Here is a 121,309-nt window from a genome sequence, read left to right as displayed (position 1 = left end):
GGGTATACAGATGTGTCATGGTCTGGCACGCGTTGTGCAGCATCTGGCACACATTGTACAGCATCTGCAACGCTATTACAGACAGGGTGATCAGCCCTCTTCTGCAAATATTATGGTAAGACATCCCTCTGTCTTTACGCTGACATGAGTTTACCGCTGCGCCTGACTGGTAATACTCACGGATCAAATGATGCCAAGGAAAGACAGGACACAAAACAGTGAAAGGTTTCCTTCCAGGCCATGGTGCTGTCAAACTGGGCAGGGTCCCCTCATACTGGGACACCTCTGGCTTTTACCCTACCTGTTAGGCAGCTCTCTGCAAGCACAGCTCTGGGAACGCCACCTTTAAGTGCTCCTAGTCACAAGGCCAACCATTACGGAGACAAAAGCCTGCAGAATCAGCCCACTCAGAGCACTTTGATTGAGTTATAAATGACCAGTGATCTTCAAAACCGCTCATTTGCCTTGTCACACATTGCTTAAAATTCAGAGGGCTTTGTCCACAGCCTGAAGAGGGGGACTATTTAACATGGGGGGTCTGGCGTTATTAGTGGGAGGAAAAAAACACAGCCTCTGCCTCCTTCGGCGAATCCAGCTGATGTAAATGTCAGTCCCTTCGTGAGCTAAAACGCAAGTCCCAATTAAAACACAACTGATATTGGAGGATACATAAATTACCGCTCAGAAATCGCTTACATAAATTGTGGTTTAGATTTTACCACACGTATTAGCCTGCAAGCGGGGTCCATCGATCCGGTAGAGCTCACATAAAAGTGAAGTGGAGTTCCATGCAGGACGACAAGCTCACCGCATTTGCCCACGTTTCCACCATTTCCTATTAGGGCCACTCCTCAGGAAGCTCTTCTTTGAAGCCACCTGGAAGCCAGGCTGGGCCCCGTGAAGTGCTTTGGTCAGTGCAGGACGAAGCAGTCTGACAGCGCTGACAACTTCCCAGCCAGACACCGGCACAGGACAAAAGGCAACGCTAATCCCACAGCCCTTACTCCATGCTTACTACAGCCCTACTCATTGCATACAAAGTACTTCGGTAGGTGCACGTGGAGAGGAGCAAGGTCAGCAAAAAGCCTTCATTCCTTAAACTTCCTTCCCTGTGTAATTCCTGGATGAAAGCTCTTGCTGCAGTGGAGTTACCTGCTGCTTACCTCCGCCCACGGCTGCGGCGATGCTTGCAGCTCACAGCCCAGCTGTTCCCGCACCACAACCGAATATGTTTTCCAGGAAAAAAGGCTCCTGGTAGCTGACTCCCATCCTTCCCGTGCTGTAGGGACAGCTGTTAGACAGCATGCTTCACTCTGACAGTTTGGGGAGGGTGTATTAGATGCCTACTCTAGTTATTATTATTTATCCAGCGTGCATCTGTTTTTTTTTTTTTATATACAGTTCACATACTGATAAGCTTGCAACAGTTATTTTTATATCGCATTCTTCAAAGGAACTTTCCCAGGCTCCCACTCCTGTTTGCACGCTACTCAATGGGGCTGCATTCTCTGGGTTGCCCCCTTCTACTTTAAATAAAATTTGTCTGATGCTTTGGATCTATCACCATCGATAACCGATACCTCTTCGAATAAAGCCTAACGCACACATAAACTTCTTTCAGCCTAATAGCTCAAACCATAAAGCAATTTTCACAACTGTTAGAGCACAAACAACATTAGACAGGAGAGTATGACGTGGAAAAAAAAATCAGCATTTCTAGCCCTGCCAAAATTCCCATTCCAGGGAAAGCGTAAAGTCTTGCTCACTTACGAGCACAAAATAACTCATGCTGTTGTGTCAATAGGATTATATTTACTCAAAAGCAATATTCTGGGCCAAAAAAAGAAAAATAGACCTACTTTGAGTAAAGAGAGGACTGCAAATAGAAAAAAAATTTAGAAAAATACCTTTTCCTCTAGGGGAAAAGACTTGCTAATGAGTTTTCAGGTCACCTAGAGCCATGTGTAACAAAAGAAAGACAATTATTTTATCCTGCCCACATCTTCTTGTCCCAACCAAATCAAGATGTGAGGCTGAAGACACTGCTGCCACCTGCTATAAGCAGGGCAGACTTTTTAAGCTGTTTCAACCTCCACGGTAAGCTGCTCCCTCCAAATTTCTTCCAGCTCAGCTACCTCCTCCTCCATCCCCACCAGATTTCGTAGAGGAACCCAGAGGTGCCCAGCGGTTCTGCAGCAGTCCAAAACTGGACAACCACCCAACACCCCCACATGATCCACCTGCACCAGATGTGTTGGGTTTGGCTATGCCAGGGCTTTTTAGTAATTACAGCTGTGCTGTAACACGAGGTAACACTGCAAGATGTCCCTGAGGGCCTGGGCACCACGGCTTGCTGGAAACACGCATGTCCATCCTCATTTGGTTGAATTTGCTTGAAGAGTGGCCACGGAGAGATCCCTGCTCACCACCACCCTTCCTGCAAGTTTTCTCTTCAGCCCTAACTGCTAAGTCAAACTAAAGCATGAATCAGAGATGTTAGCTGCAGTAGTAATGTGTATTAAAATCACTGTAGATGTATTTTAACATCCTATGGACGCTGCAACGAAGTTTGGATCAGTGGTGGCTTAAGTCCATCGAGGTCAGCACTGCTGTGGCTTTGCCCTCCACACACCTGCACCAGCACCTTGCCCACGTGGCCAGGCAACAAGACGGTTCTGGGAAGCAATCCAGTGAAAAACATCTTGATTCTCTGTCTGCAGAAATTAATCAAGAGCACTAGGACCAGTAGGTGATCGCCGAGGAGAAAATGGGGCGTGCTGCTCAAAGGAAGGTTGGTTGGGCTGTGGCAGCGCCTGGATCCTAAAAAGCGTCCTGAAAACTCTGCTCCTTCCACCACCTCTGGGACTAGGGTGGAAACCCCTGCAGTAACTGCAGCTGAATTTGACAGGGGCAATAACTCAGAGCCTATACACGTTTTTTTTCCAGCCTGCTCCTGAGACTTTGTTTTGCTTCTGAACATCCTCTGTAGATTCCTCACCTAACAGCTCTTTCAAGACAACCAAACTGAACAAGTAATTAAAATCAAGTTGACTTCTCCTTCTAGGTATCTCAGAGTGCATCAGCAAGGTAGAAATGGTCTGTTCTGTATATTTTTTTGGCAGTGCTGAATACATTACCTGAGATGAGTAGTACAGCCTTCTGCTTTATCTAGCTGTCATAAGAGGAAGTATTAACAACCCGCTGCACTACATGATCAATCTTATAGAAATTAGTAACTTAAAATTTTTTTTGCTTGCAAAGCAGTAAAGACTTTCAACAAACTACAACTCCAAGGTGTGTTTTTGCAGCCTGCCGTGGAGGAGCACTCATGTTTTGTATGGGAGAGCACAACTAGAGAGCCCTAGCAGGTGAGCCCTGCAATTCAGAATGGTGAGAAGCAGCAAGCCCAGAAATGCAAATCCCAAAACCTGTGGAGAGCAGAAGGGGAAACCATTACAGATAAATCAAATTTATGTTTTGGTTTTCGACAGCTACGGCTTAAAAAGTGCCCGCTCTTCCAACTGAGTCCACTGCCTCAGATCTCACTTCAAGGCCTCGAAAAAAGCACAGTGCTTTCTCAAATGTCTATTGGCACATGCACAATATTACATAAGCCCCTTTTGTGGGGCTACTTGAAACACGGAATTACTTTCGACTCACTTGTCTTATGTAAATTCCCAGTCAAGTGCCTCCTCTGGAAAAAAAAAAAAAAAACTAACACAAAAATTAAAGACACAGGATATCAATATACATGTAACAGATGAAAGCTAGAGAAATTGGGGGAGGGCAGAAGAGTGATCTCATTCCCTTTCATACACAGTGTTCTAGCAGGAAATGTACTGCTGCTATGTTTGAGTAAAAGATCAGACACCATAATGAGCAACTGGAAAAAAAAAAAAAAAAAAAAAAAAGGAAACTCAAATAGATTAAGAACCAGAACTGTTTACTCACATCAGGCCTAAAATGGCCTTCACGAGGGTAACAACAATTCTCAGTTGCACAATGATAAATCAGTGGGGTCAAGAAACAAGTTTGGGCAAATCCTGAAGTGGTGGCAAATGTCACAAACGTCACTGTTCTGCTGAAGGCAGAATGGTCACTTGGAAAAGTTTAAAGTAAATCTTCCTAGCTGCTTGTATTTCCTATGATGTAAGAAAGGTCTGTGATACATTACCTACGATGCACATGCCCTCACTATAACATATAGGTTCCTGATTTTGCATTCATCTTCAGAGATCAAGAACTGAGAACAATTTGACTAGAATTTTTATTTTCTAAAACAAATTTTGCAGCTTTTAAAGTCACGTTTAAAGATTGCAGATCTCTTACCACACTGCAGTGGGTAGTACAGAGAAACATTTTGACAAAACATACAAACAGCTTCTCGGAGGGATGTTTTAATTCGAATGCCTGTTCATTAGATACTTCAGCTGAATCCCTCCTTGGCAGCTACAGCACCAAAAGGATTTTCACTTTTTTCGCTCACACCCACTGTGGAGAAAATTCTTCAAACAGATCTATGTTAATTAGATTTAAAAGACTCAGAGAAAACATTGCTATTCTTAAGACCCGTACAGAAATAAGAAATCCAAATGAGAATTAAGAAATCCAAATGTCTCAATGCTCTCTGTTAAAAACAAAAAACAAAACAAAACAAAACAAAACAAAAACAAAAACAAAAAAAAAAAAAAACACAACAACAAAAATACTGGTCCATTCTCTCTGTCTCAAGAGGAAATCGTGCCTCTTTTAAAACCAAGGTACCCAAAGCATCATTTTTAAAACTGGAGGCTAACAAGATTAACATTTTTCTCAAGCTGACATACAGTTTTGTCTTCTATTGTAAAACCGAAACAAAACGGAGTGGGACATTCTCCACAGATTCTGCCTCAAATTCTGACTTAATCGAGAAATTGGCATTTAGGAGATTACAAATCAGAGCTAAAAATTCACTCTTGCCATCAGAGTGAAAAATGTAAGTGACTGGGGGTCAAATGAAGAAAGAGCTTGCATTTATTTCAGTGCTTTGAGATTGTTGTAGACATTTGGTAACAAAAACGTGAAAGATTGCTGCAATGCAGTTTTTGACAGATAATATTTCCTGTCGAGACAGAACAGAAAGAACTGTAGAGCTTCAAGATTGTAATCGTTTTGTACATTTCTACGCACAAAGTACTTTTTTAAGCAAAATATTTCACCCCTGCAGCTGCTATCTCTTAGATGTACTGCCATCCTTCATCTTCATCCTCCCACAACTGAAAAGGCAGGAAGAAATGACATGACAAAGTTTTCACGCTTAAAACAAGAAAGTTTATATGCTACGGCAGACACAGAAAAATGAATCCTGTGAGCATTATGAGTTTGTGCAATTATATCAACAATGAGAGATTAAGTTGCTTCCTTTCCTGATTTGGTGTTAAAGACACGCAGGCATTTGCAAAACCATGTTATAAAACAAATACGAATTTATATGAGCTTTTACTGACAGATGTCTCCCAACACGGGTCAATGCCAGGTTGTCCTTCCTCAGCCCAGATTTGCAATCCGCTCTTATCTGATTTAGTATCTCATTGTTCCGCTGTTCAGAAGAATTATATATATTTTAAACACCAAGAAACAAGATCAGGTAAGACAAAGGCTTAGTATGGATCTGTAAAGCTGCAGCAGCTCTGATCCAAGTTTATCTCTATAAACTACATCAAAAAGACTGAAGTTTGGGTAAAGCAACACCGACAGCAAGGCACAACTCATAGGTGCTATTAAGATAGAGTGGATATGTCTGAAGAAATGAGTCAAAATTTACAAGAAAACAAGAGACTTACAAACTCTCACTGATACGGTAGGTTTTGCAGGGTTTCCTTGGGGACAGAAGCATTGTAGATTTTATTCAAAATAATAATCTAACAGGAAAAAAAAAAGCACCACACAAGACTAGAAGATGTGTTTTTAAGGAGTGATAGTAGGTAAGCATGAGAACGGCTTCGTCCTTGCAGACAAATAACCAAAGCAAAATCAAGGCCAACCTTTGTCATCACAGCTCAAATCTTACAAATGTCTCCAGCTAAGACAGAAAGATACATTCTAGATAAAGACATAGACGTAAGCAGTCCTTCCAATTCCCTCACAGGGAATCTGTTCTACAGTCCCACCAAAGATTGCTTTAGAAGAGAAAACACCCACGCACGCCCCTTTCATCGACAGATTAATGCACTCTCGCAGTGTTTTGATATAAAAAGGAGAGCAGATGTGGAACAGTTTCCAGAAACAGTAAAAATTAATCTAATTTTGAACTGAATGAAAACCAGACAGACAGATTTTTTTAAAACTAAGGCCTAAAAAAAAACATGCAAAAATAGGGATTCCAGGTGCTGGACGAACAGGCCTTTGGGGTGCTCATTTAGTACCTGGAAAAGGCAGGACCCATGAATTCTGCAGCTCGAAGGCAAAAGCAAGTAATCAACAATCAAATACAAATCCAGTGCTTGTATTTTGTACTGTTTCTTCTGTAGTATTTGAAGTAGACTTGCAGCTTGTCAGACACAGCCATGAGATTCAGAAGGCTGCTCCACATCTAATAGCTCCTTAGAAAAATCTCATTCAGCTTGCAGAATTGACAGGTTTTTACATCTCACTTTTCTTTCATATACATAGTAGCCCCATAAAATATGTATACACGTACATAAAATCGTATATACTTATGTAAAACTGCCTCTCTCCTTCTATACTTTCCTCTTTTGCATCAACTTGGGAAAGGTGGTCTTTGAAGACTAAACCCCTGTCAAAACAAACCTAAACGGCACTAGTTACTGACGCTTCCTGCTCAGAAGCACGAAAACCACTTTGCACGCTTGCACTTCTCGGCTGTGATGTGCCAGGACACATAACATCTAATTTACGCCCTCCTTTCCAGCGGCACTGCTGCGGGGGTAGCACCGTGCCCGGCTCTTTGCAGGGGCGCTGACCACGTGTGTACTGCCAGCTACATCTTGGCGTCGATATATATACATATATTTATTTTTTAATTTCCTTTGAGAGGAAGGAGGCGGGAGGGACGTGTTTCTGGCTGTGTGTGTGGAGGCAGGGCTGCCGGCTGCCCCCTCCGCCCCACCGCCCCCCGGCCCGGCAGGGCAGCACCCAAGGGCGCCATGTCGGGGGGGAGCGGGCTGCGGGACAAGATGGCGGCTCCCGCAGAGCGCTGGGGGTGCCCGGGCAGCTTCCCCGAGGGTTGTCCCACGAACCCCCGCCCCGCCCGGCTCCCGGCGAAGAGGAGGAGGAGGAGGAGGAGGAAGAGGAAGAGAAGGATGGGAGCGGACACGCACCTTCCCTGAGCACGCCGGGCCGGCTGGGGCCACAGGGGGCGGAGGAGGAGGAGCGGCAGCGGGGCGGGGGACTGGGACGGGGTCGGGCAGGGCGTCGGGGAGGAACCCGCTCGGGTCCAGAAATTCCCCGTGCCTGCAGCTTCAGAAGTTTCCTGCTGAGCCCAACGCGGTATTTACACTGCTGTGCGGGTCTGCGGGTCCGTATCATAGAAGCATTAGGGTTGGAAGAGACCTCCAAGATCACCTGGTCCAACCATCCCCCTGCCACCAATGTCACCACTGAACCGTGTCCCCAAGCACCACGTCCAACTTCTCCTTCAACACCCCCAGGGACGGGGACTCCACCACCTCCCTGGGCACCCCGTCCCAGTGCCTGGCTGCTCCTTCTGAGCAGAAATGTCTCCTCATTTCCACCCTGAACCTCCCCTGGTGCAATATGAGGCCATTCCCTCTAGTCCTGTCACTAGTTTTCTGAGAGAAGAAGCTGACCCCCAGCTCCCCACACCTTCCTTTCAGGCAGTTGCAGAGAGCAATGAGGTCTCCCCTGAGCCTCCTCTTCCCCAGACTAAACACCCTCAGCTCCCTCAGCCGCTCCTCACAGGACTTGTGCTCCAGACCCCTCACCAGCTTCAGGACAGCTGTAGGATGGCTCGTTGTGCCTGTTGTGTGAGGGTGTGTGGCAAAGGGACAAGGCTTTCACACCTCCTACGCAGTGGCAACTGCCTTCTTGGTGGGTATTTGGGAGCATAACAGGATCACGTCGCCTGCTGATGGCTTCCAGCGCTGAGAGCTGCCACTTGTCTTCATGCTGCTGCGAACTGATGTAGGGCCACCACTCTTCACGTTAGGGCCTCATCCACGAGTAACATTGCATTCATTTAAATAAAGGTGTGTTTATGAAAACGCTTAAGTAAATGGGTGCAATTTCTTCTGAAGATAAGATCTTAAAATTCAAACATAAGTCTTAATCTGCAAACACTTGAATTTAAGCACTTGATTAGTTCCATTTAAGTCAATGGGACTACCCAAGTGCTTACAGGTAAGTGTTTTTAGGATCAAAGCCCTTGGTATGTTTCCAGAAAGCTGCTTTAGCAGGAAGATGGTGAAGAATTTCCCTCTAATGTTCAACACGGAGTTCTAGTATTCATAATTTTTCTCCCTATGTGAAAAGGCTGTAATACTAGGAAGTTTCACCAGTGTGCACCTTACTGGGGGATTTGGAAGAGACATTATTATAAGAAATGGCTGTCCCTGCTAGCTTGTCTCTTCCACCTGTTTATTTGAGGTGAGTCACTTGTGCTCTTCAGTGGACAATCTAGATAATACATTTTTTTGCTGCACTGGCTGTGTCCTCTTCTACATAGATCACAGAGCGCTCCAGTGGGATGCAGTAATACGTTCCACTCAAACTGCCACAGTCCTTGAGAGTCCTGCTCCACTGAGGGTGGCAAAATAACTGTTTAAAGGAAACTGTTACACATATAAATTGTTATTAGAGATCTGCCTGTCCTTCTGTCTCTTCCCTGTGGGTTATGTATATTCTTTACATACCCTGCCTTGCAGGCTGTAAGCATCAGTGTCAGGGACTTTGTAAAGAGATTATACACAGTGAACGAGTAGTTATAAATGAGTTGCTCTAAATCCTGCAAGAAAATATCCCACCTGTCCTCAGAGGCTGGGAGCTGCCACCACAACTTCTGAAACTTAACTACCGATGTATGGATTTTCTTTTTGCTTCCAATGAGAGACGGAACATAGGACAGATCTGCATGAAGGAGCTCACATAAAAATGTGCTTGTATTTGAATTTAGAATCTGGGTTGACTCCTGAGAGTGATTCCTTCTCTCTCTGTTTACCCCCTTTTCGATTAAATTACTTCCCAAACCTGGCTTCCAATTATTTTTTCCTGAATTAGCTTCCTTTATTAATGCTTCTCCAGCCAAGGATTTAGAAGAATGAGTGATGATAATGAGCCATCTTTTTTTCCTGTCATCAAATAGTCAGATGGATGGAGAAATCTTGCCATGGCTGTCACTGATCCCAGATCAGAAGGAAAAAAAACACACTGCTCATGTCTGCTGCTGTCTTTGCTTGTGAAGCAGTAAATAAGAGCACGTAAAGAGAGGTAATAACACAACCTAGAACTCCACCCCACTCCTCTTCAGCCAGGAACATGCACAAATCTGTTTATGGGTTTGAAACACATCAATACCCACTTAGCCTCGGGAAAGGTATTTTCATCACACCCATCCCTTACATTATTTTCTCATATTTTGCATTATTCACTAAATGCATAATTTTGTTTTCCTCCACTTAGCAGCTATAGGACTTTCAGATTACTGTTCTTCCCTCCTAGGGATTGTAATTGCAAATCAGGGAGAGGCTGGAGCTGAGGAGACCTGCATTAATTTTCCCAGACTTTAAAAGCTACACTGGGCAAAACCGTAGCCCCCACCCCACTCCTGAAATCTCCAAATCACCCATGTGATCCATCCTGCATAAATTTGAACCGATTTAGACGATTCAAGTGCTTGAAGTCACCCATATGGGTGTATCCTGACAGGGCTGCTATGATGACACTGGTGGGACCAGTGTCAGAAGAAAGAACTTAATATTCAAGAAAGGGATTGTGTATATATGAATGTCAAAAATAATCAGGATTATCTGATTGCAACTTTGTGCTTCAGGGAATAAGCCAGCATCTAACTCCTAGAAAGGGGAATGAAACCAAATGTGAGGAAGGATGACGCTTCTTACTGCTGGATTTTTTCACCTTCTACTCCACAGTATATGAAGCAACTGGTGCAGTCTGCTGTTAGGCACAGGATACTGGCTGAAAATATCTCGAATCTCTTCTCAAATGACAGTTGCTTGCTACTGTGCTTCTCCCCACATGGGATCGGCATGATGTTATTTCTCTGTGCTTTGTTTTTCCAGTCTGTTTAGGCTGCATATTTTCTGGAGCAAGGGCTGCTTCCGCGGCATTCCAAACTTCACTGAAGTCTCTACGTTGTGACTATATTAAAATAATATGAAGAAATCACCAGCATATTCACATACTAATTATTATGTAAAGTGGGGGGGTGGGAAGAGAGGAAAGTATGAGATTCCTTTGAAAAGCTGCCAGCGCAGGTACAAACACAAAAGGTGTTTGAAGTGGGAGCACACTGTATCAGCCTGAAGGAATTACCAATATACCAGCTCCCTGTGTTCATAAGCGTGCTCTCTACTTTCATTTTATGACATTTGTTTACTTTGTTGAAGTATTTTCCATTTTTTGACACTCTCCCAAAAGTCTCCTCTAGGTCCACATCGTATTTCAGTACCACGAGAAGATGTTTTGTTCATTTAAAGTGTTTTTTTTTTTTTTTTTTTTTTTTTTGTTTGGTTTTCTTTTTTGCTTTCCACTGTAGGCAGATAACTATGGACTGCTAATTAATGCAAACTTCACCTTTTATTTCCTTTTCTTTTTCATTTAAAGGAGCTGAAAAGAAATATTCTCAAGTTCCCAAGAAGTGCTGTTTTTCAGTTCTGCCTAGAAAAAAAAGTGTTCAAGCTTAACCCTGACTTGTTGACTTGTATGTCTTTCTACACAGGTAGCCTTGCAGCAAATGAATACATCCTATTAGTGCATATAATGGAGAAAAAGGTAGGGACACTATTAAAAAAAACAAACAAACAAACAAAAAAAAAAAACACCTTCTGGCATCTATCTTTTTACACAAGATTTCTTCATTTTTCTAGCTTTTCTGCTGCTGTGTTGGAGACTTTTTTCATGTATTGGGAAGATCAGCAGAGAGCAGAACACCTGAAGGCAGTGGGTTGGTAGGGCATGCTTGCCTGGGAGACATCCCAGCTGAGCATGTGCTATACAGGTTTACTGTCACAAGTTGGCATTAGCTGCCCCAAGTTTCTATGCATTCTCATACTAATTTGATTTACAAGCCAACAAAATCCAGCCTCTCTTCCTGAAATTTCCTCTCTGAACAACACAAGGCAACACTTAGCTAACAGCAACATGCCACTGTGTGCATCCTCCAAGGACGGAGCAAAGCTGCCAGCTGCAAGCCTTGGGTTCTTACCCAGTGTGCAGCAAACCCTTGCAGTGGGGGCACGCAGCACCTCGAAGAAGCAGCAATGAACACACATGCTCCAGGGACATAAAAATATCAGTTCTGGCAGCAAAACCTGCTAGTAAGATACGGCCTGGCAACGTGAGTTCACCTCTAGATTACCAGAAGACTATTTACAGTGATAGTCTGTTTGCCATACTACAGAAAGGTTTTTGTTAAGCTCTGAATGAACGTGTTCCCATTTGAATCTCCTTCTAACCTGGGTGACTTGTGCTGCCACTGATGCAGGGCAAGGGCACCTAGTGTAAAACCACAGATTCAAGGAGCCTGCTCTGTCCGTTCCTGTGGATCTCCAGTCTTTAGGTAGTAGTTGGGCCAGTAATACATGAGTCCTCCTTCACTCCTGTGTTTACAAAAAAAAAAAAAAAAAAAAAAAAAAGCATATGGATATCTAACATTAATTACTACATATTTACATTAAATATACATTAAATAATACTGCTATAAATAACTTTCCTTATGAAAGAATTCAATTATAAGGACTTTTTCTCAGCAACTCTCTCCACTAAGGCTATGGACCTTTGTTCATCTCAATATTTTCATGATTATTAAATCCAGGTTCAACTTACTGAACATATAACTGTCCTAAATGTCTTTACATCCATGGATTCTTCTAAAAATGTAAATAAAATACATGTTTTATTTCTGGTTACATGGACTTAGAGTAAGGGTGTTCTCTGTCTCGCCATGTACCAAAGCAATGTTGTTTTCATGACACCTTAATTGTAATAGCGAGTTCAAAGGACGTTCATTGCAACCCCAGTGTCCTACATGAAAACGTAGTTACTCCCTGGGCTCGGGGCTGGGTCGAACTGTGTTGAACACGGTACAGACTGTCTTCAAAAAGGGTGAGCCAATAAAATATCCATCTACTGGAGGCAGGTGGAAGGCTGAACAGGAGTTTGACTTCCTTAGGTAATGGTGCTTTGGTCAACCGGACTGGGAGAGAGTTCCTGGAGTGGCAGATATGAGACAGGTGGACAGGACCTGAGTGCCAAAATAGGTTGTTACCACATGGAAATGCCTAAAAGCGAGAGGATTTGGGTTTTGTTGGGGTTTGAATGCAAACAGATGAAACTCCCAACTCTGCACAATGCTGCATGCTTTACCAATACGGTGTTCTAGGTTTATCTACAAGATAAACCAAACTGGCTGCTCAAGGCAAGAAGAGCTGGTATATCATTAATCACTTAAATGCAGAAAAACTGTGATTATGCAAGAGAGAGTCAATGTGTTGCTATTAAAAAATAAATAACTATTTATGTGGCATCCATCCGCAGGGTACAATGGAAAAGTTTGTTCACCTCTTCTGAACCCTCATGGTAAATATTTACAAGATGGCATGGTTCTTGCTCAAATTTGTAAAGGTCTGCCTGACCTCAGTTTGAAAGATTTGATACACAGGCTGGAAAGATACTAAGAGCTTGTGGACAGCATACATTGCTTTTTTAAGACCAGGTATGGTATTTCTTAGAATCCAGAAGAACCAGACCCGAACAAGTCTATGGAGCTTCAGAATCAACATTAAAAGTCATACCAGGAAAGGCTGAAGAAAAATTCCACTGAGCTTTTAGTGGCTTGAATGCATTACAAAAAGATGGGCAGAGAAAAATGATGATGCCCACTGCCAGGGCTGTTACAAAAATCAAACTATGAATTGGGAGAAATCACATGGCTGAGCACCGCTCACCAGTTTGAGAGGATAAAAGAAAACTTTAGGCTCTCTTACAGCTCATCTGAAGGTATAAAAATCTCTCCCTTTTTTTTTCTTCATTTTCAGTCCTTTTTTGATAAAATCACTTAGAAGCAGGAAAAAAAAAAAAAAAAGGAAAAAAAAAAAAAAAAAAAAAAAAAAAAAAGGAAAGCTGGTACTCTTCCAACCTATAGAAAATAAAAATGAAAGATTGAGACCTACTGGTTTCAAAGTCTTAAAAGACACTGTGGTTGAATTGCTCAGTCAATAAGGCAAATAACAGCTATAAATCGAGCCAGCTGGTAAATAAATATTTATTTACCATTTTTAGCATAACAGAGAGGCAAAACTAGAATTAAAGAGTGTAAGTTAAGTTATGTAGGAACATAAATATGTAAATAGTGTGTGCTCCTGCAGAGCACAGAGGACAAAACTGATTATAAAGTTTATGTTTAGTTACAAGTAAACCAACGAAAACTCATTTTCCTCAGGAAAATAACTGAGCATATGCAAAGCAAGGTAAAAGCTGATGCGTTCAAGCAAGGTTTCTTGCTGCTGCTTTAGTTATCATCGATAGCTTAAACTGATTGTGATCCTCAGGGAGGGTTTTCCTCCGAGGTGGGCTCAGAGGATAAAGATTTTCCAGCCCTGTTCCTCAGGCCTTGCATCAACAGCAGGAATATCACAGCCCAGAAGCGAGGCACCAGGCCCGAGCACAGCCCTCCCTTCAAGCTTCTCAGGCTGGACAGAAATTCAGCCTCGGTTAGTTCTGCGGTGTTGGAAATTACAGGCATGAATGAGGAGAACTGAACTTTGGGCTGTTTTACATTCTTTCAGTAGTGTTCAGCCTGGTGGTTGTTGACTTCTCCCCGGCTGCTATATTTAGAGAGGGGTGTAGGAGGGAGATGAGCGTTCGGATTATGGGCTATGACACAAAAACATCAAAAGTAAGCCTGTTCCCATTTCTCTCCGGTGTCCTCTGGAGAACTGCAGTGTTTACAGCAAGCTCCAGTTCCACCGCAGGAGTTCAGGAAAATGGGCACCAAACTTTGTTTGGACTCCAGGACCACGTATGGCCGTACGAAGGGGGTGAGTAACGGGGACGCACATTTTTCCCCTGCAGAGCCGAGTTTCCCACCACTAGATAAGCTTCAAATAGCTGCCATGCCTGGTGGAGCTACTGTTCCTTACACGTCAGTGCTGGGTTCGTTTTAGGATTAAAAACAGAACAAATAAATAAATAAAAAATCAGAAGCTTCCTCTGCATTCAACAAATCAACACAAGTTCCATGAGAAAAAATTGCATAATGCCCCAGAAGAAAGATAAATGAAGTCACCTCCTACGGAGAGCTTAGGCTCTGTTTATTTTAAACAAACTGTTACAGGTTTTTTTAATATTTTTTTCTGGATTTTTTTTTTTTCCATGAGCCTTCCTAATTCCTCTCACTCCAGGCTGAACTGCCGTGCTGGAAGAACTCTTTGGGCCTGACCTGCAGCCATGAGAGAGCACGCCTCAGCCCCAGCACAGTTTTTAAGCTGCAATATGAATTAAAAAACTCAACCCTAAATACATCTGATTCCAAAAGAATTTGGGGTAGTGAAAGAGCAACATCTCCCAAGCATGAACAAGAAATGGAAAGTCACCTCAATGCTCAACAGCACGTCCCAAGTGGAAGGCCCCGTCTCATCCTCTACATCCTACCTTGCTTGGGAACAGGATGAGACCATCCCAAGTGCATCACCCTCACCTCCTGGGGACAGCAGGAGGTGCAGGGGTCACCCCTGCAGCCCCTCCATGTGTTTTAATGTTGTAATTTCTCTGAAAATCCAGGGGGCAAGTAGGCAGCAGGTAGCACAGGCCTGGGTCCCTGCATGCAAACAGGGAGTCTCTCAGGCAACGACACCACCATCTGCCCCCGCTCCTGCCCACAGCTTCTCTCCAAAGAGCAAATTCAGTGTGACGGCAGCAACTCAGGGAAACAAAGAGCCTTGTAACTTGCAGCAGAAAGCACACGCTGTCAGGACAGTTTCCCTTCTTGCCTGCCGACCACTCACCCCAAATTAACGTCTGCGGTTCCACAAGGTCCCTGTCTCCTCCACGCATGCCCCTCACCCCCTCCTGAAACTAAGCTCAGATGCTGCAGGCACACAGAGGGTTTTTTCAGCGTTTCCACCCACGCGAGTGGCTGTCCTGCACATCTGATGCACGTGAGAAATCGCTTCACGGGAGCCAGGCCAGGAGGCCACGTTTCCATTTCCAGCCATGCTGAGCCTGAGTTTTACCGCTTGTTTGCTTTTAAAGCACAAACACACCAACTCGCTTGACTTTGAGAGGGGAAGAAAGCTCTGCAAAGCCTCTTTTCCACCGGCGGGGTTGGGTTACGGCTCCTCCACGTCCCACCCACACAGCATCGGAAGGGGCAGGAGGAAATGAAGTGCACATGTCAGCAGTCCCGCTCCCGTTCCAGCTCCTCAGCGAAGCCCTTCTGCTGAGGACGTGCCAGGAGGAGGGACGCTTTGCTCTGTCCTTTCTCAGAAAAGCTGTGCATCGGTTGAGCTTCCTGAACCAGGAGAAAGTTAGGGACATGAAAGTTCACAGCACCAAGTCTCAGAGCTGTGTGATACACAGGCAAGAGCTTAAATGTAACAAAACTAACCCTAAAGCTTGTTAAACCTGGACAACAATATTGCAAGTTCCTTAAAGGATATTATGTCACTCTAATTAAGGACTCACTAAGTAAGAAACAACTGATAAGTTTAAAAACAATGGCTATATTATTTCCATCTGTCAAAATACTAGTTTTCTTAGAGATCTGTCCCCCATCAGATTCCTTTTCACGTCTCATTCGCTCACTTGAACAAACAACACTAAGCATACTGTCATAATCTCTATTAAAATTAATTAAAACCTATGGTTTTAATCTTTGAAAATCTGGATAATTCTTCCCTAACACAAATTTCCTGTATTGTTAAGTAGCTTAAAAATAGTATCTGTCATTTAAGACCACACTCCGTAATCATTTCAATACACAGCTCCAAGGGAAAATAAGCAGCGTGTAGCCAAAGCTATGGATATGCAATATGCAATTCTCTTCATATGCAGATCAGTTATTGACAAGAGGACGATTTTGGTTTAAATTTCTGAAGTTTTGATGAATTGTAATGCTCAAAGAAAAAGAAGGGGGGGAAAAAGTGAAACGCAGCCTGTAAACATGAGCTAGAATTCACATTTAAAGTCATAAAGCAGAGGAACCAGGATGCCAACTTCTGAATTTGTATTTCCACAAATAAAACAGAAGCGAGAGACTCCTTCTAACATATAGAGACTCCTTCTAAGGTTTGGGCTACTTGCACTGGGCCTCATTAGCAAAGAATCTCAAAGGAGGTAACCACAAAGAGCCCAGAATAAATCAAAGCAAAACGGCATTTTGATCAATATTAAAGCCTGTTGATCCCAAGGAGGTGCTGCATCAGGTGGCTGAGGACTTTCCGAGTTGCCACAGCAGCTCCAGAGGAGAGGAGCCAAGGGGGCTTTAGGAAAAGCCACCCCCGAGCCTGCAGCCTGTGCAGCACCCGCGGCTTGGCACCGGGGCTCGCAGCTGCCCAGCAACATCTACGCAGAGCCAGAGTATTGCTAGAAACACATCCAGGAAGGGGAGAACAAAAGGGAAGCAAAACTGGAGACCAGCTAATGGTAGGAAGTCTCGGTGTAAGAGAGGCGCATTCAGCTGCCCGTCCCCTGTGAATAGCGGTGCTGGAAGGCGGAGAGCTGCAGCAGCCGGGCTCGGACCAATGGAAACCGAACCGATGGTTATGGCTGAGATTATAACGTGACAGGAGGTGAAACGGAGCTGAAACCCTAACATTGCCTCTGCTTGTTAGCAGGAGGAGCCACACAAGCGTGGTGTTTGACAGCCTGCGTAATTGCAACAGATGTCTACGTTGGATAAAGTATCCTCGGCGTTAGGTATAGAGGAGGGATCGAAAATGTACAAATAAAAAGAAAACAGCTTCTTAATATCAGTTTGCTTATGGAGGAGGAGACAATTTGTCTGGTGTTTTACATGCACGGCTACACTTACAGTGAGATTCCTTAAAGACCCTTAAAGTGAGACCCCTGAAGAAAATTCAGCTCTACTACCTTAAGCAAAGTGGGCTTCAAAAAACTGGATGTCAGACTGTACAAATAAAGTATTAGTTTAGGCATGGTAGACTTTATTTTGGCACTTTAACAAATGCTTTATTTTACAGCAGTGGCACAGCATTTGCCAGAAATTTTCTTTTCTTGGCACAGTTATTTCAAGCAGTTATTTTACTAATTGAATTTCACTAAATATTGCACAATAAGATATACCTGTTAAATTCTTACCCTGTTTTTACTTGTTGAACTTGTATGGCTTTGAAAAACTTGCCAGTAAGTATAAGTAATTTAAAAAGCAATATATTAAATATTTTAGCACAGGATAGCATTCGTTTGTTCCTAAATGACCACTGAACTTGGGACAGCGACAAATACAAGTGACGCAACTCTTATCTGACGAGCTACCAGATCTTATTTACAATACATTGCCATTTCTGAGAAGCAGTTCAGCTCGACATCCTGAACGCCTATTTTGGAAATTTCAAAATCAAAAGAGCAGAGGCTAACAGAGCAGAAGACGAAGCCATTTGTCTGTTACAAAGCATAATATAGGGAGGCAGACTATCGTCTTCTCCACTTGTCCCTCTATCCAACACCTATCTGTGGTCTAAGCAACAGAGCCTTTTCTCTTCTACTTGGAATATTTCTTTCTTCTCTTATGAAGATATTCCACTTGTCTCAACTCTTCTGCTGGAGTCCGAGCAGAATAAAACAAATTTCTCCAAAAGGTCAGGGTAAAAAACAAACCTGAACAACAAATCAAAAGCTGATATACACAATAAATGAAACTGGGTACTCCTGTGGATTTTACAGTACTGAAAACAACATTTGCAGGAAGAACAAGTCTGTGTCAATACTGCCATTAAATATAACGCAAAGGTTGAAAGACTTACAACTCATGCACCAGATGAAACACTTAAAACATTCCAGGCTTTCTCTGCCATGTCAGCAGTAAATCTGGTCCAAGGATCAGCCTTATCAACAGCCTTTTTTGTTGTTGTTGTTGCCTTTTTTTTTTTTGGTCTTTTTTTGAAGATCTACTGGATGTACTTTGTGACATTAAAACATAACCAACCAGACATAAAACGAGTAACGTACAAAAGTCTATCACAATGGAATTTTCAGTATTAGGCCACATGATTTATTCAGTAGTGTTTATGTTCCCGAATTACAATTATGTCTATCCATGTAAGACTACAAAAGTTACCATTAGAATTGTCTGTGCTTATAAAATACCAACATTTTCTTTTACTGTTATATACTCATTAACACCAGTCTGCGACGAGTTACATATAATCATAGGCACTTCAAAGGCTTTAAAAGACGTTTACAACTTAAATGCATTTTTAAAGAACAAAAATTTAAACCCCTACTTGTACCTTCAAATTGCAAATAATTAACAAATACAGTGGCCATAGAAATCTGCAGCAACTTCTCAAAATACTGTTAGAGTCTTTGGGTTTGCTTAGGTTTGTCAGTAGCTTACCTCAAATCTTCCTCACAGGAGATTTGTTTAGTAAGAATACGACTATACAGTTTGTAGTAATAATCCAATTTTACACATTAATTTGCTGTTACAAATCTCACTGAAGCTACAGGTACGCTGAGAAACAATGCAAAGTGTAAAATTGATATTCTGACACTGAAATTTATACAAAGTGGAGGTTAAAGTTTACATAGCTGAAAAATTACATTTACACTAAAAGTTACTGTTATCTGAATTATCTGAAGACAAATTGCACCATGACAACTACAAAAAGGCATTTTTTTTGGAAACAGATAAATTAATGAAATAAAAACTAACTTGTAAGATCAATCTGAGACATGCTGACAAAAATTAAACAACTTTCATTGAACCATAGGATAAAACAATCATTCTCATTATTTTATATTTATGCATAAAGTTTTAAAAATGATTCAGTGAACATCAATGGTTTTTATAAAATAATGCTTTGCCACTGTTATTCACAGAACACTGCAAATGTTAAGTTTTAATTTTACATTTTTTAAAGGAATACATGAAAAGTTTTAAATACAATGGGATTTTATCATAAAGGTGCCGTAATGGCTCTTTAATGAAAAAAAAAAAAAAAAAAGATCTTCATTATTCTATGCAAAAGCTTTATTTAAAAAAGTTCAGTGATCTCATAAATAGAGACACTAATAGGAATTTTATGCATAAAACTCCTTAGTAGGTGCCTTTTGATAGGCAGCACTGGATGGTTTACGTTCACCAAGGTCGTAACTGCCTTCATCCTTCTTTCTCATGCGATATACCAGCAGCAGGATAAGGAAGATTGCGAAAAGAAAACCGATAACTCCGCCAGCAATAACAGCTGTAATCAAAGAAAAAGAGATTCACAATGTGCCGGAAGAACAGGTTTAGCACCATCTTTCTTTTTCATCTCATGCAATGAATTTGCCATTATTTTCAAATAGCAGAAAAGGGCTCCCATTCTGAAACCGTCTCGATTATTAGCAGCCTGAAATACGTTCTGAGAAAGCCTGTTTATTTTAATGAAGGAAATAATTTAAAAGGGCATTCCACCTGCAAGCGAGTGATCCAACAACCCATATTTCTAAATAAATTATCAAAAGCTCAACTAGCAAAGCTACCGGTATTGCCGGAGCATAAAGTTGTCTTCATTTATAATAATAAAATGCAAGTTCCTTTCAAACTGATTTTCCAACAGTTGGCATTTTCAACCTTAAAAGAACTACTTTGTTATACTAGCTAAAAAATGGGTTATTCCTGTTCTCCGTGTGTTCACTTGGTGGCTCTTGACTGAAATGAACGTCCTATTGATGAATAATAGGAGACTACATTTCATGGAGCTGTAGGAATAGAGGCATTACATTCATCACGTACTTGCTAGAGAGTAGAAAGCAACAACTCCAGCTAGACTTCAAGAGCAAACCCACATGCTCCCACTGACGTGGATATTGCTGCTGTTTCATATTTCAGTGCTTAGAAGGAAGTGAGGTACAAAGCTGTGTGACTTAACGCTCCCTTTCAATATCCCCTTCTGGGGCATGGGGGAAAATGTAATTGGAAACACAGGTCTTATGCCCCAAAAAATCACGTGTAGAACAGCCACTGGAAAGCACTGGTGGTAAGTCTGTGCCTTCCTGGGCTACGCATGGAAATCGACCCTTCATATCCTGAGGATGGTGGGATGGATCCATTCCCCTCCACCCAACCACTTTTCCAACCATCCATCCCTGCAGTGAGCTCCTCCCAGGCAGTGTCCATCTGTACCATACAGCACTGTGCTCCTAAGAGCATTGGTGAGAAACATATTTCTGCACCATAAGCATCAAGCCAAATTGCAACTCCTTTTCCAAGCTGTGGAAGCTCCAGATACCAAGCAGGCAACATTCAGCTTGTGGGTGTCAAATCAATTAGCAACAGCCTTTGCTATTGAGTAATGTCCATCTCATTCTCATCAAATCAACCACTGGTTACCCCTGTGAATGTGTTCAAGAATCTCCCAAGAAAACACGTGTTTAGTTTGTGTTATTTGATATGGATGCCCTTTATTTTCTGTTGTTTTTGGTGAGGTGGACCGTAACAAACTACACCTTACCTGCCAGAACTTCTGTTCTCTGGAATAGGTTTTCTGAATGCTTTTCGGTGAACACGTCAGTGTCATCCCCTGGCTCATCACTCTTTTTCTTGGTATCCACCTCAGGCCTTTCCTCTTTATCGATTTCTTCGGGTGACTGTAGCACAGAAACAAAACCAGAGCAGCCCTTACAGACAGGAACGCTGCAAGTCTGCACAGCCGCTGCTGGCCACAGGCAGCCACAAAACTTCGGTGGCCCCACTCGTGCTCCACAGCACTGACAGTCACAGCACATGGGTTGTATTCCAACCACAGAAAGCTGTTCTAGACACTGAAAGTGGATCTAATTGTTGTCATGATGTTGGAATGAAAAACACTATCCAGAATTTTTAAACCTCCAAAAATATATTTAGCAAACAGCTGTTAAACATTGTCTGCTTTATAGGAATTTTGGCCTCTGAATGAAATCACAGAATGGTTTGGGTTGGAAGGGACCTTAAAGACAATCCGGTTCCGGCCCCCTGCCATGTGCAGGGACACCTCCCACCAGCCCAGGTTGCCCAAAGCCCCATCCAGCCTGGCCTTGAGCACCTCCAGGGATGGGGCATCCACAGCTTCTCTGGGCAGCCTGTGCCAGGGCCTCACCACCCTCTGAGTGAAGAATTTCCTCCTAACATCTAATCTAAATCTCCCCTCTTTTAGTTTAAAGCTTATTCCCCCTTTGCCCTAGCATTACACTCCCCAGTTTTCCTGTAGCCCCCTTTAGGCACTGGCAGGCCGCTGTAAGCTCTGCCCGGGGCCTTCTCTTCTCCAGGCCGAACACCCCCAGCTCCCTCAGCCTGTCTGCACAGGGGAGGTGCTCCATCCCCTTGGTCATCCTCATGGCCTGCCTCTGGACTAACTCCAACAGGAATGTTATACTCAAAACACCTCTGAGGGTAACATAGAAAATATTACCTACGATGATAGAAGAAAACACTGAAATACTAAATGGAACCTGGAGAGTATTCAAATCATAGTCAAACCACGCAAAGTTTTCTTTTGAGAAGGGAAGTTTTGTGGTGAATTTTGGAATAACTCTTCAAAAGTTGTAAAACAGACAGAGCTCAGATTCAAAGGCATCATGAAAAATTGTGTTTTCTGTATCATCGTTTTTTTAATCTCTCTCTTCTTTCATGAGAAATCCAGCTGTTATTACACAGATTTCCTAGCAGAAATGAAATTGAGCAGCTCTGTATTCCTCTAAAAGGTTGCAGTAACATTAAATCATAGAATTACAGAATCGTTCAGGTTGGAAAAGTCCTCTAAGATCACCTAGTCCAACCTTTAACCTAAAACTGACAAGTTCTACATCTATCTACCCAGGTCTTGAAGACCTACAGCGATGGAGACTCAACAGCTTCCCTGGGCAACCTGTTCCAACATGGCACAACCCTTTCAGTAAAGAAATTTCTCCTATTATAAACCTAAATAAATAAAGAAGTTTGTGTTTTTTTCTCTCTCTTTTCAATAGATATAAATCAAACACCAAGGCATCCATGGGGTATAGCAGAACCATATTAAATGGTGCTGTCTTTACCCACGCACCTTTGTTTGTGCAGGCATCTTGGTCTGCATTTTCACTGTGGTGGTCTCAGCTCTAGATGCATCACTTGTTGTTGGTAACTTTGGAACTGTTCTGGATGTTGTTATCACTGTGCTATCCTCATCTTCTTCAGCACCTGGAGACAAAAGAGGTGACATTTCATTGACTTGTGAAATTCTTCCAGTCCTATTACATTTTTATTACACCTTTGAGGGTAGGTGTGCTCGTACAGCCAACCCTTGTCGAATGGCCTAGAAAAAAATATCTGTTAAGATAAAAATGTGAGTGCAACCAGTGCGCCCTAAACCATCACAGGGATGTTTGCCCCAGCTGATCCCATGGAAAAGGAAAGGGACCATCAGCTGGATTAAGCAGTAATCAGGAAATTACCAGGATGCTTTTGAAACAGAACAAACCAGCCTGAAAGGAAGGATGAAAAATGCATGAATACTTGTAACAGTGGGAGGAACCCTGCAGTGGAGGCAGCAGCTATCAGAGCTGGTGAGACCCTGTCTGAGATGGCCCTGTGGCACCTCCAGGTCTCCCACGGGGACCAGCAGCCTGGGTCACATCAGGGGTGGCCCTGCATGCCCAGACGAGGGGGGCTTGAACACCTCTTGGCCTGGGAGGGGGATGTGAGTGTGCACCCAAGTCTGAGTGCATGTGGGAGGTGTTGGGATCAGTTGCAGCATGGGCTTGGAAATTTGTAGTTGCCTGTCACCATTTTGCAAGTGGCTGATATTGTGGTTATCCATTGTGTTACTGATGTTGATCCTGAAGGTATAGTTCAATGATTGACAATTAATTAGGTGTCATAAATCTGTTGATACACTTCTTTGATTCTGATTTGACTTAAACTACGTGAACCGGGCAGTTTTTCCCTGTGACACACTGCTTTGACAACAAAAAAAAGCCCTTCTCTATAGCAAACCTGTTAAACCCTTAACTATAAAAACCAAGTAGCTCCTGTCTACGAAAATAGTGTTACTAGTTCATATCTCAGTCACTAGGAATTCACATATTTCTCAACTCCACATAATGCAAAAGCCTTTTACTTTTGACATAAAGGCTAAGAGGACAAAAAATTACCTAAAGATGACCTTACATTTAATTTCCTCAACATTCAAAGCCCTGCTGGAGTATGAAGGCTCCTTTAGAATAAGATAATGGACAGGACTAATAAATATCCTTCAGTGATCCTGGAAGGGAGAAGACACAGACAATAGCCTAAATTACTGCTAGGGCTGAAAAGGGAAAAGAACAGAGCTATTCTTGGACCTCTCCTTAGGAATCTCAATATGTGTTCTGCTCATTACAGACGCTGGTTACCCAAATAACTGTTGGGTAATATGTCCAGCAAATGTTTGTAAGAGTAATATCCAACAAATAAAAATATATCCACTTTCAACAGAATAGCATGACTCACTTGTTCCAAACTGACTTTTATCTTATTTTTCTAGAGAACGGGCTGAAAATCCAAGCACAAAAGCAGAAGTTTGAATTATGTACATCCAAGCTTTGAAAAAAAGGGTGCTAACAAGACAGTAACTCAGACAACTCTTGTACGGTAGAAAAGAAAATGTGAAATAATTAAAAAAGTAGTATATGAAAGCTGCCATCACAGAATCACTGGAAAACTATTCAGAAACACCAAAATTACAATGCAACCTTCAGAATAAAGACCTCACAACAAGAATCAGGTGCTTTCCTGAAATGCTACTCAAAGATCAAAAACCAACATCCTGCTGCAAAACAAAGGTGAAGAAAGGCATCCAACAGGAACATTTTTCTGTCGTTGCCTCAAGAGTTTTCTTTGAGAAATAAGAGCCCAGTGGATAGTTCAGCCTGCTTTACCTTCCAAGTTCCTCCAAATTATACAAGACTCTCACAGTCAAGGAAATTAAAATTTATGATCAGATTAGAGATCTGATAAAACAGACTTTGAGAGTACAGAACTTTTTCTTTCCTTTTTTTTTTTTTTTTTTTTCCTCCTCTATGAAATGATAAATCCCAGTTAATCACAACTGCTCCTCCAAATTCTTAAATGCCACCTTTGCTTCAGGCAATAGTTCTGTCTGCCAGATAAAATGGTGAGAGTTACAGGTCTGAAACTCTCTGATTACGGAGGATACAGGTCGCAGGTCTCTCAACAACCAGGTGATTAATCTAACCTCTGGACTGGTCGCTAGACTTGCACCATAGGGACCCAACTCCTCCTCTGTATGGCCTCGGGGAAGTCCTGACAATCACCAAAACACCGAGGCTGCTGTCCTCTAGGCCTGACTCAGGTACTGGCTCAGACACATCCCCGTAGCTCCTGCTTTCTAATTAGTTTTATCTAGACAGGTCTATGCTTGGCATGGAGTAGGTCTAAACAAGAGGAAGGCATTTCCTTTCCCAAGCAGACCATAACACTGTCAGAATTACCTGTAAATAGGACTGGGAGATCAAAACCGAACACAAACAGAAAACCTCCCTCATGCTCTCCACAACATAGGAGTAGAATTTTATACAGTATTGTGTTCTCTAAGAGTAAAAAAAGCAATGACAATAAAACCGATCAGTCCCCCTCTCCAAATCCAAGTAGAAAAGGAAAATTGTACAGATTGTCATGAACATAGCTTCATACTAGGCTGTTAAGAGGAATACTGGGAAATGGTCAGAGTATAAGAGTTCACTTTTTCCTCTTGAAAATCACTATTTCTTTAGAAGGTTTCTGGAACTAGCCAGCTTGGAGATAGTGCTGGGCATTAACTGCCTTGAGTTAATCGTAGAGTCACTCCTCTACAAGTGGATACAGCCCCTTAATGACAGCACCACAAGAACCTTGCTGTAATTAAATCCATATCCATCCCTCTCAACTCCAGTAAAGAGTTGAGAGCTCTCTACCACCTTTTATCCACTGCAGCTTCTTCAGGATTCCCAACTATCTTCACAGTGGACAAAGTAGCTGTAGATTGTGCTGTAGTATTGGAAATACCTAAAACAGCCCTCAGTGATGTGCCTACTATTAGCTGCCCCTTGGATATCAGGAACACAAATGCCCCTTAACCCTCTTGCTGCTTGAGAAAACTTGTCAGCAAAACAAGAGTGTGCCAACCTAAGTTATTGTATACTACAAAAAGCCGATGGTAGTTAGCACTCTTACTCGCCAAGTAGCCAGTGATTAACTCTTCCTACCAAACAATCCAAGCATTTCACACTATCTTTTGGCATCACGGCTGTTTGCTGTTGCACATCTTCCTCTGGGAGTACTGCCACCACAAGCAAGCCTGGCATAAGGTGGGCACACACAGACCTGGCATCTATTTCACACCTTCCATCTCTATCATCACTGCACTCTTTTAGCAGACTTATCTCACTCCCATTCACACGAGAAGCCTCCAGCCCAACCCTTAATCAATGCAGCATTAGACAACCAGGGATGACGCTGTGTGTCACCAGGGATGACTCTTAATTCTCACATGAGGAGAAAAAAAAAATCCATGACTTGAAGAAAGAATAAAAAGAGTCCTAGATAGCTACACAGAAGTATAAGATTCTGTCCAGCACAATGAAAACATGCTTTCAAATGGGATAGATCACTGTAGACCTCCCAGCACCCTGCCATCAGGCTCCAAAACTGCTGTCCAGCCATGGAGAAGGACTCCTGTTCTGTGTCTTGGAGGAGCTCCAGCCCCACCACCACAACTTGCCTCCAAGAACAGTCCCCGGTCACGATGTCAGTGTAGACCCAGCTCATCCTGAGATAACCAAAACTTTCTCAACTCAGGCTGCTATTGACTGGGAATTATCAGGGTGGAAGAAGGGGAAGCAAAAATCTGAACCAGATTCTGATATGTATTGCACAGACCAGGAACAGCTTAAGAGAAGACCCAAGAACCAGATGCTTTTCCAAAGAACTTGCTGATAAATCTAGTAGAGATGGTGCCTCTCCTGGACATAAGGGTAGTCATGGTGCTTAGCAGCTACTGCCAGGCAAGACCAGGGCTCAGTTAAGATCTTTCATGCCATAGCTGAAAATAACAGTAGTTAATAACATTTCAGGTTGTATATAGACAAGAAAACTATCACAGAGTGGCCAAAGGAGTGTTACAAAGATGGTGAAGGGTCTAGAAGGCAAGGTGTGTGAGGAGCAGCTGAGGTCCCTCGGTGTGCTCAGCCCCGAGCAGAGCAGGCTGAGGGGAGGCCTCATGGTGGCCTGCAGCTCCCTCACGAGGGGAGCGGAGGGGCAGGTGCTGAGCTCTGCTCTCTGGGGACAGCGACAGGACCCGAGGGAACGGCATGGAGCTGGGACAGGGGAGGGTCAGGCTGGGGGTTAAGGAAAGGGTCTGCACCCAGAGGGTGGTCGGGCACTGGGACAGGCTCCCCAGGGCAGTGGGCACGGCACCGAGCCTGCTGGAGGTCAAGAAGAGTTTGGACAATGCTCTCAGACATAGGGTCTGACTTTGGGGTTGTCCTGTGTGGGGCCAGGAGTTGGACTTGATGATCCATGGGGGTCCCTTCCAACTTGGGATACTGTATGATTCTACGATTTTATTATTATGCCATATATGAACACCCACACTAAAACAAGTGATGATGGAAGAGGCATCTCCTCATATAATGAGACTGCAAGAAGGAAACAACACACTCTTTAATTCACTACAGACCCTGCTGTTGATACAGGACCACAGGGAAGCAGGCATAGCTCCTTCAAAAACTGTTCACTGAAGGACTCAGACTGAACAGTTAGGTAAATGGAACCGAATGTACATAAAGAATAAAGAGGCTATGAAAGAAAAGTGGGAAAAAAAAAAAAAAAAGCAGGCCACCAGCCACCATCACCTTTTTTGATCTCCTCAGAAAGAGCCCTCAGCCAAATCTTAGCTTGAAATGTGTCATACTGACAGTGACATTTGCCCATGTTAATGCCAGTTGCAAACCTGCAAGGGCATTAACGGCAGTGCTGACAATTTCTGTCTATCTCTATAGGCCTGGTGGCAGCTAGCAATTTTCATACCAAGGAAAGGAGTCAGCACATTGTCATCTTGGATCTGTTTGCTTGGCGTGGAATTACATAGCAGGAAAACCAGTCTTGCGTAGGAAGTCTCTTGCAGCTAGGAACACTACATCACTGAGTATCAAGTAGAGGAAGCCACATTCAACATAGCATGAGGAAAATTCATCATCGGTACAACCCCAGGACACTTTCTACCTCACAAAATGGAGACAGCAGTAAATACATCTAGCCTCAGTCTCACAGGTGTAGGCTGTGAGGCTAAGCAGGGGAAAGGGGATGACGATTTCCTTCCCTCTTGAGATTTTTTTTTTCTTAAGGATTGAACATTGCTCAGAAGAGTATTTGAACTTAGACCCCTTCCTTTGTTCAAAAGGATTAGATTTTGGTACTGTAACACGTGCTTTCTGGAGGGGTGTCCATATAGTCTCAGCTTATAATGAGACTTCTTCGACTTTCTTACAGGAAAGAAAGAGAGATTGCCAGAGGACGCATGAGGTGCCAGAGCTCTCAATTTTCTTGGTGCGTTATGCACTCCATCTTCCATCCATAGCTCAAGGCTGAGCACAGGAAAGGAGAGAAGAGAAAGTAAAGGCATTACTGTTGGTGATGTCTAGAGGTACTTTCTGTCCTTCAGGATCCACTTCTTCTACTTCAATGGATTTAGGAAGTCTGAAGCCAGTTCTTTTGAAGTCCTTACACTTCAAAAGAAGGGATGCATTTTGAGTCTTCCATATAAGAAACAGCTAAAATATCACAGACAGATGAAAACAAAGGAAAACAGACCCTTCTCCATAACTCTGTTCATGCTCAACCTATCTCCTTTCCTGAGGCTTACCAAGTCACCAGCACCTGAAGACACGACAGACTGGGATGGCAATTTTCTCAAAGCTCAAAATTGTACTTAGACTGTATGAAATCATTGAGTCGTAAATTCTCTTTCCTCCTACCCCCCCAAATGAAATCTGAAATTCTCCCGCAAAGAAGTCTGCAGCAAGGAGGTCTGATTAAGCCTCTGATCACACTGGAATGTAAAATTCACATTGTGGACGGCTTTAACATGCTGGGTATCACTCAGGTGACAGAGGCCAATGAGCCTGAATTTGTCTGACAGCAAGATCAGACCTTTCTAGACTTCATTTTACAATATCTTCGAACCTCCAAAAGAAAGCAAAAACAAAAATTCCTGTGAAAAATCTCAGCTGAGGCTTACAATAGTAGCAAAGACAAGGTGTTACAAAAGAAGGGCTCGACCTTTTAAGATTCACAAGTACATATAAACATCGAGAGACAGATTACAAAAAGTGCAACACCAAACAAACAAGGAACGAACTTGGAAAATACACGGGACTTCCACAACGGCACAGCAAATGCTAACAGCAACAAGGAAATGTCTCTTCCAGACCTACCATACAATCCTACACCTAGCTTTTAAAAGCTGGAGTCTCCCAGCCAGTCTAGAAGACGTTTCATGAAGAGGCTTTCTAACAGAAATGATTAACGAGGTTTCACTGACAGTTTTTTGAAGAACGACGAGCTAGCTACATGCCTCTAATGAGTGTTTAAGTCTGAGAACTCAGTGTGTTATGTTTATGAATTTCTTTATCCAGTATATGGATGTAATTAACTCAGAGAAAACTGCCATGTGTTTGGCAGTTTCCAGATTTCTAAATTTAAAAGAACAACAACAAATAAATGGACACTATGTTTACGTGAACCTGAGAGCATGTAAGAGAAAACAAGATCGCTGCTGCTATGTTTTCACACAGACTGCTAAATTAGCATTATGCCAAGGGAGAAGTAAGCTTTCTCTAATCCTTACTTCTAAACTCCAGAGAGATCTACACAGAACCAAGGAGGGAGAGCAGAGAGAAAATAACATGCGGGGGGGGGGGGGGGGGGGGGAGGAGTGAAATGATGCAACTAAGGAGTAAGAGCAGAAAGTTAATATTTAAAACCCAGGCCTCAGGGGTGCTCAGTGCTCTGTAAATAGAGCACTGATGATGATACTGAAAGGATATCCAGTTCATACAGGGAAACTGCACAGCTTTTCCTTAATTAACTGTATTATTTCTTACACTTCTTAAAATTCAAATTGTGACATGTTATCTTACCTGAACCTGACCCAGAAGAATAATCATCATCATCAATTGGATAGACGCCTGATGCTTCTTCAACAGAGCTGTTGTCCAGGTATAAATCCTTATCAGAGGTCAGATCTGCTCTCTGGAAAACAGATAAAAGTGAATGGTTAGAAAGATAACAGCTCTCTAGCATAGCAGGCTCTTAATTTTCTCTCCTATTTCCAAGGTTGATGTTGGTATACTGAACAGTTTATATTTTCAGTTTATGCAACACATTTGTTGAAGATGTTAAAGAAATTTGTAAAAATCGTAGCATAAAAAAATATCCAAGGCTACACAATGAAAACTAAGAAACTACCCAAGCTGTGGGAAGCAAGTCTCCTTCTGATCACACTTCATCTCATTAAATGCATGAATGAATAAACAGGATTTGCAATGCACTCTGAAGCACTTCTGTAAAAAAGAAAGAAGCGAATCCCAGGACTGAAACCCTCTGTCGGGACCTCAAGTGTACAAATCTAAGGGCTGTCATCTGAAGTCAGTCATTTGATCTCAAATGGGAAGCAATAAGCGCACGTAGCAGAAAACCCCTCTGATGTACATCGAGCCAAACCTCACTAAACTCTTCACAAGTTAGAATGAACAACTGGGTCTACAAAATACAAATATTTAAAAGACAACGCTGTTGATAAAGGATTGTGACATTTCCAAATGGATCGATAGCACATTTACCAAATTCTGGTTAGGCAAGCTACCGTAATTTCTAAATTGAGGTATCTCTCCTAAAATTTAGCTTTAGCTTCAACAGGCTATAAAATTAGCTTCTTGTGACTTCCACCACTAGCCTACAAGTTATTTCCCCATAAAAGACGGATTCTGCTGTAATGAACCACCAATACAACAAGGTGTCAATAATCATTTTAGGTTGATAATTCAGGCTTTGAAAGATTAGACACTGCCTTCCTCTGTAGCAGCTTGTGATTTCTTAGAGCATAAATTACCCTATGGCAGCTACGTGGTTTTGACTACCAAGAAGGTACTTGCCTGTATGACTGCTGGTAATTTTACCATCATTTTTGCGAACACGTTTGCCACAACTTGTTGAAAATAGGAGAAGTATGGCAGTTCCAATGGAGTTTTTTCCAGAAAGCCCTTCTGTGCTGTGCGGGTGACGGAGCCCTGGCACAGGCTGCCCAGAGGCTGTGGGGTCTCCTCCTTGGAGCCCTTCAGCAGCCGCCTGGACGTGGTGCTGGGCACCCTGCTCTGGGTGTCCCTGCTTGGGCACGGGTGGCACCGGGTGGCTCCAGAGGGCCCTGCTGGCCTCAGCCATCCTGGGATTTTGTGAGTTTAAAGGCAAAATGCAATATTATGCCAACGTGCATCTCATGTAATCACCCAAAACTCCATTCTGAGTCCCAAGGGTTTCCCACTGTGATTGCTTTTTACCGCACAGCATTGATTGGCCATTTTAGTCAACAAAAGGTACCAAACGGTGAAAGGGGTAACTCATGTATAAGACAACCCAAATCTGAGTTTCCAAGGTAATATTTTCCCCTCAGGTCGAAAAAAATAGCATATTTCAGAGTGCCAGACCTTTGCACTGGCAGTACCTACTAACAGCTCTGAACTACAACAGCATTACCCTGTTTTTCTTCTAAAGAGGAAAAAAATAAAATGGTGCTTGGTCAAAGCCTGCTCTTGGTACCGCAGCTTTTACCTGCAGGATACAGGGTGGGGTGATGGATGTAGGGCTGGACAGATGACGACTGTTTTTAAGATAGGTTTCCAAAAGGCCTGCTCTCAGCTGCCGCTTCTCGTTCACACGGTCTGCCTGGAGCTGGCTGCTGTCCAGAGCAGAAATTCAAGACGATGCCTGGTCACCATCAAGTGACTTTAATTCCTTTAAAAGATGTCTCCAAAGGAAGCCTTCAAGTGCCTCGGTAGGTGCAAAGGTGGGATTGTAATTAAGGCTCAGCTGAGATCGCTTCCGTATAGGAAAACAAGTCCCCGGTGCAGGACAAATATCCTGCTGTTGATCAGGCTGCGACAATGGGACAAGCCACTTCACCCCATTTTGCTCTCAGCCACCATCCCAGTAAAAACAGCCTCAATATCAGGCAGGAAAAAAAGCCAAAACATTATTAAAAGGAAAGGCAGGTGGCTGGCAATGAGCACCGAAAAGACACATGGTATTCAAAAGGTAGCAAGGATAATAAATATTACCAACTCCAAGCTGGGAAAAAATATAAATAATATGATCTACCTGTAGAAATTTCGTAGCAATGGAAATTGCCAATAGAAATTGGCAACGGCTGTGAGGCCGCCTGGGTTTGTGAATGCTAATGAATGAAAATAGGTCTGAGTGAGCACAGAGGCATCCCAACACCATGCCTGGAATTTTTACTATTGAATAAAAATACAAACTTAACAATCAACTTATTCCCCAGGCCATTTCCCAATGCTGTCCGTATCAGTAGCAAACTTAGCAGAATTGAACAAACAACAATAAAAAAGAAAAAAGAGGAGAAAAAAAATCAAACAACAACAACAACAAGCAGATGCCCCTCCTCCAAAACAAACAGCCCTGTTTTGTCGCTCTTCCCAGCCTCACAGGAGTCAGCGAAGACTGAAAAGACCCCGGACAAGTTCTTCCAAAGACTCGGTTTCTGAAAGACAGCCGAGCAGCCAACCCAACCCAGCCCAAGCTTTGAGTGCCCTAGTCAGCCAGGCTCCCTACCATCACATTCACTCTGTTTCTTTCAATGAATTATGGCTTTTTGGCTGCCAAAAGCTTCCATTTCTAGCTAGGCCGAGATGCTCGGAAGATTTAAGTCAGCTGAAAACAGACGGACAGAAATGCAAGAAAAGCCCGGGTAGTTTTCAGCAGTAATTTTAGCACCCATTGTCTTTTATTCTGGGGATGCAAAGGACATACAATGTGAAAAATTACTGAATATCTAGTGTTGTGGGTGGCACGGCTCCATCAGAATGAGAAAGCTGCTCCCCACAGGCTCTTATAGAGCTAGTACACTGCTTACTACATAAATAGTAATAAATAAATGTTATTTAAGAGAAATAAATGTTAGAGTGAGCCCCAAGCGCACTCAGATTAGACCTCAAGCTCCATCTGAGGAAGACGCTTTGCAGCTTCCCTGGACAGAAAGCCCCTTATTTCAGCCCATTTCCAGCACAAACAATTCTCCCCTGTAGAACCTGGGCAGGACACAAGCCCCCTTTCAAAGCACAGGGGCAAAGAAGCAATCCCTGGCTTAAAAATCCCCACATGTTGGCTGCACTGCACTGCACTGCACTGTCCCCATGTAGCTGGAGTTAGGATGGGAGCATCCCCTCTACACCCACAGCTCGTGTCTCTTTTCCAGTTTCTCAGCAGCACGCAACTCCTTCAGTCCACTCGGAACAGAAACTGTCTTAAGAAATAATAATAATAAGAAAAAAAAACAGAGTTAACATTTCTACACAGCCATTAAAAATAATTCCATGGAGATTAAGCTTAGAAAAATGAGAGCCGGTTAATAGAAATAAAAGAATACTTCACGGTGCTTAAGTGAGTATCAAGCACTGAAGCTAAGCTTCACAATTTTACACTATGTAAAATGAATTTGATTTAATATTTGCTTGACAAATGTTTTCTTGCTTGTCAGCTGGGAATCCATGGGGGCCCATGGACCAATTCCAGGGTGTCCAGAATAGATAAGTTGGAAAAATGAGCCTATTGTCAGCGTGCTTGCACAGGGAAAGGTCTGTGCTAGCACTTTAATGCATTTAGGAGAAAAATAACTTTGCAAATTCTAATGCCATGAATCTTCTGTAAGTTACTCTGAAGGCCAAATATTTAAGGGGCAATTTCCCATGGCTACCAACTGAATTGATGGCCCTCGTGTCACTTTTATGTAACAGCATTATTTTCAGTTCTGTTAAAACGGCAGGAGCACCAGGCAAGGATGTCTATGTTATCAGTCCTTTAATCTGGCCCTGAAGCCACAGAAACTGCTCATTACCTCTTGACAGAGATTGCATTCTCGTCCGTCATTGTTATCCCACTTACTTTTTTATTCCAAGAATATAATGCTGCAAAATCCTGTGACCTGAATACTTCACATACTACATGCCAACGTTCACTGATTCCTGCCTGGTTATTGCCTGTACTGGCATCAAGCTAAATATCATGGATGTAGTGCAGATTAGCACCCATCAAGTACAAGATAGAAGATACCCCCATACCAGTTTTATGTTGAATTTGAAATCTCAGAGTCTTTATTTAAGCTTAAACTTGTAATGATTTTCAGGTTAATAGATTCAGGATCATCCAGGACATCCTAAAAATAAAAAACAACAACCACAAAAAAACACACCTCTCATTCTGGCACAAAATGAGAGGAAGCAAAAACCCCCTCTGACTCATCTCCTTATGAAAGGCATAAATCATTAATCAAAATTGTGATGGCAAAAATTAAAAACAACCCCCAGACAGCAGCAGGGCTGGAAATGGATGGCACACATTTATTTATGTACTTAAAAAAAAATAATAAAGATTGCCCTGTACTAGCCATTCCCTTTTGTTACAGTCAGTCCTCCCATTACGTGGGAATGATTTAGGAATAGGACATTAAAGACATTTATGCCATAAGGATGAAGCCAAGAAAGCTGGTGTGAGGAGCAGTGGAGAAGAAAGAGAAGGAAGTCATGTCTACCACGCATGTCGTGGCTGTTTGAAAGAGCAGTGAGTAACTGACATATGGAAGGAAACATTTTATTACTTACAGATGCACTCAAATTTCTCTCTCTCCCTTTTTTGGTCTATCTATGGGACAGAGAATTTGAGGTTTGCAGCAAGGTTATTAATGGTACATTGCCTCCCTTTTCCCCCAGATGGAAATCTGAGATGTAACCCGTTTAGTATGCACAGAACCAGACTAATATTTTAAAAGTGATGTTATATCACCAATCTCTCAGCCAGAAGGCTCTAAAACTTTGTAAGCATTACAGCTGTTGATTAGTCACAAATCTCGTATGTAAGGAAGAGAAAGGAAAACACATTTTCCTCTCCTATTAACAGATTGTGCTGTTCAATTAGCACAGGTATTAAAGTATGTTCAGCTGGTGATTCCGAGTTCATCAAAGTGAGTTATTGTCCATATATACTACCTTTTTGGAAAGCTAAATACGTGAATATATTCATCTAAAGCCTGAGGGGCCACTGAAGAGACTCTCACAGAGAAGTGGAGTGGAGAAAAGGAGAAGGAGAAAATGTACTTCCTTGTAGGCTTCCTACAAAAGGTCTATGATCTGTGCCCTCACAGGAGTTGGTCCTAACAGACCTCAGCCACAGCACTGCTGATCCCAAAGCCAGCAGGCATCTTGCTAACGCTGCTTGCTGTTTGTCTTCCCTCATTACACCAGGAATGCTAGTGAGACCATCCCCTAAAGAGTTTGTTAGCTTGGTCCTGGAATAAAAGTCATTACCCAGAGAAGCTGTGGCTGCCCCATCCCTGGAGGTACTCAAGGCCAGGCTGGATGGGGCTTTGGGCAGCCTGGGCTGGTGGGAGGTGTCCCTGCCCATGGCAGGGGGCTGGAACTGGGTGGGCTTTTACGTCCCTTCCAACACAAACCTTTCCATGATTCTGTTTGAAACAAGAAACTCTGCTTTTTCCCAGAGAAACGTACTACACAGAGCTTCTCCTGCCATTTCCATCATGTTCCTTTTCCCAGGGACGAGCTGCTGACTGCTCTGACAGTGCTCACCCCCCTCCTTCAGCCTGGGCACCCCTGTGTGGCCTGCCTGCACCCTGCTACCAACATGTGATTTTGAGGGAGGATTGTACATTACAAGATTAGGCTCTCCAGAAATATTTTCCACCAAATGTCTTATTATGGATGCCTTTCTTCCCATTCAATGACATGTCCTACAGGTGGGCACAGAAGAAAGGGGAAAGAAAGAAGTACTACTTCCAAGGTAGCCCCTACTATTTCCTTTCAGTGTTATGGTAGCCACTTTCAAGCACTCACAGGCCAAATTCCTCTCAGCAAAAGCCAACTGCAATGGGACCTTAGGCAGAAATGGTGGTGGTATGGGTTACAATGGAGGACTGCCATGGGATTTAAAAAAAAAAAAAAGCTAATAATTAGCAATGTAATTTATGCACAACACTCTAAGGGGTCTCCATTTTCTCCCTTGGAGACAGCACGCTGCCTGCACAAGGGTGGTGTTAGTGGGGTGGGTATTGTTGGCAGGAAAGCCACCCTACACAACAATTAGGGCAACTGCAATCATAGCAGAAGCCTTCTTTCCATAACAACAAGCATCAGGCTGAATTTTGCTAGTTCCAGAGCCAGCGTTTCGTAGGGACACGACCATCTGCTTTGCTCATTTCCCCTGAATCATTTCTGACAGAGTAGCCGTCTCCCAGCTCTACCTCGGCCCTGCACAAAACCCTGTAAGCGCTCCCCAGGGCCACTGACTTTCAGTGCCAGTCCTTTTCGTCCACACAGGCGATGTGAAAACCAGCCTCACGCTGGGAACTGCCTGTACCGCCATGCTCCAGCCCCCTGCCTCCCCCACCGGTGTTTTTGGCCAAGGAAATGACACAGCTGAATTTCAGTGACTTGTTCCGCTACAGCTGATTCCCAAAAGGGATTTTTTAAAAGTGTAGAGGACATTCGCTGCCCTTCCTCAGGTAAGGGTGAAGCAGCACATCGGCTTTGTGTGAGTGTCCCTACTAAACCCAGCACCATCAGCGGCCTGGTGTGGCGCCGGCACCACACGCCAGGAAGATTATTCACGCTGCTTGGGCCTCGTGAAGGAGAACTTTCTGATGCTGCACAAAACCATAGCTCCGGGCTTCCAACCTCCCCTGACGGATGAAGACAGCGTTTGACCGTTCGTGGTGGCTGAGGAAAAGCGTTGAGCCCAAAATAAACACGAGTAGTGAAAAGCGCCTCGCTACCGCGAGTGCTTAGCAGCAGGCGTCTACCCAAGGAGCTGATGTACAGAGATCGCCTGACGTCGGAGCCAAGAGTCAAAATATGTGTGCTTTTAAGATGTACACAGTCTGTTACGCCAGGCTAATTACCAAAACAGAGGCGGTATTTGACAGCGACAGAATTAATAAAAACAACTTTCACTGGCATCAGGCATTTCGGCAGCCGCGTAGCTCGTGCTGAAGAAGACAACACTGCAGCCATGGTGCTCATGGGGCAATACCTGAAGGCAAAGAGCACCCCAGGGTGAGGAGACACCAACAAGCCACCACCATCTCAGCCAGCCTTTGCTGATGGCCACGTACCAAAGCAACGTTGCAGCCGATAGATTGCGGTTCACACTTTAACAAAGTCACAGAAATTTGTGTGTCTGTTTTCTAACAATCATCTGCGCCTTCAGAAATATTCCCAAATGTGCAATTGCACGCCGTATGGTACATTATGTGACAACAGAACTTAAAATGATAACAGGAGAACTTGTTCAAGCTTAATTGGAATTGGTTTCCTTCCCATTAGAAAGGCTCACAGATCTCTATAGCGAGTCTTTGGCCTGCTTACAGTTTCGGAGCTGAGGCTTGTCCTGCCTTGAGGAGAAAGACAAATGTCCTCTAATGTTCTGAGGTAAATTCCGATGGAAAAAGCTTCTATCTTTCCACTTCTCACAGCATCTGACTTCCAGCTGTGCATCATTTATCCACTAGGTGCACAGAGATCAAACTCCTTCTCTGTTAACCCAATTCCTCGTCCAGGAGCTGTGCTGCCCGGGATGGGACGGAGGTCGCTGTGCAAAGATGCAGGAGGGAGGCAAGCAAGCACTGCAGCAGGTAGGGATAGAGCTTTCATTTTTACCATGAGTACCGATTTGGGACAAAGAACTTGCTCCATGCACTCCAGTTGCAACAGATATTTAGGAGATGAATAACAGAGAGAACTCCAATTATCCAACAGCCCTCCTAGGCTATCCAACAAGGCTTTAGCCCACGTGAAGATGTGTTAAAGGACCACTGTGCAAGACCAGAGGAGGGTCTGCCCCTACAGGAGATGCCTTCATTACCCACCCTGAAGAAGACACCTGTATCTTCATTTGGTTAGGCAGAATCTCCTGAAACAACAAAGCTCTGCCTCTCTGGGCCTCTGCCATTGCTATACCCCAGTCAAGAGCAGCTCCTCACCGGGGCAGTCTTCTCAGCTGCCCCACAGCCTTAACCCACAATTCAGCAAGTAAAAGTTACCTAGATTACAGATGTGCTGAAAATCCTGAAACAGCAGCATTTTCTTTTCTTTCTACAGCACTCAAAACCTCCTGCTGTTCTAGGCCCCAAAGGGGAACAGGAGCTGTGTGGTCAGCCCCCCTCCGCAGAGGCTACAGGTTAGGACCAAGAAACCCTCCTAATCCAATTACCACCTAGATTTACTCCAACCATTACTTAGGAATGATGGAGCATGAGGCAAATCTGATATAAACAGACAAACAAAACTACAAACAAACAGTGCTGCTGTGCTGTTTACATGGAGCCCCTGGTTTTATATGATTTGGGCATTCCCTGACTCTACCCCAGCAGGCCATTCTCTCCATGAAATTCAGAGCCAAACACTGCAGTTTAGTTGTCTCCTTTACCTTGAAAGCCTCAAGACTGCTTAACAGTCAGGGTAGAGTGTGAAGCAATTCTAGCTTCCCACGTAAAAGTGAAAGTTTTAACGCCAAAGTTTCTCTGGGAATCCCAAAATTAAAAGATTCAGAGCTCTTGCAGCTTTCATGCCAAGCCATCAATCAGTACAAAGAACAGTTTATTCTTCAACTCTGCCTTTGACGTAGGCACAGTATAACAGGGAAACTATTTTAGACGGGCTACAGCTGAATCAGCTTCCAAAGTGCTACTCCAGACTGAAATATGAAAGGGCAGGGTGCGGGTGAACCAGCATCAGCAGCTAGCAGCCAGCAATGTGCATCACGGATTGATTTATCTCAATTAGCATAGCAATTTTCTGCACGTTTCCCAAAAAGCACTGATCAGTTTCACCAAAAATAGGATCAAAAACACCATGCAAATTGTTGTCATGGCTCGAAACGCTAATCAGTTTCTTCAGGACACATCAGCCCATGTGCAGACAGGTTAAATTTAAGGCACAGCCGTGACCGAGAAGCTAAATGTGTTCCTTTGAAAGCGCTGAATGAAGAGGTTAGGGTATCTTCGAATCACTCATCACCAGCCTGACCCTAATAGGAGATGCAGGTAACTTTTGCAATCCAGGTCCTAACTACCCGTACCTGCCCCGGTCAGTGCTTTTGATGTGCGTTGGCTTTTCCATCCACGCCTCCCCTCTCCTTCTATGCTTTCCCGATCCTTTTTCCTAATCAATCGGAGGAACGAACACATATTTTCCTCCCTCCTCTGGAGAATGTGGATGAATGATTAAAGCTGCCAGGGCAACCTCCCTGGCATGCATGCCAATAACTTCCCACCTAATAGCCTTTCCTCTGCCTCACTGCCCTGGCCCACTGGTGATTACTGCAATCCCTTGAAGTGGTCAAATTGCAGGGCAGCCCCCATGGAAACCTATTTGGAACTGCTCAAGCTCATACCAAAGAATGATGTTTTTAATACAGATTGTTCTTTTTTCGAGCCCTACAAAAGCAGCTGTAATCAATCGTAGTGGGAGCACTGCAAACCTCTACCAGTTTCAAAAGCCCCATATCGATTCCTTTCCAGTCCATGGATTTCAACAAAATAACCCCATGTGAGGAGTCCACAATCAACTAACACGAAATCGTTTAAATTAAGATATTTTTGCCACTAGTAGCAGCAATTTGCAATAAGCTATCTCAATCAATTAAATTCCTTTAGAATGAATGGGCGGATTGCACATAAAACAAATACATTATTCAAGTTACATCCAATGCCAATTAAATATTACCCGTAATGATTATGCATCGCACCTGAAGCTTGCCAAAGGTGATGAGGAATCAGGCTTCAGAGTTTAAAGACTGTGATTTTAAAGATTTGCACTTCTTGGATGCAGCACGGTGAGCAAGCAGAACCTGGTACTCAATAGACAATTAGTCTTTGAACACCAAGGTCCTCGGACCTCAGCGGGCACTTCTGCTTGCCAGATATAGCCAGCAGACTCTGGTGATGTCCCACCAAAGCTCTCCGCAGGTGAAAAACAGCCACTGTTAGATCTGAAATCTGTTTGATCTTTCTAAAATCATGTGCTATCATAGCAACCGCCTGAAGGAACTTCCCTCCCTCCAACAAACATGTGCAACACATTTCAGAAGATGTCATAAACCACTCTAAACTAAGAGAAACCCTTGATCATCTAGAACAGAGATGGATGCTGGTGGCAACGCATCCATATCCCAGGCTCACTAGGCTCTTACTCAAGGAAAGTAAAGCTCGGGTAAGCTTTAAGAATGCTTAGGTGAAATGTTACACTCTCGGTTTTGTTTCAACAAGATATACAGGCTGTGCCCTCAACGTGAGGGAAAAGAATCATCCTTTAAATAAATATCTTTAAAAAAAATACAACCAAACAAAAAAAGCCATCACACAAATCATCATCTTTCATATTACTTTGGGTGCTGACAAACAGTGAAGACTTTTCTCCAAAAATGGTACTGCCTAATGATATAAAATGTAAATTGATCAGCAGTTTAATGTGAACTTGGTGTAAACCAGCAGAACACACTGCATATTCTGTCTTCTTCATTGAGTCCATGGAAATGATCACAACTGCATGTGTTGAGGTAACTATTTCCACCTGGTCAGGTGGTGGTTGGAAGGAGAGAGCTGGGGGATCCATTGTCCTCTGGGAGAACTGATAAATCCCAAACTGGGTTAAATCAGGTCAGGAGAAGCCAAGCAGACGAATGGTATCACTGCTGCTTTCTGCTTCTCGGACAGAGACAGCAAGCAGAAGGCACGAAGAGACCAGGTTCATCCTGGTGAGATACTACTTTGTATCCCAGATCCCCAAACCGTAAGCCAACAAACAACTTTATTGTGTTTCCAGGTGCCAACCAGTCTAACACCCACTCATCTTACTGGTCTACAAGATTAATTTGTTGGATTCGGTGCTCTGATCCCATCTTACTTCACTGAATTTCTGCTACAAAGGCTCGGCGTGCACATTCCCTTTGATGTGTACAAAGATAAGAGCTGAATTTACTTCAGATGGGATAAAACATCACTCTAATAACTTCTCCTATAAAAGCGGTTGAGTGAAATCAGAGATACGGCAGCTTGCACAGGCGGCACGGCATCAGGAGCAGTCTTCTGTCTGGTATGCTGCCCTTCAGGCACAGCTCCCCTGCTTCCACCAGGGAGAAGAAAAGGCTGGGGCACCCCGGCAAGCCCGCCCGGCTCCCCAGCCAGCTTCCCAGCCAGGAGCTCAGGGAGAGGAAGAGAAAAAGAATCAGGTAGTCTGCTCTGAATGCATAGGAATTGCTCAAATTAAAAGTTTCAGCTGGAATTACACCAAGGAATTACACAAATCAACTCTTCAGTGAGTTATAAATTTTCATTTTAAAGCACGGGCAAGAAAGCTGCTGCTCGGCCTGGAGGACCACTGGAATGAAAGCAAAGTTGCTCCCAGTAATCAGGACCACCTACCTTCAACGAAAAATGGCTAAAATAAGCTTTCTTCATATTGATTACCTTCAGATAGTGCTGTAAAAATAATCCCATATACAACTAGGGAAAAAAAAAAAGAATATATTGCCTTCCATAACAAAGGGAAATTTCCTTCCCTTGATTTAAAGGAAAGTAAGCCAGGTAAGTTGTCTGACAGCATTTTTGCCAGTCATAGACCTGACTGAAGAGTAAAACACAGCAAAGACTCTTAATTATATTTAATATTTGTCAACAAAGCACTAAACAATCCTTTCTCCTAGCATTCATACTGTAAATCAGGGATCTGCTGAAGGGAACAAGGATTTCACTATTTCTACAGCCAAACCCTGACCCTTCATAAAGATGTCCCGACACCATCGATACGAGGTTAGCAGCACTCTGCAATCTCTACTGCCTGATCTGCAGTCTAAAGCTTTTAAAAATCCATATGCCTACAAAACCTCCTGGAGCTGCTGCACATTGAGGATTTCACAGCATTATTGACCTGGGCAGCCTCTTTATCCTCTGTAAGTTATTTTAAGCAACTTTCTGCCAGCAAGCAAGTCTCTTTGTTAGGCTTTGCCTGTATTATTGCTAAAGCCCTGCTTACAATACAGCACAAAACGGAGCAGAAACCAGAAAGGGGCCTGTCAACTTCCATTTTAATTTTATTTTTTTCCTTATTTTCATGATACACTTCTAACATCCTACAGATCGCTGTGCTGCTGCCAGGAGTCTGGATAACCACGTAAGCTGCCTCCTGCGAGGGGGCAACATGAGCACAAGGCAGAAGAAACAGACCAAATCCACATCTTTTCTAGAGCATGAGATTTAATTTGTACGCTTTTTTTTTTTTTTTTTAAGTATCTGTTGTAGAGAAACAGAAGCTAGCAAATGTGTTTACCTACTCAGTAAGAAAACACAGCACCTGGCTTGGGAGGTGAGCAAGTGAAGAGGAAAAAAGAAAGGTAAATTTCTCAGGCTTTGAACTCAAAAAACAAACACCAAGCATTATTCGTAAACCCCTTGTCAGGTAAAGGTCGCCAGTTTGAGGGCCATATTTCTGTGGCACGGGAGGAAAAGTAAACCTCAACTCTCCACACATCAGCACACATCAAAAAGCAATCTCAGTCTTCTGCAGGCTCGTGCCTGGAGGTATCAACCGAGAAGCCAAGTGCCAGCACAGCAGCCTTCCCTGAATTATAACCCGTGGCCTATTCTCCTCACTGGGCATGCCTTGAGAGCTTCCCTCTCTCTTCTCCCCTTCCAAATTATCAGGGCACCTCTATCATGTTTCCTCTACCTTCCTACTGAACAGAAATACTTACATGGTGAGCAACTCTTGGGTTTGGGGTCGAGTCAATGCTCTTCCCACACATCCCACAGCTGAGACCGCTGAGCCGCACATGCGCCCGCTGCCCCGGAGCCACACTCTGTGCACTGCTGCATCAGCAGGGCTCTTGGGTTTCCTACCAACAACACTTCACGGCGTGGAATAATCATGTAAATTGTGACGGCTGAGGAGAACTTTCAGCTCTTTGACAGCAATATCCTCCAGCAAACGCAGGGAAATGGCTGTGACAAGGATGGTTTTAGCTGCCATGGCTATTTGCCTGCGAGTCCACACGCTATCTACAAAAGCTCATCCTTTCACTTCCAAGTTTCATAACTTGAAAGCTGGTGCGGCCAGCGACCCTTTGTGTCATCAGAACTGGTATTCCCATGTTAAATCTGTACCTTGCTGAGCAAATGGAAAGAAGAAATGTTTTTTAAGTCAAGTTTCAGTGAAGTTTGCAAGTACCCGGAAAACACCTTTTCACTAATGTTTTATGGAAGCAACTAATTCAGCGCTGGCATCTTTGTTTTCCTTAACATAGCTAGGTGTTGGCAAAAATAATGAACATAATGGGTAAGTAATCTGCCAACCTTGAGTTATTTTAGATCCAGCACAAATGTATTCCTATTATCAGCACCTTCTTTTCTTTCCAACAGTTCTGCTTCAGAAATGCAGCACATAATCTGCTCTATGTAGCTGTCAGTCAAACGAACACGTTCTCTTAAGGATTCATTGTAGATCTGTCCAAAGCAATTGTACTTTACAAGGCTATCCCCAGATTAATAACAGAAGTTTAATTCGAAACACTTCTTTTCCTCTGCAAACAATAAAAAAGGTTGCTACACCGACAGAATTAGAAAGCTTCTTAGTTCCTGTTTTTGTTTGCTTCAGTAAAAAGGGTCACTCAGCACTCTGAAATGGAAAAAAAAACAAAAAGGGGTTTCATCAGCCTAAGCAGTAAGGATGTTGGCTGCTTAATAGACCTGACCTCACACAAACCTGTCGACTTCCCTGAGTTCTGGAAGCTTAAAAACAAATCTGAGGACAAACAGGGGAAGGGTAAAGACCCTGCTTAGAGATGCCATACGGCAAAACTTGCACATCTGCCACAGCACGGCCACAGGTTTTGCACTGCCACAACACCACTAGTACACTTGCATCAGTCTAAGAACACAGAATAGTCAAGGACTGCTTTATATGAGAGCAATGCAAAGCAAAGCTGCGTTTTTAACATGCACATCTACACAGAGAGATGGAAGGATACACCTGTAACATGGTTGTGTTGTAAGCTGTAGAGAGATTTTTTTTCTCTTACACTAATAATTTAACTTCTTTTCAGATTAGACACTTGGACTTCAATCAAGAGCAAACCTCTCCTTACAGGGCAGAACATGAAGTGTGTAAATCAGGTTTTCTGATAACCAGACATCAGCAAATTAGATTAAGAATGTGTTGATAAGTACAATTCTGCAAACAATATAAATGGAGGCTGCTTTATGAGATATATAGGGGAAGAAAATCATGAGGAGGCCATTGCAACATGTTGCATCATGGCAAGCAGCACTTCTTCAGGCACTTTGGACAGACAGAAGAGATTAGAAAGATCCTTTCATACGCCATTTTCAAGGACAGTAATTGAATGAGGACAGAAGATGACCAGGAACCACTTGAGAACTGAGAAGCTGAAGAGCATTTCTGCTGGAAGCTCTCTTCATGTTTGTCACTGATGTTGTTTCTTAAAAGTCACCCAGAAGTTCATCCGACTTCCTAATGACACGATAAACAACAATCATTAGGCAGAAGAACAGAACAGCTACCAGCATTTTGATAGAGTGGAGTCATCAGCTCACTCCATTTCTTTAAAAAATGAGTCCATACTGGGCTCGTCCCACAAAAAAATGAATAATATCATCTGGTGAAATACACAGCTACGCTTCCCTTATGGAGAAATTGGCTTATCAAGCTGCTCTGACACCCCAAGAATTCGCTGTGCTGAAACTGTTCATTTCCCTGACTGCCAGAGCACCGTCCCTTCTGGAGAATAAAGGCCCTCGTTCAAGTCCTGGCAGTGATTTTCCTTCCTCCATTAATTACGTGTGCACACACATACACTCATGCTGCAATCCCCACGGGAAACGTGTGATGGTCTCAAAGAGCAGATTACTGGCTTAGGGCTCCAATACAGCAGGTTATGCAACCCAGAGGCTTAACAAGCCTCTATTCCGCTCTTGTAAAATTAGTTTGAAGGGGAAAAAATGAACAGTTATGGGGAAGAACACCAAAAAGTGACACAAATCCAAGGAAACAGCGCGGGCGGAAGAAAACAAGCTGCAGGATAATGCTTTGGTTTTCAATTACCAGAGTGAGGCAAGAGTCACAAGGCGCTGTCGACAGCCCCATCTGCTCGGACGCTCCTCGGTCTGCTGTGAAGCAAGAGCTCGCTCTTTATTTCCTACCCCAAGACCCCTTTCTTCATTAGGCTGTTTGCAGTTTTAAAAAGGAAAAGGCAACATTCAGCGAGCCTAATGCTCTTCCCAGCTTCAAGTCTGCTATGGATGTTCCTGCAGCTTCCAACCCAGACCAAACAGTAGGGAAAAGGACAGGTACCTCCAACCTGCTACATCCCAGCCAGGTACATCCAACCTGCCCCCACACCCCGTGCCAGCAGCCACCAGCTTCGGGCAGGCAGCAAACGGTGCTGGAAGCCCAACACGCTCCTCCGGGCGAGCCGCCGGTGGCCTTTACGGGGACAAACAATGCTTTTTCTTCACTGCTTTCCCACTAGAGCCGGTCCGGAGTTGCACACAATTTGCATGCACAGTGAAAAGCCCAGATTGTCATTAGAAAGCTGATGAGAAGTTTCCATCGAGCTGTGCCCGGGCACGCAGGCGCAGGAAGTTAACTTCTCCTCGCCCAGCCTGGGCCAGCTCTGTGACAAGTCAGTCTAGAGATTGGGACCTGATTTTCAGAAATCCCTTTTTGTGGAGACCAAGGGGGTTCTGCTGCTCCACTCTTTGTGCTCATCACAGCCGCAATCCAAAGGGAACAAAAAATGGGAAGTGTTCCTTCAGTGTTTGCTGAAGCAAAATGTAAAAGCGTCACTTCTAAATTTTGTCATCTCAGTACCACTTTCTTTTTAAAACCAATACAGAAGATCCATGCAAAAAGGATACCTCAACACCTTATACCACCTTAGGAAATCCATTTAGCATCCTGTTACTGACTGATAGTCAGCTCGATCATCTCGTAAAGCTCACGTTCAGCCATGACTCACTCGGCGGAACAAGCTGCTCGCTCGCTCCCTTCCAGGCATGCTCCACTGGAACACGCAGCCGAAGGTTCCCATTTTGCTGGAGAAGGTTGTCATTCATGACATTATGCACTGCTGAGGGAGCCAAACAGATTAAATGGACATCTGCCTTCCTAGTCTGCTATAAAAAAGTGGTTTAATACCAAGCAGTGTTTAACAGTAAAACTGTCTGCAATTACTGCTCTATAATCTGCGAGTAATCAATCAATCTCCGCGCTCAACTTTCATTATTGCTTCTCTGTGAGCAGCTGGAAAAATTTCCAGGGCACATACTCCCTTTTTATACCCCAAAGCTAAAGATGAATTAATCACAGATTCAGTCAGCACTCACAGCGATCCCAGCACACGTCAAGTCTCGGGCTGGTATTCTCAAAGCAAAGCGCGGACGATACCATAAACCCCCCAGTTATGGCAGCCATTCCCTGTGTTATTTCCCCTCTGGATGCACTATTGTAATAAAAGCACGGTGGCTTTGCCAAAGGAGAGCAACATATCCTCATCTTCCCTCCTTTTGAAACCCCAGCACTGCCGGAGGAGGCGGCGGTGGCCCCGAGTTGCTGGGCTGCTCTGGCTGCAGCCGTCCCGGGCAGCAGCCTCCAACTCCCCGGCTTTTCCAGACTTGTTGCTTGATGTTGTAATGACTCCGGGATTAAGACTGTCATGTTGGGGATTCAAAGGCTTACTTCATTCCTTTTAACAACCTAATCCGTGCTGACACGTTTTTGTGAAGATGTAAGCATCCCTCACTCACTGAGCCCCGCAGACCTGGCTAGCAACAACTCCGCGGGCACACAGCTGATGGCTGTGCCCAAGGGAAAGAGAGAAGCTTCCCTGGCAGGGAAATCGAGGCCAAGAAGGAGATGTGGGCCCTCTGGCCGAGCCATGGGACCAAGGCTGCAGTAAAGCTGCTGACAGGCAGCTCCAGGGGCTCGCTGCACCTTGTGGCAGGTCACACCTGGATTACCCTACTTCTGGAGCGGCGCGGATTAATGCCCAGCCTTTAAATATTCCTTTATTGTGTGGCACGGCGTTCTCTTTGGTATCCAAAGCGCATGACTAGCGTCTGCCACCTGTCCAGCCCTTCATCCTCTCCCCGAAACAAGGATTTCATGTGGCAGAGCCTCTTGCATCACTTGGCTGGGGCAGACAGGCCGTCCCGCAGCCGCCTGAGTTCTGCCATTTAATTGAGATGCAGCGAAGGTGAAACCAGTTCTCTCTAACTGGGACATGGACAGCGGGTTTCACACATCTGAGCTGACAGCTAATTTAAAGGCAGCTCCTGCCCCACATATTTACTCACCAACAAACCCCAAGCCTCTGGCATGTACCCAGCATCGCGGCTGGTCTGGACGGGGAGCCCAGCACCTGCTGCTCGGCAGCCACCTGAGCTCGATGGTGGCTCCTGCATGGGATGAGGCTTTCAGCTGGCCTGGTGGAAAGTGCCTTGGCCTAAAAGACAGCCTTGGATGAAACCTAAGGAGTTTTTCAAACCTCTCATCTGCATCTGCTCCTCCTCTCGGTGCCACTTTCTGCTTGGCGCAGGGAGGTGAAGGATCAAAGTGACGACCCGAGGGGGAACTGCCACGTGCCCCGTGGTGTGCCACGGCAAGCACACGCTGGCAATGGGCTTGGATAACTGGATTTTGTCAGCAAAGGCATTTCATAAAGTCATTACCATAAGTCCATCAGCTTTACCGAAAGCCCGTGGCCACTTATGTGAGCACAGCTGGTACCTGAGCGGCAAAGAGAGAGACACGGAGCGAGCTTCTGGGGCTGCAGAGGGTGCCCAGAAGGCACCACCTGTCAGCTGGCCACACAAAATCAGCGCTCGAGACCATTTCTGTCCCTCTCGGTATCACTTATGCAATTAGCATAATCACTACAGACAGATTTCACCTCTCGTTTTGAAGCCACCGGCCTCATGCAAGGTTATCCATTGCAGGGCTTTAATGGAGCAGCACTCTCAGGTGAGACTGAGAGGATGGGGAGAGACTCACTGTGTATTTCAGGCACGCATCTTCAGAGCAGCTAAATTTAGGACCAAAAGCTCCTTCTACAGATCAGTGGCTGCTCACAGTCCTGGTTTTAGGTGTCTGAACTCAGACACCTCTCTTCCAACTGAAACAAGCCTATTAATGAAAACATCCAGAGAGAACGTGTGCCTCCTAAAGCTTTTAGCATCTTCAGGAAGTGGTTAATCTGACTTTCAGGAGGAAAAACATAAAAAGGTAATCCCCTGGAGCCACGGGGCACAGCTAGCAAAACTCCTGTTGTACACAAGATGCAGACCAAGAGTTAACAGCTGAACACAAGTTAAATTCAGGTATCAATCTCTGACTGAAATGAAATGGCACCTATAAAGTCAGGTTCCCGTTGGTCTGAACGAGTTCTGAAATAACACAGTGGAGAGGCACTTTGCAAAGCCAGCAAATCTTCTGCATTTTCCAAGGGCACAATTACTGCGGCAACAGGGCATTTACGAGGCTTGGAAAGAAACCTCAGGATCTCAGCGCTGCCGTAAGCTGAACGGAAAAAAACAAAACAAACCCTATGCTTTCAGAGCGCAGCCCCAAACTTTTGGGGTTGATGGTTCCAAGAAGAGATCTCTGTTTATTGGTAGTGACACTTCCTAACCCAACCAAGTAGGCGACTTGTCCCTGGGCTTGGACAGCGGGTGCTCATTTCTCTGGATGCTGTGTAAGGAAGGAAGAAAGAGCAAGCGCAGCATAACTTCTGACTGCAGGCTTCTTTCAGCGAGGAAAGGCTGTATTTCTCTGGCCATGCACAACAGCAGCTATTGCAGCACCCAGACACCGCTGTTTTGCGACTAAATGTGCAGACCTGGCTGTATAGAAAACCAACTCTTCTGGCACTGAGTGCTGTGCTAATTAGCCAGCAAAATTTTAAACTTTTTACCCCTCTAATGCTGCTTATCGTCTTTTGATGACTGCTATTGTTTCACACTTGGAGCACTACGACTCTCTTCCAGTTGTTAATTCCACCCTGTGTAGCCATAAAACAAATGGTAACGTAGCAGATTCTTCTCCAATACCATCCGCTGTGTACAGGGGAGCACACGCTGAACGCGCTGCTTTAGAAATAAGATTCTCCACGTGCCACGTTGAAAATAAAAAAAGAATCAAACCCAAAGGAGTAGCTGAAGAGTGTTACAGTAATCAAAATCCACAAGGTACGTGACTATTTAGACTTGCATTATCTCGGAAGGATGTAATGCTATATAAAACCCAGCGACTGCGTAAACATATTTTGCTTTCTCATGCACAATGAGAATGAAGTGTAATCTATTATGGCTTTAAATTAAACATCCTGTACCTTTCATGCAAAGAGACAGAAAGCACTCAATTGTTCAAAATTCATAGTTCTTCATTATGCAAATTTGGCTTCACTCTAAAAAAAAAATAAAATTAAAAAAAAATCAACAAAGGCAGTAAGACTGGCATCCAAATGCAAGCGAGACTCCTTCTTGAAATTCTGCAACACAGTTAGCATCAGAAGGCTCCCAGGTGTGAAATGAGAAACTAATGGAGTTTGCTAGCGGTGAGAAGAATCCAACCAGAATTGCATGGCAGGAAAACTGCTGCGGTTAAACATTATCATTTTGGAGACATTTACCTACTAAATCCTTCATGGACCATAAATAGATGTAATGCTCTTCAGTAGGAGCAGTGTGTACCTATCAATTACAGAATAATAGAAAATTGACCTATGGTCAACCTGTAAATGTGAAATGCACTTGTGTCAAAAAGTGCTCGCAGTTTCTGGTAATTACGCACCTATTCTGCCTATGGACAACCAGGACCTGTTCCTTCGGTGTAAGGCAGCACTCCTGCTCCTGTTCCTGTGTCACCTTCTTCTCTTTCAAGTCAGGCTATTGATAAATGCCCACGTAGTATGAAGCCCCCTAAGGATACCTGCATGTAATGCATTTACAAACAATGGTGTCCTGGTCAGCAAGATGAAATTACCTTACAGTGGCTGAGAAAACCTTCCGAGAGGGGACATATTGTCCTAATGTAATAGGAGGCTGTGGGAACAAACAAGCTGAGAACAAAACAAGACAATTATACAAAAGCCACTTCCCAGCTAATGTCTGAGAGGCAATTACAGGATATCAGCGTGCTTCCTGGCCCCAAGCTGAAGCACCATCACTGTTCTTCAGTGATAGGGGAAAAGGAAAAGAAAAAGGCATAAACAAGCATGGAGAATCCAAAACCCCTTCCTGGGGAGTCCCCACTGCCCAGATGGCCAGGCACGACATGGGGGATCCACCTCCAGGCAAAGACACACACTTTTAAGCAGACATTTGCCTTGAGGCCAGTGTCTAAAATCCTGTTTTAATTGCTGGAGCTCTAGGCACTCCAGCCAGTGGACCCAGGGTCCAGTTTAGCTTCCTAATCACAGGCACGCAGCCTGGGATGCCCAGGTGCCTTGCTTTGCTTCCAGCTCCTGCTCCAGGACATGCAGTTCCTGCAGGTACCCTCACACCCTGCAGGGCCATGCAGACCTCCCCAGTGTCTGAAGGTATCCCAAATGGCAAAAAAAGTTAATATCAGGGTACTGAAACCAAGCAGAAGCAGTGTCCAGGGCTGCTGGCTGACGTGCGAGCTCAGATGTGAGGCCCACACATGGGCATCTGCAAGTAGGTGTCTAAGTACAAGCATCAGCTTCACACAGGAAAAACCCTCTGGGAGGTCTGGAACAGCAAAGCCTTTCCAGCACAAGACAATCACAAGCTTGATGGTGGAATAACCATGTTTATATAAGCATGTCTGTATAGGATCACAGCACGTCCCACATTGGAAGGGACCCACAAGGATCATCGAGTCCAGCTCCTACATGGCAAAGTATTTGCTCAAGGTCAGCTTTCCCAGAAGTGCTCTAAGTCTTCTTGATGTCTTCCAGAGCCCACCACCACCACTTGGAAGCTGCTCACATAGTCAGCACAACGAGGCCTGGGCCATCCCAGTCACTCCTCACAGGAGCAGCCCTCAGCTCGTCGCCCCCTGCCTCCATGATGTGTCCATCCCTGGTGGAGGCCATGGGAGCACAGGGTGCTACAGCGGGTGCAGCTTCTTCTGGAAGGGACAATCCTCCTTATTTTTGCCACTAATGGTGGAAAAGAGGAGGGCATCCTTCTTACCAGGCTTCAGAGGCCTACAGAAACGACTTGGAGCTGGCTCCTCAGCCAAGCGAAGCACTACCAGCTGCCTGCTGGTGGTATTAAAACCCCTACAGACCTTCTGCTTCCAGAGTTTCTCATCGTACAGCTCACCAGCACTCTCTCTGAAGAGATTAATGGAAAATCTTGGTGAACGATTCACTTTTTTTCTTCAAGGCCAGAAAGGCAGGCCCAGGCTGATATGCTACGGCTGAGGTTTCCTTCTCAGCGGGATTAATTCACATTTTGGCCAGGCAGGGGGACTGATGATAGCTCTCCCCTCCTCAACAAGGTGCTGATGAAAGCTCCGAATAAACCTTCCAAGATAAATGTTCTTAGGACGCTTTTAGGGTGTAGGCACACCCCAAAACTCATAAACCAACAAGAGGGCCTTTGTTCTGCTGACTGTAGGGCAACCATTTCAGAGCACTCCACTGAAAGCTAACAAGAAGGACTACCTATTTCCTTCCTTCCCAGGTTCTCAAAACCACTCGCAAGGGTATTTTTCTTCAAGTATAAATCAGACTGCCTACTAATACACCGCAGCATGTCATGTAGCATGCAATTTGTACAGGCAGTAAAATGGGAAAAAAGATGCATGACTGTACTCCATACTGCACTCACTTAGACTGAAAACAGGCATTTTGCTTTACTGCAGTAATTCTAAGGGGATAAAGGGACAACTTTAGAAAAAATAAAGCTCTATACACCAAAAAAAAAAAAAAAAAAAAACCCACACACAAAACCCTCCCAGAATCCAACCGCCACCAAGGAAGGACAAGTCCCTGATTTTAATTCCTGTTTACTCCTGAGGTCTGTGATTAAGTTAAACATTGGAGCAATTACATTTTGTGCAAGGAGCACGTAAGCTTCCCTGCATATACAACTAGAAAGGTTTGACAGCTTCCTACAGAACAGGCATTCCCACAGGGGTTTTTTGATTTCTTTTTAATACGAGTACTTCTCGTAAGGAACAGAAAACAAGACACAAACTCCTCACGACACCTTAAGGACAGAACAAGGGCTGTGGGGGGACACAGATTTTTTGTTATCTTTATCTGGTTTAGAAAGCTTTCATATCCTTCTAAATTTCCCTGATTTTCACATGTAGTTGCTACAACAACAACAGTAACAGATAACTAGAAGGCATTAGCAAGGAGCACACTCTATGCACATTCTGTCGTTTTATGGCAGAAAACACATTCTCAGTTTCAACTTGCTCAATGAACTCTATTTTCTGTGCCTACAATTTCTCCTGTGTGAAGTGAGACATCATCTAAATGTTCCTACTCCTTTCAAATACGTGGGAAGGATGTGCCTGCGTCTTGCTGATAAAGCCAATGTACCTTGAACCAGCAGCATTAAATCGAATCTCTCTTACTTTGGGAAGGAATGAATGTTTTTTTCAAAACTGATATAGGATAAGCACTGAGTGTAAGTTTAGACTTACTTATTTGGTGTTGATATTCCCCAATAGTGAAAGCCTAAGGCTGCTGACAAGTAAAAAAGAGTTTTGTTTTATTGGCACTCCTGCCTCTTTGGCACCTCAAATGAAACCCCCAGCACATCAGAGCACAGGGCTCTGCATATTCCTGTATGTTTATACGTTGCTGAAATATTGAAGCCAAAGCAGACAGATCTTCCCCTGAGAAATAATTAAATCACATTAGGAAAAAACAAAAAATTAGAACAGAGATAGCCTAAAAACCTCTCTTTTTTTATTGGACACTAATTGAAAAAGATAGAAAACCAAATAAGTTTAGGAAAACATTAACCTTAATTATACTGTGAAAATCCATGGCTGTTAAACAATCATCCTCATCTGATACTTACCTTATTATGGGGCTTAAGTAAAACCGAATACATGGCTCAAGGGAATCCTTGCTTAAAAATTAAACATAAGTAAACCGAAGCACAATAAGCGCCCATGATTTAAAGGCAATACTCTTAAGTACAGTCATGAAACAAAAGCCATCCTCCAGTATCTCATTTGAGATTGTGCTTGTAAAGATACACCATTAGAGAACCTAATCTATTAGCAGAGTATGCCGCAATTCCTGCCAAGCTGCTTGATAGAAGCCAGGCACTGATACACCCTAATCTGTACAACTTCCCATTAGCAATACCACTTCCTAAAAGGAAGGCATTAAGGTTGAAGGGCTCTCACAGCAGCTCCTGCAATTCACTACACAGAGGAAAGCAAATCGAGCAGAATTACTTCTCTAAGAGGCAAAATGATCATTCCAAGGTGCCTTTTCCAAAGCAGAATCATTTAATGCTCCTTAACAGAGACAGACCTGTAGCTCGCTACAGGATTTGCAAGTAATTTACTTATTTTCCTTTTTACAGGAGCTCGAATGAGACTTATTGTCCAGCCACCCTCCTTCTACTCTAGCTCTTGGCCACACTGAACATACCGCTGCTGTCACTTCTGGATCAGATATAGAGAATTAGGTGCTTGCTCACATGTACCAAGAAATATTCTGACACAGCACAGATCCGTATTTTTCTCTCTCCACAACCTCATTGAAGACTACGGCTTCCTTTCATGCAGCTGAAGTATCAAGTTTTAGCAACGAGGCCGTAACACTGAGTTCTTAGTGCTCACAGCTCTTGAAACTCAGATTACCAGGAAAAAAATGCTCCTGTCTTATTAGCCCCTTATTATGAAATAGCTATTCATAGATTCCTGGAATACCTGCAATTCTTTTCATTCACGATGAAGAAACTCTTATAAAGCTTAATGAATTGCAGAAACATTATATGCTAACAAAGGCAAGATGCTTCACGAAACAAGAGGAATGTTCATTCAGTACCTCGTAGCTCCCAAGAAAGCTACACAGGAAGTCAACTGCATTAAAAAGGTGTATTTGTATAAAAACTTTTATCTAAATATACATAAAGGATAATAAAACCACAATAACATAGCTTTATAATGTATGCGCTTTCTAAAAGTGAAGAGTTTCAGCTAAGCTATGGGAAAAAATAAAGATCTATGGTAAAATGCTTGTAGTTCCCATATAAATATTTCATAAACAATTTTATACTTCCCTTGTCATGTTCTGCAAAAGGCTGGTGAAGCAGGGTGAGGTGGCACACCAGCAGAAACCCTGCGTGCAAATTATATTCTGTTTTCAAGCTCACACAGCACCTTGGTGTGAGAGGAGAGAGGTCCAAGGCTGACACCTTACTTGGACAAGGGGAGGGGAAAAATGTTCCCCTGCGTACCCTGGGTTTGTAAACATTACACAAGCAGATGTCACACACCTCGAGGGACAAACACGGGTCATGTCAGCCAAGTCACCACACCAGGACGAGCTGGAAATCAGCTTCCTCAGAAGGCTTAAGTACAAAGAAAGCAAAAGAGGAAGAAAGGAAGGAAAAGACATACCAGAGCAGGTGCTCTAAAGGAGTACAGCTTCTCTTCAACAGAGTCCCTCAATTTTTACAGTAGCAAAAGCCACCTACTACCAAAGATGAGTGACATAAAAGCTGAGCAACTGCAGAAACAAAATGCGATGAATAAAACTGTGATTGCAGAAAGGCAGCTTTGCATCGCTGATACACCCCAAGCAGAGAAATTATGGTGAAAAGTCCTATTACATGGAAATTCAGCCACCTGGGGATCCAAACAGTTAGCAGCCAGATCTATTTTTAATCCCGCTCGTCTGCCAGCCCTAACGGCACAGAGGGAAGGGCTTGGCAAAGCCCAAGGTGGTTCTGCACACCCTCTGGAACGGAGCAGGACTTACCAAGGGCTTCAGAGGGAGGCACAGCCTTGCTGTGCTCTTGGGGTAGGTACCCCAGAATCACGCCGGTGTCCCAGTCCAGGGGCAGAGCAAACAGCTTTGGAGAGACAAGGGGAGAGCAAGTCTCCCCATCCGTGGCTTGCAGCATTTTGGGGGAGCACACACCGCAGCCACCCAGGCTGAGAAGGCAAATGCTGCTCAGGGCTAACCACTGATGTGCCTCCCAGAGCCCAGCACGGTTCAAAATGCTGGCCTCTCATTACAGCTGATAACCACAAGGAAAAGGGTGTGAGAGGGAAGGGGGTGACCCAAACCCGGTCATGACACACGCTGCAGGGCAGAGAATGATGAGTAAGGAGGGGTCAGGTTGCCCCAGGCTTCCTCGAAGCATCCAGCTTGGTGTTGCGCTCAATTCCTGGACAGTTTGAGGCAGTCTATGTGATAGACTTTAGCAAGCTCTTTTTCTAAAGCTGAACTACAATCCAGGAGTTTTAAGCTAAGTACAACCAACCTCAATAAACTAAACCTCAGCTGTGCCTAATCAATAGAGGACACGACACCAAAGCTGTCAGGAACCAGGGCAGGATCAGAAACACGAGTGGCTTCCAGGGATGCTGAGCACCTAAGACCAAAATTAAGGCAGAGGCATCACGTGCAGCATCAGCACCGGGAGACCCAACCCTGTGACAACTCTGGAGCTCACTGCACAGCCTCTGCAGCACGAGACCAGCACCTACACACGCACATTGCCAGGTGATACAATCCCAGCAGCTAACAGCTTTCGCCTGAGGCCCAGCAGAAACACCCTTTCTTCCAGTCGGCGCAGTGAAAACTTGTCAAGTCTCACAAACTTCTGCCACCTGAATTCCCTCTCCAAAGGGCTGGCCAACACAAGTGAGCAGCTTGCACAGAAATCTCTTGCGGAGTTACTCACCTGTTCCACCGAGACAACCCCGTGTTTATGGCCAGTGAGATAAACCCCCCTCAGAGCTGCATTCAGAACTTTCACTGCCAAACGCAGCACAGAAATTGCCTTTGGTTTATATCATTCGATTCTCTTTCTTTATTTTTAAGCAGCAGCAGTGGGATTTGCTTCCTTCCCAGCCTTTTCAATGAGATATGGTTTGGATAGAGCAGCCCGTGCAGCACTGCTCCCTGAGTGCTTGTGTCATCTGGTACCGGTACTGACTTTTGTACCATTCTCTCTGCTCTCTGGAGCAGTAACGTTGCCTGCATTATTTTGTTCATAAAGAAATAACCTGATGGACCTCCATCAGATGCCCTCACCCACACCTCACCTTATGCCCCAGAAGGAATCCCACTGGGGACACCACTGGGGCTTGCTCAGCACACTGAACGTGGAGCATGCGATTAAGTCACAGATTGCATCTGATCTGCTGTGGGTTTTGTTGTTGTGGGTTTTTTGTTTGCTTGCTCTAATTCATGCTGTAAAGGACTGGTCATAAAAGACAAATTCTCTTCATTATTTATTTACTTCCCCCCTTACTTATTTGCAATACTAATTACTGTAAGACACTACACATGTGCTTGTGCTTTAAACCCCTACAAGCTTTTTATTGAGTGCCCAGCTATAACAATCAAGAGGTCCTGGAGAGTGAGATAGGTGCAAGTGTAACACATGGGATCCATCTAAAGTGAACATCACCACCACAGTCATAGGGAAAGTGAACTGAAACCATGATTGTCCTAAATCCCAGCACAACTGGGGCCATGCAGAGCTAAGCACACGCACCGACAGACCTTGACTCCTGCAACAAGGACCCCTTGTGAGTAAAACCTCGCTCCCTTGCTGAGGAAAGTCCCCAACTCTCCTGGTCTAGGCGAGCTTTAGGAACTGAGGCCGTGTGGCCAACCTGTGGCCCTGGCCCACATGCAGAAGCCTCTTTCAAAATGCATCCTAATGAGTGAGAAGTTTTGCTTGCTTGTCGCTGTACAGGACACACTTCAAAGCATTTCCTCTCTCTGCTGAGAAGCCACCTAAACTTCTGCCTGTCCCTGACATGCTGCTTTTCATTGTTCAGTGTTCATTCCTCTAAAATGAAAGTAGGAGAGAAAAAGATGTGTGTGTCTGTTATTAAAACAAGTAACAGGTTAGCTCCCTGTGTCATGTTCTCACTCTGTGAGATAAACAACAAAACCTTTCTGTATTCCTCTTTATACCTGAGGTTATTTCATCATTTGGTGTCTCCAAACTACGGTGTTTGTAAGATCTCTGACTGCTGCAACACAAACTTGACGCTAGTTGATGGCATTTGCTCAGATACAACCAAGAGCAAAAGCTTCTATATTTTTTTAATGGAAACTAGGAAATTCTCTTTTGCTCAGAAGTAAAGATTTTTGCTATTTACATGATCTACATTCTGCTGCACTTCTTGAATACTCAGCAGCGAGCACCCTGAATCCCAGCTCTCCAGTTCTGGTGGCAGTAACTAGTGATACTGATGTGGTGGAGGGGAAGAAGCAAACACCACCATCTGGGGGAAAGACAGAAGGAAGAAAAATACATCACACAGAAGTGATATACCTTACAAAACTACTTTTTCATATACAAATCCAGATGTTTTCTGTAAAGCCTTAAGCTGCATCTTTTCATCAACGGGCTGCCAGCAAAGCTGCAGCCTGTTCATTCACACATTAAGTTTCCCCGTAACTTCAGTGGATGCCAGGTGAGTGTTTGCTCCCTCAAAACCAGGCTCCCCGGGCCCCAGTCCTTATTCTCCCAGCACCTATCCCACCAGCGAAGGAAAGAAGTGGCCGATCTGCCCTGAGCACACGAAGGGCACCGAGCACGGGCACCGCAGCCCCGCGCGTTCACCCGCACGCACGGTGTGCTCGAAGCAGCCCTTGCAATTTACTGTATTGCATGAATGCCTGCTAGCTACAGGATGAATTATGCATCTGGGGTAGCACCGGTTTCTATTTTCGCCACGCTGAGACAGTCATGTGCAGCTGAAGAACTGAATTCTATTTTCTTCCGAGCAGGAGACTTAAAATAAGCCCGGTGCCTGAGGGTGGGAAAGTGGCTCAGGCTATAAAGCAAGAACCTTTTCAGTTTGTTACCCGAGTTCCTAATTTAATGGAACTGGGGTAATAGGTAGCCAATTTTAAGCAGGTGGTTTGGTTTATATATTAACCCTCGTGGTGCGTAAGGCTTCATTCAAAGGGCAAGTTCAGCTGCACGGTTACAGTTTACAAAACAAGTGCAATGCAGCGGAGAACCGAGTTGTAATTACACTCTTCAAAGTTACTTTTAATCCTCAACGTTTCAGATGCTGCGGTTTCTTAAGAAAAATAAAGCCTCGCACAGAGCACAAGGACTGAAAAAGGAAATTAATACAGTTCCTTCTGCAAAAGTGCACGGAACGGTTGGCCTTTTAAATGGCAAGAGCACATAACTAAATCTGGCTCCATTATCTGTACGGATCATGCTGATGCATGGAAATCCTGAAACTGCCAGGCACTAGAAACTTTACATTTGAAAATGTGAAGTCCCTAACTCCTGAAAGGCAATTCTGCAGCAAGCCACCACCTAATGCATCAGCAAAACACCACTGAACACCCATCTTTTTTTTTTAGCTCCCCATTTTCCTGCCTTTTTCCCTGTGTTAACATAAGATGCTTCCATGTATAAATGGAGTTTGGCCATTCCCATCAAACAGCCACAATGCACGTTGCTGAATTACTGTTTCCTTGCTCTGTAGAAAATCCTGCCCACCCCAAAAGTAACCAAGAACTCTACACGTATTTGCTGTCCTGGAAAATGGCACCTGTAGTACTTCCAGTCTTGTCATCCATTGATGCTAAAGCTGAACCAACAGTCCCACGGAGCTTTGTTTTAATACTGCCTTCCTCCTTTCCCCTCCACAAAGTCTAGTTCTGAAAAAAACACCTGTCAATTCTGGATGCTTAAGCTTAAGAGGTGAGTATATTGACATTTAAAAGCAGACTTTAACGAGTAAAAAATGTGTTTGGGAACTGAGCCCTGTGACATGCATAATATCCATCTGAATTCCAGCAAAGAAAATCACAGCGCAGCTTGAATAGATGCTCCATTTCAATCCTCCCTGAGAAGTAAATGAATTCACATCTCTAAGAGGATTTGTCCTAAAGAAATACACCCTTTCTGAGTGCTGGGAGAGTGCAAGATCCCCGTATCTCCATCCAGGCTCAGTGACGAGCACTGAAAAGGGGAAATTCCAACCTCAGGCACAAAGCAGCAGGTGGGAAGGACCTTGCTTAATGCAGAGCTGTGCAGGGAAGGAAGGGGAGAGATGCCTTCCTAGCCGAAGCTGCCTCCTGGAGAACCTCGTTTATCAGGCATTAATGACTGATATTTAGCAGCTAATAAATATTTATTAGGTGAAAGCTAAATAAGTTTTAATAGCTCGCATCATTATAAAATATTCCCTAATTTTCCTCATATAAGCGGGAGCATTATAACCATATGCACGGTGATGCATTGCCTTAAATTGGCTAATTCATATACTGAGAGGCATGAACCACACAGATTTCCAGAGACACACTGATAAAATAGAGGTACTTTACTAGAAGCATACGTGAGCTTAACAAGGCTGCAACTTATTGGTTGTTGCTCCTGTAAGAGCTAGAGATCTCTTACGTCGTGCTGAAGTATTGACAGAGCAGCCTTATCTATGTATTTCCACATCAGTTCAGATACTCCAAGTGGTATTTCTGGTTTATTTCCTCTACAAACAGTCTTCTACGACCTACCACCCTGCCCCAGCTCTCCTGGTGAAGGTGGCCCTCTGCTTTCTCAAAAGCAGCCGCAGCAGCAGGCACACCTCCACTTGCCGGAGCACCGCCGATAAATCCACCATTGCCTTCACACTCATCTTTCATGAGGTTACTTGCAACAATGCCATGCTCCCCAGACCAAGCATCATTCCAGAGGAGGTGAGCAGCTCAGGTTTGGGTAAGAGGAGGCGATTCCTTCACCTCCAGCTCCCACACATGCCCAGGGTACCCTAGGGTGCTGGGTAACCACTTGCTCCCTATCAGTGCTTTGCGTGGCTCCTGGGCAGAGCACAGCATGGAACTGATTGCATCAACACCCTCCATGTACCAAAAAGCAACAACAAAAAAAGAATAAAGTCAGAAGTAAAAGGAATCAAAATGTATGGCTACAGCAGTTTTTCTTCATTTTTTCCATCCTTCCAGGGAAAGCTGCCTCTCTCCCGTCCATTGCTGCCGCCACTTCCAACACGTGAGTAACTTTCCTGGAGTGATACCACTTGGTTGTGAGCAGTCACCAGATGAAAGATTTTCAGCACATGAAGTCATGCTGCAGCTCTCCTCTCTCCCGGTGTCTCACAGCCTGACTTCCTCGATGCCCTCCATACCCACAGGAGATCAGCAGCAACAACACAGCAGTACTCCGTCTCCTAAATTCTCAGCAGGGAAATGGCTAGGGTTATTTTTGTTTGTTTGTTAGCTCAGGACAGATCCCTCTGTGCTGAAAATACAAATGCCCAAATAAATTCTGTTAACAACAGTTTCGGCTGAGGTCACAAATAAACAGAAGTCAGCACTCAGCTACGTTTTCTTCCACAGAAAGTGCCAAGAAACCACCAACGGAGTTCTGGGCTGCTTCATCCCTAACTTGTGCTCATCATACTAGAAACACAGTGAATTTACAGTGGAACAATCCAGACCTTTATCACAGAACTAAGAAAGTAATTTTAAGTCCATGAAATATGAAAAAAATTACAAGAATACTTGACGTGATGTCTGTGGTATTTTCAGAGAGACTGGCTGCAATTCCAAGCACACTAAGGAGGGTACGAAGGGACAGATCCACGGATGGTTTCAAAATTGGGCTCCCTACCAAAATACATATTTACTTGTTTGACCATGATGCTGCCAGATGAGACACACTGTTCTTTCAGAAAACATACCCCATTTCACAACTTTCCCCAAAATACACTTCCTTTTACTTTTGTGCACACCTTACCGTACAACAAACACAAGCATCTAAAACACAAGCAAACAGACTGGGATTCACAAACCGCCAGTTTCCTAATCACGGGGTTCTTCTCCCTGCATCAGAAAAAAATAAATCCCGCGCTGCTTGGCATGCCAACATATTATTTTAAATAAGTAGGAAGGCTGAATGAAAGTCCCCCTTCATCTCCCAAACCTCAAGAGAAAATGAAGGAGTTATTTCCAGAGCACGTACTCAATGACCACCCAGCAAAGCGCATTCATTTTGGTCAGGCTTCACAAGTCCCGCACCACACCTAATGAACACGCTGCCTTCTGATGCCTCTTCCCCCGCCAGCGTGAGAGGATTAAAAATACATGTGGAAAAAAAGAAAACAAAACAGCCCTGAAAAATTCTGGTATGAATGCCTCTCCCTTTAATTTCCCCGGTGTTTGTTCCTGTTCCCTTGGAGGAAGCTGTCACCTCAAGCGTGAGGTCTGCCTTACCGTTTCAGCAGCTACTTGTGTTGCAAGGAAAATAAATAAGTAAATACATTTTAAAAAAAAACAGCAATGGGAATTTTTGAAGAGGAAACGTGCGGGATGGGATGGCTGCTGCAGGAGCAGGCGCTTGGCTCACCCCATCCATCCCCACTGGCAGAGTTCGGCCTAAGCAGTCCCGCTCTCAAAGCCTGGGGGCTACCATGGCTGTTGTGGCCTACACCGCTTAGTCTTCTGCTCAAGAGATACTTGCTGTGGGGTTACCTATTTCTCCAGACACTGGGAGAATAAAAATTATTAGTTACAAAAGCTCTTGGTCAGGTGTTAGTGCTTCCTCACTGCTGAGCGGTTTCTTCGCTTCAACAAGCGCATCTCCCAGCGTGGTCTCTGCACAGCAAATCCAAGCTAGGTGCGACTGAGGTAAAAATATAATGGTAATGGACTGAGGTAAAAATATATGATAAAAGGATAAAGCAAATGCTTCGAAATAACCAAACAGCTGCCAGCTGGGAAACACAGAGTTCGTGTCCTACTAGCACCTTAACTCTCGTCCCATTTCTTCGGGAAATATCAGCACTGCTCAGCGCGTACTCTCAGCTCTGGAAATATTTCACATCCTCGACCACAAATGAAGTGATACAGATGTGCTTTTCCATAAAGCTGGGAAAAGAAGGCTCTGTGGCCAGGGAAAGGCAAGGTTTCCAGTCACGGCTTGAGGCTGGGGGAACAGGGCGGCCACACAGAGGGTGCTGGTGGTGGGGTTGGGGCCTGCCCTCCTGCCCCCATCCGCCAGCTCCACCTTCCTCAGGCTCTCAAGTCACTGCTGAACCATCTCTTAAACGCGCCCTGTGAAACTCCCACAGCATTTTATCAACCAGTTGCCTTGAAGGAAATCCAGCTTACTGCTGCTCTAGCACCACCACCACCCCTCAAAAAATAAAGCCCAGGACTAGTTTTCTTTGAGGAGGAACCTACTAAGAAAGGCTCTGTGTCAGAGGCTGATTCCTAAAACTTTAGTCACAACCCCAAAACAGTAATTTCTCTTCACTTATTTCACTCTTTCGCATAAAACTCTTCCCCACAAGCTTGCCCTTCATAACTGGAAGCAAACTGACCCCAAAACCTGGGAAGGTATTTTTGTTTTTGTTTTTTCCTGTGGGTAAGATACCCACAGGAGACTTTTTTTTTAAAGCAGGTATTATTAGATGGGAGGTATAAATAGAGCCTAGGGAGGGCTCTTACAACCCATTCCTTGAACACACACCTCCCTGGCAGCAGCACACCGAGGCTATTTCAGGTGGCACCTCCCATTCTTCACCCCTGGATTGCTGATAAAGGGTGGCAGCTTAAGTAGCCCAAGAAAGAAATGGTTACTGAAGGGCAAGCCTAGATACTTATTCCAAATAATAGGTTGGCCTGCCAAGCAGAGCAGGATTTATGTTTTGTGATGCTGGGAGAAGAACCCCATGATTAGGAAACTCTGGCATAAATACTTAAGGGCAAGAGTAAAAAGAGCATGTGTACGCGGCCCAGGGATAGTGATCCTCAGTTTTCCCCTCTGGCATCCATGGAAAGAGATTACCTCTCCAGTATTTCATTAGTGAACGGCGCTACGTGTTCCAGCAACTTGTGGAAAGAGTAGGAGCGCTGAGGTTAACGTCTTTGGTGAGGCTTTGTCTCAGGGTTTGGGAGATTTTGTTTCAATGCAGCATGGGGAAAGCAGCTGTCACCTTGATTAGAGTCCCCTCGTAACCGGACACTTCTCAAAATAATCCCAGCTCCTGCAGGCTCCCCGCTGTTTGGGCGAGGGGTTACTGATGGCTTCAAAAGCCAAGGTGCTGGCACACAGGGATGCTGAGGTCCCAGGAGGAGCATGGGCTCGCTGTGCCTCCCACCCCATCCAGCCCCGTGCCCACTAGAGCACAACCCAGCTTCCAAGTAAACCCCAAGGCAGCGAGGAGCGCCATGCACAAGGTTTGGCTCAACACGCTCGCTTTCCAAAAAGCAGAGGGGATGAGGGATATGGTGCTCAAATCATCCACGTCTGCTTAAGTGCTTGACTTGTGTGCTGCCAGACACGGCTGGCTGGCCAGAGGTGGAGCAGCACAGCGACTCCTCCGCCCCACACCAGCCACCTCCAGTTTTTCCTTGCATTATGGTCTGGCTGGGATACACAAACCACTCCAAATCACTCCCCACAGGCACCTCTGTCACCCCCTGTCCCCTCATTGCTCCCCCTTTATCACCAGCAACCACCCTCAGCCAAGCCAGCAGAAGGATTCCCAGCAGTGGGCGAACAACCAGAGCAGACCCAATTTTTCATTTACCTCGTTTTCTGCTGTTGGATCCCGTGCTTGCAACACGAGACCAGAGAGCAGTGCCAATACTAGCAGTTACCTGGCTTGCTTGACAGCGTGAAAGCAGCAGGGAGGAAAAAAAATAAATAAATCAGCCTAATGAGGCTGGAAGCACAAGAGATTGTAGAGGAAAAGAGCAAATAAGGAACTTAAGACACAAATTACTATTAAGTGCACTACAGTTACTGCGTTCTGAGTGGTGGTGTTCAGAAATACCATTACCATGAGTCAAAAAACCATACTGAACAAAAAGGCTGCGTTTCTGGTAGGAAACCAGTAGTCTTACAACAACACTGCAGTGATAATGGCATGAGAAAATGTGTGAGTGACAGGTGAGACAGAATTTAAAAGCCCTCGGTTCAGGTTGCTTTGTTTGTTTTTATCTCACGATAAAAACAGCCTACGCCTACACCGCCAGTAACAAGGAAAACCTGAGCTCTATTGCAGTATGTGCTGTTGTGCCACTGCTGAAAAATAGGATTTCCCCCCCCTCCGTTTTCTTCTGAAGATGAAAGCCTATTAAGACATAACGTCGTCACTTCTGCTTTGATTTATCCCAAGGAAAGTCAAAGAACTCGTGCTATATCCTTCAACAGAAAAATTTACATAGCTCAGTGGACGACGTTTCATAATTAATGAGGTATTTCCCTGGAAAAGAAAGCAAACTTCTGTTTGTTAGACACTCCAAATTTTTGAGGTGTGCACTGGAAGAGGAGTTCAGCACAAGCACGAAGTCTGCTCTTATACACAGATCCAGCACTGTGCTGCAGGTTTTGCAATTATTCACAAAAAGACACAGCAAAAATAGTCTTTTTTAAAAAAAAAAATGTAATTGACAACTGCACGGCACAGGAGAAGGGACCGCCTCTGCTTAATTGAAGGTCATTTCTGCTAAGCTGCATGCTATATTTACCACCTGGCTGGTAATGGCTGCTTTTATTCAAAACGCTCTGCAGTAAAATATATGCACATGTAGGGTAGGAAGACTCTCATTGAAACCTTCTGCAAGAAATTAGCAGAACGAGGAAGGCTTGCACACTTCCTTCGCAAAATTAGGTCAGGACTCCTTTGAACGGCTCCATTTGAAGGCTGTGCCAGATTCCAGATCAAATACTTTTTAGTGTGTTAGAACCAATGGCTTAAGAGATGAACTTTCTACACTGCTGATAATTATTGCTAGTGCTGTGCAGCACCGCCTCTCTCTCCACCTGTGGATAATTATAAATAGCCTGCATTTTCCAGTCCCTGACATATGCCACCAGATCAACAGCATTTACAAAAAACATCCTTTGTAACCATGGGTCACACATTTCAAATATGACGACCACATTAACTCCGCGCAGCTTGGGGAATTTGGATTTCCCCACACACACCCTTAACTAAACACTCCTTGAATATGCATGCATGGCCAGGTGATTAGCATCACAGCAAAAATGGGAAGATGGGAAGTGCCAAGCTCAGTGCCATCTCCTGCCGGTAAGGGCTTCAGGGCTACCCCCAAATACAGTTCCCTATTAGCCAAGCTGGGAAGGCAAAGACCAAAAGAACTGGCCTTGGAAATATAAATCAGGTAATCATACAACTCAGCTTTACTGCTCACTCTCTGAGGAACAGGCAACAGAGCATGCTCGCTACCACCAGTCAGGTGAACTTTCATTAATAAACTGATCTGCAAATTATCTACAACGATGCCCAAACCCAAAGACTGCATGCTTCAAAAAGTAAAAAGAGCATTATATGGCCAGAGCAGTAACTTTAGGGTCAAATACACCTTTTGAGTATATAAGAGCACTGGTGGTAAGAAAATCTTTTTTTCTGCTCTTCAAATTCACAGCTGAGTTCACTCTAGCAAGCTTGGCTGTAGGGAACATTGGAAAGATGCACAGAAACATCCTATTGCTGCTTGTTTTGCTTTCCACTCCGCTCTGCTCCCATTAGGTGACACTACTAATGGCACAGCTGGCACAGCTGTCTGCCCCAGACTCTTCTGAGGAGGTTTTCCAATTATATGAGCTGCATTAAACAACAAGAGAGGGAGAGATTAGCTTTTTCTGTGCACCTACAGAAAGCCACAGAGGGAAAAAAAAAAAATCTTGCTAATCCTCTCTTAGGATGCCTTCGTCTCTGATCACAAACAATTGCATGAACGCCACGTGAGCTACTCTACTACACAGGAATTGTGCCAGCTCCAACCACAATACAGCCACAATCTTCATGAAGAGGGATCCCACATACTTTGGTTGAGACTGGCAGCATTTATTAGAAGAATTTTTCTCAGTCTTCCCGAGAAAACAGTCCTCCTTTACATGCTTAAATCAGTTATAAGGTCCTCAGATTTTACGTGAAACTGCAAGAAGTACATGGTGAAGAAGTATCACAGAGACTTATATCTGTGTATTATAGGAAAACAAACAAAAAACAAACAAACAAAAAAACACATTTTTTCCCCAAAGTTTTTTTCCTATCATAAACCTATTCCCATCAAAGCTGCCTAATTCTTCCAGTGCATATGAAGATGAGAAAAACAAAAATTAAAGTGACAAACTCACAACCACAGTTGTATTACTAAATATTCACAAGCTCAAAGACTTCTTTAACCCATAGAAAAGATACACATTTCCCCAAAAAAGTCTCAGAAAACCTTCATCATTATGACAATTTATGCCACCAGGCAGTAGGCCAGTTGCAGGTCTCCACCTAAAGAGACCTACATCAAGATACCAGGTCACTAACTCTCGGTTAAGCGGGAGAGATACGGTCAGGAAAGTAGCATTAGTGAAATGACAAAACCCCAAGCCAGCCAAGGGTAGAATACGCTTTTCAAGGTTTTGAATCGCAGTAAGAACAGGAACAAAAAGAAAGAAAGGTCATTTCCCCTTTCTAATGCCCTACAGTAACAAAACAGACGAGAAATGACATTTCCAGCACAGCAATACTATTAAGAGTACCCGATGCTCTGCTGTTTTCAGCAGCTCTGAATTTCTCCGCATCCAGTGAGGCTCAGCACAGTGTCAAGGGCATACCTGTGTCTCCCCACCCCAAAAGAAACACTGCTTAGGACAGAACCTGGAGTCCCACCAGGCCCCACAGAGATCTTCCCTTGAAGTGCCCAAGCATGGCCCTGCTCTTTGACCACGCATGGCTGCTTGGACTAAACACCACCACCAAGAAAAGCATTTCTGACACACAGCATGAGCAGAGGCACATTCAGTCATCGTTGACCCTAATATTTTGCCTCCTTTGGGGGTGTTCAAGGAGAGGTTAGACGTGGTGCTTAGGGACATGGTTCAGTGGGTGACATTGGTGGTAGGCGGGTGGTTGGACCAGATGATCTTGAAGGTCTCTTCCAACCTTACTGTTTCTGTGATTCTTTTATTTCCAGTGACTACTGCACCCGGGCACCCTGAGGAAACACGCTGGTTGTTGACCGGTGCCCATGGGGCCCACCTTCCTCACCCTGAAGGCCTGTGCACCCAGGCCATCAAGCCACAGTGGGGTTTCCAAACATTATTCAACAGGCTGGAGATAAGGCTGTTAAACGATATCAATTTATCTTTTTAGTATCCCTCCCCTTCACATCCCAACAGATGCTCCGTCAGAAGGACCCCAGCTGGTGCCAGAACAGCAGAAAAGACCTCCTGGTTAGCCACAGGCCTTCCTCGGCCACCTCCTGCTCACGGCCAAACTCTATGGAAACTTCTGGAAGCAGCCATGTTTCCACGCAGCACACAGACATATCCAGCAAAGATTTTGGTCAAAAGGGAGGAAAAGATGAAGAAAGTCTGACAAATTCAGTCAACTCAAGCTGCAACATGGCTATAGGATTACAGCTGAGCTGGAAGACCACTGGTGCCACAACGACACTGGTGCCAGCCAGGACAGTCCAGGTACTGATCTATGCATTCACTCCCTTGCTATTATTTCCACTTTTTTTTTTCTTTTTTTCCTATTTAGTAAGATTTTTTTTTCCCAATGCACTCATGTTTCACAGTGACAAACACATTCCTGTCCCCTTACCAAGGCTCTGAGGACAGAGGGAAGGCTTTGCTGGAGAATAAAATCAAAAGCACCTGTTAGTGCCACAGTGGATCAAATCATATTTAGGGAGGAAAACTGCTGCAAAACTGTCGCGTTAAATTACAAGTAAAGAAACGAGAGGAAAATTATACGTAAAGACCACCTTGTGTTTAAGGCTTTTTTCCTGGCAAATAAGGTCGGGGAAGCCGTTCTTCCCAGCCTGACTCCAGGCCAGGAGAACTACTGAAAAAACTTTGAGCCTGGCCTTGTTCTGTTTATTGAACTGTCAGTTCTTGTGTTCTGCAGGATATTTCTTTTCCTGACACTTGAAAGGCATACAGCCTTTCATAAAAGACACACGCACAAAAGTACATGAGGGTATATGTAAAATTGAGACCTATGTAGAATAAAGATCGACATAAAATACACACAAAGTTTCAAAGAACTTCCAAGATAGAATTGCAACACCTACAGAGAGCTCGGTGCTGAATGCTCTGTGCAGTACAGCCTCTATACACTCTTAATTTCAAACACCCTTCAAGAAGCTTCATTTCATACCACAAGACAAGAATTTCAGAGGTATATACGGCACCTTGGTAACTTTCCATTTCTATCCCCACGATTAGTCATCTTTGTTGTTCTGCCATGGAGAAAGAGAGTGAGTTCCACATGCTGCAGATGCTTAAGTCACTAATAATCCTAAGGTATTAATCCTCTAACACTGTCTGCTGCCCCAGCAGTGCTTGAGAAGTTCTCACCTTCTCACAATGAGACTTACACAAGCCAGTCGCTGACATAACCGATTTCACACACTCTGTTCGTGGACGCTCCATCATCTCCTTGCTGCACAAACTCTCACATTAGCCAAGCTTGCACTGCCACCAGTGGCTTGTGCGAGCACTGAGCACCCGTGAGCTCCTGGCTGGAAGGAGACACAGCCCCACGGCCAGGATTGGGATGGGATGCTCTGCAACCCAGACAGCTCACAATCCTGTTTCTCAGCAGTATTACTTTATGCACATCCTTGCTGCAGGAATTACTGCTATTTATAGGGCTAAGCCATACCTATTTTTATTTATGCAATGTCACAAATTTAAATTCAATGGGAGCTTGATTTTTGCATTTCCCGGTGATGGAGCATTTCCATCACTTTGAACTAGCTTCACCCTCCCGCTTTGCTTCCCTTGCAGGTTTTCATTTTAAATAATAATAACACCATCAATGTCACACCTCCGTGACTGTATATGTGAATGAGGAACTGCACAATACTTGAAAGTGATTTGAAAGGAAAGGCTTTGTGCAGGCTTTCACCCAGTAATCAGTTTAAGTGACGCGCTGATTCTGGGATCTCCACATTCAGGGTGAGCAAGGATAATTAACCCAGCAAAGGAAGAATCTGTCTTCTGGACAGCTGTCCTCTCCTGGAAGATGCACCAAGCTAATATCAGCCTTCCCCTGCAGACCACAGTATGAAAAGCAAACAAAACTCAGCTCTTAAAGCAAAAAAGGAGACCAAGTTCATGGGGTTTGGCTGGTCACAGCTGTGTCCTCCAGCTGTTTTGTCCAGCCAGGTGTTCCCACAGGTACCTCAGGGTCACCAAAACCCACCGGGGCACAGCTGGGCTTAATGTCTTAGATAGGCATTGCCTGTCTATCTAATGGCAGGCAGTGAACATACCAGAAAGGATCCCAGGGAAGACAGGAAAGATGAAGGACCTAGTTAGGCTGTCGCTTCATGTGGCAGCAAGCAGATTACAATTTTTCTCTCAAAACATTCTTAGACTGGAGGCCACAGCGGTCACACACCCAGGCACTCCCCGAGAAGTACTTCACCTCCCATGCCATACTGCTTCAGCTGTGTTTCCCACAGCTCCGCGAGACCACTTATATTCACACTTGCAAAATACTGTTCAGAAAATAGGGACGGGGCCCACTTCACGCCGCTTTGAAAGGTGACAAGTGACCTCCATCAATGTGGAAGCACCTCTAGAGAAAATTATGCCATATTATGGTTAATCAAGCAGGAGCAACACGTCTGACAACATAATATTTAAATCCAGACAATACATGCTGGTTGTTAATCAGTGGTACTTTCTGAACATTTTGATTCAGTTCCTGCCTAGTCCACAGGCTGTTTGACCTTCTGCAAGTCCCTCTGTCTCCTTACCTTTAATAAGAGTACAAAATAGGTATTTATCTTCACACTCGCAACTCAAACACAGCCAAGCGGGCTTTTATTTGAACTTTCCCCAAATCAATTCACCTTTGGAACAAAACAATTTAGCTCAGAAGAGCGGTTTCTGAGGAAGTTGTTTATATATAAACTAAAAATAGTGATTTCAGACAGAGCGCCCAGCTCAGGCTTCAGTTGAGCACGGCTTGTGTGACACGCTAATAGCCTGTCTAGAGACAAGGCCAAGTCCTGCAGATTCCTCAACACCCTATTAGTCATTATTTCGCTTTAGATGAACCCCCCTCCTTGAGGCATTGACAAAAATCATTTGTTCCACGCAAAAGTACTTGTTGCAAATGGTTGTTAAACACTTTTTTTCCCTCCTACTGCAATCAGTTTTCCAATACGCTGGAGGATTACATGTATTTTGTATTTCTGCCTAAATATCTAGTATGCTTTTGAAAGCATCCCTCAGGGCTGAGCTAATCAAGAAAACAACATACAGACGGAGAACTGTCATTATTACAGGGTCAAACACTAATGCAGCCTTTACTCGAGAGATTGCAAATTATATTTCAACGTGAGGAAGAGAAATCTTGTTCCCAAATCAGCGAATAGTGCCATGTAACCTCTGAATAAATTACTAATCCTGAAAAGATTACAGATAGCAGTTTATTATCGTCTTGTAAGCATGAACTGAAGATAACCAAACAAGAATCTGTTCGCAGAAGAGCCCCAAGTAATTTTCTCATGCTTGCTGCAAGGCGGAAAGTAAAGCGACTTGAACGCGGACCAAATTGCTTGCTCATTACTTGTGCATTCTCTCCCAAATGCAGCAACACAGAGGGCATCTTTATGACTTACATTCAAGCAGGGTCTTACATGGGGCCTAGAATAAGCTTTCCATTCTCAAACACAACATTTCTGTTAAAAATCCTGGTCGGTCAGATCTATTCAGATGACAAAGGAGCACTTTTCCGTAAGTAGACAAGAGTCCTTTGTTCAGCCTCTGCGGCTCACTAAAGCCTGTAATTCTTGGCCATAAGGAAAATGTTTAAACTGTCAATGGCAAAAGTCAATTCGGGGAGATAATGCAATTAATAAATGCCACCCATATGCTTCTGCTTGACGTTTTATAAAGACAATCGGCCACGAAGAGCAGGGCAAACAGAGAGCTCTACAAGCAATTGCCTGATCCTCCAGGAGCTTGGCTGCTGCATGTAGGGACGAGCTCTTCCCCAAGCCCAGGACTCCCTGCCCAAAAGTGGCCATGTCCCCCAGCGAGGACAGCAGATAGCTCTCCACCTCCCTTTCCAGAGTCAGCAGACCGTGACTGTGTGTTTGAAGTGGGGTTTTCCTTAACTTGCACCTCTGCTAGCCAAGAAATCGGGCCTTGACCTCCGGTAGCCAAGAAATCAGGCCTCCATCTGGTCATCCTGAGATTGCACTTAAGATTACAACCACAGAAACTTAGATCCCTCAAAACTTCAAACAAACCCACGGCTCGTGGCTCGCTCGCCAGTGTCCACCATCTCCATCCCACTAGCTGCAGCAATCCCTGCACACCTACCACAGAGGCTTCACCTGCCCAAGAACCACAACCCCGGCACCCGACTTCAAACTGGGAGATATTTGTCCTGACTCGCCCTTGAAGACGAGGCTCTCATCTTCTTCCCCGATAGGGATCTAGAAAAAAATGCAGAGAAAACATCTCTGCACTGTAGGCCTGAATATTAAGTCAGTTCCAATGCAGACCTCGGGGCTCAGATATTAAAAAGAGAAACTGCCTCCGTGTTTGATCTCGGGTCAGGAATCATCTATCCTTTAATTTTTAAAAGATAAGCTAACCTGGGAGGGAAACCTAGCCCCAGAAAGTGGCTCCGGAGAACATCCAGATAGGGGGAGGCTTCCAGCAGCGACTTCGCTGCAGCACCAGAAGGGCAAAACCCGCGGCTGGAGGCGAAAGCCGGAGCTCTCCCAAATTTCCTGCGGGTGATGGCACGGTGCTGAGCCAGGGTGAGGGGAGCAGCCCATCGGACGGCGCTGGCTGGCTCCGGTTGCTGCCACGCCACAGAGCACTGGGCAGGACTTGGCTAATTTTGTGGTGAGAAGCAGCTCACGTGAGCTGGGGAAGGCTGGAAATGAATCGGGACCAAAAAGTTTCCTATCTTCCTTCGGAGCTCGGTCAGTGACGCGGATTTAACACGCTTGGGAGAGGCCCTCGCAGCACGTAAATCTGAAACACCACCTCTCTCTGCTCCAACTGCTGTCTCCAAAGCCTAGCTGCGGGTTTCACAAACTAAACCAAACAAACATGCCTCCGCTCTGACACAGTATCAATCCTCCGAATTTCAAAAGTAACCATTAGGAACAAACGCAGGCAAATCACAGCTTCTGAAATGTAAACATTTCTGAGAAACAAACCAAATATTACCCCGGTATCCTCCTTCAATAACTGCATTTGTGTCAACAAAGCTGTGCTCAGGCGCTTGCAGAAGGCACAGCAAGACCACACAGTTGATGTCGATGCCGCAGTGCTTGCATTTCACTCAATGCATGCAAACCAACCCTGCATGTGCATTGCTGGGGGAGCTGGCGTGAAGCAAAGCCCCCCGACTCCAGAAACACCACGAAGCAAGACGAGAGACTCGATTCTCCTGGTTGTGAGAGCAGCACCCGTACGGTGCGGTATGCACAGCAGCCTGCCAGCCAGCAAAGCTTCCCTACAGCCAGCTTTGGCTCGCCGAGGGGATTAGAGCACCAGGCAGGCTCTGGAAAACCATTAGTCCCACTGGCGTGGAGCAGGAAGAAGCGGAAAGGTTTATCAGCTTCTGCAGAATGGGAACTGACAAGGACAGCGAGATACTTGGCGCTGCTCTCTGTTGCTATTAAAATCAGCAAGCACTGCCTTCTGCTATCATCAGGGCTGAACCCAAGCTCTTAAAAGACACACCGGACCTCTCACTTACACAGCTCGCCTTCTCTATCCAGCAGCTTTACATCGCTCTCTCTCCCTCTCCTAAAAGCAAACCAGGAAAACTTTACAGTACCTATAAAGCACTTTTTTTCCTTTTCCACTCAAGCCAAGCCTGGGTGAATCCCCACAGCACCTCCACGCCTGCTGGCATTACAGGACCTGGCTCTAACCTGACATCCCCCTTGCCCAGCAAACCACCCCAAAAGCCCGGGCTACCATCAACCAAATTAGCCGTGGGTGATGCTGGCCAGCAGGCACGGCCTGGCACAGACAGGACGGGCCCAATTGTGCCCTCTTTCTGTCCCCAAATCTCTGCATCACAGACTGGAAAACGCCAGGGCGCACAGGCACACTGCTCCCACTTCAGGAGCAGGATGCATCTCTGGTATGTTTCTAACACGACTCTGACATCAGTGTGGTCCTCCCCAGTAAATAGCAGGGTTTGTTGGTTTCGTGAAGCAAACACAAGGAATTTGTGGCTTCAGAAAAGAGAGTCTCCTGTTGCCCTCCCCTCCCCTGCTAAAAAAATCTCTTGCATCATTTACCTCATCAGGAAGGAGAAATGTTTAGCTTATCGCCTTGCCAAAACAACAACAATAACAGCAGAATCAAACAAAGGGGGAGATTTGGAGCTGAAGCCACTTGACAATCCTCCAGGAGCTAGCAGGGTGTTTTTTTTAAGCATCCGTATAAAACTCCTGTTCCGACCAGGACAGCACTCTGCACAGACAACGCATTTGGCATCCGTGTTTTCCCAGAGACCGCTCTACAAAATCCAGCCTTAAGGGACCACGTAGCCACTGCCAGACCCAGCAAAAGAAAAAAATAAGTGTTGGGGGGGGGGGGAACAAAACCAAACCAAACCTCGCCTCCCTTTACTTTTCCGATCTCTCCACAACTTTTTGGCAGCAGCGAGGGCGCTGCACCAGGGCCAGGCTCCCCCCATGCCCCGCACCGGTGCGCCCCGACAGCCTGCCTCCTGCTGCGGGAGCCTGTTCATCCTAAGGCCAAAAAAAAATCATAAAACTTAATACTTTTACTAATTGCTGCGGCGGTTTAATAGTCACTACGCCAGCGGAGAAGTCGGTGAGGACGGCGTTTCTGTAAAATTAAAAGCCATCGTACCTCATTAGCGAGGGGTAGCGCAGTTACGCTCAGCGGAAGCAGGAGTCGGTGCCGCACACAACTCATTTTTTAATTAGTCCTTAGGAAAAGGGTTTTGCAACCGTGCCCTAAGAAATCACTAATATAACGAGCCAGATTTCATGAAGGCTGCGAGCTGGCTCGTCCATCCGACAGCCGGACAACTTCGGAAGGGAATCGGTGCCGGTGACATTATTTAGTGTTATAGCAGCTCCTTTTAATTGGATTAAATCGCCGTGCTGTTTTCATTTCATACCGAGACCTCAAGTTGCTCTTTCCCCAATATCTGCCCCGAGGCTGCAACCGTGTCGCCCGCATGCCCCCTTCCCTCCAGACAGCCTCAAAGCAGCCACGGAGAAGCCCAAAAGCCTCCTCCAGCTCCATGCCGCTGACGGGTGGACTCGTTTAGATGGAAAACAGCTTTTTGGGAAGCGGGAACCCCGAAAAAGGGAATTAATCGCGTTATGCAGCGCTCCCCGGCCAGCCGGCACCGGGCGCCCCCAGACCCCAAGGCGAGCCCCCGGCCCCATGCGGCACAGCCGGGGCCGGGCAGCGGCCGCCCCCATGTCCCGTCCCAAGCTCCCGTCCCGTCCCAGCGCTCACTCACCGGCTGCCTGGAGGCGCAGGCCACGAAGCTGAGGGCTAGCACTAGCCACACGCCCCGCATTATTCCCGCGGGGCCGGGCACGAAGGAGAAAAGCGGGGCCGCGGCCGCTCGGCAGCGCCCGCCCGGCCACGGGGCTGTGGGGATGGGGCGGGTGAGGGGGGGGGGCACCCTCCGGCCCCCTCCGCTCCGCCCGGAGGGGCAAAACTGCCCAAAGCCGGGGCTGGGGGTGCTGCTGAGGGTGCTGAGGGTGCTGCTGAGGGTGCTGCTGAAGGTGCTGAGGGTGCTGCTGCTCCTCCGGCTGCCTCCCTCCTTCCCCCGCCCCGAGTGCTCGGCGGCAGCGGCGCGGCTCCCAGTTAAACCCCGCAGAAATTCCTGCAGGATTACCGCACAGATTGGCAGCTCCCCCAGCCAGTGGAAGGAGGCGGCGCCGCTCTCGCAAATTCAAGCAACTTTCCTCCCCTCCACCCCCTCTTCACCCTCCTTTTTCCCTCCCTCCCTCCCTCCCTTTCCCAAACCTCCACCCCCGCCCCGGCCTCCCCTCCTTCGTCCTCCTCCCTCCCCCAAGTGGAAAACATGAGCAGCGCCGCGGGCTGGCCCCGTATGAAAGCAGGGACCCGGGAAGCCTCCCTCCGGTTTAATTTCATTATTTATTTCGTTATTTTTTTAATTAATCTCTCCGAGGGAAGCCTGCCCGCTGCCGCGTGGTTGCAGCGCCGGATCCGGCCGCCGCTGCCCCTTGCCCCCCTCCCCTGTCAGCCTGGAAGGCAGCGTCAGGTGTCGGGGTGTGTGTGTAAAAATAATAGGACACGGGTTAAAAATCACGCTGTTGGGGTCCCCTCTTGGCTCTCTGCCCCCATATTCTTCAGGCTTTTCTCCCTCAGCCAGGAGACTCGGAAAGTTTTAGCAGTGAGAGGGTGGCGAGCGGCAGAGGTCTGCGGCTCGCCCCCAGTCACGAGGATCTGGGAGCTGTGCTTTCAGACCCAGTATTTCAGGAATCGACAGCACCGAGAAGCCAAAGCAAGAAGTCTCGCTGTGACGAGCCCGTGCTGTTTCGCAGCTGGGGAAAATGGTGGCATTGCGGAGCTGAGGAGCCTCGGCCTGAGCCAGGCGCCTTTGCTGGTGTGATCCCACCACCCGACAAGTCCATATATTTATCAGGCAGACATGATAGCAACTTATATCCCTCCTGCTCACATTCAGAAAGCTCAGGCTGGGCCTTGTAGCCTGGCTCGGGTGGCCTACATGCCCATAATGGTCACTGCTGGCCTAGCCAAGCCCATCCTTCTTCCAGGCCCTAGAGGCAGCCAGCAGAGACCCAAGGAGAAGTGGGGTGAGGCTCCCCGGCGTCGGTGCTTCACATCCTTCACCTTGCCCTTCACCTTCAGGTGGTGAGATCCCAGCTGCCTTCAGGCCCTGCTCCGATTGCCTTCCTGTCACCACAGGGTAATGCAATAAAACACAATTCATTTAGCACAAGTGGGCTGCCACCTCCCCAGCCTCTCCCAGATGAAGGTGCACCTCTGTGCAGGACACTTGTCCCCAGAGGGTAGGTGGCTGTGCTGTCTGTGACCCTGTCCCGGCAATGTGGTGCCTCTCAACAGCTCCTGCATGTGCTGGTCCACCTCCCAGACACACCGTGTCATTGATTTTTAGGCTGCGTTCACCACGGAAATCTTGCCAGATTCCCAACGGTCTGGAGGGTGTCGCACACGAGCAGATTGTTTAAGAGATTCCTTCCCCTTCAAAGCCCATTGCAAATATTTAGGGCCCGGTTCTGTGTATCCTCTGCCTTGACAGGTGGCTGGATCGCAACCTAATGAAGTGAGCAACAATTTCACTACATTTGGATGGGGGAGAGTGAAGCACAGTGAAGCAAGGGGAGGAAGGATCCGGCTGGGCCAAATGTGCGGGATCCGGGGTCCTACAGGGATCCCCGTCTGCAGGGGTGGGAGGCCTGAAGAGGCTGCAGTTTGTCCAAAGTCAAAGCAGAGATCAGGAATAGCATCGCTTGTGCTGGCAGGATCCTTAACAGCCCAAAACCAGAACTCTGTTAAAAACAAGCAACATGAAAGAGCAAATGGGAAGACAGAAAAGCTGAGTACAGGAAGCATCCTAAGGCTTGTCAAACACCAAGGGCTGGGTGATTTACTACAGAAGTTTTGTTGTTTGTTGTTCTGTTTGTTGTGTGTTTTTTTTTTTTTTTTTAGCATTCAAACCTTACAGGCACATGTCTTCAGTAAATAAACCGAGCTCACCTTTTCCTTCGTGTTACACTCTGATAATCAGGGATTTATGTACGAAGCAGAATATCTCAAAGACCAAAATGTAATCTGCAACCAGCTAAGGGAAGGCACTCCTTGAGCGAAGGCAACAGTGGCCAGTGGGCTCCACACAGCCAGGAGCCAGATAGGTGATTTGGACAGATACAAATGAACATGAGGAGGAAAGAAGAGAAAAGAAACAATCCCTGTAGGTCACAGAAATAACTACAGGTTGTCTGGGGAACCACTTGCTGCCTCCCCACACCCCTGCCCCTCCAGCAGGGAGCATTTCCATGCATGGCCCCACGGAGAACGACAGGGGCACTGGCACCTGCTCCGCTTGTCACCCGGTTTCGTAGGGACAGAAGCAAGTTGGAGGCCCAGCATGAAGCTGAAACAGAGTGGTTTTAACCCAAAGTAATTACGTAATAAGGACTACAATGAGAGGGTAATCAGAGACAGGCGATGCGATGGAACTGCCAAGAGAAAGCTGCAGGCTTGGGGCTTTTCTGGTCCAGACTGCTGGGCAGACATCACCACATTTCCTTCATGCCACGCCGAGTCCTCCTGGCTTTCCAACAGGCACCAGCCCCCCCCATCACAGTCCTGACATTGATGAAAACCAGGCTGGGGAGAGATGAAGATGGCCCATGCAGAAAGGGACAAACTTCACTGAAGTGCAGTTTTTTTACAAAACGAGTTATCTGCTGGAAAGACCTTGAGTGCAGCACATGCAGTGTGGTTATCAACCACAGAAAAGTCCCAGCTATAACCCAAAAGTCCACCAAACTTGAACATTCAGCTCAGGGTCTTTCCTAGGGGGGGAAGTTCATCTCCTGGGTTTGTAGCCTCTGTTCCTGACTCCGGCTCACGTGCACTGGCTGCTCAAAGCACAGAGCCACATTTCTTAACCCGGGAGTGCTGCAGAGCACAGAGAGGGCTTTGCAGGGGCCTTTTAGTGGGATGTGCCATGACGCTACTGGCATTTTAGGGAAGAGTCATGGTCAGAAAGAGGTGGGAGCTGTGCAAAAAGCAAGTCTGGAAATCTTGGGAAAAGGACCTCAGCCTACAGCTGCCAAGTCACAGGTGTCAAGAAGTGTGTTTAACAAGTTCCCGAGCAATTCCCAAGCCTCCATTTCTACACAACCACATCCTGCAGGTGACTTGCACCACCAGCAGGGATAAGATGAGAGAGCCACAGGTGGAGGAGAGCTCTAATAACTCGTTTTCTCCATTGAGATTTGGCCAATAACACAAGGCATGACTGAGAACACTTGGCCCAAAGCATCAGCAAGCACAGCAGATCCGAAATGTCATGCTGTAGGTGAATGGGAGGTGAGGTGGCATTGGCTGTAGCTGGCCCTTGTTGTATGAATGATTGGTGGCTGCATTGTGCCCATAATGGGGTAGCTTTGGCATCACATTCAAAGGTCAGGAGAGGTGACAAATTCTCCCAAATAACTTATTCATAGAGAAGAACCCATGGACAGGAATATATGAGATATATAAAGCAAAGCAGCTGATGTTGAATCTGTTTGAACCCATGTCAGCAACAATCTGAAATAAAGGTGTTAAAATATATCAGTCGGATGGTTCAGTGTGAGGTTTATTACTACATCCCCAAACTACCAAATTTTCTATTTCCAATTTTTCAACAATAAAACTACATGACTCTTCTACAAAAAAGATCTCACCAAATATTTGCAAGTGCAGTCATGTTAATTTCCGTATTATAACCTGAATTTAGGGATGTGGTAGGGCAGGGCTGTAGCTCATGAGACCATTTAAAGAGCAACTTTTTGAACCACGGGAGAGGTGGCAGTAATTTCAGTAACGTGCCACTGAACTGGTCTTTTCTATGTTGGTTCTTAGCATTGAAATTGTATGATCAGGCAACCTTCTTCAACAGGCTTTTGTTCCAAGCATCCTCAAAATGCTCAGGGACATCTTTGTTTCCTTTTGATTCAAAGACCTCTTCTGCTGTGCAGCTTCTGAATCGTAGACAGATGCAGGTTATTTATTTTTCATTCTTCTTATTTTGGTTAGATATTAAATACAAAATATGTCTACAGGAACCGTGCCCACCCCGATAGCTGGAACAGCAGCGTGGTAGGAGCTAAGGACACCATTAAGCAACCAGCACTTGTTGTGTCTGCTGTGGGAGCACTGGGGCTGTACAACAGGACTGCGAGCTGCACTTTGTACAAACACAGCAGAAAGTCTGAGCTCGGCCTGCATCTGAGCCATGCAACAACTGAAATTTGTAACAGACCAAACGTTTCGGGTTCGTTTTCCATGGAAAAGAAGAGTGGTAAGGTGGAGAAGGTGGAGATGGAGGTGGAGAAGGATGGTGAAGACCGTGAGTTCAATCCCTACATAAGGAAAGAAAATAAAAACCAAAGGTGAAGGCTGGCATTGCTGACAGAGCACAAGCAGCAGTCTTGCAGGAGATGATGGGCAGGGTAAAAGCAGACCAGGAGCAGCATGAAAATGAAATAATTTTGTGTTTGTTGTTTTCGAACAAGTTATAGTGGGTACAAAGAGAGCCACAGATGAACGTGTAGAGGGGGACACCTGAACCAGCCACCCATCCAGATTCAAAGATGACCTTAAAACCTGGCATTAAAACCCAGATTTGGGAACACTCCTAGAGGAGGTCTAAGTCCCTGCTATTCAGCAACTCACTGAAGCCTTTAAATGTAAAATACATGCCTGAAGTGCCTTGCTGATTTAGGGGACAGCTGCCTACCAAAGAACAAGAGCCAAGCAAATGACACGTTACTGACAGCTAGGGTCACCAAAAATTAGGAGACTTTGACAAGAAATGTTGTTTTCCCAGCTTTGGCTCTAGATGTTCACTGCCGTGAGGACTTCAGTGTCAGTCTGTGCTGGCCTCCTGAAAAGGGTAAAATTTACCATGCTGCCATTCTAGCCAAGGCTATTATGCTTTCCTTTTTATTACAACATAACCTACCTTTAAAATAGAAGAGATAATTCTTTATCTCTGGAAGTTTCATTTAGAGCCATGGCTCAATATTTCCTCGAGAAATTTGCATACTTGGAAGCGTCTCCTACACGACAATCCCTGCAAGTGAAATGCATTGTTGATTTAGTTTATTATCCCAAAAGATCGTATCATGGTTAAGGTTTGTATGGCGTACATCAGGAGGAAAATACGGAAGGGTTGAATTGGAGTAGATTTTAATTCTGCCAGGTATACCACTGAAGTTAATGAAAGTCAGTTAGACATACATTTGGCTGCTGCTGCTAACTGAATAATACAAGTAATAACAGAGGCATCTATTCAATTCCTGATGAACATGAGTAATTTCCATTATCTTAAAATGTGTAGGAGTTATGAATTATAGGTGCAGAGATTGCCCAACACTTTTTCATTATTATATCTTGTTGTCAGTTGCTTATACATTTGCCAAAGTTTAATGCATCAAGCTGAAATTTCCTATGCTGGGTATCAGCCTCCGGCTGACTTCTTCTGTTTTGTTTTATTTTTGTTTTGAAAGTTTTATCTAGAATAGTGCATCTGCATTCAAGAGCAAGGTTAGGGGAAAGTATGTTATTTTGTCTATGGTAAGCCAAATTCCTTCAAACATTTCTTTGAGGAGATGTTTTACCTCCATGCATGGAAGCAAAGAGCAAACATTTGGCAGAAGGAGTCAACCAAACAACTGAAATTTGCTTTTCAACACATTTGGCAAATGACACCCCAGCCTGGACCACGTGTAAGCATTACTGCCTTTGCAGTTTGTACGTGCTCGGCAGAGACTTGTTGAATTCTGACATCTAAAAATCCCATCTCCGCCGGGCACGTTCCAGCTGAGAGCCGCAGAAATGTCTCTGCGGTTGGTCTCCAAAATAAAAGGGCTTGCTGTAGATTTCCTCCCGGCCCCTGAGAGACAAGGTCTGCTGTGTGTGTGCCTGAGCAGTGAGGGGGATGAGAAGGGAACCTGGTTTACCCACAGAGGAATAGAGGGGCTGTGGTTGTAAGCGCTGGAGAGTGAGGAGGGGCAGGAGCAGCATGGTGGGCGCAGGAGGAGAGCGGGGGTGGAGGAAGGTGTTGGCATGGGGAGAGGGGTCAGAGGGGCAGAGCCACGATGGGTGATGCCCACAGAGGCAGCGAGGAAGGAAAACAGAGTGGTCCAGCACTCAGGAGACGAAAATGGACAATACCCTATAAAGACCAAGCAGAAACTGCCAGTCATGGGCCAGCTGTGCTCTCTTCCAGATCTTGAGACTACACCTCTGCTTGTAAGGCTCCACGTTCCTCTGCTGTCAGCAAATAGCTAAGGGAAGATGTCTGTCTGCCCCAGCACTCTGCGTGGCCCGATCGGCATAAATAATAGGCTGCATTGCAAGAGGTGATGCTGCCAGTGAGATCCGTGCAGCGTTTTGTTGCAGAAGTTGAAAGCTACGGAGACAATGACAAAGAAGACTATAATTAAAGATGGTATCAGAAGGCACTAGCTGCAAGGACAACCTTAACGTTGGATGTTTCTCAACTCTGAGCACTTTGCTTTGTAGCTTAAAGGCTCTTGTAGCAAAGGTTTTCTTGATGTTACTCTTACTATATAGCGCACAACGTGTCACACTTCGGATAACTGACTTCTGCCGTCTGTCTCTGGAAATCCCTACCTACATGAGTAATGCTTATGAAATAGTCAGTGACGTTAATTGGCACCACTTATCACCTCCTAACTGAGGTGAGTAAACAGGTACTGCAGGACTTGCCCATATAACACACCGAGCATGCTAAAGTTAGCTCAGAGGCGGATGTAATTGATGAAAGCATCTTAATGCAGTACTTGCTACCTGAATTGCAGTTCAGATATAAATACATATATAAAAACAAAACAAAACAAAATATATTCCAACCATAAGTGGGCATCTGTCTATGTCAAGCCTTATCGTAGCTATTTGTTTTTCTTTGCATTTGTTTCTCTGCTGCTGTTGTTTTTACCTTCTCATGATGGAGCTGGATGCAGAGCCAAAAAAATAAAGCAAAGATGAGTCCAGGTCATGCGTGTTTCAGCATAATTGTTCCAATCTCAGGATATACATCCTGTGAGCATCAAAACAAATTAGTCTGCAGTACAAGGAGAGCCTGCCCATTTTTAAGAGAAAATGCAGCTGGACTTTTCATGCTAGAGAAAAAGCTTCATTTCCATGTTTTGTGCTTTTATTTTTTATGTGAATGTAATTGCAAAATCATCAAGTATCTATAAGAGGCAGCTTATTAGGGATGAAATGAAATAATGATCAATGTCCTTCAGTGCTTGTAGAGCAGTCCCCAAGGGCAGTCTGGCACCCAGGGAAGGAGAAGAGCCACCACCTACCACCACGAGACCACGAGGTGTGCGGCTTCTCCTGGCTGCCTTCCACGGGAGGCTGGCGTGCTCCTCATTTGGGTTTTCTGAAATCAAAGGATAGTATACACATTCTCGGTAATGACCAGCTTCCTAATGATAGTAAAATGGGAATTATGTGGTGCTGCAAGCAAAGGACAAATTCTGAATGAGAGAAAATGAGTTCAAAGCACGCGATTAAATAGTGGTAGGCTTAAGGTCTTAATTCTCCCCTCACACTATGCAAAGCAGGAGTAACTCATTTGCAGTCAGCGAAGCTACAGAGATGTAAAATGGCATCGGAGGAGAATCAGGCCATTGTTCTCTGCAAAACTCACTGATAAGACATTAATTACTGAAGAGAAAATGCCATCAAAAGGATTTTAAATGCTTTGCAGGACTCGGGAGACAAACTCATTAAATGCTATGTCGTACAGGGTATTAGTTCCAAATTTGTGAATGCAGAGAAGGCAAATGCTGCACTACAGATAAATGGCTGATCACTTTGAAAGCCTATGTCGGAAGGCCTGCTTGCTTTAGGAGAGGGAGCCAACCCCACACATTACATCCAGAGATGTGAAACAATTCCAGATGAAATAAATCACCCTGAACCTTGGTCCATCTTACATACTGAATCCAGGCCAAGAGCAGTTGTTTAAGGTTTGTAAAAGTTCACTGGACTCTGCTTCCTGCCCAGCCTGTCTCCCCTTCCTCCCTTCCACTCCCAACTCTTGTCTTAGGTCAAACCAAGCTTGGAAGCAGCGCAGCTAAACACCACCGCGACAGCATCATGTGCGGTCTTTTTATCTCAACATGCAGTTAAAGTGATGGAAATCTCACTGAAAAATGGGGGGAAGTCCCAAATGAGTGATAAAATTCCCATTTCACCTCTCTGATGGTAATATTTTAGCCTCATCCTCAGGATAAACCCTGGCTAGCTTTGCAGACCCCAGTTGCTGAGATAGGTTGACCATGTATCTGAAGTTTCTGATGTCTTCTTGAACAAATGCCCCTAGAATTTTGCCCTTCATTAAATCCAGGGGGAGATGAAGCCTATTAATATCCAAGAAAAAGCAGTAGAGGAGTTATCAGTGAGGAGTGAAAACAGCCTCATCACAGGACTCAGTGCTGTGTCCCCCAGCCACCACACATCCTAGGTCCTCCTGGGGCACCCTGGGTGCTGAGGCTCCCAGTCCAGAATCCGGGAGGTCCTGAAGAGCTCCTTCTCCACAGGATTTGGCAGAGATAAGCAGGATGAATTATTGTCCTGTCTGTATTTCACTTGTGGCAGGACGCTGGGAGTCAGGGCTCTTGGGGCTGAGGGCCACATCAGGCTGCGTGATGTGGCATGGCAGTAGGGCAAGAAGCCATGTTTGCCACATGAGCTGAGGTAAAGTGGGGGTGTATGTCCCCCTCGCTTCACCAGGAGAATACGTGACCTGTGCACAACGCTGTCCTGTGCCCTGACTGTGGGACCGCCTTTCTGTCCCAGGATCTATGTGAAGGGGAGTGTTCTTCTGGGCGTCCCCTACATCCCGGCCTTTGTCTGCCACCGTTGGTGTGACTGGGTTTGTCTCGGAAGTAGGAGAAGGTTCAGGCTGTGTCGCTGGCGTCATTGCGTACTGATCACACTTTAGCACTGGTGGCAGGAGCTCAAATGGATTATTCACAGTCCCTCCAGCTGCCAAAGAGGCCATCCTCTGCAGAATGGCAGGAGTGGCTCCCTGGCTCACTGGAGGATGCGTCTGCCAGGACAGCATGGCCTGGGCTGCAGGACTTGCCTTGTCATCCCCATCCACCCTGGGCACCTGCAGCTTGTGTTCCTAGGTGCCAAGAAGGTTAACAGATACCTAACCACGGTCAAAGCAGTTGTGATAACACAGTCTCACTCCTCAAAACAGAGGTGACTTGTGCAATGGCCAGAGACTGCCATGGTTATGTGTCAATGGATGGTGCTGTGGCATCACAAACTGGGTGCTCTTCTGCTGCCAGGTACCTCAGACTTCTCCTTCCCATGGAGTCTTTGCCTTCCCACAGTTTGAATACAGCTGGTTGGAGACTTGTGGCTGTCAACTGTGTGGTATAATTCTGGGCGGCAGTGCAGGTGATACATCCAGCATGGCATGGGGCTGCCATAGATCTAGGCCACGTGTGATCCCCGCAGGTAGCAGGAATATGCAGATCAGGGAAGGTGTGAGCCAGAGGAACCACCCAGTGGATCTGGGCAAGACCAGAAGTCACAACATATATCAAAGGAAAGGCTTAGAAGCAGCTGCAATGGGTTTATAGAATCACAGAATCATTAAGGTTGGAAGAGACCTTCAAAATCACCTGCTCCAACCATCCCCTACTGCCAATGTCACCCACTGAACCGTGTCCCCAGGCACCACGTCCAACCTTTCCTTGAACACCCCTAGGGACAGTGACTCCACCACCTCCCTGGGCAACCCGTTCCAATGCCTGACTGCTCTTTTTGAGAAGAAATGTCTCCTCATTTCCAACCTGAACCTCCCCTGGATGTTAAAAATTGTATTGATTGCAAACCCAGCCTGTGGTAGCTGGTCACTGTGCTCGATTAGCTCAGAGGCTATCTGGAAGAGTGTCCTGATCCAGCAGCAGGTTGTAGGTACAGGAGCCCTAGCAGGGGGAGCATCCTTTTGTGAGCAGTACACTTTCAGTCCAAATCTATATGGGATCTCTTATATTAAAAAAATCATACCACATTGAGGAAAATCTCAGAGATCTGCTTTTACTCTATTTACAAAAGCAACTTTTCAAGCAGGCCAAAAAGTGGATTAACAGAATGAAATAAAAAGGAATTAAACCAGCCAACATCAAAGTCATGGCTGCACTTCTGCAGTGTCCCATCACTGGGCACAAGCTTGCTGGAGCTGTGTCCGTTCCAGTGTTTTGTTAAAATACTGCATTGGGAACAGTAATTAAACAGATTCTGATGATAGTTTTTAACACATGCCAGCTGGCTCCCAGCCAGTGTCAAAACAGAAACATTGTGCAAACTCATGGTCAATGATGACTTTGATCTTTGAAGGGCTTTGTAGTGGCGGAAGGAAATGGGAGGATAGGAGGGAGGGAGAAGGGTGCGAGCAAAAGGGAGGAAAAAGAGCAACATGCACTGGAGTGAGAATCATCTCCTGCACCTTGATGAAGGCAGTGGGTGCTTTCTTCCTTCCCCCTTTCTTTATGTGGGGCAGTAGGCACAGTCATAAACATTACTATAAAGGCCCTATTTCTTAATGATAACCCATATGAGCAACAGAGCTCCCTTGAGTATTCCCATGTGTGTGCCATTGGGACTGCTCTGTGAGTCACTGCCCGTGCATACGTGCTTGCAGGATGTGGCCAGAGCATTGGCGTGCAGTGGACACTGGGCAGTGTTGGAGTCCTTCAGGAGACAACCTGGGACAAAGACAAAGAAGTCTTCTGTGGCCAATAAAATTATGAACAACTTGCAGTTAACGTTATTTGCTTATACGTTGCCTGAAATGTTACAAAAGCTTTTTAGACACTAGGGAAATTGTTGCTTCTGCCTCCCTAGGTCGTCTGTTTAGATGCTCCATGAGCAGATGCAGATGGTTTAGGCAGGTGACACTGCTGATTTCCAGGTGCAATGCAGGCTGCACCTTGGCCAGCAATGAGCCCGTGTTCCCCAGCTGTGCTGGAGGGTTCTGCCTGCTGGTGCGCTCTCCCTGGCCTGGCCCTCACTCCACAGATCTGAGCTGGTTTTACTCATTAATATTCTTAAGAAATTCTTCACAGAAGTAGGACTGGCTTGACAGTACAAGCTGCAATGCTTCTGTAGTAGCACAGGAAAGCTGGAAAACGACGCAAATGTCTTCACATTTAAAAAGATGACTCCTTATTTCCTTACCAAATTCTTCACTAATGTGATATGATGACACTTACAATTTTTCCCTCTTCTTTTCTGTAATGAACATCATTTTAAATTCATTAACTTGCAGCTCTGGAAGGACACTTTCAGCAGCACAGGGTTTTGTGATGACTGCTAAGAATTTCAGAGAAGAATAAAGTCCTTAATGAGTTCTCCTGCACTTTTACATACTCACGAAATGCTGTCACTGAGAATAACCTTTATTTTAGTTCCAGGGCTTCAGTGGATAACTGAGTTAAGTAACTAACCTTGCATCAACCGAGTTCCCATAAGCATCCGTAATCATCTCTGTGATCTCCTCACCTGCTCTAATTGCAAGGTAAAGCAACTCAGCATGAACTCTGGTGGGAGAGTTTTAAGCTAAAGCAGTTACTCCACAACTGAATGGCAGTAGCTGAATTTTGCATCTGAGCCACAAGAAAATACACTGCAGAAGATAAGAGTGCTGTTTACAGGACAACGCCTCACCCCACTGAGGAGACCTTGAACTGGAATGTAAATACAAGCAGCCTGTGAATCAGCCTTGCATTTTATACCAGTCAAATCCTCTGTATGGACATATTTTATTGATTTATAACTGGCTAGGAACAAAGAAATTGATGTGAATCACTTCTCAAGTAAGTGTGCACAGCATAGCTAGTCCTCTTAATTAAAATCCCATTAACAAATGCAGTTTTTGAGTTTATGCAGAACATATTGCCCACATAAAAAATGAGTTCTGAGAGTCCACCTTGAGCTCTGACAGCAGAAATGGCTGTGATGTTGAATCCCCCAGCAACACTCAGAAGTACAAATGCCGTGCACAAAAAGAGATCCTGGCAAAGTTCATCCACCACGGGCTTATGGTAAAATAATTTCCCGTGTGTTCTCTGCTGTGCCTCATGTATCCTTGCTTCTTGAGCTTGTTTGGATGCCAAAGGAGGGCAGCAGGAACTCAGAGGTTCTGCAGATTTATGGAGACCTTTTGGTTTCTACCTTAAAACAGGAGCTGATAATTAATACTGCCTCCTGTGAAAGGTGCCTGCTTTCATTGCAGTAGTGTGGCTGCCAGCATTGGTACCTACTGCACATGCTGTTTTGGGAATGAGTCTCCCCCTAAAAATAAAGGGGTCGCATCCTGTGCCTATAGGTACCAATGGCAGCTTCCTTTGGCTTGGGTTCCTGCAGTTATCCATCCCGAGCTCTTCTACTACAGCAGCGTGCATCTTTGCTAGGTGGAAATAGTCAGGCCTCATGCACCTTTGAGGTATCATTTGGGTCAAGGACCTGTTTACTGTAAGTTCAGAAGGGGAACGAGGTCAAAATAACTGATTTTTACAGTCATGCAATGAAGTCACTCTCACAGGCCAGCCCTGGGGGACAGAGGAAGGGAGGGAGGACCTGGTGCCTGAGCACAGTTGTGCTTCTTGCAGGCAGCCAGGCCAAAAACGTCACCCCATGAGAGTGTGCAAGGTTCGCTCTGGGCTGAGAAACTGCACCACGTGTGAGGCTAGACAGAGCCCGAGGAGAGCAATGTTTCATTACAAGCTTGCCTTCCTGAGCTGAATACTATTTTCCAAAGGACTTCTATGTGACGTGATCAAACCAGACTGGCTGTTTTCATTGGAAAAATGGATTACTGCCACCCTTATTCTGCTGGAGCGCTGCTCTGCCATGTGAGCAGTGAAGGAGAGTTCCTAGGAGATACTTAGTCACAGCTTAAACAGATCTTGCTTTTCTTTTCAGTTGAGTTTGATGGCTTGCAAAATGTGACTCCTCCCTTAACGAGCCCCGGGGGATCCAGTTGTGTATTTTTTTCAGGCTCTGTGATGCACATATGTATCTATCTGGCACTCTCCCAAATCTTTTCAAAGATAAAATGTGAGATGAACATCTGGTTCACACTATTACAATCTTTATTAAACACTAATTTCTTCTCCAGAATAGCACCATCTGCCACAGCTCCAGCCCTTGTTTTCTAATGTGGATTTTCCTTCAGAAATTCACAATAAAATAAATCTGCAACAGTTATAGTCCCCTGAATTTACTGAGATGAAAAGTACAGTGACAATGGTAGGCCCCAGGAGTTTATTTGCTTCAAAAATCCTACATTATTCTTTAACAAGGTAAGAATCCTTATTATCAAGGATACCAGTTCACATTCAGAAGGGTTCATTCAAGCATTTTGATAAATCCATTGCTGAAGGCTTTGATCCTTTTTTTCAGCAGCTTAGAGCACCGTTTCTTCAAGCCCTGATAGTCATGGTGTGGATGTTGCAAAATATTCCTTGCTTCTCTCAAAAATTTTCAGAAAAGTGAGAGAGCTTGTTGTAGACATATAGAAAGATGATTTCATTCTCACCAGTTGAGTCCCTGTCTTTATGATACCTGTTCTTAAGCCCAGGAGTGCCCAAAAGCCAGGAGAGAAGACACCTCTGAGGCACCTGCTCACCTTCTTCAGAGGGAAACAATTTCCAGCATTTCTTGTGGCTGGGGCACAGTCCTGAGTTATGCATTTATTTCCCATGATATTTGGAGATTCACCTCTCACTTCTCGAGAGCTTGAAAGTCTAAAAGGATTGTGGTCTCCAAGGCTTTTAGGCCTTAATTTTTATCCATTACTAAAGCAAATCTAAATAAAAGTTATTAAGAGGCTAAATTCAATTTGCTGTCCCGGTGTTCCAGCATCATATCAATAAGAAGCTCTGCAGGCATCGCTGTGTGCCCGAGGATCTGGCTTGTCATGCAATGACCACGCTGGGCCAGGCAAGCTCCTGTGGGGTGTCCATCTCCACTGCAGGCTACTACGAGTCTAAAGAGACCCCCACACCTGAATTTCTGCCTGATAATCATCTGGTGTCAATGGCAGGAGAGAGGATGGATGAATTACAAGAGACCTGTTTGCTCTGCGGGTGATGGAGCCCTGACACAGGCTGCCCAGAGGCTGTGGGGTCTCCTCCTTGGAGCCCTTCAGCAGCCGCCTGGACGTGGTGCTGGGCACCCTGCTCTGGGTGTCCCTGCTTGGGCACGGGTGGCACCGGCTGACTCCAGAGGGCCCTGCCAGCTACCTACTGCCTACTGAAGGGTTATTCTACCTCCTATATTTCAAAAATTACATTTCTAGTGCACACCTCCTCTTTGAAAAGTATCAGGAAGAGGTGCTGAACACTGACAACATGCTAGATAAGGAGTGTGCCTTTCTAATGGAAGTCCGAAATTAATCCCAAATGTGCTGCTGACAACATGAGTGCTTAAAAAAAAAACACCAACACATCTTTGGGAGGTGTAAATGGTTTAGAGGATTTCCATCAGAGTTATGACCTCGTGGGTGGAGGTTTCCATCTGTATTAGCTTCACGATAAATTTCCTGAAAGTGGGGGATAAACAGGTAAAAACAGAGATTAGGGAGAGTGGGCGAGCATCAGTGGGAGCCAGAAGTGCCTCCTCAGGCCGTAGTAGCTGTGGAGAAGGTAAGGGTGATGCTGCTCTGATTTGACACAACCAGGAGGTTTTCCTGCAGAGCTTCCCAAAATCTGCACACCTGGGAGGGGAAAGGTTCTGCCTCCTGTGGAAACAGGCACCAGCAAGGAGGATTCAGAGGAGATGGGGCAGTCCTTGGGGAAGAATGGTCTTCTTTTAGTGATGTCTGGATTTCGGTGGTGATCCTCCTCAGGCAGACTTCTCTTGCTCTCTCTAACACCAACACCAGACCTGCAGGACGGCAGCTGAATTTCCGTGGGCTCCTGCCTCCAGGTAGGGCAGGGACAGAAGGTGTGATCCAGGCACAGAGCACTCCAAACTTTCAAGGAGAACCTTTTTTTCCAGGACGACTACGCACAGCCTGATGAAACCCGAAGTGACAAACCGTAGGCGCGCTCACTGAGTCATTCGTGTGAGCAGCCTCCACGTACTGAGCCAGGGAATGACGGGACCTCGCTGCCCTGTGCTTTCCTAAAGGGGTTTGGGGAGTTTTGTCCCCTTGCCCGAGGACGGTTGGGTGACTGCGCACAGCATGCTGCCATCCTAAATCAAAACTTTCCACCCCTTTCAGTATGGTGCACGGGAACATCTGGCTGTTTGCAGAAGCAAGTTGTGCAGCATTTGCTGCCCAAGTCTCTCTCTCCTACAACCTATTTTCATTCTCTCTGAAGAGAGACCCAATTTCCTGAATTTTTAATCTGTCTTTCTAACATAATCAAATTATTGCAATTACTGGGCAGCAAATTCAAAAAGTCCTAAAATTGCTGTTCCGATTTTACGGTGAATTCCCATTACGTGTAGAAGATTTTGTAAACACATTAAATAAAATGCTTTTAATTCAATCAGAAAAGCAAGCGGTGTTTGTTTTTATCTATTCAACGTATTTGAGCCACAAGCATTTTTCCAGGCGAGCAGCTATGGGGGTTTGTAACGCAACTCAAAGCAAACACTGAGAATATAAAATCACACTTGTTCAAACAGGATTAGAGAGTTTATTCTAGCAGGGCTTCCAAGGATTTCAAAGAGAAAATAGAGAAAATAGCTCTTTTTTTATTTTATTTTTTTTTTTCAGGTGGAAAATATGTGATGCCTGGTCAATGATTGTGCTTTGCAAGATCCCAAAGGTGCCGTGCAGGTTCACGCCATGCAGCAGGTTAGAGATGCCGTTCATTTTTCACAATCCCTCAGCTCTCTGCGGCTCTCTCCAGTTCTGCCTTTGCTCAGCCATCGCTTTCGCTTTATGCTGTTAACACAAACTGGAAGCCAACAAAGAACCGAAGCCGATTTATTTCTGGCATGCAGTGCTGACGGAAAACGTAACTACTTCGTGCTTCTTCGTGTATGCTTTTTGCAGGTTGTGTATAAGAGGAGATGGAAGGAAGGGGGAGGTTTTCTTATTACAGCCCCACAGCCCTTAGCTGGGACATAACTCTGGCTCACGTAGATGTGCCACTGAACCTCTCCCTGCGTCCCTCAATCCTTCCTTATGCCTCCTGCAGGGGTCTCAGGCACCTTTTGCTACCATTTGCCAGCAAAACTTGCAGCTCAGGGCTGGAAACATCCAAAAGCACAGGGCAAGCATCATCCTCCCGTGCTTTCAGCTGTGCCGAAACATGGTATTGATGGCCATCCTCTCCCCCTGAGGTAGGGGCTCCCATCCTCTCCCCCTGAGGTAGGGGCTCTTGTGGGGCCAGAACTGTATCAGAGCATCACAGGAGAGGACCACAGGCACCTGGTACAACCTGAAATACCAGGCAGCACAGAGAGAGCACAGCAGGCTCCCCTAGAAGCACCTCATGGGCACCACCACCCGATTCTTCTGCCATAATGGTGTGAGAGCTGTTGCCTGGGGCTACAAATACTTTGTCCTGGTTTGTGGTTAGGAGATCAATTTGTGAGCCTGCACCAATTTCTTAAAATGCGTTTGCTGTTCCTAAGCAGTCATGGAATTTGCTTGTAAAGATGATTTTCAGATTACGGGTTATGCACCAACTTTTTTTTTTTTGTTGTTTGTTTCAGCTACTCACCGTTCATTACTTGTTTTGTGTGACTGGCAATTTAAGTGACACGGTGTCATTTCTGATCCTGGATTAGATGGCTGAAGTATTTTAAAGAGGAGAAGAGAATGGCACGCCGAAAACAATGCATTTCTGCTGTGAAGACACATTTGCTCTACAGTTCATCAGACTTCCACTGGATTTTTGCAGGCATCAACAGTTGTCCGAATACTGTCAAAATGTCAGTAATATCGTTCCACACTTTGTAGCAAACCAAACACGGGGTATTAAAAGATATCAAAAATGTAGATTCATTTACCATTTAACTGGCTTTATGTGCACATTTGTGTAGGGGTGTGTGTGGATGCACAAACATAAAAAGAAAAGACCAACCTTGTGCAGATTCTGCACGCACTAACAGTTTCTGTGCTTATATTGTGAAAATATATCATTTTGCAAGCCCTCCCCAAAGCTTAAAGAAATGTTTAGAGTCACCTGTTACGGTACAAAACCTCTGTATGCTCACTTGATTTATTGCTCTGTTAGCAGCCAAAAATCCTACTCAGGGAGCTGAATTTTCTTTTGTCATTGATTTCCTTAAAGTCACTGTTCAAAACCAAATAACATTTAGACATGGTGATGGTACCTAATTACTTATTTCTGCGATAATTCAGGATGTTGCAGTGCTCTAGAGACCATGGGTAATAGGAGTGAAAATTTATGTTCTCATTTCAAGTTATTGCCATCAACAGAAGCCCTGAAAGAAAATAAAAGCATCCATCCCCGTGGGTTTTTCCAACACCGGGGGGTATTGATGCCAGCAGCCAGGCACCGTGTCCCTTGGCCACCTTGCTGCTCCAACTCTCCCCTCTGAGGTCTGGCAGCACCACTTTTGGGGCATTCTTTTCACTTCTTTGACGATCTAATAACCACATTCATTTAATCAATTTAGGAAGAATGTGCTTAAAAATAGGGAAAATGGATGCCTCCCCGGGAAAATTTAGATGCTGAAGAGTTATCAAATATTTTTGTCACATGAGTGGGAGGATTTCCCCATACAACTTGCAAGACTGTTGCAGAAAGACTACGTATAAGGGTAATATTAAGCAATAGCCATATTTTTAGCAACATTTTAAGCAATTTAGCAGCTGGAAGTAAGGGGAGAAAATCACTCCCACGTGATTCACGCTGTAGGGTTTGCTTTGTAGGCCACAGTTTGGGATGCTCTCTCCTAGCAGCAGCTATTTCTGCAACGTGCTCCAGTGTGACCCCGTGAATCATCTGGCACGGGCACGGAGAACTTTCTCAACAGCACATAACGTGATCCTGGCTTCCTTAGAAACCTGACCGTCATGGCAAAGCTTTCACAACAGGATCCCAAGACTGCGTGTCAACCTAGGATATATCCGTGCCCATAAATCTGGTGGTGAGGAATCCTTTCATGAGGGCAATTCCCCGTTTTGCTGCACAGCATTTCCATGGTGCTGGGGGCACGACAACGGCCATGACCCTAATGGTGATGATGGACTGAGTTAAACTGGATCAGTGTCCTGCTGGAAGCCCTTTCATGGTTTTCCAGTCCCTCTTGCTTGGCTGATTTAATTTAAGCAAGCGCAGTCTAAACTAACAGACAAATTACCGAGCGTTTTGGAGACAGATTTCCAAACTTTACAACCAGCTGATACAGACACGCGTTTACAAAATAGTGAAGCAGGGACCTTGTCACTGTGTTTGCTGAGAAATGGAAGGCTTGGATATTCCTGGAATTTATTCTCCTCTCAAAACCTCGAGTAGTCCACGCTGGTGGAGGGGGAGCCCTCTGTGGTGGCCACGTGCAGCAGGGAGGAGCCTGCAGGTGCCACCGGTCGTGGCAGAGTAGCTGTGAGATGTAAATGGATGTGATGACCAGGAGGGAGGAACAGAGGAGATGATCTTCTGGGCTCCATCAGATGTTTCAGCTGCCTGTGCATGAGGTGCAGCCTGCTGCCACGGTGTGACAAATGACTACCCAAGGTCTCTTTTCGTTTAACGCACAAATATTACACCCCTTGCATTCAGCTACTGCTCGTGCGTTTTCTGGATGAAAGCCCCAGTAGGGCAGGGAGTGCACCACGCTGAGAGCAAATAAAATAAATGAGGCTCTCCTCTCCCGCAGCTGGATATTACAGCATACGTGGAGCGCACCGCTGTGGCCTCCAGCCAAGCCCTGCAATTCACTAACACAATAGATGGGTTGTGGATGGTGGCAGCTAGTTAGGAACAGCATGAAAGCTTTTAATTCCTGCCTTTTATCATTTTATCTTATCACCTTGACATCATTGAGGCAGCGTTTTATTGGTAAGTTTTGGAAACCAGTAAATAAGGCTGCGAATTAGAGTGGTGTGAGTTAAGCGCCGGTAATGGGAGTGGGCTGAGGTCTCGAGTACTCCTGCAGACAGCGGAGGGAGGCGAGAGATGGGCAAAGGGATGTTTGCACTTTTTTTTGTTTAATCTGCTGCAGGTTGCGCGGATCATTTGCAATTAAAATGCCAAAGACAAAGCAGCCCCAGGAATACAGTCATTTTCGACTGCGGCAGTGAAAGACAAGGATGTTGTAATTTCAGTGAGTGTTATTCACAGCCTCTTAGTTATCAAAAGAACCACGCTATTTAAAGGTAACTAATGGATAAAATATGAATAAAGATTAAACTACAAAGGCTAAAAAGGATTATTTAGAGCACTTCCATTATGCAGAGTCCTGACATTAATATTTAGACACTCATGAACACTTACATAACTGCAGCTTATTTTTAATGGTCTTCTATCTTGCTTTGTTAACAGGCTGACAAAATGTAATTTAGGACTATAAGCTGTGAGCCCCACATGGAGAAGAAAAGCCTATAATTCACATCATGCTCTGGCTTTTAAGACTTGAGAGACGGTGGCGATTGTACGGCAGAATGCAGCTCGCAGGGCAATATCCATTTACATGCCATTCGAAACCTTCAGGCTATGCGGAGCACTGCAGAGTGCATCATAAAAAAAAAAAAAAAAAAGAAAAAAAAAAAAAGAAAAAAAAAAAAAGGAAGAAAAGAAGCCAGTTTAGTTACAATTGATCTGACATGATGGCAAATTAATTCATAAAGTAAGAGGGAGAAAAGGAGCCGTGGCTCCATCAGGGCGGCTGCATACCTAGCGATGCTGGCAGGTCACCGGCTTCGCTTTGCATCACTGATTCCTCACCCCAGATTTTCTGCCGTTCCCTCGGTATGGAGCTGCAGAAAGGGGGCAATGCGTTGGATTGGTGTTTCCCAGGCAAACAGAAAGGCAAGAGGAGCCAATGTTAAAAAAAAATAATCGGAGCTGTGTGTGCTGGGAAATCAAGGTTATCAGTCAACGTTTGTTTTCTCCTCATCCAGCCTGAGGTTAATCATTATTAAGCCTGTTTTGAGAAAGGCAGGGTGAGGGCTGACCCATGGTAAGCCCAAATGCCACCAGCAATTAGCCAGGGCTGTGTCTGATGTGCTCCATGGTTTAGGTGGCAAGTGTCAGAGGTACAGATGCAGCACCTTGGTGACTGATACACCACCAACCTGCGCTGCTGCAGCTTTTTTTTTTTTCTGGTGGGAAGCACTTCTTGTCTGTGCATGTCATTAGCAGCTCCCTAATGACCTTGTGTGCCCTGGGTACCTTGCATGGAGTACCTTCCATCAAGAATATTGAGACAAAAAGTCTCTCGTATATCTTGCAGATATACACCTAGGAGTGCAGCACTTGGGTCATCCAAAACCTTGCCTAAGGATCATGCAGACAGCCCAAGGCCTTGTTCTTAAGAAATGATGTGAGTTGCCTTCTGCTGGCAACACAGGAATCTCCTGGAGGTCCAACCTGATCTCCTGGAGGTGTCCCTAATCCACCTTCTTCCCACAGAGAAGGCTGTGGGCTGGTGGCTGTTTGGTGCTGGTACTGTAATAGTGTGGCCATGCACCTACATGGTCTCAACATGTCACGTCTCTAGGATATATAAATGTCTGCAGGGAAATGCCTCTTCAGCTCTGACAAATTTAATTTCTTTCTTCAGTCCTTGCCATAAAAATAAACACCTACCTCTTCCTGTTTTTTTCCTGATCCTCGTTGTCTTTACTTAGAGGATTTGTGCCTTGAAGACACAACAGGGAGTTGGAAGCCCCAGGTCTAACCTGTGACAAACAAAAGAAATAAGTCAATGATTTAAGACTGAAACTTACAGAGGGCAGCCTTGCCCTGGTCCTGCAGCCAGAGCAGAAAACCCCAAAGGCTCTGTTAGAAAGGAAGCATCAGGCAGAAAAATATGGGAAGTCTGGAGCTGAATCCCACATAGGAATGGGACCAAGTGGTATATCCTGGGAAAAGCCACTTTGTTCTGCACGGAGCTGCAGGACCCACAGGGGACACAACAGGTTCTCCATGTATCAAGGGCACTGTGAAATGTGTGACGTGGGGGATGGCTGTCGTGTGTCTGCTCAAAGTGCTGCTGGCTTGAAGCAATGGACGATTGTGCAACAGAGGGTCAAGGAAACGTTGAGTGAAAGACGAGCTCATGCTTGGTAGCTGAAGAAAACACTTGGGAGATCTTGCTCAGGATGACCAAGGATGCCACTTTCTTGTACAAGGATGTCAGCTTGGGTGAGAGCATTTACTGAGCAACTTCTCCACACCCCAAGAGGGGAAAGAAATTCTGCTGAGATGACCACTCTGCTTGAGACGACTTCAGAGACAGCTGTGGCCACTGGTATCACAGTGGCTGAGAGCCTGGCATGACACGATGCCACAAAACTAAGCTAATGAACTCCTCAATGACACCAGGCAACTCTCCCGGGTCCAAGCTGTGACTGCAAATGACAGCAGCACTGCCAGGGACTCGTGCCTCTGCTCCCTGCTGCTGGACCAGGAACCCGAGTCTCACCAGAAATAAAGGCAGAGACAAGAAACTCCTGAACCCTCGTTGACATCTTGAGCAAACGGGGTGAATTTCAAGATTTTTTATGTTTGCTAACTGCATCGCTGGTGGTGCTTTGGTTAGGTGAGGACGGCTGTGTGGTGACAGCCCTGCAGTGCAGCACTTGGTGTTGCCCCTGCTCGGTAGTTAGGACTCAACAGAAGCAGATCCCTGCCGGTTCTGTTGCTGTAAGTAGTTTCCAAGCAACACCTCTGCCTATATTTATATGTGTAAATACATAAACGTATCACTCCAGCTCAGGATGACCTATGCCAGAGTCACAGGTAGAGTGGCTGTTAGCCCAAGCACTTCAGCAGAGCTGGAAAATGGTGTCAGGAGATGCTGGGGACTCCACTCCTTTTGTGTGGGCTCTCAGGAAGGTGACTGTCAGTGCTGTTTGTGATGACAAACTTGATCATTAAAAGCTTGATGCTGCTGTTAGTGGGTAAAAATAATTTATTTTTTTCCTATCTACTGAATTCCCGAGAAGCAACATGGGTTAGCTGATGGAGTGGGGTCATCCTTTTCACATGGCGATCCCCCTTTCTTGCCAGATAAATAGCAGAGGAATTATCTAAACAACAGCATAAAAAATGACACATAGTCCTGCTATTGATCGTTTCTATTGCTTTAATAGTACTAAGCAGAAAAAGTGGTTAGACTTGGTGAGATTTCTGTTATGGAGAACATCAGAGAACTTGTTTCTGCTCTGGTAGATTTTTCTCTGGCTTTCATGGGCATTTCAAATCCGTAGTAAGTAATAAAATTTATCAATGATATTTAACTTCTAGCAGATAGTAAATAACAACAATGCATTAATTATGCTGCTCAATGACATCCTGCTGCTGCTTTGAATTTTCTTAATATAAAGTTCTCCTGCAGTTCAGAAGTTACCTAATTTTAATGAAATGCCACTCATGCCCTGATGGTGGATGGAGGTTTTGCCGCACCGTCTCGATTCAAAGCTGGCAGGTGCCAGTGGAAACAACCCTGCGTGCTGGCTAATCGACTTTGGAGCTGCCAAGGCATGGCTGGAACGGGCACCTTTGGTCAGAGCAAAGAATAATTCTGCCCTGGCAGCACCTACTGGACAGTGTCAGTCATTTAATTTCAGGTTTTGTCTCAATATTCTTGATGCAAGGTACTCCGTTAAATATCAGATGACAAATAAATGATTTGTAAAGGCCGTGTACAGCAGACAGCCTTCTGCTCATTTCTTGCATGAAACTGTTTATTTATTTCCTACAAAACCTGTAGAGTGGAAATTCAGACATTTAAATTGAACATAATTCTTCCGACACAGCAGGATAGCTGCTATATTCCACACGAAGCCATCTGTAGCAATAAAAATACAACATAAAACCCAGACCCCATAATGAAAAAGTCCTCTTCATTTGCTAAACCTTCTCTGTAATAGTGATGCTCTTTGCTTCCCTCTTGCTTAGTGGTACTGCAAGACGGGTCAGCCACGCTGGTTTCATTTGCTTCTTAGAATATGAAAATATGTCACTACAGGAGGTACCTCGTTATCCACCTGCCAAAGTCTTCTCCGTGGCACTACGGCTGCTGCTTTGTTCTGCCAGTCTGGGTTTTTCACCTTTCTCCTTGTGACGAGCTGGGCACCAAAGGATGCCCAAAGGATGCTCCATGTAGCATCCTTCTGGGGTGCTACAGACTAAGGGCTTTCAAGGATGCTTGGTCTTAAAAGTTCCTCTTTTTTTTTTTTTTTTTTTTCTTTTTTTCTTTTTCTTTTCCAGGAAGGAAAGCCTGCATGACTCTTGTTCCTGCTGGGGACTGCAGAGCAGCCCGAGCCACTGCTCAAAAGTGAGAGCCCACACCATGTGCAGGCAGGCTGAAGCCTCCCTCCTCCTCCTCACGAACCCAGCTGGGGCATTGTCATAGCACAGGCTTGAAATTTCACCCAATATTGATGAGAAATGTGTCTTTTGGGAACTAGACCCTGGGGTTTGAGTCCATGGACATACTCTGAGTCTAGTTCTTTAGGCTTCTTGTAGGCAATTTTACTTCGGATTTCATCACAGATTTGTCTTGATGCTCTCTGGGTCATTTCCTTGGCTGTGCCTGCCGGCGTCAGGACTGTGGCTAGAGGCAAATTGATTCTTTGATGTCCTTGCAAATGAATAAAAAATCATTTCAAATACAGTTGAGAAAGGTTTTTCAAGCTCCTGTGAACAGCTACCTTTTAATGCTAGATTATTCTGGCTTCAGATCTTTTCCCTGAAACCGCCCTCGAAATAAACATGCAGAATCCCATAAAATCAGTTAGGGTAAGGCAGAATGCATGCCTGCTGTTCATAATAAATGATCCATCTGATGATGAAAATTTTAGAATTAGATCTGGTCTTATTTCTCAAATAGAAATTAGATCAAAGAAGAGATGAGAATTACTTTTTTTTTTTTTTTTTTTTTTTTTTTTTTAACACACAGAGCACAGGAGTGTATTTCTCCCTCTTTTGTACACACATGGAGTTCCCCCAGGCGAGTGTGGTGTCAAGAAGAGGAGAGTCTAGCTCGCAGATTTGGGTGCATCCCAAGACGGGACTCTTGCAGTCAGTACAAACCCTGATGTTTGCTTCAGTTGTTCAGGCTCTGACTTTTAGCTGCGTATTTTCCTTTAAAGTAACTGCACGCCAGCTAATTGTTTGTGTGTGTATGTATGTGCATGTGGACCAGATGCACAGATCTGCGGACCCCAGAGAATTTCGCTGCTTTCAAAGGATGTGATGTAAAATTCTGTACACTAAATTTATTTCTTCCCATGCAACTGTGTACAATCAGTTCTAATAGGAACTAGACACTTCCTGCACGTCTGTTTTTTAATGCAATCTGCTAAGTTTTATAAGGGCCATATTTAGCTGTACATCCTCTCAACTGTTAACTGTATTATTCTTTTAAGGAAGTCATTAACTGTTCACTAAGCTCTTCCTATAGTGGTTTTACAATGCAAGCACGGTGAAATGTGGTTCTCTGCGGGGTAAATAGCTCTTCGTAGTGAAAGAGTCAGCGCACACATATGTTACTGGAATAAACGAGGAGAACCTCTAAAAATGTTTGGCATGATCAGCAAATAATTTCTGTTCATCTGCCCTCCAACAGCTGCTAATGCAAACTTCATACATTTAAACGACTTCCTATTTTTTTACAGCTGATCCTGTGACTATCACTCATCCCTCCCAGAAACTATATTTTCAGTTACATTTTCATTTCAGCTTGAAGGAGAGAGGTGATTTGCACATCCTGGCTGGTTCAGCAGTTGCAGCTGAAGAAGTTTTCTTCATTGCGTCATCCTGGACCAGTTCCTACAATTCATCTCGCCCTGCTCTGCTATACTTTCCCTGTACAAAGTGGAACCATCGACTTTCAGCCCAGAAGGTCTATTTTAAGATTAAGGGGACATGAAATGAGGAAGATCGTAAGTGAAGTCTCTGTGAAGAAGTTCACTGCACTTCCTCTTTATGAAAACAAACGGCAGGCTGCCTCTGGCAAATATGAGGTTTTTTTTTAATGGAAATGTACAGTGAAGACCTTAATCCTTGAACCTGTCACAGCCCTGTTCTGTGAAGCCTGTGTGGAGTTTACATGGGAGCTATAAATCAGAAAGGGATAGCACAGAAATAAGCAGTCTGTACTTCTCTTGGATGGCAATTGCATTAAACTGCAGGTAAGGTTTTGCTCTATCTCTTAAGCACTTGAGTAACCAAATGTCAACAAATTAGAAACTGCATTCCAGCCTTAACTCACCTGCATCCACTTCCTTTGCAAAAGACAAAAAATGGGCAATTATTGCTTTCCAGTGTGTATATTTTCATCCTGTGGTTTACGGTTCTTCCTCTAACCGAGACTTGTGTAATTCTGCAGCAGGTTAACAAGTGCCCAAATGACCTCAGGCACACCAAGGTCAGGAAAATTTCCATCTCCAGCCCCTCAGGACCCTGAAGCCACTGGAGATGGATCATTGTAGCAGCAGCCATGCACACACTCCCATATCACCCTCTTCTACCATCCACGTCTGTGGGCTTCTCCTCCCACAACAGCAATAGACTGGCGTCAAAAGTAAAATTTTCTTGAGAATGATGATGTTTGGGCTCTTTTCTCTGTTCTGGCTCTGTCCTGGGGAAGGTGAGAATGGATGGGGTCAGACCCAGGTCTTGTACGGTAGCAAAGGAATGTGGGGAAATGGTCTCACGTTATGGCGAGGGAGGTTTAGATTGGGCATTAGGAAGAATTTCTTCATGGTGTGTCAAATGTTGGAACGGGCTGCCCAGGGAAGTGGTGGTGTCCCCATCCCTGGAGGTATTTATGACACGTGTGGATGGGGCACTGAGGGACATGGTTTAGTGGTGGGACTTGGTAGGTCAGGTTGATGATTTGATTGATGTTCTTGAAGGTCTTTTTCCAAACTAGACGGTTCTATGATTCTATGAAGATGCTGAGGTAACACATAAATAAGACCCAGTGTCCTAGCTGGCTGGCAACTTGTATTTCAAAAGAAAGAAACAAAAGGATATCTGGGAAGGGTGAAACCTTGAAAACATGTGTGCTCAACACAGACAAGTGACGAGCTTTGTGAAGGCATTCACATGTGTCTAGATGTGGCAGAGGAAAAGAAGGAGGAAAAGAAGAGAAACGAGTGAACACATACACTGAGAACAGCTCAGCAGGACCAAGTTTCCCAGCCAGTTTCCTCAGCTCATCGTGGGATGCTTGCAGCATTGTGGCCCCGGCCTGACTTGTGATTGGTCTGCCCAGGAGAAAATTTGGGGGAGTGGAAGGAGGCGATAGGTTTCGTCTTCAGTCTTGCCAAAGGACACCTCACGCAGTCGCAGGCTTTGCCAAGCCACAGGGCCACACCACATCCTTCTTCCCAAAACTGCAAATCCCAAGGGTGCTGATAACTAGGAAAATCCAGAGTAAAATATTTAAGAACTTCTTAGAAACTTTTCCCTTCATCTGCATTTCTAGGAGGAGCCTCCAAACTCTCAAGGTTGCTAGCCTAACATTTGGCATCCGATTAAAAAATATTTATTTTCAACATCCACATATAGGACTTTTTTTTTTTTTTTTGGTCTGCCCATAAAGCTCTGCTGTGTTGAAGTGTTTGTAGGATTTGTGCCTTTATGAATGAAACAATAAAAAAATTGAACTCAACGTGCCCTAGAACAAAGATTCCTGTAGGATTAATGTAACAACAATGAAAAGAAACTATTTCAGCTGTCATCAAAATTAATGGAAAAACTACCTCCCAAAACCACATAAATTTTTAGAAATGGAGCTTATTTTTTTCAAAATAAAATTTTGAAAAATTTTTTTTGTTTGTTTTGTTTTGCTGGTTAGCAAATGCATTTCATTATGCAGCAAGTAACATCCCAGGCTGGCAGTGTGTGCACCAGGTGTGGTCTGACTTGCCCAGGATGGCTGTCATCTGCACTTTGGGCTTCCAGTGAGATCCCAGAGCCTCACCAACAGCCACCAAAAAAGATGCTGCATGAACCCACTGAGACAAGCATGGGAAGCTTAGTTTTAAGAGCAGGAGTACACAAGGAGCTATTATTATACGCTATGAAATGGATGAAAAAAGTGCTGTTTTGGTTAAGGAGCAGTTGACTTCTATTACATGCAGGAATAAATGATGACTTGGAGTATGAGTCAACAGGGAAAACAGTCTCTTGGATGGAGAATTTCGGTCAAAAAAACAAAGTCAGGTGCCTGGAGGGAGGCAGATTCCTGCATCATGGAGCTGGTGCAAGAATCTCTCAACAGATACAGAGAACCAGACAGCCTTGCCAGGTCTCCTCGACCAAAGGCTGCTGACAAAACTCCTCACCAGGGTCTCAGGGAAAACAGATGTGGGCATAAGAGAGGAAATGAAACATAACTTCATGACTTTCCAGTGGTGCCCGGTGCCAGGACAGGAGGCCCTGGGCACAACCTGGCCCCCAGGAGGCTCCCCCTGAGCACCAGGAGCCCTTCTGTGCTGTGCGGGTGACGGAGCCCTGGCACAGGCTGCCCAGAGGCTGTGGGGTCTCCTCCTTGGAGCCCTTCAGCAGCCGCCTGGACGTGGTGCTGGGCACCCTGCTCTGGGTGTCCCTGCTTGGGCACGGGTGGCACCAGGTGGCTCCAGAGGGCCCTGCCGGCCTCTGACACTCTGGTTTGCAGTGGAGGAACGCACCTTGTGGAACAATTTACCTTGTAATTTGTGTTAGGACATGCTGATCAATATACCTGTAAATGGCCTAGACTATGAGGTGAGCAGCAATGTGAGAACATTGCAGGTAAATATAAAGGAATGAATAAGGGAAGAAATATCTCAACTTCACAAAAAACATGGTTAATTATACTGCTGAGGAACTGGTTACTTTGTGGTTATGACAGCTAGTTCTGTGTTTCCTCTCAGTTTTCACTAGTGTTCATAGAGTATATTTAAAGTCATTTAGGGAAGTAGGAACAAAATGGAAAACATTGCTGTAGATCTCCATGGCTTGCCCAGGTACTGCAGCCTGGTGCAGCCCTCGTCCCCTCATGGCCAAGGGAAACATTGGTGTGGGGTGACCAGAGAGCATCCCATGAAGCACACAAGGGCGATGGCAGAGGAGGCATGGCTGTCTCCCGTGGATCAGAGGAGCAAGGAGGGGCTCCCCTCCATGGTGAGGAGACACATTTTGGGGAGGTTGTAAGAGTCTTCTGGCACAAAGTGGAGATAGCCAGAGCCATGCTGAAGACTAGCAAAAGGAGGTGGTCCTTCAGGCAATGGAGGATGCATCTGTGGGACACCCAGCTGAGGAACACGTTGGAAGGACTCAAGGGAGCCTGGACATGGTAACAAGGGGCAGGTCCATGAAGAATTGCTGGAGACACAGGAATCACAGCTGGCTCAGGAGGTTTCTGGCTGAAAATAGCCGGAGGCTGGGAGAGGACTGAAGGTTAGTACCACGTGTGCTTGCTCCACTCTTTGAACCCAAAGACTGTGGTACAAGGCACCCAGTGCTCCCTACAGCAGAGCTGTAAAGTTCAACCTGATGCAGAAAACAGATGATAAAAGCTCCTGAACATGTATCTCCTAGTGGCAATGCTGGTAGCTCCAGACTGCCAGCAGAGTGTTGTATGCATAACTACACCCTAGATAGATTTATTTCACTTTATGTTTTAATTAAATTCATGTATGTAAGCTGCAAAAATAAACACTTCCTGGGGACTGAGAAGAGCTGTGCCGGATGGGATGACATTCTTTGGTTTTGAATCAGATCTCACAACCAGTGAGAAAGTATGATTAAGAAAGACTAAAACATCTGGAAAACAGCTGATGATGATATTCCCCCAGGGGACATAATCAAAATATCCTGAAAGAGTATTTTCATTGCAGAAGCAAGGCCAATATTGCACACAGAGAGAAGAATTATCTTTCTTGGGAAAATAAAAAAGTGTCCTTGTCCAAGGGGCTTTTTTTCTCCTCTCCATTAAAATTAAAAAAAAAAAAAAAAAAAAGGAAAAAGTAATTCCTCCTTTTTCGGACAATGAAAATAAATGCTTACTAATATCTCCATATTTAGACAGGCCGGCATACTTGAGGGATGTACTCACTCTTTTGGTATCAAGGGTTCCTTTGTTTGCAGAAGCAAAAATAGCATTTGAACAACCCTCGTGGACACTTCTTCCTTCAAGCCCAACGTGGCTGTAATACAAAATTGCGAGTGCTTCAAAACCCCTTTGAAATCAGTGTCAAGAACCAGCTCCTTAAAAAGTTGCTGGAGATACGGGAGAGGTTTGCAGGGTGGCACACAAATGCCAGCCAAGTCCTGTCGGGTTCATCCCAGAGCTGTGCTTCAGGCCGTGATCAGCAGCTGTCTGATAAGACCACGCTCATTAGTGTTGCTTCTTAATTGGACAGAGAGATGGCTGTCCATCAGAGCTCCTTTCTGTGGAGGATGAGTGCTGTCTTTAAGGCATGAACTCTCTTCCTCCTGGCAGAGCCAACAATTGCTCTTGTTGGGCAGCTCCTGGCAGCTCAGCCACCTGACAGAGCCATGGCCTTCTCCAGGCACCAAGGCGTTTGCTCCTTGTCTTCTCCCTGCTGGTTTGCACATCCCCTCCAAGCCCTGATCCCAGCCAAACCACCGTGACCACCTGCGCCATCACCAAATCCTGCCATGTCAGGGGGAGAAGCAATGCATGGAGAGCTCTGTCTGCACAAGCTTTCCTCCAAGACCTACTCAGTGAAAGTGAAGATTTGATCGTGATGGGTTGTAGCAAGTCTCTCAGGTCAGGAACAGCACTGGTTGGCTTAAGAATGAAGAGAATGGAAACCCCACATTTAACGAAGCACCGGAGAGGAAAATGATCTAGGCAATTCCCAGACTATTTCTCTCCCCTCCATAAAGTCTGGTTCTGGAAGACTCTGTGATTTAAAATGCATTTTGCAGGGAAAGGCAATCACGAGCATGGGGGTAAGTGGAAAATGGCTTAAAATGGTAGGTGTAGAGATTTCTCTTTAATAAGGAGCTGATCGTGTGGATGATGAAAATTTTTCGTATCGCAGATTTCATCTATCTGGACTCCAGTGAACCAACTGATGGGAGAACACGGGGGAAATTATTTGTTGAAAGGGGGAAGAGGGGATCTAATGAGAAAGGCCAAGAAAAAGAAATTGGTAAAAAGCATTAATAGGGAATTATGAGATTAGAGGATAATTCTGGTAGAAGAATCAGACTGAGGAGCAAATTATTTATTTATTTATTATTATTATTATTTTTTAAATCTTGATAAATGGTGTTATGGTTTGAAACAGCGTGCCTGTGACACAGACCTCAGAACACTGTCAGGTTGGACTGGGATATTGGATGGGGAGAACGAGGTGAATTGGAAGGCACTGGTAACAAATGGGGATTATAGAAATGGAATGGCAAATGGGAATTCAGGCACTTAGGGATCAAAAATGATGATTCCTACAATAAACCAGGAGTTAAATTAAGAACAGAAGGAAAAATTGCAGGTGCCTCAGTTATTGGCAGGCCATAAATCACCAACACAACGTGACAAGCAATGAAGTAAGTACTGAAACATTTCCAGTGGAAATGGGAATTGTTGATCCTATTTTTCAAGGTACTGGTGAGATATAACCTAGAGGTTTGCCTTCGATTCTGGCTACCAGAAGTTGAAAAAGATAAACTAAGTCTGGGAAAAGCAGGAGCAGCAGGACACATCGAGAGTGTCCGAGCCAGGAGGACATCTGCTCCTGGACCTCAGTGTGTGTACATGCTCAACCTGGCCCACATCTCCTCCACCCTGCCAGAGCAAGGTCTGGGCAACCACCAGCAGCAAGTCCCTTCTCTCCTCTGGGGCAGCTGCCCCAGGACATTGGGTTCAAAAGGAGCTGAAGAGTCTTGAGCTGGAGCTTGGTCCATTTAGCAAAGACCTCAGTGAGTTGTTGGACTCCGTCTCAGCCACCCGCATGCCCCAGGATCCTCGGAATCTGTTGGCTCCGTGTTATCCCATCGGTACAGACCCAGCTGTGTTCTCAGAGGACCTCTGGCAGCGCTGAACAGCCAGTTCCTGGAGTGTTGTGTAGAGCTGCAGAAATGGTCTACGGTTCTCAGTTATTCACCTTCTGCAATGGCATTTAGTCAACCCTTGCTTGCACCACGGCAGCAAAAGATTTCTTCTTATTCCTGAGCTTGAGTACTGCCGCCTTCTGTTCTATTCCTAGTGTATTTTTCTCAACTTCTTTTACATTGCCGAGGAAGAAGCCAATGAATCAAACAGCTTTAAAACAACGTTTTTTCAGCATGAGATTTTTCTAATATGTCTTGTGGGCAGCAGTTGCTATTACCAGCCTCTTGTGCCTGTCTCTGTGGGATTCGTTTTCCCCTCGTGGCAGTATTAAGTGAATACAATCCTGCCACTACCTACGGTGTTTCCAAGGTGAGTCAAGCAATTTCAGTGGGTTCTCGGAAGCTGGCATGCTTGGCTGCAGCAATTTCTGTCACGTTGAAAGTGCCACATCCCAACGCATGGGGAGTAATTAGCCCCACTGTGTGGAGCCAACCCCGGTTACAAGGTAAAGGGATTGAGAAAATGTTGAGAAAGTGGGAGAGTTGCGATTCGAAACGTGGAGAACCACCTAAGATCCCATGCTGTGAAAGTTGTGGGAGATATCTGCTAGCGGTATGGCGTGAGTCAACGCTTCTGTCCCTCTGCAGCATCCTCCCCCATGTCCTTCCTCACGCAGTTGTGCTGGTCAGGGATGATCCATATGGTTCCAGCTACTTGGATTTTCAGGATTTCTGCACGAGTTTCAAAGAGCTACTAGAACGTAATGGGAAATGTGATCACAAGGAGGCTTGTCTTGGTAGATTTCCTATTTAGTTAATAGGTCTGTTTATTTAGACTTAGCGATTTCCTGTGGTCTACAGCGTGTTTCCAGAGAGGAAGCTCAAGTGCTGCTGTATAACTGCTGTCCATAAGCAACACTGGAGAAAGAAAATATACAAGCCACTTCCATTATTTCACGGTTCGGAAGTGGTCGTGCTTCTTGGTAGTCATGCGTCTCTTACTCAGAGCTCTCCATGTACTTGCCCTTTCACAAGGTCACTTTCTCTTGCTAAAATTAATGCTGCCTAGATACTGATCTCATGCCAGAAGAGCTGGTGGTGCCACAAACTCCACCACCCCACACACATTGCTCTCCCCAGAAAACACCTTACTGAAAGAGCCCAGCCTGGCCCAGCCCCAGCTACAAGCTGGCCCAAAACGGGGTCCATTCCCCAGCACCCTGCAGCTCCAGATGACCTGCCCTGGTAGCACTGTGCTCGCACTGCCTTATTCCACAGAGATACCCAAAAGGACTGGGTCACAGCCTGTTCAGCCGAACCGGGTTTAGGACTGATGGCTTCTTGCCTTCCAACCCCCCACACCACGAGTTAAATTCCCATCTAGTGCTGCAGTGACATTTATTAAAAGCAATAGCAAAACCACTCTCAGAACTGTGCAGCATCCTGTTTCTGTCCAAAAACAATCCACTTACAAGGAGGAGCATCATCACTCAACACTACAGGAATTAATAGAAAAGGAAAATGAAGTGGGGCATGTTATGACTGGTTGCCAACACCAGGCAGCTCACGTTGTTCCACGGGAGCCTCTCAGAGTTCATCCCCATAACACCGATTAAATCAGTTGTCAGTAATCTGGCTAAAGATGGCCTATGGGGCTGAGGTCAAACAGAGGAAGGAAAATCACAGCAATAAAGGAAAGTGAATCCAGGATAACATATACAAGAGCAAGAAATAAGAAACCCGTCTCTCCTCATCCAGCAACATGAATGGTTATTAAATTTCTATGAAATCACTACAGGTATGTATGCAGGATGTATCATGTAGATATAATCCACGTTATTGCAAGTTTCAGCTGTTAATGCAGGGACTAATGAGAGCAACCAAAATCTCCGTGCTGTCCTCCTGCCCGGCTGGCTCCGTGCGAGCCTATGCCCTCCAAAGTACCGGGTGGTTTGCAGTGGGTAAGCCTGGGAAGAGATCTGGGAAACTTGCTCACAGAGATGTTATATTTAAGGAACAGAAATTCTGACCAGCAAATTTGTGGTCAGGTTTTATCATAACATGTGTATTTATTGTTTACCCAGAAAATCGACAAATTAACAGTTCTTCTTATAGCCGCAGCAACTGAAGGGATTGGTGCTGCCCGGGGTGTATACCATGGCTCTGAAGCCAAGTTACAGCGTGCAGTTATAGCTGAGACTCTGCCAATGTAGATTTTGGAGTGAAACAATCTCTCCTCCTTCCTTTGGAAAGGCTGCCTCCTGGACCCTTGAAGTCCCATGCCCATTTTTGCTCCTGCTCATTCCCCATCTCCGTGCATGCCACCACCTGAACGGGCTGCCACCTTGCAGCAGAGCAAGCATCCTTCCTACAGCCAAGCTACAGCGATGGGCTGTACATGGAAGCCCACCTGTGTGTCAAAATTTTAACCCCACTGGGGTGAAAAAATGTTAGATGTGGGGAAAATGTTGGATGGGACAAGCCTGCCCAGGTCTGCTGGATGTGAGGTCTCCAGTTTAGGTCAAGTCCAAGTGCCTGAGGCCAGCTCCAGTCACGCACATGCTGTTATGAGCAAAGATGATGCCTCATTCAGGTACATTTTGAGTGGGAAAAGAGTGATTTAGCCATCTAGAAACTTCACCAGGCTGGTGGGGACAGCGGCCAGCCTGGTGAGTGTCACCCCCCTCCTATAACCGCAGCACCAGGCAGCGTGTGCTGATCCACAGCAGCTGGCGTGCCTCGGGGCTTGGGACAAACAAGCACACAGGTGCCCCAGAAATCCCGAGGGCACAACTGGAGAAATATTGACAAACAGATGGACTTTAATTCGTGCGGGCAAACTCTTATGCCATTGCATTGAGGGTGACTGTGTACTGTTCCTGCTTTTCCAGTTAGTCAGAGGTCATTTCACTGGAAAGGGTGTGTTTTCTCACGTGTTTTTTTTTACTTCTTCTTCTCTTTTTTTCTTTGAAGCATGAGTTTGGGGTGACTTTTAACCTACTTTCAGGATGGAAGTGTGTAGGGTATCCCAAAGTGAGCTTCATGGGCAGAGAGGCCAAAAGCCGCTGCGTGGCACTTTGTGGATGCGTGGCATTAGCAGCACTGTCTTGCGTCCCAAGGAAACTTGCCTTGTGCCATCTTTGACATTTCCTTCTCCTCCCAGGCTGAAGATTTGTCTTTAAGATAATTAACTATTTCTTTGATTTAATAGGATTGGCAGGGGAGGGAAAAATCTATTGAACATTGTTTCCCCATCCCTTTTTAAAACAAACAAAAAAATCTCTACAGGAAATCGTTTTACCAACAAAAAATAATTTTCAATGAAACTTTGTCAGGAAGGGAACAACCCATCTAGTCCCAGTTTCAGACCGATTTCTGGAGCTGTCACTCTCACTTGTGAAAGGATGGGTCTAAAATGCTGCTGACAATTTGGTTTTGGGACACCTGATCCAATGTACGTCATGAAAGGTAACTTTATATTAGGTATGTTAAAAAAAAGACATATAGATATCAGGTTTTCAGGCCATTATTAATACCCCAAGCATTAAAAGGTAGTTCACGGTGCCTATTTTATACAGCACAAAAACTGGCTACTGATTGCTACCAGCTTCCTCACGCTTCGGTCTGAAATTATTTCTGCCCTGAAGATTTCTGTTTGCTAATGTCTTGGGAGCCATTACACGAGAAGAGAAGGCGTGAGACAAAACCCTGTTTGCAAGACATTAGCACGTATTGGCTGCAGAAGAGGAACTACAATGACAATTAGATTTTGCTGTTGACAACAGAGCGGCTAATCACTGAAGCTAAAATCAGATTACACGAAATGAAAGTCTGTTGCCTGGCTGCGGCCGAGTTTCAGATGTTCTTAGAATAAGTGTACCAAAAGGAATTGCAATCCCATTATCCAAACAAGAACCAAAAGCCCAAATCGAATGCCAGAAAGGTTAAACAGCTCCTTCTCAACTCCCTCCCTTGATTCGTCCTGCAGCTTGAGCCCCATCTCCAGCCACATCCCATGCTCTGTGTGCTCCTGCCACCTCCGTGCCGGGTGCTGCCTTCAGATCCCCACCAGCAGCACCAAAGCCAACCCACAGCACCCAACCATCAGCTTCAGCTTGAGAGACAACGTAGACATAAATTAAAAAGTCTCATTATTTTCTCTTGCTGGTCTCTCAAGCTTTCCCCCTCTTTTTGCTCACGCACTGGTCGCACATAAATTTGACAACAAATCTTATCACCTGCTGGACGCCCACGCCGTGGTCAGAGGCATTGCAATATAACGTTGGCAAATATTTTGGCTACTTGGTATTTTTGCAAGTTTGCTAGTCTTCAGCCAAAGTTTGCAGAAGGGTTTAACCGAAAGGTCAATGAAAGAATATCTGCATATTGTAAATCTAATGATCAGGATAGATGTAATTTGTTTAAATTTAAGAAAAAGCCAAAGTAAACTCTTTAAAGAGATTGCTCATATGTTTGAGGCTTACAGTGGGGTAATAAAAATAGAAATTATGTACATAGGACACACTGTGGTATAGAAACTTAACCTCAACATATTGATCGAGGCAGTTCTTGTCCCTGAATTAATATACGCCTACGAGTGAGTATTTGTTTTAGGGAAGATAAATAGAAAGGCCATGAATAAATATAAAAGATGAGATGAAATAGCCATCTGGACCATGTTAAACCAAAATGTGTAATTGAAGCAGAGAGCGCGTGCATCCTTTGATCCAGTCATGCACAATTGAAATGAAAGTAAATGGGCAATTCCTGTTATCGGATCATCAGAGAAGGGTCTGCAGCATGTGCACGTGAGAAGGATTGATGGAGGACTGCAGCACGAGGACACCGAGCATCTCGGATGGCCTCACCCTGGGTGCAGTTTTGGGGCTAGGACCCAAGCTGGGCTTGTGCTGAACCTGCTGAAACCATGCAGGGCCCCGGCTCCTCGCCTGTTTCCACAGGATTAGCAGCTGAGCCAGATGGCAGAGCAAGCTTGAACTCAGTTCCACATGGCCACCTGCATCCCTTCCTGTGCCACAGCCCGTGGGCAGCCGAGCCAGGTAAAAGCAAGCCAGTAAAACATCGCTCCTTTTAAATCCAGAGCAGCTCTGCAAGCAACAGCACATTAGAGTGGGGACATGCTGTCTTGAAATGTCCTCCACCTGAGTAGAGGTGAAGACGTGGGGGTAGGACTGCCAGAAACTGCTAAAGGGAGGGAAGAGCATGAGTTCTGCCTCTGCCTTTGAAGCCAGGGCTGCCTTGCTGGTGCCAGTGCTCACTGGTGTGTAACCACACCATGGCACTGGGGTGGGTAGAACAGGGGGGTCTTCTGGAAAGCGATGGCTTTAAACTAAAAGAAGGGAGGTTTAGATTAGATATTAGGAAGAAAATCTTCACTCAGAGGGTGGTGAGGCCCTGGCACAGGCTGCCCAGAGAAGCTGTGGATGCCCCATCCCTGGAGGTGCTCAAGGCCAGGCTGGATGGGGCTTTGGGCAACCTGGGCTGGTGGGAGGTGTCCCTGCCCATGGCAGGGGGTGGGACTGGGTGGGCTTTAACCTTCCAACCCAAACCATTCTGTGATTCTATGAAGCTCTGTTTTCCTGAGCACTGCTGCCTCCTCTCCTAAGCAATTTGCTGCCCATCAGCAAATCCAAGCCTGGAGCAGTGCCTCTGTCTCCTGTCCCCTTGATCTCTTGGTCAAAGATGTCAGCCAGCCACAGATGTGGGTCAGGTCTGCAAACAGCCCCAGTCCTACATCCCAGTGCTGTACTGGCAGAAATCCAGTGGGCAAACTAAGAAACATCAGCAACTTTTCCCTGGTGTAGCTGATTTGGCTCACGTTCGCACTATGAGGCTGGTATGCCAGCAAGGTTTTCCAATGGAGCCGTACCAATACCAGGAGAGATTCTCTGGCTCAATAAAGTTACCCCCAGAGAGACAGTCCCAGATTAGACTTCTCCTCTGGCTTTCCAGCTCAGCCCTTCATTTCTATTGTGCTTTTGAAAATAGCCGACCTGCTAAAGCCTTGAAGTGCTGATGCAGAACCCCCAAACACCCTCAACCCTCTTATCTCAGTAGGACTCATCCAACCACTAATGCAATTGTACCAGTGCCACTAGAAGACCCCCATGCTTAGGGACAATGACATTTGAAGGCATGGGCATGCTGCTACATGATCAGCCAGGGCCAGGAGACAGGGACACCTGCTCACAGCCCAAGCAGGAATGAGCTACTTGTTGGTTTGATGGCAGGCAGCAAATTGCCTAGGTGAGGAGGCAGCGATGCTTAGGAAAGCAGAGCTCGCTGAAGGCAGCTTTTAATGAATTTTTAGCTCATTCAGGAGCTGGCTGGGATTTCAACAGCTGTTTCAACCACAGCGGACCAAACTGTCTCCTAGCAGAGCCCTGTCTGGAGCAGAGGAAGAAGAAGTGCTGCTAAATCCAAGCAAATCATTTTTCAAGATCCTGTTGCTGACTGCCAGCTTCAGCAATAGCTTTTCCATTTCTCCCGTGCTCCTCGGTTCTGCGCCTGCGGTTTAGCCCTGTGTTTAGCAGGATGAGTTTTGGAACAGGCAGAGTGTGCAGTCAGCTTTTTTGTGCTGAGGGCAACAGGCTGGATAATAACCTTGAAACAGCTCTGTGGCCAACAGCATAATATTATCTAATAATTTTGCTTCATTATTTTCTCAGCTCACAGAGCGAGGGAAGTGATTTGCAAATGCTCACTTATATATACACATATGTATGTATATATGCATATATGCATTTTCTGACATTGCAGCATAAAATATTCATGGGGAGAGTTTCTCCATTACATCCAAAGCTCAAGCAGAAATTTCTTATAAGAGTTTGTCTGGGTGAAATTATTCAGGTCATTTCATAATTGCCACAGAATAGAGATGGTAATTCCAGAAAAAGAGGGAATTCAGAAAAAATAAATATATATAAAATGGGGGGAGAGGGTAAAGAGCTCTTATAAATTAAAATTTTAAATCCTTGAAAAATTCTGCTCAGAGTGACTTTCAGAGCCAGGCAGAGCCATTTCAGCTAGCTCTGTTAGGCAGAGGCAAAGCTGGCTGAGTAACTGAGCAGAGATGTGTCTGATATATCCCCCTTACAGGCTACCCAAAATTGTAGGATTGGACCTGGGATGTGCTGGTCACGATGGCAACCATCAGCTGAGTGACTTTGTGTGCATCCCTTCAGGTAATTAGGGAAGGTGGCATGCCAGGCCCTCACATCCAGAGCAAAGATGAGGCAGCACAGAGAGGGCAGCTGAAAAAATATGCTACACCTTTGAAAAACAGCCCTGAGCCCTGACAGCTCCCTCGTTTGAATCCAGTCTCCAGGCTGAAAAAAGAGTTGAAACAAGTTTTCTGTCACTGGCTGTGTGCACCGCTGTCCTGCTCCTCCTCTCAGTGAAAGATGTCTTCCCTTTGCTCTCAGCAGCTTGGAAGACTTTTTCCATTTGCTTTTCATTCAGCTATTGGAAGTTGCACAAGGGTTCGGAGGAGAAGAGGAAACCCCACATGCTGGGCACCGACTCTTCCCACCCAGGCTGCCCACCCTCCTGCGCTGTCCCCCTGCCAAACAAAACCCCACGGCTGCGTGATGAACGGCGAGGGGAAAGAGTTTGCATGAGAAACGCTGAATTTTCAGAGCAAACACACCATGCTCGCATCTGGCAGGAACAAAAGGTGTGATCTGTGGCCACGTGCGGCCGAATATAAATCAGTTTGCACAGCTGAGCTAAACTTTATCCCTGCCTGTGAGGAGGAGATTTAGCCTCTGGTTGGATTTCTCCAGCTGTAGCACCCGTGGACCCCCATAGTGGCTTGTGCTGGTAACGGGGGGGTTGTAAAGAAAAGATCCTACTCCAGGATTTGGGGAAAGGAATAGCTCAAGACCTTTTTCAGTACATTGCTCTTGAGACCTGGATGCGAGACCACCTGTACCTTGCAAATCTATCAGGAATGCCCTCAGTGCTCTTCCTTGTCTTCACTGTGGTTCTGTGAAATCCAAAACTGCGGTCTGAAATCTAGGTCAGGGTGACCCGACCGCTACAGGAAGGGTGAAGTCAGTGGGTGAGGCAGATCTCTGAAGTGATAAACACACACAATTGCTACCTTTTGTCCCATTTCCTAGCCCGTCTCCCAAGGCCTGGAGTTTCTCATCTGGAGATGTGGCTTCAAGTCCCCGTCGTGCACCAACTTTTCACGTAGGCATTTCTCCTGGAGCTGGTCTCATCTCTGGCTGCTCTGAGCTGTGCTCATCCTGCACCCAGCCTAACATGGCCCATCCCTGGAAGGAGCCAGCTCTGTGCTTGGCAGACACGAGATCCTGTTTCCTTCCTGCAGCCCCTAAAAGGCTTGGGGTACAACTTGACCCTGTCCTGGGGGCTCCCAGGTCTAGGACAGTGCCCTGCAGGGGTGGGCACTCTCTGGTAAAGCCCAAGCTCCTCAGCTCCCTTCAGCATCTGGTGAGGGCCAGCTGAAGGCTGGGGGTTCTCCAGACACTCTGTGAGAGCCGGTTAACTGACGTGGGATCACCAGTGGTCCAGCAGAGGAATGGTTAGGGGACGGAAAAGCAGAGGAACACCACATGCCTGGGATTTGTCCTCTTTCCACCCAGAAAACATCGGCCAAGCCAAGTTTGAAGGCTCCTTGTGTTCATCCGGCCTACAGCTGAGAGGGCAGCAGAGCAGGAGGAGCAGGCCCCATCCATTGGGTGAATCCATCTCTGGTCAATGTCTACCAGCTTTGGTGGCCTTATCCTCAACCAGCAGCTATCCATGCTTGGTTCCAGCTCTGTGGCAGCTGGAAAGGCTGAAGTGGGCTGTGACAGGAGCTCCTCAGGACCTTCAGCCTGTCCATGGCTGCTGAAACATCGAGGATGCTGCTGCAGGTTTGGCAGAGGAGCTGCCGTGGTGGGTTTTGCTCCCGAAGCAAGACAGTAAAAACAGGAAACTACAGAGAAATTTTCAACAGGACAGAAAAAAAAAAGTCACCTTGCACACATGATTTTTCAATTGAGATGCACTTGTCAGGAGCCATGAAACCAACACTTCACTAAGAAAGCAAAAGCCATGAAGGGTTCATTTGCTGACAGGTTCAGTCTCCTGTGGCTGTTGAACTCGAGACCTACAGGGAAGTACAATCATTTATACTCTGTGAAAAATACTGGGTTTTATCCCTGCCTGCCACTGGAACACAGATGCCTACAGATGTGGGAGTGTAGCTCCCATCAGAAAGCGAGACCGGAGAGGTGGGAAAGCTTCCCAGGGGGAACCGACAGCAAAACAACCCCCAAACCTTCAAAGACAGCTTAGCAAGAGAGGCAGATCCCACAAGCTGATTTCTGTAGGCTCTGCTTATCATTTCAAGTGCTGGAGGTTTCGCACTTTGAAGGCTCACTTCCTCTGCAGTGCTCACAAAGCGTCAGCATAATAATACGGAATATTTTTCCCTCCTCCCCGGTGTCAGTCATTATCTTCCAGCCTCCCATGTGTCTTATCTGGATCATAAATGCTAACCGCCTGCGGGCTCTTCAGCAGAGTCCCGCACAGCACCAGGACAATAAATGCACACGAGTGATTCCTCAAGGCTTGCTTTTGCAGTGCTGTCCGATATTTTAAGATACCCGAAGAAAACCAAGCAAAGAGGAGGGGCCCTACCCACCCGCTGTGCTGCCTGCAGTGCTGCTGCCTCTCCCATCCACACAGGGCTCTGTCCGTCTGTCCTGACATCTTGCCAGCCCACATCCTCTGGCTTTCAGGTGGTCCGTAAACCGTCAGCAGGAGAAAATGTGCAAAAATCCTGCTCCTTATGTCTCCAGACAGCATGTGCACAAACAAAACAGGACCAATACAAGAGGACCCTCATCACTGAAGGCTGGCTTTTATCTGGTGTACATGGAGGTGCCCTGCCCCAAATGACACCTTCCTGCTTCTCAAAATACCCATGGGGTCTGGAAGCACCCGGTTCCACTTCTCTGCAAGCCAACCCCACTAAAGAAAGTTGAAAAAACTCTTCTTTGCAGGCAGAGCAGACCCCATGTTATAAAAACAAAACAAGAAAAATAGTAGCACCATTTGGGGTGATTTCACCCAGCCCATTAAGAACTGTAGTTCTGACAAGAGATAAATGCAGATGGCATAACAAGGAGGACCTGAATTGCCCTATATTAGCATGTATGTTGGCTCAGTAGATGACCATTTTTCTATTTTTTTTAACTGTGGTCCCCACCTATTCTGCTGCATCACCTTACACAGCCACAAACCATTTTCTAAATAAAGTTCCAAGCCCAAAGACCCCACATGAGATAAATTAACTGCAGTAAACAAGCAAGCAGCTAACCGGAGCTAATTATACATCTGCCAGCAGCCATGCTTTTAAGCACCTTAAAGGTGAACATTTTAATTACTTAATGTGCTCTATTGTTCTCAAATTAGATATGAGAAAAATAACATTGATCCAATCCCTTTTTTATTTTTATGCACCGGAGTTGGAAGGCAAGTAGCTTTGTAAGGGGATTACGTGTGTGTTAATCCTGCTTAGCTATGATAAAGTTCTCTGGTTCCTAGCGAGATGGTTTAACCCTCTTCTAACAGCCGTAGCCAGCTCCTAAGGGAGCAAGCTGGGGAATATGAATTACATCTTGGGATAGTTCAGAGAAAGAAAGGTTTGTCTCGTGTCTTTTCCTATGATGAATATTAAACCATCTGTTTAATCAACCTCTGGAGATGCAACCACCTTGCTCTTTGAAGGTGCCTGCTGAACGTTACCCATTACTGACTGCCAAGGAGGCCTGTGGTGACCCCATGCTTCTGTCACTTGTCTCAAAAGTGACAAGTTCCCCCCCAAATCCCCTTCAACAAGGGGGTGAATCCAGGCCTCCAGTTGCTGAGGAAGATGAGCAAAAAACAACTGTGGGTGGAGAAGGAGAACAGGGCCTGGACCAGACTCTCACGGGGCCACCGCTGTCCCCTGCCGCTCACCGAAAGGGGAAGCCTTGTGGGATCACGTGAGATGGAAGGACAGAGACGAGCCTGGAACACTGCTCAGAAACAAAAGCAGCATTTTTGGTTCATATTTACTTTAAAATAGTTGGCATCCTGTCAAGTACAAAAAGTAATTAGTCTTTGATGAGAGATCTTTGACGTATCAAGGCGGAAGAGTGTGGCTGATGGAAGCAAACACCTAGGCCTGGAACATGTTTAAGAACAGCATTTAAAGGGCAGAAACCAAAACTTTCATAGAATCATAGAATCATAGAATATCCTGAGTTGGAAGGGACCCTTAAGGATCATCAAGTCCAACTCTTGACACCGCACTGGTCTACCCAAAAGTTCAGACCATGTGACTAAGTGCACAGTCCAATCTCTTCTTAAATTCAGACAGGCTCGGTGCAGTGACCACTTCCCTGGGGAGCCTGTTCCAGTGTGCAACCACCCTCTCTGTGAAGAACCCCCTCCTGACGTCCAGCCTAAATTTCCCCTGCCTCAGCTTAACCCCGTTCCTGCGGGTCCTGTCACTAGTGTTAATGGAGAAAAGGTCTCCTGCCTCTCGACACCCCCTTACGAGGAAGTTGTAGACTGTGATGAGGTCTCCCCTCAGCCTCCTCTTCTCCAGGCTGAACAGGCCCAGTGACCTCAGCCGTTCTTCGTACGTCTTCCCCTCCAGGCCTTTCACCATCTTCGTAGCCCTCCTCTGGACACTTTCCAACAGTTTCATGTCCTTTTTATACTGTGGTGCCCAGAACTGCACACAGTACTCGAGGTGAGGCCGCACCAGCGCAGAGTAGAGCGGGACAATCACCTCCCTTGACCTACTAGCGATGCCGTGCTTGATGCACCCCAGGACACGGTTGGCCCTCCTGGCTGCCAGGGCACACTGCTGGCTCATATTCAACTTGCTGTCTACCACGACCCCCAGATCCCTCTCTTCTAGGCTGCTCTCCAGCGTCTCATCGCCCAGTCTGTACGTGCAGCCAGGGTTTCCCCGTCCCAGGTGCAGGACCCGGCACTTGCTCTTATTGAACTTCATGCAGTTGGTGATCGCCCAGCTCTCCAACCTGTCCAGATCCCTCTGTAAGGCCTTTACGCCCTCATTTGAGTCCACAACTCCTCCAAGTTTGGTGTCATCAGCAAACTTGCTCAAAATACCCTCTATTCCTACATCCAGATCGTTTATAAAAATATTGAAAAGTACCGGCCCTAAAATGGAGCCTTGAGGGACCCCACTGGTGACCGCCCGCCAGCCTGACACAGCCCCATTTACCATAACCCTTTGGGCCCTGCCCGTTAGCCAATTGCTCACCCATCGTATGATGTTTTTATTTAGCTGTATGGTGGACATTTTGTCCAGTAGGATCCTATGGGAGACCGTGTCAAAAGCCTTGCTGAAGTCCAAAAAAATCACATCAGCTGGTTTCCCTTGGTCCACCATACGGGTGATCTTATCATAAAAGGAAATCAGGTTAGTGATTTACTTTTTTTTTGGTTACTTTCACCTGGTACAAGCTCACTTTGGTCTTTATCTCATTTATTCTTGCTTTAACCAAACAAGGAAAACAGCATGATGCAAAGGCGATCAGCCCACCCAGTAATTCTGATAAATGCAAACCCCCAAACTTGAGCACCTTAAAGTCCTAAAATTAGGGTCAGGGTTGTGTTAAATCATCCACTTCTACAAATTACAAAGTTTCCTCATGTAGGTGCAAGAATATAATGCCTGCCTGGGTGCTCCAACCCATGGAAAATAGGTTTCTCATTAAAAAATAGATGGAAAAGTTTAAGTTTATGCAGTGGCCAGACTCCTACCTTATCTTGGCTTTGGGTTTTGTAGGCATCGAGGTCTTCAGAGAGGCTTTTCCTCAGAAAAGCCCTCTGGAAACTTGCTAGAAGGCCGATGGTTGGATACGCAAGAAGCAAGCCATGATCATAACAGAGGCCCACAACGGGGACAGATTTGCAGTCAGTGAGCTGAGAGACAAAAGTGATCGTGGTCTCGTGACAAATCACCACCTGAGAGAAGCAAAAGGCCTGAAATAATCTCACACCTCAGGGCAGATGGGGCAGGGGCTGGCTCTGCAGCCAGAGCAGGTCCAGCACCTGTGTGTGCCCCAACAAGCAGCAAGAAGCCATGAGACCAAACCCCTGTTTGCATGTTATTTATTTTGCAACAGCTCCAGCTGCATTTTTTTTTATTTTATTTATTTATATTTTTATGTGTACGGGGGCTAACAATGGGCATTAGCCTTCCAAAGGGCTACAATTTCCCTTTGAAACTGGCTGCAATTCCAAACCAGCATGAGAAGCTCATTCCCAGCCCCTGGCTGATGTCCCTTCAGCAGCCCTGATTCACCCAACACCGCTTGGATGGGTGAGCTGTGAAGAACGCAAACTGCCCGCCTCTTTCATTGCTTGGAAGGCCAGATGTGTTAGGCATTTTCAAGGTAGGTGTTTTCAAGGAGAAAAACACGGAGCTGCTAGGTCTGGTAGGAACCACGGCGCTCCAACACGCCTTTGCACAGCAGAAGCACAAATCACAGAGCAGCCAGAAAGAGAAATGTGTGTGCTCCTTCTCAAATCTGCACTCTGGAGATCTACTTTGCCCTACGTGCTTACCCACCTTAGTAAACACAAGCTTTAAATCAACAGCTGAGGTATTGGTCGTGAAAGCTCATTGGAAAAGGTAGGTACATGGAAGTAACCCAGATAAATAAAAACAAAGACCAGAATAGAAATGGGGGTGGTGTCACCTCACTTCTGTTTCTTTTTTTTTTTTTTTTTTTTTGTAGTACAGTGTGTTTTCATTTGTAGGGATTAAGAAATGTGGATAACATTTTTGGATTTACTACAGAAGCACTTTTTTTTTTTTTTTTTTTTTTTTTTTTAGCGAGTCCCATGATAATTTTGTGGTTACAGCCTGGGAACTGAAAATCTGGGATCTTACTCTAATCTATGTCTTCAGCTTCCTGAGGAAACATGGACAAGTCACTTACCCTTTGTCCCCATTTCTGATCTTCGACGTGAACTTACTGCCCACCCCCGCCAGTGTTGCAATGTCCTATGCATTGTTTCAGAGAAATTCCTTTGACATTGGAATGGTGCAAGGGAAAAAAAAAAATAATAAAAAAAGATACAGCCTGAAAGGTCGTTAGTGGTAATGACGTTACTGCTGTGGAAAGCAATGGGCCCCAGTGAACGACACCAGCTCCTGGGCCTGGAGGCAACAAGGGGAACGCTTCAGCCTGAGATGTTTTGGGTTGTTTAGAGAACATCGCCAGGAAATTGCATTTCAGGTCTAATGCAGCTGGTTTCTCCGCCCCAATCCCTGTGCCACTCTTCCAAAGGCCCGTGAAACATGGGCAGATGGAACATGCAGACCGGGATTTGTGATCCAAATACAGGGAAGTCAGCTGATGGGCAGGGCCACGCATGTTCAATGAGCTCCAAGCACCATTTTGCAATACCTCCTGCTCATACAGCACAGAGTGGGGGGGAAAGAACAGCACCAACCCTAAATGTCTCTGCTAATTCCATAAAAGGTCCTAGTTTTCTTCCAGATCATTTATTTAATGAATGGAAATGTTCCCTTTAGTGGCATTTTTCTGTGTTCTTTTTCCTGTCCATTGAGAGCTTTGTGAAAGCAAGTACTGCAGTCAGGCTACAACAAACCCACCACAGGTTTCTACCAGTGGTGACCCTGTAGAGCAGAGACTCAGAAAAGCAAGGACATCGTGTGTCATCCCGCAAGGAACGAGGGCTGTAATTTCTTCCCCCAGCTGCCCACAGGCAAGTTAAACGATCTAGACTTCTTTTTCTCTAGGGCAATAGGAACATCTCAAAGCTGACAGATGAAAGTCATGGTAAATGGTACAAGTCAGGTGCCCCATTGAGGTTTGGGACTGAAAGGATTTTCCAAACCTTTAAAATAAATGTTCGGTGACAGCTGGCTCTTATTGGAAAAATGGAATCCCTTTGGAGATGGCATGAAGTCCTGAACGCCCACTGAACTCTTCCAATTCTGAGCTGCATAAAGACACGAGGCAATATTGATCTGCACAGCACCTCCCCTTCCCCAAACCAGGCTGCAGGGAGGAGGGACGGGCTCACCCGAGCAAGCAGACAAGCTCAGAGCTTCACTGCGACGGGCTGAAACGGAGGCGAGCCCGGTGCAGAAACCAACCCACCCCTCCCAACAGCGGTCACCCTGTCCCACCCCGATGCCCTGCACAAAAGGCAGCGGTCAGAGGAGGAGAGCCACAAGAACCCTGCCCAGGGCTTCAGCCCAAAGATCTGCAGAGAGCAGAGCTCCCTGCAAGCAGGGAAGGTGCTTGGGCAACAAATTGGTAG

The 121,309-nt window shown here is 45.4% G+C and overlaps 1 protein-coding gene across 1 annotated transcript; it reads right to left on the bottom strand.

Annotated features, from left to right (window-relative positions):
• Nucleotides 1-18,404: 18,404 nt before the first annotated feature.
• SDC2 (syndecan 2) lies at nucleotides 18,405-74,862 on the bottom strand. Its single transcript, XM_082755024.1, has 5 exons — nucleotides 74,443-74,862; nucleotides 29,551-29,662; nucleotides 22,440-22,573; nucleotides 20,874-21,009; nucleotides 18,405-19,622 (listed from the first exon to the last, which is right to left on the bottom strand). The coding sequence occupies exons 1-5, from the start codon at nucleotides 74,500-74,502 to the stop codon at nucleotides 19,459-19,461; spliced, it is 606 nt and encodes a 201-aa protein (XP_082611150.1). The 5' UTR covers nucleotides 74,503-74,862; the 3' UTR covers nucleotides 18,405-19,458.
• Between the last annotated feature and the right edge of the window lie 46,447 nt (nucleotides 74,863-121,309).

Source organism: Aythya marila (genome assembly GCF_965140915.1).
Source record: "Aythya marila genome assembly, chromosome: 2".
In the NCBI taxonomy this organism is placed as follows: domain Eukaryota; kingdom Metazoa; phylum Chordata; class Aves; order Anseriformes; family Anatidae; genus Aythya; species Aythya marila.
This window is presented reverse-complemented; position numbering and strand designations above follow the sequence as displayed.

What these genes read in the sequence shown, in the direction of transcription:
- SDC2 (XM_082755024.1), bottom strand. Translation starts at nt 74,502, where the DNA reads ATGCGGGGCGTGTGGCTAGTGCTAGCCCTCAGCTTCGTGGCCTGCGCC. An exon ending in CCTGCGCCTCCAGGCAGCCG is followed by an intron (nt 29,663 to 74,442) that starts GTGAGTGAGCGC and finishes TCTGTTTTCCAG; the next exon opens with AGAGCAGATCTGACCTCTGA. An exon ending in GAGAACAGAAGTTCTGGCAG is followed by an intron (nt 19,623 to 20,873) that starts GTAAGGTGTAGT and finishes CTTTGATTACAG; the next exon opens with CTGTTATTGCTGGCGGAGTT.